We start from the raw sequence: 114,098 nt of genomic DNA on the forward strand, positions 1-114,098 counted from the left end.
CACCGATATGCGAAACAGTAATTACTACGCCATTTCCTTTCTTAAAAAAATTTTTCATACCAAAATTGTGACGCAACCGTTTGTTGTATATACTGCTGCAGGTGGTGCCGTACAATTTCACGCTGTATATTGCATAGGTCTCTTAGTGAGGTTGGAGGTTAGCTCGCGAAAGGTGTTCGAACCTAGTGACCAAATGTTTCACTCGGACCTTTGTGGAATCGGCGTTCGGAGGCGCGTCTTCGTTTCATTTCTCAGTGCGCGCAACCTGCCGCATTGAACAACGTGACCCATGCTGCCGTCTACGCCAGCCTTAACCATATTTCTTGCGGCTTCAAAGCCTGCTCCTACATCAGCAGCTTCCTCTCGTCCCGTACCGCTACTTTCATCTTCGGTTCTTAGAATTCCTCCTCCTACAAGTTTCGGCACTCCCAAAGGCTCTGTCCTTTCACCGTTCCTCATTAATCTCGCTATGCTGTCCATACCTAGCTACACCCTTCGTTCTATCCCCTCCCTCAATATCTCTCTCTACGCCGACGACAGCGCCCTCTGGGTATCCGGAGGCTCTGACGGTACACCCTCCATACAGCTACAAACATGGTAGCAGAGCATGCTGCCGCCGTGAACCTACACTGGCCGCTACCAAGTCTCAACTCCTTCCTTCACACCGCCGTTATCGGCACTCGCCCTCTATAATTGTTCACGTTAATGAGCACGCCATTCAAAATGTCTCTGAAATTTGGGTGCTTGGCCTTTTCAACACTCATACTCTTCAAACCGTTCGTATACGGCTGTCGATCCCACCCTTCGCCTCATAGGGCGCGTGTTCAGCAAGCACGAAGGTCTTTGTGAGTCGAAACTCCTTCGTCTTGTCCAGTCCTTTGTCCTTAGCAGACTTACGTATGCTAACTATCGTGCCTTCGCCTCACCCGTGCGGAAATCGACGCCGTAGACGTCCTTCTCTGTCGTTTCCATAAATACGACCTTGGTATTCCCTCTAATGCATCCACCGAACGTCGTCTTCAAACCGGCATCCTCAACACCACTGGTCGGCATATACTTACATCCCTATACACGATCTTAGTTTCGATACCTGGGCGCCGTTATGTTTGTTTACCAGAGCGCCACCTGCCGCCGACGCCATCATGGGCTGATAATCTGCAGCCCGTGGGCTGCATGCAGACGAAGCAACGTGTGATTTCTGGCCGCGTCATCCGCCCGTTTTGTTCCTTCCAAGCCTTATAAATGGCGCGTGGGGTTTCACCTCGTCCTCATCCTCGTGTGTGCTATGCCATTAGCGCCTGCAACAACCAGCGGGAGCAAGCGACCATGCTTCGACGGAGCGAACGATCAGCATCGGTGAGTGCCATGCTCGCAGTTCACGCGTGTAGTTCTTGTCGCCGGTTGCCTGTGGGGCAAACGTGGCACCGTGCAGCATGTTGGAAAAACGAAAGCGAAATGTGCTGAAACTCAAGATCGCATAGATCAATCGAATATCTCGTTTTTCGTGGAGCATGGTTTCTAATTAACGCTTTCGCTCCCTGCTTGGACATGGCGAGTGTGACAATTTAGATGCAGAGCTTACGACAGAGTACTCTGTTCACAAACTGAACGTTCGGGAGGCAACAGCGAGCTCTGTGACCGAAACGAATCCACGTCTGATCATTGCCGTGTTTGTTTGCGGCGATACGCGCGATAAAATTGAAATTCGCTCCCTCCTGCCACTACGCACTCCTCATGCTACGAGCGTTACAAGCCGGTTCACTAACACGCATTCTTGCCTACTCTGCTCCCGCCAGTACTCACTGGACCACAAATACCAGAAAATGTGTAATTACACGGACTGAAAGGTTGGTACGCTAATAGAACGCTATTAGCGCTTACTCAGAGGCCGATTAGCCGCACCTGTGTTGAGAATTCCAATCTCAGTCGGGTAGGGGCACTGCTCAAGTCGTTGCGTTTGTCGCACCTCTGGCACGGTCATGCATAGTGGATTTTCTTACAGTGCATTCGATGTGATTTCAGTCGAATGATTCATTACAATGCAAGGCAGAGTTTACCGTCCCGTGCATGCCGTATGTTCTTTCTTCTTACGTTGCCGTGGCTGCATTTTCGAATTCTCACTTTGCAGTTGGGTAAAAGTTCGTGTCGCCGCTTTCATTCATGCCGTTGTGCAAATAAAATTGGTATTTTTGTACTAACAGCTTTTTTTTCTTTCGGGTGGCGAAACGGAGTTGTGGCCACATTTGCGAAGTCCTTACATCGTGTACTGCTGAATTAAAACTTTGCCAAGGCCATCCAAAAGCTTCGTCTCTTAAAATTATGCACAAGCTGCAGGGTACAGTTTGGCAAGCCAGTCGCTGTGCTTCGTTCCGCGCCCGATATAAAGCACGGACAATGGGTTTGTTTCGGTCTGCATTTCATTCATAAAATGCGCTGATGCGTAAGCTTGTTGTTGGCCCAACTATTTTCTGTTCACCAACTACGTCCACTACCAATGCAACTCGGGGCCGGCGGGAAAGCGGTGAAGAAACAGACACCGCTGACGCGCATAACATGGTGTGCGTACATACTTGCGACTTTTTTTTTTTACTTCGGTTGGCTTTTGCCGCAACCGGCAATAAAACATTGATGTATACAGGACGTTGGCGTTCCGTACAGCAGTGCAGCTTTTGTTAGACGCAAACATGCGCTTGACCGGTGGCTAACCAGCGGCTAAGCGCGCCGGATTATCAGCCCAGAGGAGCATGGCAACAGTGGGGTGTCGCGCAGCGCACGTGTTTGAGAGTATTTCTCTCCCTCCTGCCCGCTCCTCGTAAAATGATATATACCCACCGACTTTAGCTCGAATACCCCATATAAGCACTGCGCTATAACCCCTACCATATTCATCCACACATCCCCCATTTACCTAAGAACATGCACCCTGTTGCACCATCCACAACAACGCCAAGAACGGCCGGAAGCCCTTCAAAAAGGCCTTTCCAATGGACGTGCTCGACGTCGATGCGGCTGTGTATCCCTGCGGCCCATTCTATGCCCTTTCAGCCGTCGATTCCAGCGGCCGCCCTAAAACGGCTGCCACCATACACACCTCCTCTTCGGAGGAGGCTGCCCTCGCTCTTGCTCTGACCGCTATACCATTGTATGCGTGATTCTAAATCAGCCATCCATAATTTCGGCGCGGGTCCCGCGCCACGTCCCTCCTCCTGAAACACCATCCAACCCAGTACTCTCTTCTTTGGGCCCCCGCACACGCAGCTGGCAACGAGGTGGCTCATGCCTGCGCCCGAGGTTGCACTGTCCGGGCGAAGTCCCCCTTCGGCCACGTGGCCCCGCTTACTGCGCTGGGCCGCCTCCTCTCCTTTCATGAGATAGGCCACCATTGCCGCCTTGTACACCTTCTTCACTCGGTAGCGCGAGATTCTGTGGCGTCAGCTTAAGACTCGCACTTTTCCCACTCCTACCCTTCCGCCACCTCATCCACCCACCGACCTATCACTCCTCAGCGTGTAATTTCTGCCGGGCCAGAGCGAACCTCGACCACATCATGCGCGTTGTGTTCGTCACCTCCCCCTCCAAAAAAAACAAACCCTGAACCTTAATTCAATGGAGCAGTGGGAGGCTGCCCTGCTCAGCCCAGCGCCTTATCTCCAGGACAAGATTCTGAATTGGGTTCAGGTGACAGCAGAAGCCTACCGAGAATAGTACCTCTCTCCCTACCACGCTGCCCCCTTTCCTTTCGGTATAAAGTTGTCCCTCACTCACTCAACCTGCGTAGAGGTCGAACGCTAACGATGACACACTAAAGCCTTCGCCTTCACAGCACGTAAGCGGTCTTGAGTGCCCTAGATTTTTTTTTTAGTTTGTAACAACTGCAATCTCTAACGATGACTGCTTAATTACAAGCAAGGCGTTCATCTTTATCACGGAAAGAAGCCCGGCCAGTTTGTGCATGATTCTAGCGAAATAGCGTGCGAAAAACGGGACAGACTAGAGAAGGCAGACGAAATTAAGCGCTTAATTTTGTTCGATATCGCTTTTTCTGAAAATTCTGTAACAGAGAATCGCTCTCGCGGGTGCTTATTCGGTCACACGAACACCTCTTTCAAGACCCTCCCTCTCTTTTTTTGAGCAGTACCCATAACGTGTTAATTTAACTTTCTAAGCAATCTGTATAGAATAACATGACACGCCATGTATATGTGTCCCCTGCCGATTGACCGGCTGACTGGAGCGCATAAGCGCTCCCGAGGTAGGAATGAAGCGGGCCCTTGCCACGACTCCAAGACTGTGATTAATATCTTGGTGCGGGCTAGTTGGGGATTCATGAAAAGCGGCAGCGCGAAGCAACAAGGACGAAAGGGAGGCACGACAACACAGGACAAGCGCTTGTCCTGTGTTCTCGTGTCCCCCTTTCGTCCTTGTTGCTTCGCGCTGCCGCCCTCCCTCGCTTCCTGCGCTCTCTCCGCACCACCGTTTCCTTCCTATCCGCAGCTATTCTGTTTTCTCTAACGCGTACGCTGCGCCTTCCTTCCCCGCGAGCAACCCGAGTGGTCCCATTGCACCCAAAAATATCCCGTCCAAACCCCATCCAAGAGGACCTCTTCTCCAGCAGCTGCCACTGTTCTGAACACACCAGGAGCTCACTCCTTGGCCTCCAGACACGAATGCTTTTCGGCGGATGACCACCGCCCGTGCGCCCACACTTCCGCACAGTTGACGGGGCTCGGGAAGGACGTCCAATGTTGCGCCACCGCGCATGCCCTGTCGGGCGCCGCCTCCCGTTTGGGGAGCCGCGCCCGCCGCCCCTCCCACGGGCGTGGCACAGGCCCTGCGCCGCGGCTGCGGCCCGCCGCCGGCACAGCCATGCACGAGCCGGGCCGGGACGAGGCGTGCGGCGGCCGCTCGCCGGTCAAGTGCGAGTGGGGCCACTGGCTTCGGCCCCACTCGACGCCTGCCACGCTGCTCTGGTACGCATATCCCGCCGCAAGGGGGCGCGATGTCCTGACGAGTGGTACTTGGTGCGCAGGCTGCAGGAGAACTACGAGGTGGCAGAGGGCGTGTGCATCCCCAGGAACACGCTGTACCTGCACTACGTGGACTTCTGCGCGCGCAACGCCATGCAGCCCGTCAACGCCGCCAGCTTCGGAAAGGCACGTGCCTTTTTTTTTCCCCCAAGGCCACGTGCTTGGCGCACACGGGAGACCGGTCAGCGCCAGTGTGTGCGCGGCCCGGTTTGCGTGGAGGTCGCGGGTGCAAAGATTCGCTCGCGACCCTCCGGCACCTTCTGACATGGACCGTGTCCTCGCCGCAGATCATTCGGCAGCAGTTCCCGCAGCTGACGACGCGCCGCCTGGGAACCCGGGGCCAGTCGCGCTACCACTACTACGGCATCGCGGTGCGCGTCGGTTCGCGGTACTTCGAGCCTCCCTACGCCAAGGGGTGAGTGCGACGACTCGCATGCGGGCGCCGCTCAGGCTGGCCTCCTCCCACCAGGGGCGACGCGGCGACCGGCTGCAGCAGGCAGTGGCGCCAGTGTTCGCCGCCCCCGGTGGCCGCCTCGACGCTGCCGGAGTTCCCGCGGGTGCGCGAGCTGCTGCTGCCGGCGGGCGCTGACGGCGAACAGCTGTCGGCCTTCGTGGCCATGTACCGGGGACACTGCCAGCGGCTGCTGGACGAGTGCTCCGGGCCTGCGCTGCAGCAGGAGCCGCCGCTGGCGGGCCTGCTGCACTACGTGGCGCACTTCTGGCGCCGGGTGCCCGCACATCTAGCGCCGCTGCTGGCGTCCAACGCACTGGCCAACCTGGTGGGCATCTGCGACAGCCTGCTGTACGGCGCCCTGGCCGACGCCCTGCTGCCGCTCCAGCCTCCGCCGGCGGACAGGTACGTGCGGCAGGACGAGCCCTGCGTCACCACGCAGACTAGAAGCGTGCCGACCAAATCCGACTCTACCTGGCTCGAGACATCAGAGTCCCAGTGTATACGTGGCCGTTCGGTTTAGGGGGCGCCGGCTTCCTTTATGGCCATGAACATGCACAAAGTCCGGACTGCAGTGGACCTCCTCCTTCCACACCTCGCCATGACACGACCCGGCCGGCGTCTACGCCCACAATATCCTTCTCATAGGCGCGTATGAGGATCAGTGACCGCGCGATCAGGAGAGGCATTGCTTTCCTTCACTGCGCTATATCCTTCTCATAGGCGCGTATGAGGATCAGTGACCGCGCGATCAGGAGAGGCATTGCTTTCCTTCACTGCGCTATATCCTTCTCATAGGCGCGTATGAGGATCAGTGACCGCGCGATCAGGAGAGGCATTGCTTTCCTTCACTGCGCTCTAATATCCTTCTCATAGGCGCGTATGAGGATCAGTGACCGCGCGATCAGGAGAGGCATTGCTTTCCTTCACTGCGCTATATCCTTCTCATAGGCGCGTATGAGGATCAGTGACCGCGCGATCAGGAGAGGCATTGCTTTCCTTCACTGCGCTCTAATATCCTTCTCATAGGCGCGTATGAGGATCAGTGACCGCGCGATCAGGAGAGGCATTGCTTTCCTTCACTGCGCTCTGCTCGCGCAGCCAGCTGGCACAAATGCGAACGAGGAAGAAACAAAAAGACAAGGCTGGCACTTGTTTTGTGTTAGCTCAAACCAAGGTCACGCTGAAAACGAGCCTGTCCTCGCCTGGCAGTGGGCGCTGCCAGGCGCCTACAAGGTCCGTGTTGACGGTGCATGCGAGAAACGTGAACACAAAACAGTGTCCGAGATCGACAAAGAAACTTTACAGGCACCTGCATGCGTCGAATCAGACTGCGTGCGACTTTTGTAGTCGATTGTGTGTTCCAGGGCATGCGGAGCGCCGCCAACAAGCGTCGGGGCGCAGTTAAGAGTCGAGCATTTTTTTTTTGTCCGGTCAGTTGTCGATTGGTCCCCGGTATCGTTGTAGCGCTGTCAGCTATTTCCGCCGTACCAGAACACGAGTCTTTATCCAGCGGGCGTAAGTCTGGAAAAAATAGCATCCACGAGCCCAAAAGAAGATGACGAATCTCTTTTTCCTCCATATATTGTGACTTCGTTCTAGTGAGACACGACAAAACAGACTGACCTCTGACGACGCGCACTAAGTCCCCCTTGCATATTCCCGTTTTGCACGCATCGCGGCGAATCTGGCATCAAGTGCACATGATACGCATTAACCGAACCATAAGCAGAATGGAAAGTTGGGTGGTTGTAAACTGTTCGCGATGAACATGGGGGCGGAAACAAAACGGACACACAGAAAGAAGACGAGCGGGTTTTCCCAACTGGTTTATTAGGAAGGCAACGAACCCTTAAATACAAAACTAAGACAGCGACAAAAACGTCGTTAACATACCAGAGTTAAAAAAGGAGACGAAAACTAAAACCTGCGCAGATAGCCTATTTCCTTCTTATATAGCACCCTGACCAATCTCCCGCCGTGGGAGTGTGCTATTAAGCCTGAGGACATCACCATCATCATCCTAGATAGCGAAGGCTTCACAAAGTCGTTATGGCCAGGTCCATCGCTGGGCTTGCTTCACAGGACTACAGGCCTAGGTGTGTTTTCGAATGCACGGATGTCTTGGAGAACGCACCTCAGGAGACACAAGGCGGCAGGACGAAGTGGAGCCCGGCTTTAGCAGAATGGTTAGTGCAAAACAACCTAATGGTTCTCGTGTCAGATAAGGCAGGTGTGTTCCCAAACGGCACGTTCAGCATCAAAGGCCTCACCACTGTTGAGAAGAACTTCAAGGAGGTGTGTGTACAGGCTCCCGAAGTTAAGGAACGAGCCCTAGAAACAATTGTAGACTTGAATCTGCTGAAGTTGCATGGAGCGGCAAAAGCGGCTAAGCTCGACCGACTTCAAGTATTCTCTTCCACCAAAACGCACAAACCTGGCATGCCGTTCCGAGCCATCGTGTCAGAGCGAGGATCTTGGCAGAATCACGTGTCGATGCCATTTACAGAAGCACCTTTCTAAAGGTGAAACTGGTCCACAGAGACCCTTTTGGTGTTCCTAACTCTGTTACCTTTCTGAGAGGCCATAATCCCTGCACAGCGTTCGCCTTCAGTGTAGATACAGAATCAACATCGTCAACCATTCAGGTGTTTCCTTAGAATGATTTTTGGAACTTTTGACTGTGTGCCTGCGTCCCACAATTGTAGTGTGGGGAGATAAGATATACCTACAGAAGTCGGGAATTTGCATCGGGTCGCCTGTGGCACACATTTTGAGTGGTACTTTTTGAGCGAAGTGGATCCTGTTCTCTGCCAAAGATTGGAAGGTCTACACAAAGGCATCTTGCGTTATGTGGATGATTTCGTTATCTTGGTCGATAATGTGGGGTTCAATAGCAGCATGGTGAACATTTTGAAAACCTTCAAAGAGTGTGGATCTGGTCTCAAATTTACCCTAGCGGTTCCAAAAGACATTGAGTTAAAGTTTCTGCATCTCAAGTTGCGCTTCAGTTCTAGACATGTTTGCTGGCAGTACTGCCCTATACGTAAAAAAAGAACACTTCTGAAGAACGGAATAGCTGTTTCTTGTCTCAAATCGAGCCTAACAAAATCTTGGCTTCATGTTCTATGCGACAGCTTCAGTGCCCAAGTATCCAGATTGATAATTGTGGGCTATCCTAGCAATGCCATTTCCCAGTCCTGTATGAAGTTAACCAAGTGGGTCAAATGCCATTCATCCCCCACTGAAGCGAACACGAATGAGTGGGCTGTCATACCTTACATCCACCGCTTATCTCATGGGTTAAGATATGCATGGTGCAAAAAGATATGTCGGACTAGCCCTATCTGCCCCCCTGAGATTATAGAAGACTTTGTTCTCTTGTGCAAAGAAAGGCGGAAAGTGTTGACAGTAGTTCCTGTTCCTGCCAAGTGAGGCATAGAGTGAAATTTGTGCGATGTGAAACTGGTGTGGTGTACAAAATTCCGTTCCTCAGTGGGTTAGTGTACATAGGCCAAACCGGGCGGTGTTTGAACATTCGCCTGAAAGAGCATAAAAATGATCGTTCGTCTGGGGTGAGTGAAATCTCTGAGAATGCAAGAATAGCCGTCCTCTCTTTGAGGCCACTCAGGTGTTGTATCGTCACCCGCAACAAAGAACCAGAGAGGTGATGGAAGCATTCCACATAGCCTCGCATGGAAACTGCGTCAGCAAGGCTTTGCTCTCGCTATCTACGAAGGAGGTCTCCTTTTTTAACCCTGATATGTTAACTACGTTTTTGTCGCTGCCTTTAATATCGTTTTGTATTTAAGGGTATGTAAACCAGTTGTGAAAAAGGCACTCGTCCTGTTGTTCTGTGTCTCCGTTTTGTTTGTGCCCCCATTTTCATCATGAACCATGCTCTATGTATGGGTCCAAAGGGAATGAGCGTAATTTACCGCGCTACGCCCACGCAGGGACAGTCGTCAGTATATCACAAGGTGCTCCAACATTCGATGCGTCCCTCAAGATAGATGCCATTCACACCAGGGCTGACAGGGCGGTGTCAGTAGCCCCCAAATCGGGCCAATAAAAGCCTAAGGACATGGGCTTGTCTGTCTATAGAGTGCACCGTGGCACCAGCATGGTGCAACGTGAGTATGCAAGAGACCACAGGATAAGCCTTGCCGATTATCGTTCATGATGCGGGTCCTGGCGATAGTTGCTTCAACGGACACTGAAAGAAAGCCTCGATAAAACCATAGCGAGGCGCTCCCGACCAGGAGGCAGTGCAGGATTTACGTTCCGTTAAAGGTCTTCTGGAGGCACCCCCGCGGTACTCGCGCATGTGCGAGGGACTCACCGAGTGCTATGTCAACAAGAGATATGTGGACGACCATCTGCTCTGGCGTGAGCCGGTGCTCCGAGCGGAATTCAGAAACAAAATCTCGTCCTATAGGTGTATCACGAAGTCCTTTCTCTAACCGACGATCAGGCCGCGGGAGCAGCAAACATGTGTGCTCTTCAATATAACCTTGAGTTTCGTCATGATGCCGTGTTGTTTTGGGACATTCCTTCAACGGACTCTCTGAAGGGACACTGCGATCACGCCTTATGCTAGAAGAGTTTTGTCCACAATGGAAAGTTCTAATATTCCACGCGATCTTTCTCTGCGCGCGGGCCTGTCGCCACGCAGAGCCGCCACATTCGTCGATCTCTCTGTTCAGAGGACTTGCGAGGACGCTTTTGCAGGCTAGCTGGTGGAATTCTTTAAGCGCAGAAAAACAGCCCAGAAAAAAAAACGAACTTGACAGGACAGAGCGCTAACAATTCACGTTTTGACTGACACGTGCAAAAATAACGACAGAAGGTGAAAACTATGAAAATAAAAAAGGGAAACGCTTTTATTCCGTAGTGGTGTTAGAGACATTTGCTGGAAGGAAAATATCTGCTGATATAAAATATATTACGCACACAAAGGTAAAGCTTGCTGTCTGAATTACTGACCATAACTTATAAAGCTCCAGTGTATCAGTGCAATACATATACGAATTTGGTGAAGAGTATAAGTTAACTGTGGAGTGCACTAGCTGCAGCTGGAACGGACGAAATTAGTGTAACATGGCTGATTGGTAACCCGATTTAGTAATACAGAGAAGCGGAAAAAGAGGAATTTATATTGAAAGCATGCAGAATGAACAGCCCGAGTGTTACGTTGGCCATCAATTGTAGACCCACAATACAGATTTGTACCGTAAGTCTATAGGTAAAGCTCTTGTGGAGGAGGGGGCATCATATAGGTGAGGCAGGAATGGAATGTATTGCGTGGTGGATACACGATGCCGGTCTGGACCAGAGATCCGAGCCCGCACTTGCTGGGCTTGTCCACAAAGTGTGCACATGGCATAGAGGTATCCGACGGGCACGTTGCTCATTTCCCATATTGACGGGAGCCAAAGCAGCCACGCAGATTCAGTTGCGCTTGCCGCATTTATCCTGAAAACTTGACGCTGCGATACAGTGCGGTTGAACCTCCGCGGACAGTACACCGTTTGTGTTTACGCTCCCCACGTGACTACGCCGGCCGCCCCTCGTTGGTCTCCCCGCTACGCGGCACGCGGCGAACCGCCGAAAATGGCTCCTCGACCCATTCGCTGCGCGGCAAAACCCGCCGCCGCGCGCATTATTCCGCCAGTGCGTGCGTACCTTAAGGCAAAGTGTTGTGCGCGCGTGTGTTTTTTATTTTTTCTTTATTGACTTCACATGCGCACATCCTGGACAATTTTATTGTGACCCTTTGTAAACGGTGTATATATGACCACTCCCTGTGTCCTTTCTTGCTGTCCCCTCACCTCTTTCATTTCACTTCTTCAAACTGCCTGCTATCCTTTATTTCCGCTGCCCCAGCTCAGGTGCCGCTGCCACAGTGATGGCAAATACCGGGGTTAGCAAAAATCGTTTAACTTCCATTTTTATTATTATTTTTTAATAAACACTTACTATTCAGCACACGGGCCTCTAGAATATTGCCTCCATCGAAATTCAACCGCCGTGGCCGGGATCGAACCTGCGTCTTTCGGGTCAGCAGCCGAGCGCCATAACTACTGAGCCACCGCGCCCAGCCGTTCGGTGGCATGACAGTGGCTTGGTCGCAGCGCCGTTCGGAATGGGTTGTAGTGCGAAAACGAATCACTAGCAAAGTTGAAAAACCTGAGGTACGTGCGAAGTCTCAATCTTTGACGGAGCCGGCTGACGATAAGACCTTGCATCCTGTTGCCTCTGGTGCTTTCGCGCGTTCTACTTACTCTACATTAAAACCGTGTCATTTTTTTTTCCGTGGCGCAAACGGCAAGACAGTGAGCAAAGCGGGCCATATATGCACTTTCCTCGCTGGCTCATTACCCACCCTAAAGTTGCATGCCGAATCCTAGCTAACCCCGCTTCCGCCGAGAGGTTTCATGGCGACGGTCCACGAAACCTCTACTCTACATGCTGCGTGTTGCTTGCTCTTATCCAATGCTCGCGAAAAGAGCGCGAGTGAACCTTAAAACAGCCCACAGCACGGACATATGTCGCCTTTGTCGCGAGGCCTATAGCCTCGCACTCACCTTCGGTGCCGTTGGCCTGGCTGCAGCAGTCGCCTTTCGAGCGCGGCTTCTATAGGCGTCTCCGGGGGGCGGCGAAGACAACGACAAGCCACTGGGAACAGGCGAAAATAAGCCCTCGTGGCTGGCACCGAAACAGGAACACTGACCGCCGCATCAGTCGGCCGCTTGAGCGCGCGCGCGCGGCCGCCGACAGATTTATCCAAGGCATCGGGGTTTAAGGACAGTGAAGGGAAAGTAGATTTTAAGCGGGTAGAAGTAACCAAGCGAAGGTTATCTGATTGGTGGCTAAAATCAAGACAAGAGTAAAATTTCATCAGTCATGGCTAGGCGGCTTGAGCCACCGCCCGATTTAGAGGGTTCAGCCGTATCCATCCATCCATCCAGAACAGTGACGGTGCACTCTGCCGCGCCGGTGCTTCCATGGGCAGACGGCGCGTTAACTGCGGCCACTTTTCTCCGTTTTTGTTGTCTGCCTCTAGCCCGGCTATAGATGAAGTGATACCAAGACCTTCTTTCGGACGGCCAAGTTTCGCCATGCATGTGCGTGCTCGAGCTTCCTCTTATCTCCTGCACTTTTTACGAGAATGAACCCTATAGGAACCATTTTCGCATCCCTTTGTGTTAATTCAATATTCAATGGGTTCTAACTTCTACACGGTGACCGAAGCGCCTTCGAAGACCATAGGAACAGTTGTGCATAATGAATTCAGACGGATAGAAACTATACGTTTGATCTTTTTTTTTTTTACAATTCCTTCTTCAGCGGCTCTAGACTGGCTATGTGGTAGCTCTTCGCGCGTGATGGTTTCGCCGTCCTAAACGACAGCGGGTGACTCTACGCCTATGCAGCGGGTCCCTGAACTTGAAGAAAACGGATGTCTCACCTTGACCTCAATACCTTCTCCTGCGTAGAATGTCCCGAGTACGATGGTGCATACATCGAGGTCTGAAGAAGGCTCCGCGGGATTTCGAGGGCGTAAAGTCGCCAAGCGTCCCAGCAATATACCTGTTGCAGTGGGCAAGCATTTTCGTACACCTACATGTGCCTCCGAAGACGAATTCCTTCAACAGATAGTTCCAGGCCAAACTAAGAAGGTCCGCACCGACGCCAAGGAGAACGACCTCTCTGCTGATGTGTCAGACCGGGCAACCTTGCACACCCTGAAGGCCGTATCGAGCTTCGGCAGTATATGCGGGGCCCATTTCTCGCCGACGCAAGTACAACGGCAGCTGTGATTTTCGACGCCGACGTGGACATTAAACGGCGACCTGCCGAAGTTGCTGTAATCTATAGTGCGCGCATAACTGACAATCTCCGCCGGTTGAGGTGTGTGAAGGTCTTGCTTGAAGAGGAGGAACTGCCGCCACATGTAAAGGTAGAAGCCCGGATGTCAACGTCATAGGTGCAGACGCAGGACAACGTGTCTTTGTTGCGTCGGGATGGACCGACAGTGGAAGCGCAAAAACTGCGATGGACCGCATGAGGCAACCTTGTGGGACTGTCCAAGCTCAAAGCAGAAATGCTCAGGGACCACGCACAAGGGGGCGACCCAATAGTGGTTCATCGCTTCATGTTGCTCGAGAGAAGCCAGTGTCACCGCGCCATTCCCTCCGTCTCTCAGCACTCGAATCATGCCGCGCCGTTTCCCGCCTATGCTTATACCTCATGCGTTCTATCATAACGCGCCCTCTATTAACCGCCCCACTACGAACGTCCTCCCGGCTCAGTCACGGTAACCCGATAGTGCACGCATCAGTGGCCACACGTCTGCTTACGACAACTCATTCTTTCCCAATGCAATAGCACTCTGCAATTCACTGCGATTAGCGACATCGCTTCATGCACCGACCACAAAATTCATCTCGTATAGAATTTGATACTGTTTAATGTGTCTTTGAAGAGCGGTGTGTATATCGACTGCTGTTGAACCCTGACATGATTACAGCCCCTGTTATGTTTCTCTGTACGTTTGATTTGCTTTTACGCATGTTCACATCACTTTCACCGCTGCAAACCATTATGTCCCCCCTTATGTGTAATGTCTTCGGGCCTTTAAGGAAACAATAGATGAAATGAAATTCTGTCGGCGCCGCAGAACACGCAAGCCGCACAAGTCGGCCACTGCAGACCGCGGTACAAGCTACACGTGCAGAGGAGCGGCTCAAAATCCGGAACATGGTCCGCCTATGGGCGAGAGCGTTAATTATTTTCTACTTTCTTCCTTAATTAGTACCTCTTTCTAATTACACACTCATAGGGAGGCATATTTTATAAACCACGTGATACACCACAGGTCTCTCCATGACCAAGGCGAACGAAGTACAGTCTTGGTCAAAAGTCCTAAGGCCACAATGTTCACCTAAAGCAGGAAGCCTCTCTACATCCCTGAGAAACCTTCGATCTGCTATCATTTCAAGGTCCTTCGGCCTTCAATAGTGCCGTAATGGTTCTATTATGGAGCTGAAGCGAAAAGCCTTTGGCTGCACCTGAATGGCGAGGGGAACGTGTCTGACTTGCAACACAAGGTTCATGGGTTCGATTCCCAACTGCCCAATTTTCTATTCAGTGTAATTAATTTACGTGACATCTTTACACGTCTTCATGGCTAGGTCCTCATAGTCACAATTTAACTCGAGTTTTAATCATTTTCATTCCGCAGCTCGACGTCAATCACTCTCGACCAGTCCTGAACTGGCGCACGGCTTTTCCTCCGAACCTCCGCTCTACCGCTGTGCAGAAGCCATTGCCTGCTCCTCTACGATCAGGCCGTATCTGCTGCTTGAAGCAAGCACAGGGGTTCGTCAGGTTGGATAACGAATAAAGCTGCCGGTCCAGGGTCTTCCCGATTTCAGCGCGCAATCGGAGTGTTTTCGCAGGCTGGTGTACGGCTTCCTGCTTTGTCCGTGCTGCTCGGGAGAGCATCAATTTTGGCACTCCTGAGCGAAAGCAAAGCCGCGTGTTTATTCATTCTTTCACGCGGTAACTTCGAGGCCGAACTATGTCGAGTTGCCGAGATAAGCGAACTGCAAGTGCTTTCGGTGTGCGCGTGAGACTGCAGCCACGGGAGAAAGAGGCTCGTCGAGAACGCCCTCGCTGCAGCTGCCACAAACATAGATGATTCGCATCAGTCCAAGCCACGCTGCCGAGCATGCGTGACGGGCGCTTCCAGACGAGCGACGCGCCAAATGGAGATGACGCAGCGATGCATTCCAGCCCGGGGCATTTTCGTTCCCGGTAGCACAAGTATACACTTCAGGAGATAAGGCGCCACAAAACACACGAGACAAGACAGGACGGCGATACGGGCGCCAGCTGTTCGGTTTCGCGTTACCGTGCGCTGCTGGAAATATCAAACCCGGTAGAAACCTAGGGAATTAGGATCTCAATCCATCATTCGAAGGTCGGCTGTAATTTAGAAGATGCGCCGTTAGATCCACTTTGTGCTCAGCGCATGGAATGCGATGCAATAACATTTGATGGTCGTTCAACGCGCTTTACTTTTTACACAAGGACAAGAAGACACAACACACCATGGACATACTAGGACCAATTCTCGCCATTTTAACATTTCATCGATAGTGAGGTCGTACACGTCAGGCTCTGCTGCATGTTTTCGATAAACTGCTTTGGTTGACGTAATCACCATCGAAATGATTTTGCACAACCATAGTCGCTAGAATGCGACCGGTGCGGAGAATGGGCTTTCGCCACGCTTCAAGGCGCGTTCCGTTTCTTGTAGCGCTGAAGATTACTAATACCTGCTCCTTACAGGTCGCGCAGCCGCTGTTGCAGCCAGGCACAACGAACCTCTTACCCCTAATAGGCATAATTATGCTTTTCTTACAACAGCGAAATGCACAAAAAATTCAAGACAGCGGATGAAAGCGCGCCTCTGCAGTCGCAGTGGAAGGGAATGCATGAGGCGGTCCTGCAAACATGTATATTCGTGCACCTGTATACGCTGAGCTGCCGGTCAGCCGTTCACGGATTGTTATCGGCGCTATACGATGTCATGAAACGACTCGAGACGAAGCAACAAATCACTGCATGCGCCTGCGATGGCCGCTCCGAGGAGGCAACGCGGCAAGTCGTGCTCAGAATCATATGGAGAACGCAGGCATATACAAATCTGAACGCTGACTGCGCAAATGTTCTGCGCGTGCGCCGCTGCTCCATCAGAAAACACGCAGAATCGGCTGAGACCCACTGAACACGTGCTGCCCCTAGTGGCGGCGCTCAGCACAGCGCGACCGCGGTCAGAGCGCCTCTCCCCCATCGTGGTGCCACCGGCTCGGCTTTCCTCCTCCGCTGTACTCCGCGCTCGGCCCTGATTGAAGTCCTTGATTGAGGTGTTTTTTTTTTTTTGTTTAGCTTTCCTCTATACTCTAGATCGCTCTAATGCATTTGCACTTTTGTCGTCGAGTGCGACGTTTCTTTTCATATTGCTCGATCATATATCTTAATGTAACGCTACATTTGATTTACAGCGCGGTCTTTTGAGGCAATTTCTGATCGTTACACGCATTTTGTTGAGACTGAAATAGATCAAACTCAATGCCACAGTCAATCAACACGCGGTTTGCCGGGACTGCTTCCCTGCTCGCATATGCTTCTGATCCTGCCCCTTTGCACACCTGGCGGACCGAATATCCCGAAGTGAGCAAATTTTTCGTACTCAGGGTCAGTGAATGAGCCACATGCACAGTAGTTTTACCGTGTTACTATGCTCGCCCGCTAGAAATTGAGTGCCGCCATTGGATGGATGGATGGTGGTAGTGGCCGTAGTAGCTTTATTCATAGAAATATATGGGCGGGTCGCGGTGTCGAGCCACTCTTCACATCTTTTGACGTGGTCTGTGGCAGGGTTGGAGCCCCTTGTCCAGGGCCCCGCTGAGTCTTGCCGCCAGGTAGGCTTTCCGGACCAGTTCTGCCTGGACCGCCGGATCCTCGCTGGAAAGCATCCTCTCCCACTGCCCCGCACTCGAGATTTTGTTTATTGCAGCCGCATTTATTCTTTTTTCACATCACGTTGTATGTATTAACGTGGCTTCGTCCTCGCACCACGGGCATTTGCTGCTGTATAGTCCTGGATGGATTTTACTTAGCATGTTCAGGTTCGGGAAAGTTCCAGTTTGTAGCTGTCTCCAATAGACCCCTTCCTGCTGGTGGAGGTTTTTGTGATGTGGGAGATATCTAATCTTGACCCCATTATAGTAATTCAGAATTTTTGAGTATCCTAAGGGCACTGGTTCCGCGTCAGGCTGCTCGAGGCTGGTTTGGTTGGAGGCTCGATTTGTAAGCTCTCCTATCCGCCTCGGAATTCCCCGCGATGCCTGTGTGTCCCGGTACCCACATTATTATGTGTTACAATTGTTTTTCCTTCGGCGATAATTTGGCTGTTAGTGGCACAGGCAGGGGCATATTGGTTTACATTCTTTTTCTGGCTGCCCCACCATACTTTTTTGTCTTTAGGATGTGGAGCGCTGTCCCCCCCACCCCTTATTTTGCCATTCGTGTAGCTTCTGCACGCTGTTTGGATGGTTGGGTGGATAAGGCTGAACCCTTTAAATCGGGTGGTGGTTCAAGCCACCTAGCCATGGCTTGTGAAATTTTACTCTTGATTTTAGCCACCAGATAAGCTTCGTTTGGTTACTTCTACCCGCTTAAAATCTACTTTTCCTTCACTGTCCTTAAACCCCAATGCTTTAGATAAATCAGCCCCGCTGCGGCTGTGGCGCCATCTGTTGAACGCGAACCTGTGGGCTGCCACGCGAGGCGACACGACACAGCGCATACGGGGGCGGAGGCTAAACGGCAACGCTATAATTGGACATAATTTGCAGTGATCGAGTTTAGTATCCTGCGACTTTCAGCGATGCCGCTGTCTGCACTGGCGATGGGTATTGCAGGCTCCATGTCCACTACCGGGGCAAATGTCTCCAGCGAGGGCAAAAACTTCGCATGCGATTTTCTCAAACCATGTGTTGTAAAAAGTCCGCGAAACAATGAGGCGGGTTCAGTAATGCAGCGAGCCCGCTTTGCTAGAAACTGTTCGCCTGAATTCCCTTTGCGGGGTAATGCGAGAATACGTACGTACGTGTTTAGACAGCAGGTTTGATATGGTTTTGTCAAGCAACTAACTCAAACCCTCCGAGGCTGGCACTTATTGTTGCGAGCAACAAACCACGAAGAGCCGAGATGTTACGATAATTCGGGGAACCCTGGCGAAGCTTTATATATCGACTCTAGCTACAAATGCGGAGCCGGTTTCAAATACCAGAATGGGCTCATGGCGGATCCCCCCGCTCGACCAAATTCATTGGTTTCAATCGGCCATATACTGCAAGCCACCACGCTACTTCAGCGCGATCACATTCATCGATGCCGATAACGTGTAAACACAGAAAATCAACGCTGCGGCAGCACTTGTCCTTCCAGCGTGGCCGAGCAGCAGCATTGGCACAGGGTTTCACTCGATCGGCGCTGTTCGTGGTGTACGGTAGGTGCAGGCCATCAGCCACCTTACCACCCTAATACAATTGGCTCGGCCCGTGTGCACTTTGGAAACGCGGTTGAGCAGGCTGGGGACCTCGCAGCGTGTGCCGGGGCGCGCGGCTGCTGGCGGAGCAGCTGGAGCCGTGGCTGGACGCGGCGCTGGCGGGATTCCCGGCGCCCCTGCGGGCCATCAAGCTGCACAGTGAGTGGTGATGGGGCCGGGTGGGACGAGCAGCCCGGTTGGCCAGTGTGCCGTTGCCTGTCGCAGGCGCTGCGTCGCCGGCTGTCGCTGGCCAAGATGACGCAGGCGTGGAGGGCAGCGGTGGCCACCGGCGCGCCCCACGACTGGGCCCTGCTGGACCTGGCCACACTGAGCAGGCAGGCGGCCGCCCAGAGCCCGCGGCCCGGAACGCCGTCGGCGCGCTTCCTCTACGCACGTGAGTGCTGGCGCCGAGGCCCTTGACATACAGCATCCACCTCACAAGTTGCTCGCAGGGACCCAGGAGCTGTCGCTGCTGCTGCTGGAAGGCGGCGAACCGGCGTCGCTGCTCGGCTGGCTCGAGGCCCTGGTCGAGCGTAGCGTGGCGGCGCCCAGCGCGGCCGATGGTCCGCGGCTGGCGGCGTCCCTGGCGCGCCACTTCCTGGCCGTGTGGGGGGCGGCCGGCACCGAGGCCGAGCGCCAGCTGGCCTCCTCGTCATCGACGTCGCTGCGGCCGCTGCGCGCGCTGCTGGACGAGTGGGCGCGTGCGCTCGTCGAGCGCCTCCTCTGCGACGCCCTGGTGCGCCAGCTGCTCGCCAACGTGGCTAGCGACGCGCCGCCCGACCTGACCGAGTGCTGGCACGGGTACGAGTCGAATGTGCTCGCTCCCATGCTAAACGCTTAAAGCCCCCCCGAAGCTGCACATTCTTTATTTGCCATCTTGCAGAAGAAAACGGTGAGAGGACTCAAGTGGTAGGACTTTAACGTAGTTAAACCGAGTAGACGTGCGTCTTCGCCTCTTCTTTCTGGCATCTGCATGTGCACACGAAGTGCGTTTCTCTGTCACCTCTCGGCGCAACGCCCTCCTCTCATTGGCTGGCACGACGCTCCTCCGAACTAACCCGAGCTACTCCGAGGCTTCACACAAAATCCATGCTTGGGTTTGACCCTGCTAATTAGTGCTTGTGCACTAAAAATAAAAAAAGCTGCCCTTTGGGCAGCTTGACGGGCTATGAGAGATGCCGCAGAGGAGCACTCGGATTTTAGACAGCCTGCATTAAAACAGCACTAAAGAAGCGCATTGTGCGTCCTCCAGGATACCATAGAATAAGAACCGAAGTTACAGCTGCTGTGGCTTAGTTGCAACTCTATCCTTTCCGATGAACCTCCTCCCCTCGCATGAGGTGACCACTCTGAAAATTAGCCCACCTTCCTACCACCTTCTCTTCTATAGTTTGTGTGTTTTTTTCTGAGTAAAAGTTGCAGTGAATACTGAGAAACGTCCATTTCAACCATTTTCTTCAATATTACTTTAGTACTGGCATGTGAGAGGGCATAAATTAGGCAATAGTGCGCAGTATTCAACCAAATATTGACTCCCAATGCCCTAATCTATTGAAACACCAGTTTTGAAGCTAGACATCTTCCGGCGCATCTGGAATGTGCACGAAAACGACAGCAAAAAGGTGGTTCCGGTGCAAAACACACGCACACTGTGTATAATAATGTATAAAAATGGATGCGAGACAAGCCTGATGCAATTAAAAAGATATGGTTTAGAAAATGACAATGCACTCCACAAAGATTTGAATAGTGCAAGGTTTGAGGCAGTCGTTTTAGCCAGGTCTGGTATATCTTTTTAAAGTGGCCAAATTCACTTGGTTAAAAAACAAACAAATCAGTGACATTATTATTTACTTACGATGACGCCACTCTTGCAGCTGTTATGGCGAAAGCACGGCGGTCGCAAAAATGGCTGCGAGACAAGCCTGATGCAATTAAAAAGCAACATAATTCAAACTCGTCTGGCGGAAGACGTCTAGCAACGACACGAGCTCGAGATCACTGTATGCCAAGCAACGGAGAATGCCATCCCGTAATTTTGAGTGGCTCAATTTAGTTACAACTCCCATTTATACCAAACAACTTCCTACACTAAAAGTTCGAATTCACGTGGTTCTATTGTACAAATTGGAAGCCAAAATGTTGACGGTACTGTTACAACGAGCCCAAATAAGGTCCACGGAAACAAGCAATCAGTTGGAGTGCGTCCGAGACCATTCTGGCGGTATCGTTTTACACTGAACTTATGGGAGACACAACGGTGCTGCGAAAAAGCCCGATAAGCCTAGCAGAACCCAAATTTGGGACTACTTGAACCTCAAAACAGCAAATCTTTCTTTCATGTGCAATCGCTGCATTAGTATGGTGGCATAGTGTTGGCAACGCCGTCGAAGAAGTGCAAAACACACGCACACTGTGTATTAACAGTAGACGGCTAGAAAGCGAAACGGAACGGGGCTGGATTGCGTCAGCGATCCTTTGTCACACATTCTCAGCCTCTCCGCATTCGCCTTAGCTCTAGATTGATGAAATAGTAATTTAAATAGTAAGTAAATAGTAAAACCAACAATTTGCAGCACATAGCAGGTGGACGCAAGGGTAACATTCCCACCACTGTGAATTTTTTGGACTGTTCGATTGTTCGGACCATTTTTCAAGCCCTGCTGAATTCGAAAAAACAGTCGGTGACTGTACCAGCAACCCAAACAACTGTGAAAGGCGCTTCTCAGCGTCAGGAGCCACTTGAGCTGCAAGGGGGAATTACTCACTAAGCATGTAGTACAGCTAGTCGTGTTCGTACATGAAAACATTTAGATCTCAGCGTGCTGAAAATGGTAATCATCTCCTGGATGTACAGCATGATTTTTTTTTTTTTTAACCGCTCTCATTGTCCTTGCAATATCATGCAGTTCTTTCTTCTGGGGTTTCAATCGCTCACCCTATCTAATGGTATCATTTTGTTATGGTGCTAACTTTTCATTTTACTTATTTTTGTATAACCAAGAACGCAAACATTGTTTTACGTGCATTTGAGGTGCACTGCTTTTAAAATTCTGAAGTTGAGTTTTAAAGATTCAGTGCATACTTTTTTCTTTATGCAATGGCCTTGTGTGTTAAAAAAGATACACATAGTTTTGAAATTGCCTTTTGTGCCAATTCAGTATGCCAGACGTATTTTAAACATTCACTTTGAAACAAAAAACCAATGAGAACGACCTGTCAGTGCCTATATGTGCAATTGGTCAGTGCAGGTGCCATAGTAGTATGTGTGTTCCTGTATGCATATGCAGCTGTGCAGATGCCCTGATGATTGAGCCTGCAGCGTACACGTGACCCCAGCCAGGCAGCCCTCCAGAGAACCAGGCAGTGCCTGCCATGCTGGCCATCTTGCCAAGTGGACAAAGGTCCCTAACAAGCAGCCAGTGGTGCTTGCCCAACAGTGCAAGTTACTGTGCGGGCAATGACAGAGGTCACATTGGGCCCTCCTTTGACCCGAGCAGCAGAAAAGGCCTGTGCGCACTGCAAGATGTACGACACCTTGACAGGAACGCCCATCAAGTTGCCGTGGACACTGCTGCTACTGCAACCCTCGACCACTGTCAAGTGCCAAGTTCACTCACTACAGCACGACTGCTAGGCACAGAGGGCACCATCCCAAACCAGTGTTATGTGCTAGAAATCTTGCCTACTGGAGGACCTAACTTGTGTGCAGAGGTGGACTGCTTAATGGGTGTATACCAAGAGACAGCACAGTAAATACAAACCAGTTTTATGCAACTGCAGCAAAATTGTGTCACAGATTACAGTTCTGTCGATTCACCAAAAAGTGTGCAAAGCTCAGATAGCATTAGCAAATCCTCCAGAAGTGAGGATTGCAGGTGTTTTATGCGTATAAGGCAGTTATAACAGTCTTAGTCAAGGATTGATTTCTTCCTCCTGGCCTGGTGTACCATTTATTCCAGTATCATCCACTGAAAATGTGCTTAAAAGTATTCCAAGGTGGCTTGGCACTGCACTGTGCTAGCCTCAATGCATCTCAACGTCACACACCAGGCTGGCAGACTGAAAGCAGTCAGCCAATAAAGGGCCAGGCCCCATTCCACATGCGCACAGGACCGTTCCATCCGCTGCACTTAGCGAACAAATCTGCACAAGGGGTTGCGGTACACCATGTCCAAGTCAACACGGGGTCCAACCAGGTCTCGGATGTTGTTCAACCCGCACTTTATCATGGTGGGCCTGCACATAAGTCAAGAGCAGCATTGCCACCACATTGATCACACTGCAGGACGACGTGCAGTCGAGATAGACGCCAAAACCCTGAAATGTGAAAAACAGTGCAGAGACGAGATAAAAGAAGCGAGAGGCAGAACCCATACTTGTCACTTCATACCATCTAGTCTGCATTGTTTAACAGTGGCAGCAGTGCACAGAACTTCTTCCACAGTAGTCAGTATCACAGTATGCCAGTACTAAACAACCCTGCACTCGCCAGCTGGGCATGACCATGGGGTGGTGGAGGGGACATGAATACGCATACCATCATGGCTTCTCTGCTGCAAAACCAGTTCACTTCCCACCATCCTGTCTCTGCACTCTTTTTCAAAGCTCAACACACTGGCTGCATTCCTAGTGAGAATCCTCGACCAGTGCTGTCAGAATGCCCACAGCACAATGCCTGCCACAACTACTTTGGCAGCCCACACACGCAAACACGATAACCAACAATCTGCTAAATGCATGCCACTCTCCCGAGAAGCTGGGCAGCTTATTATAGGATGCCAGCTGGAAGCACACATGAGTGCAACTCCAGTAAGAAAAACAAAAAGCAGCCATTTCTACAACAAGAGGAAATCATCTTCAAATTTACTTCTGGAATTCCTGCTGATCACAACATAAGGAATTCACCAGTGTTCAAACTGATGGTGCCAAATGATTAAAGCAAAAACTCCTGGAACTATAGTGTTTAACTGAATGTTGAACAAGATCACTGAAAACATGAACTAGTCTGTTCTTAGCAACTTATGATAAAAACCAAAAATGAGGCCACACAAACTGAGGATGTTTGAATGCAGAAGGTGATAAGTATCAGATTACTGGCCATTTCCAGTTACAGCTGCTATTAGGGACATCACCATCCAAAGCATTCTAGTGGGGTCACTGTACTGAGGCTAAAGGTATTAATCAATTCTTAAAGCACCCTGCATAATCCAGCTCTTAAGCAAGTGAAAAACCTTATTTACTCACTTAATCTGCATATTTTTCTCCCCTACAACTAAGGCTTCAAAAAGGGGGTGCGCAAATTACGCAGAGATTTTGCAGACAAGTCCTAAAAAAAACTACAAAGGTCGTAACGCGCACTGAATAAGGTATATTGCCGTGTATAAGTCGAACCCGCAACTCACACTCCTCGCTGGCGAAAAAAAGTTGACCTCAAATATAAATCAATGCCTCCCTCCGCCACGCCTACCCCAGACCCATGTTGTGCAGTTCCTTGCGGGATGGCATATACGGCGCCGCATGTGCAGCTCAAAGCAATAAACACGGAACAATACAATCGCAAAGCCAGCAGTCAAAGGAAAATGGAGATGTAAGGCGATCAAACAACACCCTCGCATGTGGCCCGGCATAGTAGCGGCAAATAGAATAGCCAACGGTTAGGTAGTTTCGGATTCTGGCGCGACGCATGTTCCGAAGGTTTCCGAAAGTTCGCAGCCGTTAGTATGGAAAAGCGACCGCTGGTGTGAGCGAGCTGGGTAATCAGCGCACAAATGACTTTTTCTTCCTGGAACCAATTTACAAACGAATTACCGATTTTTTTTCCATCACTCACGTTTTGCAACTGCACTCAACCGCGCCGATCTCTTAAGCCTGCCCTGCGCACTCCCGTATGCATGCTGGTGTGCTGCGCAGCAGGCAGCACAAAATATGTGCTTTTTCTTTCTTTTTTTTCTTTCAAAAATTTGGGTAAAAACTTAGAGGCGCACGAATTACACGAGTCAATACGGTGACTTAGTTGGTACAGACAGGCACGGTGAGTGCTTGGACCAGGAGCGGTGAGAGCATGCCAGAAAGCAAATCAAACAGTACGCCAATATAAGAGGAAAGAATAAGTTTCACTGTAAACCAGTCATTTGGGCACCACCTGCTCCTCTGCAGAATGCCAGTTATCATTCGACTGAAAGCCCTATGGCACTTTTTTCCCATAGGTAAACAGCTTCAAACACCAGTCATAAATTTGCATCAGAGCACCGGTTTACAAGTATGCAACCTGCAGAACAGATTCTAGTTTTCTGTGAAAGCAGCTTTGTCACACACAATGGGATCAAGACATGCTAGAAAGCAGCTTCCACAAACTCCACATGGCACCATTAAAAAAGTGCTGCCTTCAACAGCTTACGACCACAGCAATAATCTAAGATGAACTAAAACAAAAGCACCTGATGTGAGCAAGGAGATCAAGTTGAGTGCAGTAGGAAACTGCCACTCTGTCCTCAGATTAGCAATTCCATATGGTAAAACAAATATATTCTGCAAAAAACCATCACAATGACTGGAGTCCACTTTGGCTTTCACAGCATGCTTAATTCCATTATGTGCTGACAGCAGTTGATGCCTTTACCAGAGGTGACGTCATTCCTCCCCTCCAGCCAATGGCCGGATTTTATCACCAACAATGCATTCATCACATTAAAATGTAACACAAACGTCAGCCTCAAAGCCAGCCCACTATAACGTACCACATGCAGTGGAGTGTGCGCTAGGGCAATGGCGTGATTTCATTTCCGCACCTTTGTGGTTCGCGACAGTGTCTGGGCAGTTCAGGCCCATTACAAAGCTGGCAGTCCAGTGAAACCTACACATGAGGGATATGTGTCATCGTGAAGGCTGCATTAAGGGCAGCATTCCACAAACTCAGGTTGCAGCTCAGATCGCTGCTCTCCTGTCCGTTTCAGGCGCCGTCTTGCTGCGTTTAGCCAGCAGTGCCTTGCCTCGCCATCACCGCTGCCGTCACTCCTCCAGTAAGGAGGTGTCTGGCCATCTTACAATGCTTCATGACGGCCTTCAGTAAGCTCTCTTGCCATGCGAGCATTAAGAGGGGATGCTAGGCTAAAAGTCAACTTTTCAACAGCTGCACCAATTTTTATAATATATTCAGGGGTGATTGTCATAGGATTATGTTCTAAATTTCACCACCCTACCATCAACAGAAAAAAGTCATAGCTGTCATACTGAGCAATAAGGTGTGTCACCTTAGGAAAACTATCATTTCAAAAATAATAAAGATATGCTAATTGTTTGTGATTAGATACATTCTAGGTGGTTTATAGTGCAGGATAAGGCCGGTCACGTGTTTTTTATGTAATTCCTGCAAAAAGTCTCATCATTTTAAAAATAAAGCTTTTTTGTTGTCATTACATGTCATACATATGCAATTGACATTTAGAGATTTAAAAACTAACTTATCTTGTTACTGACAAGATTTCAGTCTAGAAACCCCACTGAAAGCAGCTTTTGGTGGAGCAGTTTGGAAATTATAGTTTTCCTCACGGTGTTGTTCTCCCAAAAAGTGCAAACTGAGAAAAATGGGTTCAAACATTTCAGAACATGCTATTTAACTTATGACCAAAAATAATATACACGATAATAATATAACACGACACTTTTTTTTCTGGAAAATTCTTGATGTCATTTTTTTTTGTCAGCTTTAGAGCTGTCCAGCGCCCTTGTCTGCATTTGTGAAATGCTGTCAGTGGCTCCTAGCTGGAGGTGCTTCTTCGTTCGGACTCCATACTCTAGCTGCAGCTTGTCCAGCACTGCCTTGATGCCACATGCACCCTCACTGAATTCTAGCACAGCCAAGGCTTCTGCTGTCTCCACTGTTCTCAAGGAGGCAAATTCAGTCCTTCGTAACCTCTTCCATACCAGCACACTAAATAACTCGTTTGCATTCTGCGTCTGCGTTCTTGAACATCGTGCTAGAAGCTATGGCATGTACAGAGGCACAAGCTCCTTGGCATTTTCGCTTCCCAAAGCTTCTCCGCATCCAAGACTTTGTTGCGAGCATCTTGCGATCACACTATCGATCACCCGATCATCACAATCAAAACTCGCCGAAGGAACAAGAAAGATAAACAAATAAACAACGCCAAACACGGTGAAAACGATGTCTGGTTTAGCGAGACTCCAAATGGCATGAAAACAATGCTGGAAGCTCATGTGCTATGTTTCTACTAATCCAAGCTTCTGTTTTGGTTTTCCAGCCCATCTGCAGTTGTTACAACCAAAACGTTAAAGTTTTTTTTAGTTGCCTGATATATTATTGACAGAAGGCATCACATGACTAGAAAGTGCAAAAAACAAATTTTACTAATGCGGGAATTCACTCCGCGTTCGGCTTCTTGTTTGCTATGCTGCTGCATCTTGAAAATGCGTTCATAGGTGCTTCAAACAAAGAACAAGCACCACTATCTAATGAAAAAACTTCATTTTCTTCTTTTCTACAGTGCAGATAACAATCAAACTTGGTGAGGAGTTGCTTTAATAAATCAGCACCCCGAAAGAACACGAATTTAAAAATACATTTCTTTGGTGAAAATTTCTATTTTAGCACCACACCCCACTTTAAAGGGACCCAGAAAGGGGGGTCTCAATAAAGTTGCGATATGTCTGGGATGTTAAAAGACGCCGCTTCATAATTATCCTGCAGCAAGAATTATTTTAATGCGTTTTGTGGAAACTGAGTTATATGCAGACGAAATTTGAACTTCTTCGTCTTTGCGCCTTTTCCTCTCCTCTCACACGCCAAAACGGCGGCGCTCCTCCGCCGGCCCCACTCAACTCGGCCCATCCCCTACATCCGCCGGCTGCGGCACGCGTGCAATGGCCGCGGCTGCGGTAGTGCGTGACACCTGAAAGAATTAGCGCTGTGAACCAATGATAACCCCCTGCTGCTGATGTCACTTGCACAACGTGACATCGTATGCCAGGCTTTCGCACGAAAGGCCAGCACCGCGTGCCACCGCGAGGTGCGAAAGCGTGAATATTCAAACATGGATTGTAAATTTCCCACTTGCTTTTGAGGTCTCGTACAAGGCATGGACGCTCGGTGCCTTGTACTCTACATAGTGCAAGTATTTTAAAGGCAAGCTCAAACACCCTTTTCTGTGGCCCTTTAAGAGGGCCAAGACTATTTGTTTTTTCAAAAAAAAGAAAATCAATTTTTAGATTTTGCAACCTTCTGATAGAGCACATCTTTAGCTTTCAGAAAACATATACCACTTAGGTATTTGTGACTGCAAAATTGCTTTTTTGATCCCTTTTCGTCACATCGAGTATCAGGGGCGTTACCGTATATACTCATGTAAGGGCCGCACTCTTTTCACATGGTTGTGACGGGGTGCCGCATTTATACAGCTTACTGCAGCAGAGCCCCAATTATGCGCACACCTTCTTTATGCTGCAACAACCATTTCTGAGACGAATTAGCACAGTCCCGGCAAATCCTTCAAATACATGATGCACTGAAGGTATGAATGACAGATAGGATGCGCACCCGATGACCAGAACAGATTAAGTGTATAAAATAAAAAAGATTGTTAGATCAGTTCACTGGCAGATGTAACGTGATTCCAAGTTAGGATGAGAATCCTCCGAGGATCTGGCGCTCGAATGTCCAATGGCTCGGAGCGAGACGCCACACAAGCAACCCACGGCCGTCAGTGTGAGGCGGCATTCGCCTAGCATGCTTTTCAGCGCACTTCACTGTGGAAGGCCTAGCAGAAATCAATTACACATTCATATTAATATGAGGTTATTGTGGGATGATGGTCAACTCGTAACAAGGTTATACCTTACATAGTAAACTGCGACTAGATTCAAAGCACACAAAGGCAAAGGCCCGCTACTAAGGCGCCCGAGCATGGCGGGCAGTGCGTCACCAGAAATGAGCCGCTAGCGTATATGCACCCATTCTAGTTTTTTTTGCGCAGCATAACGTTTTGTCCTTTCTGGTGCAAACACTTAGCTCCCAAGATGAGTTAGCAGCACTGCGGCACCACATGTGCACGGTTCCAGGCGGACTCTGTCGTGCGGGACGACGGCACCCATTCTAGTTTTTTTTGCGCAGCATAACGTTTTGTCCTTCCTGGTGCAAACACTTAGCTCCCAAGATGAGTTAGCAGCACTGCGGCACCACATGTGCACGGTTCCAGGCGGACTCCGTTGTGCGGGACGACGTGTGGATAGTCGTAACAAGTGTCACAGGCAGTTATCGTCTACCAGCTCCCAGCGCGACGTACCACAAGGGCAAAATTATGCACACATGAAGCAATTCTGTTGGCTAACTTTTTTTTCTCGAAATACCGGCTGCCATTAGGGATGCAGCCCTTACACGAATATATACGGTATATTTGCATTTTATTCAGAACAGCAATTTCGGATGTTTATATACCTTTTTCTCAGGAACTACCGTATTTACGTGCATAATTTGCACACTTTTTATTAAGAATTTAGGGCTCCAAGAAGGGGGTGCACAAATTACGCAGGGAATTCGCGAGCGCGCCTTAAAAAACTCCACAAAGGTCATAACGCGCAATATAGGTATAGTATATGTTGATGCGTATATGTCAGCACCCGGACCTGCACCCCACGCTGGCCGCCCCCTGAAATAAGGTTCACTCTAAATGAAAGTACCTAAATGAAAGTACCTCCGCTAAGTCTGCTTACAGCAGAGACTGGACTTGAGGTCGCAGTGAGCCCACGCCTTCACCTGCTAGTTAGACACTGATAGTCACTCCACCATCACCGTCTGCCGAGAGTGAATGCGTGTTGTTGAGTTCAAATATAGTCCAAGTTGTCAGGCAACGCTTTCGTAGATCTGTAATTGGCGGACAACCAAAGTCACTCTTCGGATAACGGCAAAGTTACGAGCGTAAATCTGAATAACCTCTTCAATTCAAAAGTTTGTTGCCTCTTCAAAGTAGTACCCGTTGACTCGGTGACGGTCAACCGGCCTGCGCCACTTTGCACAATGCAACGGAAAGGACGGTGTCAAATTCTCCATCACCTTTGAAATTAGGAAATTTCATAACTGCTCCACGAGATGCGCCACTTCGAACACAAATGCACAGCATTCAATAAAACTAGCACAATCCTGCGCATATGTCAAACCACGCAACAAACACCAACACACGGCCACAGCACAGCAGATGAACGTTTCTGCACTTTTGCACTCGATTTGGCCGCTGCACCGAGAGCACTAGTGTCAGGCTACATTTGCGTTGCAAGAACTGGCGCTGCACAAGCACAGTACTTCTATGAACTAGTGCAGAAAGTGCGGCCAAATTGAGGAGACCTTTAACCTCAGTAAATACCACTTCATGGTCCCTTTATGTCAAACTGCTACAATATTAGACTCTTTTCACTGACTGCAGTTGTTATTCAAGGAACTGTAAAGATAATTAGTCTACAAAATAAAGTTTATTGCTATTACTACTATACGATTCCCACTTCCATACTCTCACTTTCGAGTGCAGCTGCAAAGTAAAATAAACTGCCCCTCCCAAATGTCCAGTTTGGCCTTCAGCCTTAAAGGGGCTCTGATAGGGGCTGTATGCAGTAAAGTATGCAGTATGCCTGTGATGTTAAAGGACGCTGCTTCACGAATATCCTCCAGCAAAAAGTTTTTTGATGTCCTTTGCAGAAACTGAGTTATCTGTAGTTGAAATTTGAATTTCAGTGTCTCCATGCCTTTCCCTCTCTTCTCGTCACTTTTTACACACTGAAAGGCTGGTGCTCCTCCGCCGGGCCCACCGCCGGGGCCAGAGCTTCCTGACCCGCCCGAGCTACGCCGCTTATTGGCCGTCGTCATGGTATCTGCCTGACGTCTGAAAGAACATAACCAACAGCCATCTCTGAGCTGGTATACAAAGGAGTAGTGCAACAGAGGAGGGTGCGGGCATGAAAATGTCACCGAAAAGGGCTCGCCAACATACGCGCGTGATTGTGCTCTACTGCATTTAGAAGTGTATTATCTGCCTCGGGTGTTCGTGACAACACAATGCAAGTTGATGTGCTCTCGTCGGAAAGTGTTTCAGAGCCCCTTCAAAAGGAGACACGGGTCTTGAAATGGTAAAATAAACGTGAAAATTTCAAATTAAAAAATGGCACATTAGGATTCAATACACTCTTAAGTACTTACCTACCAAGTTTCAAGATCTCATTTCACATCCAAGAACTAAAAAAAGCAATACATTTGAAGCCTCCAAAACGGCGATATGGCAAGTTAGGAGCAAAATGTGGCAGCACTTTGCTTCCCACAACCCCAACCCTGATCTTGGTCTTATTCAAAAGCTGGTGCCCTTCCCTGCATACTGGTATTACTGACTATTGTGAAATCCTCTTGGCATTCTGCCATTTGCTGGGGCTTCTACATTAACCTGTGAATAGCTGGTGCGTGCACTTCAAATGCCATTTCCTCAGCTTCACGTTTTTTGCAAACATGACTAGCCTAACGGAAGTTATCGTTACATTTACATGGCACAATTTAAATTAATCTTATACCGTTGAATTCAGAAAGAACTGAACTAAAGACCTATGCTGCTTTTCTTATGGCTGAGTTGAACATACCAAATTTTCTGGAAAATGATGTCACCTAAACATATTTGGTAACTATGGAGCATCGACAGAACATTTTTATATGATGATGTATCTGCATAACAATATAAATAGTATACCTCTGCATGGCAGGGCTTTGGCTACAGCTCCATTTCAATAGGAACCAAAAAATATTGACGGAAAGTGTCTTAAAGACTTGCAAGAAATTACCTAATTAGGCTTCAGTTATTTTCCAACAATATGACAAATGAGATATACCAAAACTAATTATATTTTTGAAAACAGGAGGAAGAAATACATACACATGCCTAATTTCATTACAATATCTCTAATAATAAAAATTTTCGTTTTAGGACCCCTGTCTCCCTTCACAGGAGAGCACATCAACTCGCTCTATCATTGCATTGTATTGTCAGGAACACTTGAGCCAAATAATACGCTCCTACATGCAGCAGAGAACCAAAATCACACGAGAAAGTTGGCGAGCCCTTTCCAGCGACATTTTCATGCTCACACCCTCCACCAGTCGCACGCTCCAGTGGATACCAGCGCTCCAACGCAGCATAGCAGCTCACAGATGGCTATTGGTTAGATTTTTGCAGACGTCAGGCAGCTACCATGGCCACAGCCAGTAAGCCGCATAGCTCCAGCGTATCAGGAAGTTCCGCACCTCAGCGGTGGGGCTGGCGGAGGAGCGCCGACTTTCCAGCAGCATGCAAAAGTGGTGAGAGGAGAGGGAAAGGTGTGAAGACGGTGAAATTCAAGTTTGGCTACAGATAGCTCAGCTTCTGCAAAGCGCATCAAAAAATTCTTACTGGAAGATATTCACGAAAGGCATCCTTTAACATGCCGAGCATACTGCAACATTATTAAAGTCCCTTTAAGGCAAGAGTGCTATGCCAGCCACAGAAGCAGCTCAAGCAAGCAGGCATCAAGCCTGCGAAATGCTATCTGTGAAGGCCCACTGCGTCAGGCACACCTGTCCCAAGCCCTGTCTCCTCACCTTTCAAGGGAGAGCCCCCAGGCAATGCAGCGCACATCGGGAGGCAGCCCCATGGGGAGCAACATCTCAGGCCGGAAGAGCCCCGAGTTGCCCACTTCAACCCAGCGGCTGAGGCCCGGGTGGAAGGCGAACACCTCCATGGAGGGCTCCGTGTAGGGGTTGTAGGCCGGCTTGAAGCGCACCCGCTCCATGCCCAGTCGTGCAAAGAAGCCCCCGATGAGGGCCTGCAGGTGGCCCAGTGTCAGCCCCCGGTCAGCCACCAGGCCCTCCACCTGGCAGAACTCGGCCAGGTGGGTGGCATCTAGAGTCTCGTTGCGGAACACCCGGTCGATGCTGAACAGCTTGGAGGGCTTGAAGGGCTGCTGGGCAGCCAGTGCGTGCAGCATGCGGGCACTCACAGCCGTCGTGTGCGTGCGCAGCAGGTTCTTGCGCGCCTCACTCTCCAGCCACGGGCCCTGGTAGCCGAGGGAGCCGTGGCCACCCTCGGCATGCACCCGCCGTACGGCCTCCACATACTCTGGCTCAGGCAGCTGCTGGCATTCACTGGGGTCTGCAAGGCATGTGCACAGCTGCTGTGACGATGTCATAAACAGTATGGAAAATGCATGCCAACAATCGGTTAAAGGAGTGCTCAGACTGTAAATGATTTGAGTGTCACAAATGGCAAGCTGCAGTCAACCACTTCATAACCACAGGAGCCACGTACAGTTTCCAGAAGGCATGCGCCTGGGAGCAGATTTCTTGCTGCCTCGTCACCCAGTATTATTTACCAACAAGAGGAGCATTCAGGTCTCGCCACACCTGCGGGCAATTAAGGTGACTTATTTGCATGACGACACCAAAATTCATTTCTTCTTCACACACACACACACAGACTGTAAAATTTTACCGCTGATAGTATAGTGGTGACCAACCTATGCTGCTCCTTTCTCCTAGCTTGTATGTGCTTATGCCACAAATCGCAATTCATTTAAACAGATGCTAGCTGTCCCTCTGCTGTAGGTCCCCAGCAAGTAGATGGCGCTGCCGGTGCCCCTCATAATAGGCCCCTACACCTTGAATGAATCCAGTCCAGCATCCAACCCGAAAGAATAGCTACATGTCAACATGGTACTTATCCTTCAAATGACGGACATGTGACTATTTTGCAGTACAGCCGCTGAGCCATTTTTTGGATTTGGTGGGACCCAGAAAATGGTCCAAATTACCAAACAGTCCGAAAAATCAGTGATCTTAAAAATAATAACTTTTCTGAGAAAAACTGGCTTTGAAAATCGTTAACCTCGGCATTCCCCACATTGCGCTTGAAAGCGATAGTATTTGACTGCACCTGAGCCAGAGTCATGCTTTCATCATGTCTGCACTAAACAGCGCGGTCCGGCTGCAGGTCATGCAACGAGCAAATGCACGAGTCATGCAAAGTAAGAACAGTCTCTTTCCATGAGTAGCAATGCCAAGACCAACAAAGGGGACCCATGGAAAGAAGTGAGTAGAGTTACTGCCTCTAATAACTCCAGAAGCGAGCGCCTGCGAATGCCGAAGCAGTTGGCTATTGTGCCCTGTTTTATGTCGTTCTAAGTGTCGGTAATCATCTGGATGGCGCCGAGCAGGTCAACCTCGAGATCAGTTCCCACGCAGAGGTTTATAAGGAGCCGCTGGACAAATCGCCTTCTGTAGCCTACCTCGAAAACTTTTATGATACCCTGGTCCATGGGCTGCAGTCTTGCTGTGGTGTTCGGAGGGAGAAACTTGAGTTCAATGTTCTGCAGCTTGCATGTTGTTTGATGGGCCGAGCAGTTGTCTAACAGACGGCATACAGATGAAAGCTCGTTAATTCGAACCTCGATAATTCGAATTTTCGGATAATTTGAACTACACTACTTGGTCCAGCCAAGCTCCATAGAGATCTGTGTATAAAAAATCCCGTTAATTCGAAAGCGAGTCGGTTCTGCTACGGATAATCCGAACTACGCGCTGCCGCGTCTGCACGGCTTGGCACACACCACGTGGCAAAAAAAAAAAAAAGCACCTTTGCATAGTTAGAGGCTGCGCACGTCCTAAACGGGGACAGAAGATGGAACCAGATAAAACCGTGGAAGAGTGGATAAAGCCTAAATGACAGCATCACCGGCGCAGCGGCCGGCGCCACCGCCGGAGAGTACGGGTTGGCGGCCGCGCGGCTGCATACCCTCATTTCCGTGCAGCCTCCAAAACTCGCAACTAATGTTAATTCGAGCCCTGTTAATTCGGAAATATGGATAAATACTGTCGGCGCAGTCCCAGCCAACGCCCATGAAAGGCTATGACTTCGGATGGGCGCTACAAATTACGTGGAAAAAACTTTTTTTTTTTTTCTTTGAGAGTGTCGTCCATCCTTCCACCCAACAGTCGCCAACGGAAGAACGCAGTCAGCCGCGATCATGAGGCCGGCTTTTAGCACCACCCGGATACAGTGTTCTAGAACCTTCTAGAACACTGTAGCCTGGTGGTCAGCCGCTGGCCGGAAGCGGCCAACGTGGGCTGTCAGCGCGGACCAATCAGGGCGCGACCGCGTCTGACTTCCGCCCGCTTCTACAACATGGGCGCGCCTGCTGCAGCAGCCTCTCTCTTCACCACGAACTCATTGTTGCCGCTACACTGTGCCTCATGTTCACAGCAAACAAAAGTCGCACAAAGCTTTCGCTTTGTCTGAAGATGCCCGTAGCACAAAATTTTAGCGATGAAACACGCCAGATTTTCGGAATGCTTCTGGATTTTGGAAGCTGCTAGGCTTAGCCACTACGCGTCGGTTGACATCAGGAAGCGCAAGAGGTTCAAACGGGTAAACTATATCGGTTCAGAAAGGGGTCACAAAGAATAATTCATCCTCTTTGTTGTCATTGAATAAATAATAGCTTGATTGTAAATGCACACCTGTTCTTTTCAGCATTTTACTAAGCATATAGAATCACAGCGATTCTAAATCCTGGTGGCAGCGGTCTGGCGGCAGCGGCCCATTTTCCGCTGCGCCGCTCAAAATCCGCAGCGCAAGTTCACTCCATGTGGGTCGCCCTAAATACGGCACATATACTGTAATGCAAATGATTCTCCTCAGTTTTTTCGAGGCCATTCAATAATTTGAACATCAGATAATTCGAACTTTTTCCCCGGTCCCTTGAAGTTTGAATTAACAAGCTTTTACTGCACTCGGTGGACCGACCTGCCTAACTCGGCGTCCCAAGCCTGCAGCCATTCAACAAAAAGTTAGCGTGTCATCCAGGCCTTTCTAGTACAGCCGTAGTAGACGGGAAGCTGCTTGCAATTCTTGAAGCAGCGCGATGACGTACTCTTTCCGATAACAAACGGACGCAGCTTGCACAAGCCATCCATGTTGGCTGCAAGCAGAACTGTCACACGCACTTTGCTCATTTTCGTGCCGTGACATGAGCTCCCATAGAGATCGAGCGTCTTGTCCGGTAGCATTTGCCAAAAGAGACCCGTCTCGTCTGTATTGAAGACTTCGGCAGGTGAAAACTTTTCAGCGATCTTCGGCCACTCCTCTGAAAGCCACTGCTGCATCTCCTGGCTGCTGACAGCCCCACTTTCGCCTGAAATGGCTTTTCCCACAATGCTGTGGCAGTTTTTAAACCATTGCAGCCACCCAGTCCCACCGCAAAAGTTCTCTTCACCAAGAGCCATGGCAAACCTCTTGGCCTTCTCCATTAACCAACCACCAGGGATGATTTTTGCTCGGACTTCGAGAAACCATGCATACAGCACCTTCTCAACTGTGTCGAAAGCAGCAGGGTGCACAAGACATGCTCCCAAACAACTTTGCTCACCTGCTCTGAGCGTGATGTCCTGTTTGTTTTTTAACAGCAGACTTGGAGTGCTCCGCGGAATGCCAAATGCGTGTGCTATGAAATACTTTTTTTTAGGGGTGTGCGAATATTGAAATTTTCGAATACAAATCGAATACGAATATGAAGAAAAAATGGCTTCAAATATCGAATCGAATATCGAATATCTGTTCAGTACAAAAAGAATTTCAGAAAACGATGAGCAAGCAAACATTGGTGCCCTTATTTTTTTTTTCAAAATAGTGTATGGTCTTTGCAACTAAAATAAACAAAACTAGACTGCCTCAGTACTGTATAAAAAACATGATGTGCACAGAAATGTATACTACATGATTAGACAGCATAACAGTATCTAAACTATAATGAGGTCATGGAAAACAATATCCCTAAAATGACAAGACTGGCAACAAAAAAATAACATGATGACTATTAAACATCACTCATTCAGAGTTGAAGGGGCCGGAAGAAATGCCCGGTTCATCCGAAAGCCTCTGTTAATAAAATTGCCCGCTGCCGAAAATGCTGAAGATACAGTAAGGCCTTATGAGGCGGCTCCATCACGTTAACACCTGTAAGCCCGTGACGAGCCACCCGTTTTGGAGTGCTGGAAGAACACAAATGCAAGCAAGGGGCCGGCGAACACACACTGGCGTCGGAGCGGCGAGGCGGTTTCTAAAAAGGAAAAAGAAATAAGCCGCGCGGAGCTGGGATTGGACTATCGGCGAATGCGCGGGCCGACATTTGAAGTTGCCGCGGGGCAGCCGTGAAGCTCAGAAACCGAAACTACGCAGCCAGGCAATTTTATTGCCCTAGCGACAGAGGCCTTCCGAATGTTGCCACGCCTGCCGTTACGCCCGCTAAAGAGGTGTGCACGTTACAATGCACCATGCAATAGGCGAGATTTTGACAGGATCGCTTGCCCTATTGTGACTACTCGACACGCCCCTTCAGGAGGCTCCCGCGGCATTCCGCAAGTAGGCTTTCCCGCATAGCTAGTTTACAAAACGGGACGGCGGAAGTCATGCTCGGAGAGCTTTGAAGGCGACAGGACGCATTCTTCGGATGTGGGCATTAAATATGTAACGTACTACTGAACGATTAAAAAAAAAGCGCGATTTCGCGCTGCGATTGCTCGAAGCGGGCCATCGGCTATCTTGTTCGCAGCACGGGTGATATGTGGGAACGCCCACTTGAGGAAATTCTCACGAGGTGAAGCCTTGCGGCGTCGGAATGCGGTCGGTCCGCGTGATAAACGGCGGAAAAAGGAAGGGGATAGGACCTCTGTATTGTTTTCCTGGAATTTTTAACTCCATTATCAGCTAATTTGCCCAGATATTGTGGTTTTGCCACAGTCGAATTTATGTAAGTATGCGCAGTATACGATCGCTGGCGAGTATTCGGGAATTTTCGAACATTCGGAAATTCACGAATATCAATTTTCGAATACGAATCGAATATCGAACATATTCGATTCGTATTCGAAATTTCGAATATTCGCACACCCCTACTTTTTTTTGCTATTCTCGATGCGACGGGTCTCTTCAAGCTTTGTTGCGAAGTCCAGATTCTTTCTCTTTTTTACGTCCGTAGGTGCCATAGCTCATTAGATGGCAGCAGTCACGCATGCTACAACTGGCGCATTGAAACAGACATGCACAAGAAAAATGCGACAGCCCTGCACTGGTCGATGAAGTCGACTGGCATCGGTCGAGTCGAGGAGTCAGCAGAATCAGCGAAGGAATGACAAAGGCACAAAGGAAAATGAAGGAGAGAGAGAGAAAACTCAGCAGAACTGTGCCATTGGTGCTAGTTGTGCCAGTCGTGGGGTGCCGCGGGCGCAACCGCCGCCTGGCTCTTTCGAGTTCCTTTCCAGTTATCGACTTATCGCGCTTCGAAAGCATGATAAAAAAAAAGACATCTATACAGTAGCGCCAAAAACCAAAACTACACATAGACGGGCAAGTGTTCCAGGAACACTATTCGCGCGAGATGAATACTTTGAGATTTCGAATACCAAACTTTCGGATCGAAGTGAATATTGAATACTGTACTACTCGATCGAATATTCGAAATGATCAAATATTCGCACATGCCTAACATGTGTGTGTGTGTGTGTGTGTGTGTGTGTGTGTGTGTGTGTGTGTGTGTGTGTGTGTGTGTGTGTGTGTGTGTGTGTGTGCGCGTGCGTGCATGTGTGTTTACCCCTGTTACTCGGTGTTTTCCTCGAGACCTGTAAAGTATTTGCAAATACTAAAAAATCCGAATTATTGCAGCCTGCAAAACCGGTCTACTCCATTGTAAGGATTGACAGGACCTGGGGTGCTATCAGGAGTACATGCAGGCACGGAGAAAGCACTGCCTATCACTTCATCTGGTACCTTTCTTGTTCCGCTTTAGCTAACCTCAGCTCTGTAGCCCATTCTGATGTTGACCCAGATGCTTTTTGCAAATCACTGGTTCTGTTCTACTCAGCTGTGCAGGTGGTGCCATGGCATGGACACCGCAAAGACTATGGGAAAAAGCAGACTGTGGTGCGGTTTACTACACTGACTACAGCACCAGCATGACCAAGTGCACGCCAACTACAGTGTAATCCACTTATAATGATACCAGATATAACAATATACCGCTTTTAACGATCAAATTCCTTAGATTTATCAATTCTCTCTCATTGCCTCTATGTAAAAATTTAACTCGTATAACAATACAATTATTGGCGACATAACGGATACAACGCTAGGATTCTGGCCGCCCGGAAGGTGTTTACAACCAGAATTTGTCTCAACGTTTGATAAAAAGTAAAATATTTTGAAGCAAATATGTAAAAACTCTGCAAATGGACCAGTGTGGCTAAATCCGTGGGGAGTGTTGCCTACAGCCTTGGGAACCAAGCGCTTTCCTCATCACAATTGCTGGGAGGAGCTTGTTTGGCCGCACTGCGCAACGCTGTCTCACATAAACGTAGTTTCTGCCTGTTTGTGTGTTCATGAACCGGGTAAAAAGTGACGCCGGCTAAGCGTACAACAATATCTCTGACCCCCACTCCCCCTACTTTTGTCCTTGTGATGGTCGAGAATTCGCTTTTTTTTTAAGCATTAGCTCATCTTGGCGCATTCCCCATTTCGAACTGTCCTCAGCGCAGACCTTGGCAGCGCTCCAAGATGCTGTGCACCAATAACATCCCGGTGTGTTTATTTCTGAAAGGCGCTCTGGAGGGGGGCGGGGGTGGTTCGCTCCGCGAACTTGGCAGTGCCAAGACGCTTTGCACCCTTGACAGGAGTGCCGGTAGTAGTGTCTACATGGAAGGGTAATGCCTGTAATACCTACATGCATGGGGAAATGTGGCTGGGTTCTTTTTGCTTTTTTTCTTGGCGGTCCAGATACGACGATAATCGGTTATATCGATTAAGATTTTCCGTTTTTCTCAATATCGTTATAAGCGGACTGCCCTGTACACCATTATCAACAGAGCTGAAGGCAAGGCACCGCTACTGCTTCCACTATAATGTGCCATGAGCAGAAACTGAAAAGAAAAAAAGACTACATTTGACATTTCGGACAACGGTACTGTTTACGTCTGTTTGCATTTTTTATTTAATCCCTTGAAATACCATTTTGTTGCACATAAGAACCACAACTCTTTTCAACTCAGCTTTTTGCCAGTCGAGCTAATCGGAAGCTGCTGGTAGGGAACGATGGATGACATGGCAGTCCATTTCAAGTTCAACAAAACCTGCAGCACAAGTGAAGCAACAGCATGGAGCAACGATGTGCATAATTGCTTGCATGTCAGACTGTCAAGGATGCAAAACTGAGCATGTATCACAGATCAAGTATAGACACCAGGGACAAAGAATGAGGCACAGAATGACCTGTATTTTTAACATTTGAGCAGCAAAGCAAACCTCTGTTGCAATAGGCACCAACAGGGAGTATTAAGAAGCAGCAGGCATTACCTTATTGCTTGCAACATGTGCATCAAAGAGTTTCCCTACTGCTATAGCTTCCCGCTGTAAGGAAGGAGTTAAAAGGACCATCGGCATCTAATTTTAGTTGCAATTTTTCTTATTTCAAGAGATGCGTTAGGCACCAGAATGCATGGTTCACCGAGTGGTATTCGCCTAAAACCACTAAATAATGTATAATTTCATTTCTCCTCTAATGCTGTTTCAGCTTTGTAGAACGATGGCTTTCACATGTAGCCGGTATTCAGATCATGTGAGGCACTAAAGAAACTTAAATATAATCACTAATACAGTCGAGCCCACATATAACAGCCCCACTTATGACGAACTTTCGCTTATAACAAACGAGACCTGCGCGGCCGTCAAAATATACATTGTTTCAATGGCACAAAATCACATGTATAACACACGTCATTAAGCCCTGCTGATCGGTTACAGCGAACAAAGAGTGTAAACCCGACGCCACAATGCGAGATAACCTGCCTCCGACCCCTTTGTGCACCCGGCGCGCGGCATATTTTCCCAAGACTCATCGCAGGCCAACTGCCCGCCCCGTCAGGCCCCGTATCGCGCCGCTCTCGAGCGAGCTACCCTTTCCCACCGACGCGCCTTCCAACATCACCCTCCCGCTCCTCCTCACAACTCCGCTCCCCTCTCCTCACTCTCTTGCAAATCCACGCATGGCCTCCGCGATCAACCGCGCCGCCGCCGGTGCCGATCGTGGAAGCCACGCTCCGTGAAGCAGGCCTTCCGTGGGAGCCAAGAGGTGGCTGCACTGACGCTCACGGATGCCCCTCATTGGTCTCTCTGCTGGCGCTGTGCGTCTGCGGCACGTCTACCCCATTGCGCGCTTTTGACACACTTGTTGCTTCAGAAGATGACCAGCCCGGCGGCAATTTGTCGTTGACTCCGACATGGGGGGTTATAACATTGGTTGGAATGATTTTATTTCTGTCGATGATGACGCCAACACCGCAGAACCGCGCATAGACGAGGGCATCTGAAGTGCCCTCTGAAGTGAGGGTTTCTAAAGTGCGGGACGAGAGTGACGCGGAGGAATCAGATGAGGTTGAAACTTCAAAGCCAGCACCCATAAGCGCGCCTGTAGTAATGGGCTACATAGAGAGTCTCAGACAACTTGTCTATGCCAAGGGCCTCGGCGATAGCACGCTTCTGTTTTAAATAAACTGGAAACCTCCCTCATCGGATCTACACTGCAGAAACGGACATCCATGACAGTTTTTCGCAAAGAAAAAATTGTGTGTTTTGACAAGCAACTGTCTTTAAAGCCACAGTCCACTGACTATGAACTTCGGGATATAACGAATGGACAACGCGTGACGCTCATGTTCGTTATAAGCGGGCTCGACTGTATGTAGTTTTAATTCATAACGACACTTAAGCTCGCCTGCTTCAAGATATCAAAAAAAAATTATGTATCAACAATTATATAGCCATTTTTCTCATTGCTCACGTCACCTACACACCAACTACATATCAAAGCCATCGCTCGGCTGACAAAACCTGAACAGAAACAGTATTAAGAAGAAATTCAATAATAGGTTATTTAGCAGCTGTAGGTGAATACCACAGGGTGATCTATGTATACCAATGTCTAATGCATCATTTGAAAGAAGAAAACACGTAAGCAAAAATTTGATGTTTAACACCCCGAAGCGACACATGGACTATGAGAGGCACCGTAGTGCAGGGCTCCGATTAATTTAGAGCACCTGGGGATCTTTAAAGTGTGCCAACATAGTACACCACGTGGGCGCCTTTGCATTCCATCTCCATCAAAACACGGCCACCGAAGCCGGCAATGAGCCTAACTTCTCCTGCTCAGCAGATGATCATTATAACCCCTGAGCCACCGAGGCAGGTGCTCTACGTTCCAGGACAGAACGTACCTCCAGTGACACACAGTTCACATGCACTTGCAAAAACTTTCGGTATTTGGGGTTTTATGTCCAAATGCGATTCAGCTATAAGGAACGCCGTATTGAAAAGCTCCGGACCAATTTCAACCACCCAGGGCTCTTTTAATGTGCACTGACATTTCACAGCACACAGGTGCCTTGAGTCTTGCCTCCATTGAAACGCAGCAGCCAGGACTGGGATCAAACCTGCGAACTCAGGCTGGGCAACTCACACAAAAACTTCCCTCATGCCCGACAGGGAAAACTATGAGAAGTGTACCTTTCAGAAAAAAGGTGTCATGGGCATCCCTGGCTGGATGCTGTTGCGGCTGGAAGAGGGCGTCAAAGTTCCAGAAAGCACTCTCCACATAGCGCGATGTCGACATCTCCGTGAAGCCCATCTCCAGAAAGATCTGCCGCACCTCAGAGCGCACCTGCACATAAGTGTTTGTCCTAACAGCTGTACTCTGCCTTGTACAGCAGAGAAGAGGTCAGCCACATATCTAACCAGAATTCAGCTAGCTAGTGAAGGCACTGCACAAAATAAGCACCCATAACACCTTCAGGCATAAATGGTTCTCATATCTGGTTCTGCTGCACCAGACTTGTAGCACACTAAAAAGAAGTGCTTGCATTTTATTGCAATTGCAATAACCGATTCACGAAATGCTGACAGCAAACATCTTGAATGCATTTCTCCACCAGTCATTTCTCTGTGATTCTGTAACTACGAGCACCTGTTCACTCGAAAGGCTCGTTTTCAGTGCTGACAAACACCTAACAGCTGCTGCAAATTTTGTGGTGATAACACTGTGAGGACAGTTTGTGTCCACTTTTAATGCAATAGCATTAGAATTGTCATCACTCAAAAACCCCGCCAATGTCCGATGTCATGAAATTCACTGAATGGTTCAGAAGGTCATGTGACCTTGTGACATCATAAATATCTACCCTGATAGCACCCCGCTGGTTGGTTGAGAGAGGTTACACGAGGCTGTGATGTCTTCATAACGTGCCTATCTTGGTAGATGGCAACCTGCCCATCGGATTGCGAGCAACCTGCCCACCATGGAATCTGCCCATTGGGGTGGCAATGACATTAAAGATTGGTTGAGAGAGGTCACATGACCTTGTGACGTCATCACAACGTGCCCGCTGGGTTGCAAGCAACCTAGACAGAGAATCGAAATCAAAAATCAGAAAAAATATATGCAAATGTAAGCACTGTCACAGCATAGCAGATACCTGCTACTGTAGCTAGCACTCCAAACATGGCTGTTGACGGACTGACAATTGCAAAGAAACTGATGCAAACACACACAGAAGCTGTAACGATAACTGTGAGAAATGTGAAGTTAAATGCTATCGCATTCTACTCTTAAGGTTACCTAAGCATCTCCATAGCTTTTTAATCTAATAGTTATTTCATACAGTTAACAACAGAAAACTGCAATGTAGGGGCAAAGATGAAATCAGATGTAACCTCATTATGTTTCTAACAGCTTGAAACACTTGAGAGATTAAACATCAGCTATGGATACATGGAGGCATTGTGTTCCACATAAGCATACTACAAAAATATATAGAAACTCAAAATTTAAAATTAAAATGTGTTCAAAAACTGTACACACAACACTTACCCAAAGGAAGAACATACCGCAAACAAAAAACACCACAAAGAAAATCCTACTTGCAAGAAAAAAGAAGGGGAACTGCTTCCTCAGCAGTTCCTTGAAACAGCTGCAACCTTCAAGTCACAAGAGCATTTCCACTTTTATGTACAACACATTTCATTTTCCCATTTAGTGGGAAAAGAAAATGAGGCATAAACTAAGCTATACTTATGGTCTATAAAAAATTCTCTCCTGATCAACTCAGGCAAAACTAAAGCTATAATTTTTAAAGCCAAAAACACGACTTATAATCTCAATGCTCTGAGATTGGAGGTTAATGAAATACAAATCACTAATTCAGTTAAATCCCTGGGTGTCTAGTTCAATGATTTCATGCTTTGGGATGCGCATGTTGCACATCTGCGGACTAAACTCTCTAGAATAGTAGAAATTCTTTAAAATTTACAACGGATGCTCTTAAAACCAAGCTTTTGTATCTCACACAATTTGAATCTAATATAAGAAACGGTAACTTAATCTGGGGTAGCACCACACAGCTACCAATAATAACAAAGTTTTAGTCCCACAAAAAAGAGTGTTAAAAGCAATAGCAAATGTGCCTACCTTATTGTCTTCTGGTCCTTTACACACTAAATATTCAATAATCAAACTTAGCTCGTTTTATGATTTCCGCCTCCTCCAACTGCACAAATCATTTTCTGAATGGCGAGTGCAATTCCTAGAAGAAACTTCTTTGCATAAAAAGAAACATTGCCATCTGACTCTTCATCATCATCATGAACTATGGTACAGTCAAACCCACTTATAACAATACCAGTTATAACAAAACATCAGATATAACAGTCGCGGCACTGTCGGCTTTACCATGTGTTCTATGGTAAAATAAAAAGCTTATAGCAATGCTGTCATAGCACATTATCGGTCATAACAATTAAATCTTGACATTTAGTGTCAACCATAACAGAAACAAAAACATGGAAATGCTACAACCGCACCAGCAAAACCACGCTTACAACACAAAAGTGAGCGGGAGCCGACCGACAGAGAGCGAAAGAACCCGTGACCACGCACTCGGAGCCATCGCCACCGGGCACGCTGAGCATGCTTGCCTGTCGTGGCAACGCAGATGGATGCGTTCCCCTGTGCAAAAGGCCCACGTAGAGAAGAAAGTAGGGAGCATGGTAGGAAGCCTCGGTGGAGCAGTCCATTCTTAACGTCTGAGGGGCGTTCTGCTCGCAGAAAGAGGTTTACGGCTGACACGGCAAAGAGCTACGGCTGACACCGCAGCAGAGCGTGCATTGTCCCATCTTTCCCTGTTCTTCGCTAACTTGGCCTCTGTCCCCGCTTCGCAGACTTCCCGTGTCCCAAGGGCAGGCGTCACCACATCAGGCTAGCTGCTGCATTGGCCACGTGCTCTATGCCTAGTCCAATCAATCGGTGCGGTGCACACGCGTTGCCAGCGTGGTTTTTCTCTTGTCAGCTGTCACCGCACCCTTGGTTCTGCATGCTCCTTGGATCTCACGTAAGAATTGCTTCCGGAAAGCGGTGATGAAGGTGCTTTGGTCATCGGTGAACAGTGATGATTGCGGCGCGTTGGGTCGAAGGATTCTTGCACACTGACGATGCAGTCATGACAAATGAAGACCTCACTCACAAGGTGATCATGGCAGTGGTCACCGGCACGGACAGCAACGAACAGGAACCTTTCCAAGTTGTAATATAATAGTAGAAGCTCACAATTCGACCTACAATGATTCATAAATCTGGATAATTTGTCCGCACAGTTCTGGCAAACGCCAATGGAAGTCTATCTCATATGCTCGCTAATTCGGACATTATGGGTCTCGCACCGGTTAATTTGAACGGGCTCCCAAAGAGAGGTTGTGTCGAGGTATGACTGGCGCCAGCAAGCAATCAACCAAATAGCCCTGTTCAAACCTGAATTCTATGCTGCAGAGTCATCCGTGCAACTGAGAGGTGTGCACAACATCAGGCATGATGACAAACTCACGGCCCCGTCTCGGAATCAGACAGACCGTGTAGTTTCGGTTTCCCTTTTCTGAGCTTCGTGCAAGCCTGTAGCAACCAGCTAACTGAGCCCTGCTGTGAGCAGTTTCAGGCGCTGGTTGGCGCAATCGCATTCATCCACAAGGTTCCTTCTCCAGTTCTTCCAGTGTGCCGAAACTGCGCGCTTGTCATGTCCCATTCGCTGTTTGTGAACTGACGCTGATGCTTGTGAGGGGTGTGAGGCAGTAGTGGTGGAGCTCCAGCGATTGTGCGTCACAACGTGAACATTGTCTGGGAGGCCCTTACCACTTTCGAGCAGTCCTGCCTCGACGCTCCCGACAGTATGTATGCAATAAAGCATTTATGAAAATGTGAAAAAAAGACAATAGTAATCGTCGCGCTGTTCTCATCTCAAAAGCAAGCAATCATTGTCCAGTTTTTCACCAAACAAATATACCGTGATGCAAACAGTTCTTACTAGTTTTTCAGGATCATTCGATAATTGGAACATTTCTCCAGACCCCTGAAGTTCGAATTACCGAGCTTTTACAGGTATTAGAACAATCAAACGCCTCCAGGTCTTTCCTGTCAATAAATGCTCTAAAGTTTGTCATCTTTTCTTTTTTTCAGCACAACCCGGTTATAACAATTATAAGCTACAATAGTATTTCCATGGCACTTTAATGTTGTTAAAAGTGGGTTTGACTGTATGTATTACGTCCTCACACCAACTATGGATCTCAAATATTAAATTATGCTCTGCCTGCCCACTTAACTGATTCGGCTTACCCAATTCTTCTGATCGTTTGTCCTCATACAAACAAAAGCTTTATTTTTGTGAGTGACTATGAGAGTGTACGTAATGTTTGGATGGCAATGTATGACAGTGTTTCTCGATATTTCTATGATGGTGTATGCAGTCTTTTCGTGTATAACAGTCTTCTTGCTACCTTTGCCTTTGATTGCTTGTTTGTTTCTTTTGGCCATATAATGATGTACAGAACACTTTTTTTTTTTGTAGTAACACATAACTGTGTATAGATGTTATTCATTTTTGTTCTAATGATGAATTATGGAAATGCTTTTTTGAAGTTAAACAGCTCCTTGTTATCTCTGCCACCACTGTAGCTCAGGAGAAGGGAGCTGTGTCAAGCTGCTAATGCGGCTTTTTCCCTTTCTCCTCAGCCACGCGATATACATGCCTGAAATAAAAAACCTTGAAACCTGGAACTGATTCTGTTCTCACTACTTGGAAAACCTGTCACATCATTTCCTCTTGACAGCCTTGTGATAAGTCAAATCTACTAACCTGTAATCAAGCCTGCTCTCTCACCCTGTGCAGACAAACCAATTAGTCCTAGGCCAAGATAGAAACAGGATGCTCTTGGACTCATGATTATGGCCAGAGACTAGGCCTTGTGAAACACTTTGGAGCACTTGTGCACTTAGGCCCACATCATCCCCTCCTCCACTACCTGCAGCAAGGGGTGCAGGTGGCCTCCGTCAGTGGGCTGGCCCAAGGCAGCAAAGTTGTACGCCTTGAAAGGCCGCTGCCTCCATGCCCCGCTGGCCAGCAGCTCAGCTGTCAGGTCTGTCTCAGGCTTGCTCAGCTGCGTGGCAAAGTGTTCGCCCTGCTCTAGCCGGTAGCTCTTCACCACCCTGCATCCATTCAGACCATCAGGAATGCATGGGCCCCACACACACACTGGGCATATTGTTCAGCAGACCATGCCACGGTGTTGGGGAAAAGCATCACTGCACATCCTGCTCTGGTGGGCCCTGCTACAGCACTACACTGCACTAAGACAAAGTGAGTGCTCCAGTGCATTTGTAGGGAAAAACATAGCAGAATGTGCCACTACACATCCAGAACATGACTTCAAACTATACCAGGGTTTCAGGTTGTTGTATCGTCAGACAGATTTGAGGAGTTCATTCTCAACTGAGAGGGCCACTGTGCAAACATTACTGCTTTAGTTCAGAACTAGGTGCTGCACAGCTAGAGCATGCCTACACAGCGAGCACTGCTGATGTTTCCCTCCTTGGCTAAAAATACAGTGAAATTTGAGCACGAGTTGATGAACTGGAACAAGAGAGTGAAAAACAGCAGGCAATTACTGGTCAGGACAAAGAAAGATTAAATGTTTCACGCTTTGCAGTTTCTTCCACTGGAGATTATTTCTGCTAAGGCCAACACTTAAAAAGAACAGGAATATTGTTAAAACTGCTGCTCATTCTCTGTGAACGGTGTGCTGGATATTATTGGGTTTTCGCTGGCACCCTGCAACATAACATGTATTGCCTTTTCCAGATGATGCTGAAATAAAGTGGCTTGGCAAGCCCTTGCGATGAAATGTAATCCTGAACATAAAAAAAAATGGCCATAAGCACTAACAACAAAGCAGCGTCACTTCAGGGCTAATATTTTGCTAAGCACACACCTTCACGTGCAACTCTGCAATCACAGATAGTTTGCACCCACGCTTCCATTTCATCTGTAAATGCCTTTTCTGATATTGCAGCCAAATCATTACAGCACACTGAACAATGAATTCCTTGGCCTGTGTGGAATAGCTTGTTTCAAAATGCTAGTTGCATGTTATTTTAACCAAATGGTAGGTCCACTTGTGAGAACGAAGCTCGGTCCTATTCGGGAACCCCCAAGATGGACTAGCTTTGAAATAAGGGAGTGAAAGAACATAAACTTGGGATAGCTGTGAATAAGTTGCCACTTCAGATGAATTCACTACAGACAGAGAGAAACAGACAGGAAAGGAGTAATTACTCATTACCATACACCCAAGTTTAGATGGCTGGGAAGCACTCTCAGGCCAATGCGTTAGGTTGAGCAGACGTGAGAAAACGGAACGTACACCTGGCGTAGCAGCTTGCGGCGCTTCAAATCCTGCCGCTGACCTTCATCCAGCAGATGAGCCTGGCCATCCCGCACCTGGCACAGGCTGGCCTGCACTGTGTCCGGTGGGGGCTCTGGGTGGGTGGGCAGCACAGTGCCACGCTCCTTGTCCAGCTTCACCCAGTTCAGGGCCAGGGCCTTGCTCAGCCCAAGCTGGTCTCCCTTGCCCAGAGAGGCACGAGGTACACCCTCGGGACCAAGGCGCCGCACTAGGCGGCCTTCGGGGCTCCCCTGCGAGCATATCTCGGCGCCCTCGGTGGACAGCTCCCAGTGCTCGCCACTTTGCTGCTCCACTCGTAGAACCTGCATGGGTTTCGCCACCACAGCTCTTTCATACTTCCAGTAGTGAATATCCTTATTCAAAACCTAGCATTCTTACTTGGGAGACTGCAGACATCACCTGTGACAGTATACTGAACCGTTCAGCTATGCTTGAAACCTGTGGAGTGACATCATTAAATACCCAAAGCCAGACATCAGAGGCGACAGCTCCATCTACTAACTTATTGAGAGTGGCCACAACGGATGCCCAGATTTCAAACCACAGTATCATAACTGACACTACTAAAGCACTTTTCTTGCTCACTACCTCCGAGACATTTTGTTTATATTTTCATCAATAAGACAACCTGCACAGGCATGTGTACCATCAACTGATTAGTGAAAAATAAGGGGCTTGTTTTCTAGGTCACATAGCCAAACCGGGACAGTGCCCCTGAAGCCAGTAACACCCTACTGGCATTTGCAATTCGCACTCTAGTGCCATAGTACACAGCACTGCAGCTTCATGAAACTTTTTTCTGCCCTTACATGCAAGATTTGTAGCACCAAGAGACAAACACAGCAAAGCTGACCAACTCCTATATGTCTTCTTTTCTTACCAAAATGTGTACCTCTCTGCGCTTTTCACTACATTACACACAGTGCTTAAAGTCGCAAGGCAATCTCTATAGGGATTCGAGCATAGGGAGAGCTGGCAGCCTGTTTTACGCAACGTTTTAGACAAAGGGATGTAGTTATAGTGTACAAAGAACTGCATACATACAGAGTGAAAATAAACAAAAAATTCAACTAGAAACATTACTACAAAAAATGCAAACTAGAAACATCACTAATGTCCTCTGGCAGGTGGAAAAGAGAAAGATACAAAAAGGATATTAAATGGGCTGTTTTGGATTTTGGGAGGCTGGAAGCTTTCTTTACCCAAGAAAGTCACTGGTGGAGGGAGACTCCACTGTGTTTCCCATTGTTATTGGATAGCCTTGGAGCTGAGTGGCCATCTTTGGACTGACTCATGGTGTGAAGGCATGAGTATCCCTTTTTCTCCCAGCCTTTGTGCACTGTTGCTGACATTTTATTTTTCTCCATCTCAGGGTTTAGAAAACATGTCAATGGTTCTTACTAACGATCACAATGAAATTTTCAAAACAATATAAACAAAAAGTTTCAACTGCTGACAAGAAAAACAAAAAATGGTTGCTTTGGATTCATGCAGTCCCTACATTTTGAAGCAGGGAGTTTGGATCCTTTGTCAATATGGTGGGGGATCCGAGACCCCCCTAAATTTAAGCACTGATTACATGTAGCACGCATTAAAGCTACAGCTAACTCAGCAGATACAGAGCCCACTCACTAACATGCACACATACATGATACAGTCCGTGCAGTTGAGTTTCAGAGTCTGTATACAGTTTTATTGACCGTACAGTACACAACTGCATCTACCTCTCTGAAATGCACATCTCAGGCCCCTTCATTGCACACACACTCAGCAAATGGACAACAAAAAAACATACAGAAACTAACACTAGGTTTTCTTGCTCTGTCAGTGAAGTTCATAGCATACATATTTTCGTACCTGGCCAACCAATCAGATGTAATGCTTAAACGTTTCATTGTGTCGTCATGAAAGGAAACTGAATTGTTGCTTTGCAAGTTCCCTCTCAGTTCTTGCAGCAGCTACGGGCAGCATGTACCGCCTTCACAAGCTATCTGAGGTTGTATACGTGCAATCTTGCTGGATACAAGGTGGTACCCACGGAGTGGGGGCCATATGGCGCTCAGAGCTTATTCAGCCCAGGCTGAATGTAGACCAGGTTTGGTATATGGGGTTTAACGTCCCAAAGTGACTCAGGCTATGTGGGAAGCCGTAGCGGTGGGCTTCGGATATTTCGACCCCCTGGAGTTTTTTAACGTGCACTGACATCGCGCAGTACGTGGGCCTCCAGAATTTCGCCTCCATCAAAATTCGACCAATAAAAATAGGACGTTTGCACTCCGCATGCTGGCACGCTGGAAGATGAGCCACAAGAAACGAAAGCAAAGCTGCGTCAGCTTCAGTCATTATACTGAAAGCATCGGTAAGTAATTCAAAATAACCCACGCACGAACTGTTTAATTTCTTTGCAGAGATAACCTCCTTTTAGCTCACAATTGGTTCTCGCTGCGTGCGCTCGCCACACGAGACCCCGCGCAACCTGAGCAGAGCAACATTTTTCGCAGCTTCAGCATTTTCAGGATCCGGACCGGGAAAAGTGCCAAGCGGCAACGACAAGGCCTGATCAGACTACGGGCGTCTCACCCATAGCGCGCCGACTGCGCGGAAAGCGGCATTAACTTCACCTCCGAGTGACACAACGCTGTGGTATGTATGATGGATATCAGCCTGTCGACAGCGGCACTTACGTCTCCGAAGGCCTGGATACTCTTGATGGCTCCAACGACTTTCTGATGGTCAACTTTCAAGACGCGAGCCAATTGCAGAGAGTCGCAGGGCCCGTGTTCGGCGACATGCTGCAGGATACGCTCGGCTAGGTCTGCCATATTTCTAAAAGAAACAAGGCCTTATGGTAGCTGATGCAATCCAGTGACCGAACTCACGACGGCGCTTTCTCAACAGAAGAACCGCTGCACAAAGTAAAACGATAGCTTTCTAAAACGCGTTACATCTGGCCGGCTGTAAAGTGATGCGGCCGCTGACACAACACGGTTGCCGGCGCACACAGACCGTGCAGACCGCTCGATCAAAGCGTGTCACATTCCCTACTACCTTCAGTGGCTGCGAGATACACGTGCACAGTCCCATTCAGTTTCATAGTAGAGTTACTGAATAGTGGCTGTATTTATTAGCAAGCACGCAAGCATCATGGGACCACGGCATCTGCAAAAACTAATGGCGCTGCCATCGAATGTTTTTTAAATATAGTGGATCAACTAGCGCACTTTCGCTGAAATGCTGTATGTAGAAAAATGAATTGAGGCGCTACGAGCGACACGTTGAGCATTCTGACGTGCGCTGCGCGAGCAACTTTCACGGTTCGCGTTCGGTGGTGGTGGTGGAAAACATTTATTACCAAGAAATACAGAGGGAAGCAAACCCCCTAACATGGCACGAGGCAACCCTTAGGGTGCTGCCCTTATAGGGCAAAGGACAGCCCTTGGAGGGCTATCCGCTTCAGGGCGTCGGTAATTATCCGGCGCTGGACAGCATCAGCGGAGCTGGCCAGGAGTGTCTCCCAGTATGTCTCCGCCGTGGTTGGGGATGGAGGGTGTGGGAAGGTAGGACATGTGAGGAGAACTTGAAGGAAGTCTCCCGGTTTCCCGCAGAGCTTACAGGAAGAGGGGTAGCGGGCATGAATCAGAGAATAGGGTAGGTAGCAACTCGGGTCTGGAGTCGGCGCCAGTGGGAGGCCTGGGTTAAGGTTAAGGAGGGAGCCGGCGGTGCGTAAACGCGCCGGGTATCTCGGTAGTAGGTAAGAATATGCGCTCGACTCAGTGAGCTAAGCAGCGTCTGGTGCCTGCTAGGCCTAAATTCCGTTTGCTCCTTCACTGCTGGGAGCCATTTGCGCAACAATCTGGGTTTTGCCCAGCGGGAACCTGGGCTACCTGTGCAGTGAAATGTGAAAGAAGGGGACAAGTTTTTTTTTATGTGAAATGACAACGCAACAGTCCGCTGGTGTGACCACTCTGCACATTTCTCGTAGGAGTCTCGGAGACAATTTAAAAGCGCAAAATTAAGCACTTCGACAAGCGCAACTTGATAACCGTACGTATACTCGCCGAGGATTGCATTTGATATTCATTTCGAAGACTGGCGATGGGCGCGCAGTGCATGCAGGAAGGACTTCCACTTCACCAAATAATTCACGCAAATATATACCCGCATGTTGCACTTAATTGTCAGCATGCACATGGCCGTTACTTAATAATTACTTGGGGTAGGAGAATTCTCGCTTCCCTTACGGCGTGGTTCAGGTGTCCGCCGATATATGATACAGATAAGTGCCTAGAATACAGATACTGCGCCATTTCGTTTCCCCCAAAACCAATTATTATTCTCATAGAGTTTCTGACTATTATAACTGGAGGCGCTGCACCTGTGCCACCATGGGCGCTCAAAGCATCATGGGGCTAAAGTCACTGGAACGGGAAAAGTACCGCATTCGTTTTCTCTCGCCGCCGCGCCGGCCGGCCAGCGCGCGTGCGTTCCCGATTCGTTCTCCGCGGTGACGCGGTCATTCCCCGCCATAAATGGTCCGCTCGCTTCTTTCTCGCGGCCGCCGGCACACAGATAATCCGGAGCATTACGTAGCACTTGCTCTTATGGGCCAAGATAAGCGTGCACAGCAAGCGGCGCTGGACCAAATATGGCGGCTGGTTGCGGTACTTTTCCCGTTCCAGTGACTTTACATGGGGCTACTGTTCCTAAATATGATCCCGCAGGGGGCAGCAAAGTTGCGCGACTGTTTTCCCCGCGCCGCTCGTAACACGTACTATTCGCCGAGCGGCGATCACATGATCCCGCTGACGTATTTTGTCCCAAATCGTGTCGGCTCATGCCCAGCATATGAACCTGAGGGGAACAGCCCCTCCTATCTTGAGCACGTACAGTCCACTTTGTTATCCCACTGAGGGGGTATTGTGAAGCCCCCACCAGGACGAGGATGGGGCCAGGAGATCCCCGTCTTGAGTGCAGTCTGCTTTGTTGTACATCTGAGGTGGTATTGTGAAGCCCCCACAGGGGTGAGAATGGATGCCTCTAAACAGCCTTTTCGGGAGGCTCCTTCCACACGAGAAGCAGCTTTCTCGCAGAGCTTGGCGCCACTGCAACTTTTTCTAGCGGCGCCGTCGCTGCTGCTTCAGGAGCTTGTGTATGTTTCTCCTCATCGTCGTAACGATGGGGTGCATAATACGCTCCTAGTTAAGAAACCTGCATGCCATTGGCTTCAACTAACTTCAACGTAACCTCCTAGGCACCTTTTTTCCTCACCGTGCCCCTTTACGCATTTTGGCGATGATGTAAAATCGCATCGGTCGTCTGCTACCGACAAAGGGCAATGCGAAATGCTCATAGTTTTGCTAGTGGATGCAATTTGATTAAGTGCATCTCTTACTGAGCTGATTTTGTTTACATGCGACTATTGAGCCACCCTAGTGATTCACCTGTGAGGGCAGTGTACGAGTGATCTCGTAAATAACTTTTCCTGAAGCGTTTCAGCGGCTTCAGAAACACATTTTATTCACAAAAATTTATCCACGGTTAAAAACATTTTCACCCCAATTTTAGGCAAGGCTTAGTGCAAATATTTGTAAAATAAAAATTATAGCAAATCTTGGCTTCCTGGCAGGCACATTCTTCGAGCAATCAGCCGAAATTATGTGCAATGGAATTTCACCCTAACAGGTCCTTTCCAGGTCTAAGCGCACCGACTAATTTTCTGATACTCAGAATCTTTTCACTTCCGGTCGTTCAAAAATGGAAGGCGGTTTTGTTATGTAAAAAGTAGTGATAGCTAGGCACTACAGCAGTAAGCTCGGCTGCCAAATTTTCACAGTGGCCAGAGAGCCAGAGGCTCTGTTTTTTGCCTTAGACACCTGTAAAATATCAAGGGTACTGTCTGCATGCAGCTTTATAGGAGGCTAAAGCATGCCATGCAAGTATTTTCCAGGTCAGCTACAATTTGTAGAGGCGGCCTTGCAGAGGGACGAAACTAATTGTCACCTTGTCGTTCATGCGAGTGAACTCGGCTGGCTTGAGTTCGCTGTCGCTTCTTTAGTCATCAGAAGCAAATTCAGACAGCCTTCACAGCCGGTCTTCAAGACGCCATCTTTTTTTTTTTTTTGCTACATATACGAGCGCACAAGACGTACACATGAGCGCTCGTGTGTACTAATTCGATCGCGATGGAAAGAAACGCGAGAGAGAGAGAGAGAGAAAAAAAAACTTTATTGAGGTCTCTTAAGAGATTGGCGGTTCGGTCTTCGTCTTCATCGCTGTCGACGCTTGACCTCTTTCAGCAAGGTTGGGCCCCTATTCCAGAGCTCCACTGAGCCTAGCTGCTTCGCTTGCGTGCTGCACTACAGTGCCCTTTTGGCACTAACAACCCGGCGCCTACGCGCTCCCTGTCGGAATTTCTTTTGATCGCGCTTTTACCTCGGTGGTAAGAAAAAGACGTTAGAGTCATCCTAGAAAACATTACGGACGACTCTGGCGTCCTTTAGCTACCACCGAAGTAAAAGCGCAATCAAAAGAAATGCGATCTCCAAGTTAACAGGACCGCTGTCCTTCCCTCTTCCAATCTATCAGACTACATACTATTACCACTCCTTCTCCCGTCAAAACTTTCCTGTATCCAGTAATTAACCGCCTGTGTCTTGGCCACTCCCCCGTAGTTGGTATGTGCCAGCAACGTCTGAGGCCTTCCTTCCTTCCTTCGAATAGCGGAGCGCCTATATAGGCTCCGCTCTGTTCGCGTTTCTTTCGATCGCCCCTTAGCTATTGTCTCCGCTCCCTCGAATTGTTAGCGCTGTGTTTTAAGAATGATCCACCACCAACACGCCCAAGCTTCTCCATTAGAATATTGGCCGCCTGCCACTTGATGCTACAGTGCAAGTGGAATGGTACGGCGGTATTTTCAGAATTAAGTGCTGCGCCTGACCCCCCGCGGTGGCTCAGCGGAGGGCGCTCGGCTATACTGATCCAGAGTTCCCGGGTTCGAACCCGACCGCGGCGGCTGCGTTTTCATGGAGGCAAAACGCTAAAGACGCCCGTGTGCTGTGCGATGTCAGTGCACGTTAAAGATTCCCAGGTGGTCGAAATTGTTCCGGAGCCCTCCACTACGACACCTCCTTCTTCCTTTCTTCTTTAACTCCCTCCTTTATCCAACCCTTATGGCGCGGTTCACGTTTCCAACGATATATGAGACAGATACTGCGCCATTTCCTTTCCCCAAAAACCAATTATTATTATTAAGTGCTGCGCCTGCTGCATCTGCATGCCTGCATCTAGAATTTATTATCAAGCTCCTGCGTGTGCCACTGGGACAGCTTTGCTGGCCAGCATCTGCGTACAAAATGACAATGAGGATGCCAGGCTCGAGGTTTCCCGTAGAAACTGAGTGGGAAGGGTTGTTAAATGCAAGGCAGATTCCAGTATAACTACGAACGTCTGGTCAGGCGCTGGATATGGGTATTGCAGCATGCAAGAATGAAGACTGGCGCACAATTCTGATAAGATGCATGCCTAACCAGATCCTGGCTCACTCTGCTTGTCATCAGCTAACTGAAACTTACACGTTCTATTATATTAGGTGCTCCAACAGTGACAACATGTACGCTATAAAACGTACGCTATAGACGTGTCACACACACTCCTGTAGCTGTCTACTAGCTTATAAAACCCTTTCATTCCATTAGTAAGTTTTCCCACGCACTCAGCTGGGTGCGACAGAAATAAATGAAGCTTAACAGATGCAGAATTTGGACCTAAAACACCAGCAGTGAGGCGCGAAAAAGCAAGTGTTGAGCCGTTCCTACTGCCGGGCCAGCACGGCGGCAGAGGCGCGGAGCTAGTAAAAGGCGCGGTGGTGCCCTTTGCGGCGAGGAGAGGCGCCTTGCTTCAGCCGTTCCGCTGCCGCGCGCCTCCGTTCGCGTCACTAAACCAATATTCTAGTCCACGACGCAAACATAGTGCACAAAAGCTATAGTAGCGAAAACGCAACACCACAAAACGCAAATAAATAATTTTTGTTTTTTAAATGTCATTAAAAATCCATTAAAGTGTTGAAGCGACAAAACTTTTTTCAAAAATATATTTATTTTTAAAAAAGTGCCTGTTAAATACGAAATGTTGGCTTTTATTGTCTGCAATACTTGGCCAATAGGAAAGCAAGCCACCGCTTATTTTGGGCAAACTTTATATTTACATGCTTTTCTGCTCGTTTGTTGCAATTTATAGACAGGATATTGAATGCTAAGACATTTTTGATTATCGAACAGCGTTTGTTTTTTCATTATTTTTTGTCCAAAAGTTGTGGTTCTGCAGTAGCTCTATGCTTCGCCCCATGATGCTTAAGAGCGCCCATGGTAATTCAGGTACAGGTGGTCTCGAGGAAGCTCCATGCAAACTCCCAAAGGCGGGCGCCAGCTTTCCCTCTAGTTAATAGTGAGAAACACGGTTTTTGGGGAAAGGAAATGGCATATCGGCGCCATAATGGAAGGGGTAGAGGAGGGAGTGGAAGAAAGGAAAAATTAGAGGTGCCGTAGTGGAGGGCTCCGGAATAATTTCGACCACCTGGGGATCCTTAACGTGCACTGACATCGCACAGCGGACGGGCGCCTTAGCGTTTCGCCTCCAACGAAACGCAGCCGCCGCGATCAGGTTCGAACTCGAGAACTCCGGATCAGTAGCCGAGTGCCTAACCACTGAGCCACAACGGCGGGTATCTAGCCATGACCAAAACCGGTTATCGTGATTTTCTGCTCATTTATTGCAAATATGTACAGTAAGCATATTTTATTACAGGACATACAGGTTGCAAAACACCGTTTCCTTTCAACATATAATTTTTAAAATTTTGCATTTCTGCAGTCGTAGTTATGTTTTAGGGCCAAGCGAAGTGCGCCTTGCTGTCTTCCTGGCATTCCCATAGTGGGTGAAGTGCTCTTTCGTGGCTCCTTTAGAAACTCGCATAGACAGTGGTGCCAGCTTTCCCTCTAGGTAATATTTTGAAACTCTAAGCCTGACGCAGTTCCGGTTTCATCAACCGAACGATAGCTGTGACATGTAGTTCCTGTACATGTCACGCGAGTCACAGAAAAAACGGCAACTACCCATACGTAGTTTGCTGGGATTCTAGCAGGCTGGTTTAAGTGCTGTAGTGAGTTAAAACTATGTATCAGCATTTATATTGTCATTTTCATGCGTCACGTGACCTAAATATGACTACGCGTCACAGCTATCATTCAGTTGATGAAGCCAAAGCATAAGAGAAGAAATTAAATTATATGTTATTGCGCGGTTGTAGGCGAAAACCACGTGATGATCTATGTGATGTCTAACGCATGATTTGAAAAGAAACGCAATAAAATTGGGTTTCTATAGTCCTTTAAATTGAAAGCCAATGCTGGCAAAGCACTTGACACGGGCTTGTTGGCTGTACAGCGCCCTCTTACCTTATCGGCCATCTCCGCACGAAGGTATGTTTCCAGACACGTGAGCAATCCCTGTAGAGTCCAAGAAATCACTTAGTGATATACAGTCAACATTCGTTACAATGGATCTGGATAAAACGGACAGCCGGATATTACGGACATTACGACTAATTTTGTTTGCTCACAACACATTTTAAATCCAACATGTTTCAGTTTTAACGGACCTGGTTACAAAATACCAGCACTTGGAATGGACTAAATTTGCGGTAAAATTTGGTCCAGAACAGCTGTTACAACTAGTCATCAAGCAATACCACTTTGAGTTATGTGCTTCATTCCCTGTCAAACATGGAGCCGCAATGGTCAACACCATCAGCCACAGGTGGTCTCGTGGGGGGAGCGCGCTCCTCTCGAGACCAGCCGTGCATCAGCTTTGTGAAATTCGCCATCAAATCAGGTGAGGCCGCCACCTCCTACAGCAGGGAGGCGAAGCGTTTTCTGTCCTTCCCACCATCGGCTCTGGCACCTGCGCATTAACCAAGTGTGGCTGGCAGGTGGAGGTTAGTCAAAATGAATGCTTCCATCTCCCATGATGCAACGGTGATTCCCCATTGTCATTCGTACAAGGCTGTTGGCAACAATTATGGCCTACACAACCAACTTCCCATAAAAGTGACGAAAACTAGGCCACTCTGATGCTAGCGCTGGCATCCGGGCAGCCTGGAGAAAACACGGAATGAAAAGAGAAAATTAAAGAGAAGGCTGCATTGCAGTGTCATTAGCCAATTGCATGTCGCAAACCATCATCACTGACCTTTCTTGGGAGTGATAAATATAGTTGCATGAAAATGCTGCAAAAGAAATTTTTTTTAAAGAGATCTCGTACAAACTCATTCAATACATTGAAACAATCAAGGCATTCTAGAGCAGTAGGACAACTGCTCTGCCTATTGTCTGTAATTATGCATTACAAATTCAAAGCAAGGCTCCTCTCAGTTCATTTAAAGACTAAGACAGCCCTTTCCAAATAAAAAATAAAGCTTCATGAATTTGCCTCAACGGTTTTTTACAATTGTGCCTGTCCTTCTTTTTTGCATTAACTGTACCCTAGATACGTTTTGAATAACGAGAATGTGTTGCAATGAGCTTCGACTGTACATGAAACCTCGTGCAGTAAAACCTAGCTTATTGAGGCAAACAGTGATGAAATCGCAATGCACTTGCTAACAGAAGGCCAAAAAGAATGCCTGCTGCACTCGTAACCACAACCACCAGTGTCCTCTGAAAAAGCATGCACTGGATGAAACTCATAACAATAAAAACTTTATTCTTTTTCCAAACTCTTTTCACGCATATTCAGCGCAAAGCCTACAGCAACATGAGACCGGGTCTTTGCACTTGCAATGACTAGTGCAGTGCTATTTTTGTACATAAGACACTGATCATATCAGGCATCACAAAAACAAGTTTTGAAGATCACGTGCCGCAGAGTTCCGAGGAGTGACCTCACTAAAACACTAAAATTTTAAAGAAGAGTTCTTCGCAGGTTGGAAGGGGCAGGTCGGTGAGAGATTGCGACAGCTCACAAGGCTACCACTGGAACATGGTTGTGTGCTGATGATGATGAAAGCCCATTCAGATCACTGAGTAGGGGTGGCACTTTCACAAAATGCCAGTGAGGGGAGGGCCACCCAATCCAGCAACACATGCCATTTCCAGACAAGGCACCACCGCAGAGGCACCACTCAATCGCCAGCCGACGCCAAGGCAGGCAGATGGCCAGCAGCCGGAGTCACTCAAGCATGCATCCAAGTCCTTGGGAGAAGAGCATCTGCAGTGGTGGTTGCTGCAAGCACTGCATAAATGTAGTGTGCTTCTTTATGATGCATTGAACCAGTGGTAAAGGTTTCTAAACCAGTTTTTAACTGCAAACATGCATTATCAGGTGTAAGCCTAAATGACTACTCTCAACACTGCAGTGAAATATTAAGGAACCAGAAAACAGAACACTGCACATTCTGCCAGCAAAGAAAGTTGGTGCTGATCCAATTGTGAAGCAGCACACTTCTTTCCAGCACAGCAACAAATGGTCTTGTGGCTGTCTTGGCAGGCACATACAGTAAAACATCACCGATTCTTTGAAAAAGGAATGTAGGGAATATCATATTGTCTGGGAAATGTATCATCCAAACTGCCCAATTTTGACAAATGTAACCGTTGAATGAGGTACAAAGGCATTCAGCGACATTTTAACGCTATCGCATTGAAGTCCTCATTGTCCAGAAAATCTGGTGTCGACACTGTGAGCGAAAAGGTTGTCCCCAGACAGCAACCTAGAAGGCAGGTGGGCCACCTAGATCACGTGACCTGCCCATTAAATAGTGAGCAAACTGCCCATTGTGGCAGGTGGCAGCTAAACTAATAATGGTCACTCCGCAAGAGCAACCTGGGCTACACAAGGCCCACCACTGAGAGCACCTACCATGGCAGGGCACTGGCGCATTGCTGAACAGGAGACACGAGCTCCTTCACAAATCCCAATATTACTCGCTGCTGTGCAATATGTTTGGAACGTCCGAATACGTTTTTCCAGGCATCTACAACAACCTCCGAATGGCCATGGCACGCGCACATCAAATATGATTTTCTCAGCTTCGTGTTTTTTGCAAATATGACTAACCTTGCGGAAGTTTTTATTATTCTTTTATGGCACAGTTTCAGTTAACCTTATCCCGTTGAATTTTGAAAGAACAAAACTGTGGAGCTATGCTGTTTTTGTTTGGCTGACTCAAACGTTTAAGATTTTTTGAGCCATAATTATGGTGCTTTGAGAAAATTTGACATTTTTATATGGTGATGTACTTCAACAACAGTATAATTAGCATAGCTCCAGATGGCAGGTCCTTGGCTGCGGCTCCATTTCAATCGAAACCGAAAAATGTCGACAGTCTTAATGACCCACAAGAATTTAGCTAATTAGGCTTGTTATTTTTGCATATTATTGGAACTAATTGAGCTATACTAAAATTAATTATATTTTTGAATACAGGAAGAAGAGACACATAAGCATACCCAATTTCATTACGATATCTTTAATAATACTAATTTTCATGTCAAGACCCACGTGTCCCCCCACTGCACCAGGAGGTGTATGAGCAATAAGATTTGTCGGGCTAGTTGGTTCAGTCTGAATGGAAAGGGTAAACTGCGGGAAAGGGTTAAGACAAGAGAAAGGAACATACACAACAATTACTAACGTAAGAAACACAAGCCGTATTTAAACGCTCTCCGCCACGCTGATAAGTTGCGGCACCCAAGATAATCTCCGGAATGAAACAACATAGAGCATGAAAATTCAGAAGTAAAACTAACTCTGGGCCGGCCTTTACCATCTTATGATAATGCTCTGCAAGCACGCATTGTACTACAAAGTGGAATCAACATACAGGAAGTATCTCATGATGAAAACATGAATCAAACTTACAGTCAACAATGCAAAACCGTCCAACAGCAGTTGTAGCTTACATCAAGAAAAACAGCTGTGAATAAGGCACCGAGTCAAAAGAAAACCACGCACAAACCGTGGAAAAGCCCAAAAAATCGGCGTCTAAACAGACAGTGGGAAAAAGCACAAAGTCAAGAATAAGACTACTAAAGAAACAGCATTAAAACACAGAGTGAACAAAAAAAATAGACACCAAGTCAGGAACAAAACGACTAACAACAAATCAGTTCATGAGGCATCGTCAAAAAAAGGCTCCACGTAAGGGAAACTGCACTCGAGGCTACATAGAAAAACCTCTGAAAACCACCAAGTCAGAATTAAAACCTTTTCTCCCTGACTACTGAAGCTGAATCAGGCACAAGTACACAAGAGACTTTCTATAAGGTGCCCTACACAAAACCTTCTAAAAACGAGAATTCTTTCAAGGTGAGGGATATGGACGTCTTGCTGACGTAGTTGTCAGATGTGCCTGTGTGAAAAGCTTCAATAACCAGTCTTTCCCATCTGTCCTTTGCCCTTGCCAAAAACTTGGTTTTTTTCAAAGCAAGGAGCGCAGCTTTTATCGTAGCGGTTCTTGCAGTGGTGCCATGAAAACAAGAAAACAAATGAACCGCTGCACTATCAATCATGGAAACAAGTATACTGACTCTGTATCAGGTGTGGTTTACAGCATTCAACTGAGTTGCGGTAGGGCATACATAGGCCAGACAGGCAGATGTTTCAATGAAAGGGCGCAAGAGTACTGTAACAATGTAAAAAACAAAACAGATGGATTCCTGGCTGACCACTGCAAGAACTGCGAGGAAAAAGGCTGTGCTCCTTGCTTTAAAAGAACCAGGTTTTGTAGCGATAGCTACATTATGGTAGCATTTCGAGCCTTCAGCGTGGCGGCGCGCCACCCTGTGGCTGCACTGCCACGATGTCACGTGGCTGATCACGCGGTTCGTCACGTGGTTGGTCACGTGACCAAGTTCCACTCGGCCAGCTGTGGCTATCGCGTCACTCCAGGTTTAGCCGGAGCTAAACCACCGCCAATTTTTTGGCAAAGGCAAAGGACAGACGGGGAAGATTGGTTATTGAAGCTTTTCACGCAGGCACATCTGACAACTCCGTCAGCAAGACGTCCATATCCCTCACATTGAAAGAATTCTCGTTTTTAGAAGGTTTTGTGTAGGGCACCTTATAGAAAGTCACTTGTGTACTTGTGCCTGATTCAGCTTCAGTAGTCAGGGAGAAAAGGTTTTAATTCTGACTTGGTGGTTTTCAGAGGTTTTTCCATGTAGCTTCGAGTGCAGTTTCCTTTACGTGGAGCCTTTTTTTTGACGATGCCTCATGAACCGATTCGTTGTCAGCCTTCCTGACTTGGTGTGCTTTTCTTGTTCACTGCATGTTTTGATGCTGTTTTTTTAGTAGTCTTATTCTTGACTTGGTGCTTTTTCTCACTGTCTGTTTAGACGCCGATTTTTTGGGCCTTTGCACAGTTTGTGCATGTCCGTAGTTTTCTTTTGACTCGGTGCCTTACTCACAGCTGTTTTTCTTTACGTAAGCTTCAACTGCTGTTGGACAGTTTTGCACTGTTGACTGTTTGCAAGTTTATTCATCTTTTCATGATGAGATACTTCCTGTATGCTGGTTTCGCTTTGTAGTTCAATGTGTGCTTGCAGAGCATTATCTTAAGATTGTAAGGGCCGGCACAGAGTTAGCTTTACTTCTGAATTTTCTGCTCCATTTTGTTTCATTCCGGAGATTATCTTGTGTGCCGCAACTTATCAGCGCGCCAAAGGGCACACAAATGCGGCTTGCGTTTCTTACGAAAATAAAGCTGACGGTCTGCGTTAGTGACTGTTGTGTCTGTTCCTTTCTCTTCCCTTAACCTTTTCACACAGTTTAAGCTTTTCATTCAGGGGTATGAAGACTCCCAGGGATCTACCTATGAATGTAAAGTAGAAGTGACCTTCTGCATATATGGGAATTAACCCATTGCGCTTTCGCGTCATACCCTTAAGGCGGAGCTTAGGTGTCTCCTATAATTTTCTATTTACTTTATAAAAATCGCGGTTAGCATCCCTTGGCACAAGGTCTGAGCAGCTGCTTTTCTAGTGCTAGCAGAATTCAGTCCGCACTGATGCTGTGAAAGTTCACAACACATCAGGTCCACTAACGGGAAGTGTGAAAATATACCTCTTCCTCGCTTACAAATGCTTTGCCCCCTTGCATTAATGCACCAGACCCGGCCTCATCATCATCGTCAGCTTGACTACACCCACTGCGTGGCAAAGGCCTCTCCCATGCCTCTCCAATTAACCCTGTCCTTTGCCAGCTGCTCGTATGTAACAGCATCGTTGTAACAGTACTCAGATGATTTGCCCTTTATGCCTAAGGCATTCCAAAGAAGGGAAGAAACCACCACGTTCCTCTTCACATCACGTCCTCATGGAAATGGCCCGCTTGTTTGTAAACGCACTGCTTTGTTTTTGGTGCCTCACCCCTTTGCACCATGGTACTGCGGAGAAGCTATCATGGTAGGCGACTGCCACTGCATTCCAGCTCTGTCGCATTACCCCAGGTTGGGCCCACTCGTATTCGCACATGAGCAGTTGGTCACTAAATGTAATGTACAACCAGGATTTGTCGAGATTTTGAATGTAGTAGAAGGAAAATCGTGTTATCGTAGAAAGTATTACCCGGAATAAAAATAGTGTAACTCTAAGGGTCATTTTTGTTGCCGGTAACTTTGAGCAAATTAACCGAGAACGCATCGAATTTTACTGTGTACTTTCAAATATTTGCTAACAGCTCACGTCAGTTTCAAAAGCAAATGAAGCAGAAGCACCCTTGTTGGCAAGCTTAGCATTCACAGCGGAACCATGCAACTTGAAACTTACAAGGAATGTAAAAACGAACAAAAAGGGTTGAGTAACAGCACTCTTTGATGGCATCAATTGAAATCATTAAGTAGCTATTATGAGGGTGTCTATTTTGGTCAATAATAAACAACAGCAAAAGATCTAAGCCCAAAAATTTACCTCAGGCACTATATGGCTTTTGATTGAAGTTCAGACATAATGCAGTGACACATGCACAGCTGTGGACATCACAAAATTTCTCTCTTCATTTGCACAAGTAGGCTTCCAATAGTGAACAGCATAAAGCAGTAGATTGCATTCAGCCTGGGCGTGGGGATAGATTGCCAACATAGTCAAGAAGCCTTCCAGAATGACTGGGCCACGAAAATAGTGGCACCGATCTCAGAAATGACCAAATAATCAAGAACGCTTATTCGTGGCAGAACCCCCTCCTCTGAAGCATTTTTGTTAGGCTGGCATCAAAAAAAAAAAGCCAGAGAAAGAGAGCAGAAAACAGAAAATCCAAAATAAGCTACAGCTCTTGCAGCCTTCACTGAGCATCTTTCCTAGTACAATCTTCACTTGCATTCCAAAATTGCAAAAATAATCTGCTCTCATGCTGCCACTTGGAAACACTGTGCTAGATGGCAAGGAAAGACCACTGAGCATGTCGTCTTGTTGTGCCCCATATCTTGGGAACTGCTGCCTCGCACGATCAGGCCAACTCACAAGAGGACCACGGCTACTGCATAGCAACTTGCACCAGACAGCCCAGACACCACTGCGCACAGGTTAGTGAAAACACTTGGTTTCCACGGCACAAATGAGCAGCCATATTGAGAAACGGTGGAATAGATGAAAAGGCGGTTGGAGCACCAGTGGAGAAGCACAAGCAATACTTGGTCTCCTCCATTTGGCAGCACTTTCTGCACTAGTTCATAAAAATGCCGTGCCAGTGCAGTGCCAGTTCTTGCAGCGCGAGTGCACCCTGACACTAGTGCTCTCGATGCAGTGGCCAAATCGAGTGCAAAAGTGCAGAACATTTGTCTGCTGTAGCCATGTGTTGGTTCTTGTCGCATAGTCTTGAGATATGCGTGGGATTGTGCTAGTTGTATTGAACGCTATGCATTTGTTCGAAGTAGCGCATCTCGTGGAGTGGCAATTTCAAGTGATGCAGAATTTGACATTGTCATTTTTGTTGCATTGTGCAAAGTGGCGCAAGCCAGTCGACCGTCACCAAGTCACCGGTACTTTGAAGAGGCAACAAACATTTGAATTGCAGTGGTTATTCAGACTTGCACTCGAGACTTAGCCATTATGCGAAGAGTGACTTCGGTTGTCAGCCAATTACAGATCGACGAAAGAGTTGCCTGACAACTTGGGCTATATTTGAACCCAACAACTCGCATTCACTCTCGGCGGACGGTGATGGCGGAGTGACTATCAGTGTCTAACCAGCAGGCGAAGGCATGGGCTGATGGTGACCTCAAGGCCAGTCGCTGCTGTAAACGGACTTAGCGGAGGTACTGATGTCGCAGTGAGTCATCACAAACAATGTTGCGATCACCCATGTATTAAAATACTTATCTCACCATATGCCTCACGCTCCACCGTGCTGCGTGCAATAATCATATTTGCACACAAAAGAGAAATGGTGTAAAGGAACGTGCGAGGCTGGACAGAAAGACGAGAACCCATACGCAGTGCGCCATGCCAGCCAGTAGCTTACGCACGTACACAGACATGCACACACATGCACATACATAACACGCACTGTGTCATATATAATAAGGAGTCTAAAATAAAATTATGAAGGAAAGATGTGTGAAGAAGACGACGTGGATTAACCGAAGACTAAAGAAGATGAAGAAGAAGCATTCGGTGAGGTGGAAAGAGATGATTAGTGCAGAAGAGAAGAAGAAGACAACGACAAGGCTTACGTGGACTAACGCCAAGGCTATTAAAGGGCGAGGGAGAGCGAGGCACGGGGGGGGGGGGCAGAAGAACAGAGATGCGGAGGCTCCGGCAGGTCAGGGACGCTGCGGCTGGAATAGAGCGACGTCGGCTACCGCTCCGGTGAGCTCGCGTTCTACGGCTTCGCATCGTGGACTTCCTGCCGTGCCTGAGCCCGTTATGGGGAGTCAACGGAGGACGCTACCACCTGCTACGGCCAGGGGTGTCTCCAGCGCTGTTGCCACCCATCCGGGTGGTGCCCCCAACGCCAACAACACCGGCATCACATCCACGGGCGCTTGTACTGGGAGCTTATACGACGCAGCCAGCGACGCCGTCAGCGATGCCAGCCCAAGCACGTCGAACGCTGCATCGACGCCGGCTACTGCATCCATACAACACTGCAGCAGCACCGAACCAACCGTGAGCACGAACGCTAATCTCTAACAATAGAATGCTAGTAATAGACGCTGGTAGCAGTGTTTCTGGGTCGTCTGTATTTTTATTCTTTGTGTTTTGTGTTAGTTTTGTTAGTTTTGTGTTCTAGTGTGTGTGTCACGTAGGGTATATTAAATGTGCATCTGTGTGGGTACACCTGTCGCCTAGTCCATTCTTTCGGTCCGAGTGTTCTCCAGGGAGATTCGTGACACGCTGTCATTTCAGCTGTTTGGTGAGGGCACGGTGCTGGTGCCGCGTCTATCACGGGTACGTGGCCGTCTCAACCATGCTCTCAACGCTGCTCACTAAAACAAGCATGGCCGCGGAGCCTTCTGCTGCGGAGCGCACCAAGCACCTTGCACTACTTGCAACGAAAAAGCACTACTTGCTACGAGAAAAGAACTTGCCGGGAGGCTAGTGCAGCAGTGCAGAAGAACTCGTGCAGCACCAAGTCAAATCGAGTGCCAAAGTGCAGGTGGCGCTAGCTGCACTGTCAAATCGAGTGCAAGAATGCTGCACCTCCTGAACTGGTGCAGAAAGTGCAGCCAAATTGAGGAGACCTACTCTTGCATGAGCCCAGTGGTCAAAGTGCTTAATCAGGCCAGTGCTGCTCCAGAAGTTTTTTTTTTCTTCTTTCCCCTGATCCTTAAAGGAACCCAGAAAGGGGGTCTCAATAAAGGTGCAATATGTCTGGGATGTGAAAAGACGATGGTTCATAATTATCCCCCAGCAAGAATTATTTTAATGCGTTTTGTGGAAGCTGAGTTATATGCAGTCAAAATTTGAACTTCCGCGTCTTTGCGACTTTCCCTCTCCTCTCGCATGCCAAAACGGTGGCACTCCTCCGCCGGCTGCGGAGCGCGCGGAGTGGCCGCGGCCGCGGTAGCACGTGAGGCCTGAAAGAATTTGGCGCTCTGAACCAATGATAACCCCCGGCTGCTGACATCATTTGCAAGACGTGACGTCGTCTGCAAGGTTTTAGCGCGAAAACCCAGCACCGCGCGTCGCCGCAAGGTGCGAAAGCGGGAATTTTTAAAAATGTATTGTAAATTTCCCGCTCGCTTTTGAGGTCTCGTACACGGCATGAACGCTTGGTGGCCTGTACTCTACATAGTGCAAACATTTTAAAGCCAAGCTCAAACATCCCTTTCTGTGGCCCTTTAACTTCCTTGGTCAAATTCAGGTGCACCTGTCAATCTCATGCTGCAATCATCACCACTAATGTTCACAAATGGCTACAGACAAAGAAGAGGATGCTGAAAAAGAAGTTTGGACAGAGGCACAAAGAGGGTCAAAGAAGTAGGGTCTCAAAAGGCCCCGTCTGCCGACCTGCAGGGGTCATCTCAGTGTGGAGGAGGCAGTGCAGGTGCATGGAGTGGGTAAACCTGGAGCACCCTGCCAATGCCCCGGGCATGCCCCTGGTGGAAGAGCAGGCGGCTGCCTGGCCGCAAGCACTCGGGCTGGCGCACAAACTTGAAGAGCAGCACCCCTCGGTCAGTGACCCCAAGGCTGGCGCTAGTGCCACCGCGCACCCCCACCACCACTGCAGCCTGCTGCACATTGCCTGCATGACACAACGTGAAACTTTGTTGGTTGGCTAGCTAGCTTACTTCAGATGAAGACAATGCAATAAAGGCATGCGCTGAATGAAAAAAAAAGAAAGACACTGCGTTCTTTAGTATACACTGTGTTCTCTCCTAAGCTCCACCCTAACGGTGCACTCTCTCTACAGGACTCCACTCTACTGTTTTCTCAGGTCCATGAGGCTGCTTTTGGAAATGGTATAGTACCATGTCAGCCTGATTAGCAGTACCAGCCAGTGACAGCGTCCAGGTGAGGCAAGGGGTCACGAGCTCCGCACCAAAAATTTACCAGCTGCTCCCTTCAGTCACCAACAAGCAGGTGGCTTTGCTTGATAACAAGTTCCCTACTGTGGCTGGTAAGCAAACATGTGGAACTATTGCAGCCACACTTTTTTTTTCTTATTTTATATTTATGAGCAGCAACACAACACAGGCATCATGCCAACCAAAAATTTGACTTGTCCTCTTCAGCACAATGTAATTATCTTGGCACTGCCCATTTCAAGTTTCTCCTTTCAGAGGTTGGTCAGTGTGTTGAAAATTGCTGACATGGTATGTACTCTGTTTAAGATCGATGGTTTAATGAAACAAGGATGGTAGTATAGGTAAAAGGCAGGAAATGGAGTAAAAGGCTATAGATTAATGTATGATAAACTTGCGATTCCAAGTGACCTAGGCATCTTTTATTGCGAGACAACATAGCAGCATGTCCACCGTGATTAAAACAAAGGCTTGACATCCCACTCACCAGCCTGCACCAGTGCCTGGAATCCCACTGCCAGGCGGCCAGGGTGGTTGAGCACTCGCACACGGGCACGGAAGAGGCGCGTGGCAGTGGGCCTCACGTCTGCGGGGCTGCACAGAACTGTGCCCCGCCTCAGCAAGGCCCCTGCACTGGTCGCCAAGGCCAGGGTGGCACTCTCACCCGCACGCACGAGGCGGCATGGAACCCGATGCCGCTGCACTGACACCACCTGCAAACGCAGACACAGTGCCACAGCTGGATGGAGCACTTCCCAAAGCTGCACGGGTCGCTGTATGGGTTCACTGGAAATCAGTTTGAGAACAGCCGGTTTAGAGATTCACGGTGCAAGAAACACAGTCGTAGGCATACCCTACAGCACAGGCACCGTACACAACAGTAGATGCTGACAACTGACCCGCACTGGGTGGAAGCTGCCGTCATGGCTGGGTCCCGCCAGGAGTCGGTCGTTTTCTCGCAGCACACCCCGCGTTAGTAAGCCACCAACCACAGGCCCCACGTCAGGCACCTGGAAGGTCTCGTCAATCTGCACAGGGGCACAGCCAAGTCAAGCAGTAGCTACAAAGGCAATCTTTTACCAGAAGTTCCAGCTCAGAGATGAACATGGCCACAGACTCAACAAGATAGCACTTCCCTCCAAAGTTGGTGCCAGTGTCATATCACAAGTTTCCATACACCCGGCTGTCACCGGCACCACATCACAGGAAACTGTCCAGAATTTACACAAATTTCTCTTTAGTTGTGTTTCAACGGGACTCGTAGTCTGCCAATTTGTTGTCACTGTGTTCATTGCAAAAGCCCAAGGATGGAGATATCCTTTACTGACAGCTGTAATGCTCCACCTATGCGAAGCAAGAATGTGCTTTTGGTAGATTTTTTGCATGCAGCTTGTATTTTCTCTACACAACACAACAGGGGGATCACTGTCATACAGTATAACTCTGCTGCTGCATGTTTTATTGGGCCATGAAAAAAACAAAACATACCAGCCAGGAAATGCACTAGCCGAACAGAGCACGTGAAAAATTGTACATCACCATCTACTGCATTTTTTTTTTCCCTGAATGTGCAGCATGCTTCTCTGGAATCTGCAAGGCTCTGTGGCTGTCATGATTGCTCTGCATGCATAGAACACCCTTGCAATGGCTCTCCATTTTCCCGAGAGGCTGTCGGTGGCAGGAAGGCAGTAGTGAGGATGGCTTGCACATCTGCTGTGCAACTACTTCACAATCCTCATCCATTCAAGTCTACAAACTGCATGAGACAAGGAATACGGTGGATGGAAAAAAGCGCCTCGTACTGCTTCCCATGTGCCAACACTCGTGGCACAGCTTCATTTTTGAGCCTTCAGTCGCTCTCGTCACAGCAGCAAAGGAGATACACCAACAGCCCCCCGTGAGTGTGTGAGATGCCAGCGAGGGCCAGTGCACTGGGGGCCACTGAATACCATGATGATCAAGAATTGGTGGAGTGCAGACAATTCCATTTTGGCCAGCGTGTCGTTTCAGTGCTGCAGCTGCTAAATGTAATAACGCCACCACAAGCTAAAGCACCACATCGCACAGTGACGTTCTCAACATAGCATGCGGGACTGCTTCAACAATTACGATTTAGCAGCAGAGCTTGTTAATGCATGGGTTTCCAAGATCTACAGCAGGACTGGCTTACAACAGGAAAATGCAGTACCTGGGAAAATAATGGCGGGGTTCCATTGTACTAGAAAATGTCACATATGTCAAATTTTCACCTGGTTTCAACGTTGAAATGCTTCCACTTGATTGCATTTCAAAGTAAAAACAGATGCAGGTCTTGAAATGAACATCTTTATTATTAAAGATATCGTAATAAAATTTGGCACTTATATGTGTTTCTTCTTCCTGTTTTCAAAAATATAATTAGTTATAGTAAATCTCAATTATTTTCCATATTATAAGAAAATAACAAGCCTAATTACCGTATAAACGCGTGTAAGGGCCGCACCCCATATTCCCAAAGGAAATATTTGAAAAAAAAAAAAAAAGCCGTGTAAGGGCCGCACCCAAACTTTCCAGGAAACACGCAAGAATAGCCTTCGAAATACATGCGCACAGGAGCTTCGAGGTGCCGCCCATGGATGGCGCCCAAGGCCGCGGGTCATCACCATCATCTTTTCTTCTGCCGCGAGCTTCTGCTACTGTACTTCCGCTATCCGTATCGGCATCGGTATCGCCAGGTCTAACTTTGTTCTGTTCTGGCTGTCAAAGCATGCGTTTTTTGGTGGTTGTGTTAGCGTGGTCACTCGGCATGGTTGTTGCTCTCGTGCGCTGTCGTTCTTCACTTTTTCATGAACTGCCTCCGAGCATTGTCATTGTTGCACGATGGGCAAGCACCTCAACAGCTACACGGCGGGCTTTAAACTGAAAGTAGTGGACTTCGCTCTCGAACACGGCAAGCGTGCCGCGGGCAGAAAATTTGACGTGGACGAGAAGTGTGTCCGGCGGTGGTGCGGACAAAGGGATGCGTTGAAGAATACCAGCTCCAAAAAGCGCGCTTTCCGAGGCAAGCCATGCAAATTTCCTGAGCTAGAAGAAGAGCTGCTATGCTATTCAATGGAAGTGCGGAACAACGGCTACGCGTTGACAACGGACATGCTGCGCGTGAGGGCACAAGCCTTGGCGCGTGCTAAAAGCATACCGCATGAGGACTTCAAGGCTAGTGCCGGCTGGGTACGAAGATTTCTGAAGAGGAAGGGCCTATCATTTCGGCGAAGGACCACGCTGTGCCAGCGGCTGCCCCCCGACTACACCGACAAGGTGCTCAGCTTTCAGAAGTATGTCATCGGTCTGCGTCGTGAGCACAACCATATATTTTCGCAGATAGCGAACGCCGACCTGACCCCCGTGAGGTTCGACTGCCCCGAGAGCTGCACAGTTGAACTGAAAGGAAAGAAGAGTGTTTTCGTGCGGACAACCGGCGCGGAGCACCAACGGTGTACCGTTATGCTGTGCGTCACCGCTGACGGGCGGAAGCTACCCCCCTATGTCATCCTGAAAAGAAAAACGATTCCTAAAGGCGTTTTCCCCAAGGGAATTGTAGTTCGCGCCCAAGAAAAGGGCTGGATGAACGATGAGCTTGTGCTCGACAGGGTAAAAAGCGTTTGGGAGAAGCGCCCAGGCGCCATGCTGGCCCGATGATCGCTCCTCGTCTTGGACAGCTTCCGCGATCACTTGACGGGTAGGGTTAAGGAACGCCTGCGCGGTATCCGCACAGACATGGCCGTGATACCGGGCGGCCTCACCGGCATGCTGCAACCCCTAGATGTAAGCGTCAATCGGCCTTTTAAGGTTGAATTTCGAAGGCAGTATTCGGAATGGATGGCCAATGGCAATCACGACAAGACGCCGACAGGGCGGCTTAAGAGGGCACCGCTTGCGACTGTGCTTGGATGGATTTTGTCCGCGTGGAATTCCGTGTCGACCGACATTGTAACCCGGAGTTTCAAAGTGACCGGAATTTCAAACAGTTCAGACGGGACCGAAGACGACTTTCTGTGGGCTGAACATTTACCTGAACACAGCACCAGCTCGGAGTCTGAAGACTCCGTGAGTGATGCCTGAACGGTAAATAAATGCCGCGCATTCCAGATTGGTTTGCTTTCACTTGAAAAAAAAAATTTTTTTTTTCGTAAATCGCATGTATGGGCCGCACCCCGAAATTTTACACGCGCTTATACGGTAGTTAAATTCTTATGGGTCGTTAAGACACTTTCTAAATTTCTTTGTTCCGACTGAAATGCAGCCGCAGCCAAAGACCTGCCATCTGGAGCTATGCTAATTATACTGTTGTTGAAGTACATCACCAAATAAAAATGTAGAATATTGTCCAAGCACCAAAATTATGAAATGTAGTTAGGCGACATTATGGTTCACAAAATTTTAAACGTTTGAGTCAGCCAAACAAAAACAGCATAGCTCCATGGAGTAGTTCTTTCAAAATTCAACGGGATAAGATTAACTGAAATTGCACCATAAAAGAATAATAAAAACTTCCGCAAGGCTAGTCATATTTGCAAAAAACACGAAGCTGAGAAAATCATATTTGAAGTGCGCGTGCCAACCATTCGGAGCTCGTTGGAGAGGCCTCGAAAAATAAAACGGAATGCGGACGTTCCAAAAATATTTTGCAGTAGTGAGCAATACCAGGCACCGGGGAAGGGGCCCTGCTTTCAAATAAAACTAAGACAAAACAGAGTCGTCGGAAGCAACGGGCACGAAGTCCTGCCGCATTTCGCACCGAAATCGCCATTTCCGGGCTTCGTAGGCACGAAATACTACTGTTGAACCTCGATATAACGAGCCTCGATTTAACGAAGTTTGTGACGCAACAAACTTTTTTCGGTTCAGTTTCTTGCTCCCATTGAAATGCATGTGTTTTTTCCCTAGATTTAACAAAGTACTTTCGCACAGCAGTATTGATACAACGAAGTTGTCGCGAGCACAAAAAGCAAATTTGGGCAAATTTCACCACTCCATAAAGTTAAAAAATTGTATATTTGTAAAAAACGTGGAGGGTGGAAAAAAGTCCCCACCACGGCACTCCAGGGCATATGGACGTCAAAATAGGCATTTTTGATTTTTCGACGTCTACAGCAGTGTTGTCAATCCAATCCAAGTCCATTTCATTCGTTGACACACAAAGAAGCTCTGAGGCAGTCATTTCTTTCCCTTTTTGGTCGTGGTGCTCGTACTTCTGTGCAACAATGAGTGGAGAGTTTCGATGGAGGCAAAATGCAAGGCATATGTACTATCCCGCTCAATATGAACTGCACATGATAGTACTGCGCGACGTCAGTGCACATTTAAGAATCCTGGCTGGTCGAAATTTCCGGAGCCCTCGAGAATGGAACCCCTCATAGCTGATGTCGCTTCGAGACGTTAAACACTGTAAACCAAATAGTGGTTGGCGCATCCGGTGCAGGCGCACACTGTATGACATGGCGCACTAAGAAAGCCAAACTGGCTGCGCTATTTTGCGGGGACCTCCTGCTTGCACGTCCCGTTCCCGTCAGCCTGCGAGAGCATCCGATGGTTGGTAGGGTTGCTTGACGCCTTTAACGGACTTTCGCAGTACCGAATGGCTTTCGACTGGTGCGATTTTCGAGGCAACGAAGCTTTACAGGAATACTCTCGATGCTCGTTTTGCTTGGTGCTCTTTTGAAAATCGTTTGTAACATCTTCATGAACGCATGTGGGCAAAGCAAAGAGGAACAGGAAATGTGTGATTTCATTTGCACCACTGAAAAACAAAAACCTCGATGCAGCAAAGTTCACGATATAACGAAGTTTTTTCCGACAAGTACTACTTCGTTATATCGAGTTTCAACTTTATATGGATATTTTCAGTAGTTGGAGGTCGAATTTAGACGCTGAAACTTTTTAGACAGGAAGTTTAGAATGCATTGATCTTGAATATGTGATTTTTGGAAAAATCAAAATTCTCACTTTTCATCAGGCCAATGTCTTCCCTTAAGCACCATTTTTTTCTTTTCCTGTTCAGCAGCCATGTTGAACAACCTTGACAGCAAGTGGGTAGAAGTAGGTGATGTATATAAATTTCAGGCGTTAGCTTAGTATGTGATCTGTTGCTGGTGGTTTGGTTTTCTCGAATTCACTGACTCTTCACTAATCTCTTTCACTTTACCTTTGGCATCCTTTTCAATGCTGTCAGTGGGTGAGGGATCAAATGCAGGTTAATGACATCCTAGTCAAAGTCAAGAGGAAGAAATGGGCTGGGGCGGGGCATGCAACGCAAAGGCAAGATAACCAATGATGCTTAACATGTTCACTGCGTCATGGGTCACCGGCGACGTGCATTCATGCTGTGCGGCAACGAATACTGAGTTGAGGGATGAATCTGTGGGCCAGCTCTGATTTATCGAAGAGCCTGAGGAAAGTGCACCTGCCATGTAGCTGTTGGCACCTATTGGCAGTTCCAAGATGTTGGCTTCACCGCAGCTCCCCGTGCATTGTAGCTGTATATTGTCACGACACACCCAGGAAAATTAAAGGTGGCCCACCGGCGGGCCACACCGCACAGAGGTTAGGACTACGAAAATCACCGCTGCAGTGATTGAGGGTAACGGACTTGATCCCGAGGAAAGAGAAGAGTAGCAGGGGGCGGCAGAAAGTTAGGTGGGCGGATGAGATTAAGAAGTTTGCGGGGACAGGGTGGCTGCAGCTAGCACAGGACAGGATTAATTGGAGAGATATGGAATGGGAGAGGCCCTCGTCCTGCAGTGTGCGTAGGCAAGCTGCTGCTGCTGATGATGACTATTTGACATGTATCCTGGCCCTTGTCCTGCAGTATGTGTAGGCAAGCTGCTGCTGATGATGATGACGACGACTGTTTGACATATATCCTGGTGATTACTGTTGTAAATCCCACCTCGCTATGACCCCTACGTTGGGGCTAGCAGCGTCGTAAATAAATCATAAAAAAAGATTAAATGATGAAAGCTTTGCTGACATCACCCGTAACAGGATTCCCCATCGATCAGTTTATTTGCGGCTGTGTATTGGCAAAGAGCAGTCCTTGCCTGGAACTCTGGGGCGAGACGCATCAGGCCGTCGCGCTCCTTGGGTCCATGCCCCGGTGGCAGCACATTGAGGAACGTGTACAGCAGGCGTAGGCCATCCCCGTGCACACAGGACACCAGAAACACAGGCACCACGCTGCCCTCACGCACCCGGGCTGCCGCCGTCAGTGCGTCATCCTCACTCAGCACTTCCAGCGGCAGCTTCTTGCAGCCGGGGCCCTACACAAGGTTCAACTGAGTTACAAAACAGGACACTAGTTGGTACTGCACACTAAACTTCTGTTTCGGAAAGCGCTAAGTTTTGGTCCCATTTCAGTCTTGAAATTTGGGACCTCTTCCTGCATATAATCCTGAAGTGAGGAAAGATGTGTATTTAAATAGATTCTGATTCTGAAAAAAATTCCAACTCTGGAAAAAACAGAACATGGACACAGAGAAATGCAATTTTGTCCTGCAAGTTTTTTCTCTTTGTGTCTGTGCCACGTTTTTCATTGAAACTTAACCCTGCACTTTTACAGGGTGGTGGAGCGGGTTAGTTGGTGCATGTCTGACATGGTGGAACCAGTGAAGAAATACTTCCAGTGGAGGAAGGACAGAGCGCAGTGCTGGATAGCAACTAAAACTCCTCAATTTCTTTTCAGTTCCTTTTGTATGGCACTGTCCTTCAGCTGTTGCTCATTTTTTCCCCGTTTGTTTGCCTATGTTAGCCCTGCACTATGTCAATACACTAAACTAAGCCCTACAGTGCTCTAAAACTATGCCATCACAATCTTGGAATGAGATTCAACACACAATACAGAACCATCTCGTGTCCTCAACAGTGCCCTCAACACTAATGAGCTGATGCATGAGCTCGCTTGATTAAATTTATTAAGAGGTGACAGTCATTCAGTATTCTTGACAAAAAAACAAAACAAACAAAGAAGCACCGAAGTACCAAACTAGGAGTGTGCCAATACAGAAATTTTAAAATACGAATCGAATATGAATATGAAAAAAAAAAAAATTCCTTCAAACATTGAATCAAATATCGAATATCTGTTTAGTATGAAAAAATAACAGAAAAAGATGACTAGAAAAATTTTGTTGCCCTTATTTATTTTCCAAATAGTTTATGGCCTTTCAAAGGCGATACTTGGGCAGCAATGAAGCTTTTGTTCTTCCCATGAGTAGCTTGTCTCATCACGTGAACAGAACAATGAGTGTGAGGGGAACAAAAGTTGTTATCGAAATGGCGAGACTGCTGCAAAAAAGGAAAAGAAACGACCAACGATGAGCCAGTCGGTGTCTGAGAGCGGCACACAGGTGGGTTCGGACAGCCGCTTTCACTGCGGTTAAACTACGTGGCCACGCTATTTTTTTGCCTATCGACGAGAGCGCTCCTATTGTTGTCATACCTGCCATTACGGCATATCGGAGATGTGCAAGTTGCAATGCACCATGCAATGATTAGATGGGATTTTTACTCATTTGCTTGCCCTGCCAGTGGCACCTTGACACCAACCCCAATTCGGAGCCACCATGTGATATCCCACAAGTGAGCTTTCCCGTATATCATAGTTAACCAACACGATGCGGCGGAGCTCATGCTAGAAAAGTTGTAAAAGCGACAGGATGAGTGCTATGGGTGTGTGTGTTCAGTACTCACAACATTATGGAAGTATCGAACAAAAAAATGCGCGGTTTCGTCTTGCGACTACTTGAAGCAGGTATTCAGCCACCTTGTTCGCATCCATATGTGAGAAAGCCCATTTGCAGAATTTCGCATGAAACCCAAGCCTAGCAGCGTCTGAATGTGTCTGGTCCACACGATAGATGACAAGAGAAGAAAGCAAAGAGGTAATTTTTGCACTGTTTTCTTGAGACTTTAGTTTCAAATTTTCGATTATTTGCCCAGATACTGTGATTTTGCCATGGGCGGATTTATGAAAGTCGGGGTGGCATTTGATCAGTGTAGAATACATTAGAATATTTTCGAATATTCGGAAATTCTTGGTTATCAATTCCTTGAATACGCATATGAATTGAATAACAATCATAATCAAAATTTCAAACATTTGCACACCCCTAATCAAAACACAAAACAGTGCATGCACTTATGTGTTCTCTGTTCCGTTTCATTTCTGCGTTGTCGCTTCTCAGTACCAACGTCGCACACAGCATGTCAAGGAGAGCAACTGCAATTTAATTTCTTGGTCCACCCGGCAAGAGCTTCCACACAACACTATTTGCGATGAAAGCCATGTCATTCAAGGCAGTGTTTAGCCCCTTAATTTCCTTTTTCATCGCCAACCACGGCTTAAGGAGTTTTTTTCACAGAAAATCAACAGTACAGCTTACTGCAAAAATCGAAAAGAACTCACTTCCTATTTGCGAGGAAGTCATAGTATGATGTTCATAACCGTACGTTACTCACATTCTGTTTCTTAGTGCACTAGATCTTCAAACAGGGAATACTGTCTCAGCAAACACAGCCTTGTTTTCAGTGCCACTGCATCTCCACTACCTTCATCGCCTGAACAGGTCTCCCTATCTGACAGCATATATAAGTTGGTATCACAGCTTTCACCACTCTGGTCTCAAGCTCCCCTAGGGCTTGTGCTGCTTTCATGTGCCATGCTGAAACCTTTGCGTTTCCTGCCACCTGATACAAATAACCTGACAGAGGCAGCAGTTAGACATCAGTACACCCTGCATGCCCCAAGAAAGCGTTTCCAGGGTGGAGTCAACTTGGTGAGACAGGAAGCGGGGCCTTACCTTGAGCAAACTATGCAGCTGGGCCAGTGTCTTTGCCAGTGTTGCCGACCCCACCGTGTCCACCTTGTTCACCACAATGGCCAGGGGCACCTGGGCAACAAGGCCAGTTTTTCCTTTCTGCCATAAATTGGCTACCCTCCTCAGCAGCAGCAATAACCAGTGGTGTCTATTTTTTTTTTTTTGAGTCCCTAGGATGAATATCACTGCCATGGCCTCAATGATGTTTGGTGGTGGTAAAGGAACATGGAAAAATAAATGCACATCGAAAAAAAAAAGAAAGAAAAGTCTAGACTACTGGGGCAAATGTGGTCAACACCATAGTATAGCATTGTGGCTGCTGTGAAGGGCACAATGGCAGGTGGCACAGCACCGACCTGGAGGGCAAGGGCGAGTAGCAGATGGTCACGGCCTGTGCCGGTGAGGCCACCTGAGGCATTCACCACCAGCATGACAAAGTGTGGGCTGTGCCCTGCACACAGGAGGGAAGGAGGGAGTGGACGCAAAAGTTACTCAGGGGTGCCACCATTTGGAGGCTTTGTATGATGCCCGCCAAAGGAGATGACTGATCCCAACTCTTCAACAGTGCCATGTTTATTTTACAACATCACTTGTATACAGTATTACAACCTTGTCAATGAGTCATCCTTATGTCAATGATGGGTCATAAGAAGCAGAATTAGTATATTTATGAAAGCATTCTTAGCACAGTGACACTGTCATTCAGTATGCCTGTAATATGAACACACTCACATCACAGTGCAAAAGTTAGGGACATGAAACCGTTCCCAGTAGAATTCACGTAAGTTGCAAACAAGATTTGCCCGGCTAGTTGGTTCATACTGATACAGTCTGCATTTCTAAGTGTCGCGTGCGTTCTTTCAGGTTGTCCTAACCCTTTTGAGCAGTTACACCTTTCATTACAATTTACATGCCCCATGCATGCAGCTTTTCAAATCAGCCCCGCCTAGCAAATACTTCACAACCCATGCTTCTTCGTGCCCTGGCTGTTCCACAAGGAATGATGAAAGCCACTGCCACTATCCTAAGGTAGTCAATGAAAAGACCACAGAACAAGGCACAGAGACTACAAACTCGAGAAAATTTACAAGAAAGAAAGGATGCTATTGTGAAATTATCACCCTACGAGAGGCAGCCTTCGGCGTCCTGTGTCAGTCGTGATAGTCGGCCATGAGTTCTTGGCTTGCGTCGCCCACCTCACTGTTGCTCCCCCTCCCCCTCGCACGCCCGCCCATACCACCCGACATAACGAACTGTACCCGATGCAAGGGCCCCACCTATGTGAGGACACCATTCCCCTGCCCATACTGTTTGGCGTGTCCTATGGCCTCGGCCTTTGGCTCCCAGAAACCTGCGGCCCAGAAGCTTTGTGTACCGGGACTCATTTGCTCATCTCTGTCATCATGGTGGCTACCACTTCATCATCTTGCCATTTCTGCAGTGCTGCTGCTGGTGCCCATCACCATTTTGCATGTCCCTTCGTCGGTGTCTTCTTCTATTTGAGATCGGGATGATCGCTTGGTGGCCCTGGGTAGTGTAACGAAGAAGAAGAAGAAGCTGGCAATGGCGTGGGACGGAGCACTCGCACTAGGCCAGCAGTCATTAAATCATTTCACTGCCATCAGTCATCTCGTCTCATTCTTCAGTTGGCTGCCACGTTACAATATCATCAATCTGAGCTGAGCCAACTACACAGGGTTTTAAATTATATCACTCAATAAGGATGCTGCGAAGGCAGATCTACTGGGCATCACAAAAGGGACACACTAGGCAGCGGACGAAGGAGGAGCTTCCGGCGCGTGCCAACAGACAACGAAGTATATGTGGACATCGACACAAGAATTGCCTTGAGGGTGCCAGGCGGTGCCACATGCCAGTGAGGTGGGTGCAAACTTGCCACGTCGGGACCAATCAGTGTGTGCACACTAGTAGCATGAAAGCTATATATCACCCGGTGCTCAAATGGAATGACTAGTTTGACTCACCTCTGAAAACTTCACTTGCTAACTATGTTGCTATGACCTAACACAATGGCACCAACATCGGTGGAACCTTCCACAAGTACTGCAGCCAACAGCCAAGAACGCGAACGTCTTCGAAGCAGAAAGCGAGAGACCTTCAACCACGAAAGAGGACTGATAGCACAATCGCCTATGGCAACAAAACATGGGTCAGCATGCGTGCATTCCTGCAGTGAGGTAGCCTAGATGATTCAGATATTTTTTTCCGATCCTGAAAGGGCTGAACTGCCTGAGATTTTACTCCAAGTAAAACGGTGATGTTGGATTGTGAGCAAGTCCTGAGCTGCTGGAAAAAAGAAACAGCTTTTTCACTCTAGAGCGGTGCACAGGCTCGAGCTTGAACTAAACTGAAAGGCTTTTCTTTTTGTCCCCAGATGTGATCGTGATGTTTGCACTTATGCCTGATAAAAACAAATCAAAAAGGCGTTGGCACTGTTTATGTCTCCACTTTGCTGCCATTTCCTTCTTTGAAAAGACCAGGAAGTGAAAAAGAGAAGACACTAAGTGAGAAGAGTGGACAAGATGGACATCTCTTCCCTATATGTATGCAATTTATAATCTTTGCGCTCTTTATCCGACTGGCCCAGAATTCTAAACCTCTAACATATCCCTTCTCATTAGCTACTGCTATAATCTGCCTACCAAGCAAACAACTACACACCGGTGAGACCGAAGACAGTGGTGCGCAGGTACTTGTGGTGTCCGGCCAGGTCAATGAAGGTGATGAGCTTGGCCGACCGCTCACACAGCTCCTCGGGACTACGGCAGCGGCCGTATGTGACAGGTTGCCCCTGGCTGGTGAAGCCCAGGATCTCCCTGCTGATGGACGACGTGTGGCCAGTCTGGATCTCATGCAGATGCCTGCATACCCACCCCGAGTAAGGCATGAGCTTCTGCTTGAGGGAGAGGAAACACCAGCCACCTCAGCAACCATATTTACAGAATGCCAGGTTACTCACACAGCACCGTGGAGACCAAATTATTTTCACACAGCATACCTCACAGCTCATTTCCAGACATGCTTGTCGAAATTATTTTCACACAACATACCTCACAGCTCATTTCCAGACATGGACAAGCATCAGTGAGATGCTCAGTGCTGTCCATCTGCACACAGTCAGTTGAGGTCAACCAAAAATAACGCCTTATAGCTGCAAAAAGTGCACCATATGTCTCAGGGACAGTTTGCTTGCACAATGACAACAGTGGCACCACATTCCAAAATCAAGAAAATTGCTTTAGAGTAAGGTATTTACAGGGTATAGTAATTACAATCGCAAGGTCACCAGCTTGTGCTTAAGCCAAGCAGCAGCATAAAGGCCTTCGAGCCATGCCCAAGAGAAAAAAGAAAGACGACAATCAGACATCTGATGCAGCAATCCTGTAAAGTAGTTGGGTTTACCTTCAATAATTACTTTGACACTTTTACTCTAGGCCGAGGCTTCACACCTGTGACAGTACGGGCAGCCACCTAGCTAGGAGGGTGGGAAGGGGTGTGAACGCTGTTGCAGGGTGGTACTTCCAAGCCCCGGAGGGCTCTCCCAGTGCATCTCTGAATTGGACTGCGCCGTATCATTCCACTGCTGCGTGGATTGGGTGGAGGCGGGTGGGTGATGAATGGCACTTGTGTACACCAAAGGTGGGCAGGGGTGGCAGTGGATGAGTGGGCAGCCCATTAGGCATGCATTGGGGAGGTGGCTTTGCAGGGGCTGGAGGCTCCACTTGAACAGACATCAGATTCCCAGGGGATAACAGTAACACTGCTGTCACAGTAAAAAAAATTGACAGACGATTACGATAGCCGGTCTGAGAGCAGCTCTTCATGACTGGCATGTTACACTGCTAGCCACACACTGGGATCTTCCCGTGGCAGCCGACTACGCCAATGACTACACCGTGGCATCCAGGAATAAACACCTAAAAGCTTCTCTCTAAAAACTTGGGTGATAGCATTTAGCCCTTAGGTGGTGCCCCATGACTGGTGCTCAAATGGTGTTGAGTACTCACACCCCTACTGGCTCATGGGTGCACCACTGCCACTGCCCCGGCAGGTGGTTGTCTCAGACACAGTCACCAGCGGGGCTGCGAGACCAATGTTGCTTTTATCAAGCTCCATGCAGAGCGCTATAGCGAGCAGGTGGCAACTGCATTGAATTTGGCAATGGTGGGCAGTTTGCTCACTATCCAGTGGGCAGGTTGCCACCTTCCATGGTGGGCACGTTGTGATGATGTCACAAGGTTACGTGACCTCCCTCAATCAATCAGGGAGTACTCTCTGACAGGTCAACTGAGATCAGGTGACCCTGATGACATCACAAGGGAATTGACCAATCAGGAAATTTTGTTATGGAGAAGCCGGAATTTTTTTGTTACAAGAGAGCCTAAATGCTTCCTCATTAAAGAAAAAACTTACTGACCGGAAAAGGTTGAGACGTGCGCTGCCCCGCCCGTTGTCAAGCTCGCCCTGGGTGAGCACTCCCAGCACGGTGCTCTTGCCAACATCTACGCTGCCCAGCACAGCCACCCGGATCTCAATACTCTGCTGGTCCTCGGGAACCTTGCGGACCAGCACCTGTCACACACAGCAACACCAATGCTCCGCTCACAATGACGGCCAGCCTTCCAAGTGCCCGCCTCCTCCTAAAAACCTTCAGCAACTGCTCTATGCATCTGAAATTCTCCAGCGTCAGGACTACAACACTCAAGCACCTAAGGACGAAAGGTACTTCGTTTGGTCTAACAGCAAATGGGCAACACTGCACTCAGCTCTGCCACATTTAATTATGTCCCAGTACAGCTTGGCATTTCGCAATAATGGCTCATAGTAGCCTTGCACCGATCACAGCTCAGCCAACAGACCTTTCAAAGACTGTGTAACAATTCACCTCAATGGGTCTACTCAAAAGTGTGGCCTCAAGCCTAACATGATAAAAGAATGCAAATACTGTGGGGGGATGAAACACAGACAGCGGGAGCACATGCTGAGCCCTCTACACAAAGCCAATGCAGCGATGATGCGAAAAGGCAATTCAGCAAAGACACACATCTAAACACTGCCCAGCAAGGCTGTTGCCCTGTTACACACCGCACCTTGGCAACTATCCGCGTTGTCAGAACAACTGCAGCCAATAGCTTTTGGTAATTTTGCAATACAGTCAAACCCACTTAAAACAATATTGAAGTGCCATGAAAATACCACCGGTATAACCGATAATTCTTATAACCAGGTGCTGCCAAAAAAAAAGAAAGGATGGCAAACTTTTGAGCATTTATTGACAGGAAAGACCAGGAGGGGGTTTGATTGTTCTGATGCTTGTAAAAGCTCTTTAATTTGAACTTCAGGGGACCGAAAAAATGTTCAAATGATCGTGAAAAACTAACAAGAATTGACTGTATTTGTTTAGTGAAAGACTGGACAATGGTTGCTTGCTTTTGAGATGAGAACATCGCGCAATTATTATTATTTCTTTTTTTTTTTGCATTTTCACAAATGCTTTACTGCATGCATACTGTCGGAAGCGTTGAAGGTGAACTGCTCAAATGCGGTAAGGGCCTCCCCAACAACGTTCACGGTGCGATGCGCAAGCGCTGGAGCTCCACCGCTACTGTGTCACACACCTCACGAGCGGCAGCGTCGCGTGTGAGGAGGTTTCACTGCACCAACAGCAAACGGCACATGACAAGCGTGCAGTTTCGGCTCACTGGAAGAACCAGAGAGAGAACCACGCGGACGAATGCGATCGCGCCAATCAGCACCCGAAACGGTGCGCAGCAGGGCTTGGTTAGATGGCTGCTATAGGCTTGCTCGAAGCTCAAAAAGCGAAATCGAAATTATGAGGTCTGACTGATTCCAAGACGGGGCTGTTGTCATCACGCCTGGCATACACACGTCTGAAGTGCACGAATGACTCTGCAGCATAGAAATCAGGTTTTAACAGGGTTATTTGGCCAATCGCTTGCCGTGCTAGTCGTACCTGGAAGTAGCCTCCATTTTGGATCCCGTTCGAATTATTCGGTGCGAGATAGGTAATGTCTGAATTAGCGAGCGTGCGACGGCATAGACTAACATGGGTGTTGGCCTGAACTGTGCAGGCAGTTCGAATTATATGGATTTCCCAATTAATTTAGGTTGAATTACGAGCTTTTACCATTAATTACAACTTGCAAAGGTTCCTGTTCGTTGCTGTCCGCGCCGATGACAGTTACCATGATTGTCTCGTCGGTGAGGTTTTCATATGTCACGACTGCATCGTCAGCGTGCAAGAATTCTTCGATCGACAGGCTGCAATCATCATCTTTTACCGATGATAAAAGCACATTGGTAGAAGCTTCAACTCCACTTTCCGGAAGAAATGCTTACAGGAAATCCAAAAAGCGTACATAACACCAAAGGTGCTCTGACAGCTGACAAAAACCACGCTGGCAACGTGCGTGCACCGCAGCGACTGATTGAGGGTACGCATATGGTGTGTGTGGCCAATGCTGCAACAGAGCAACTTGCCTGACGCGGTGATGCCTGCTCTTGGGAGATGTGAAATCTGTGAAGTGAGGACCGTGGCCAAGTTACCGAAGAACTAGGGAAGATGGGACAACACACGCGCTGCCGGTGCCAGTCGTAGCTAGGAATGCAAAAACAAAGAAAAACGCGCCGGCACGTTTTCTTTCTGTGAGCGGCGCACCCCTCATAAAAGTTAATAATGGCTCCACCAGGGCTCCCCATCACGCTCCCTACTTTCTTCTCTGCATGGGCCTTTTGCACAGAGGAACGCATACGTCATTTCTCCTGCCTGCGTCGCTGCAACAAGAAAGCATCCTCAACTCACCCGGCGGCGGTGACTCCGAGTGCATGGTCACGGATTCTTTCGCAACGCCGCTGCGCCGGCTCGGCTCGTCGGTCGGCTCCACACACAAGTGCTTTTGTGTTGTAAATGTGGTTTTGCTGGTGTGGTTGTAGCGTTTCCATGTGTTTGTTCCTTTTATTGTTGACACTCAATGACCAGATTTAATTGTTATAACCGATAATATGCTATGACAGCATTGCTATAAGCGGGTAATTTTACCATAGAACACATGGTAAAGCTGATGGTGATGCGACTGGCCATTATTACATCCGATATATTGTTATAACCAGTATTGTTATAAGTGGGTGTAACTCTATAAGAATGTGGTTGGGCAGTTTGGCGGTCACTTAGTTAGGTAGTACTATTGTCACTCCCGCTGATGAAGGTTAATTATTTCTGCCTAATTTTGATATGTGCAAATTTTCAAAAAATGCACCACATGGAGCTTTTGAGCTTGACAAAGAGCTGGCTGCTGCAGGACCTGTCATCAATTACCGCTGTGACACTTAGTGCAATGTGACAAGGCCCCGCCACCCCACAGCTTTGCCCCTTGTGCCCCACCAAGCTCTGGTGTAGCTTCAAGACGTCAGACACCAGCCCCTTGAGCAGCACAAGCTGCCGCTTCCTTCCTACCTCAGCAGCCTTGCGGGCGTTGCCGGTGGTACGTTCACGCAGGACAGTGAGCGAAGCACCCAGCTTGGTGGCCATGCACTCCAGGGTGGCCAAGGAAGCGGCCATTTCAGTCTGGCTCAGACCCACCAGCAGGCCCCCGTCCTCCACACCAATCTCATAGATGGCTTCCCCTTGGCCTGCATGGTCAAAGGACACTGTTTGTGGCCATGACTGAAAAAATTATCACATCTCTGGGACATCATTACACAGTAGGCAGTTTGCCCCCCGACCAGTGGCATAGCCAGAAATTTTGCCCGTGGGGGGGGGGGGCTCATGTTGCAGCGCGGCCTCCTCATAGAATTTGTGGAGGGATCAAACGCACCAATAATAACTGCCGCCACTGCCATTGACAATTCCATTGTGTATTAGATAACGCTACGCACTGTCTAGACAAGTGAAATATGTATTTTTTTAAATAAAAGAATGTATTCGTATGTCTTAAAAATCGTGGCAGACATGATTACAAAACATAGAACTGAGCAGGGGACAAGACACAGCAAACAGGGCGAGCTCTTCCTGTTTGCTTCTCTCCTGTGTCTTGTCCCCTGCTCAGTTTTATGTCTTGTAATCATGTCATACCAACTACCCCCTTATTGTTCACTCCTGGCAGACATAACTGATACCAATGTTTCCATGTTTTCGCTTATTTAATAAGTAAACAAAATATCACACGAAGTCTAGAACTATATCGGTCCGGAACCAGCAAATTAGTGCATGCCACTGATATGAAAAACGTAATGGACATGAAATTAGCAAGTAGAGGACAAATATTTTAATTAATGTTTGTCTTTCAAGAACCTTTGCATTCTTGTACATATGCAACGGTCAGGGAAAAATCTCAATGACGCTGTCCTTCGTTCCAGTGTACTGCGCAGCAGCAGCTGCCACCGGTCATGTATTGCGAGCAACTGCACCGAAATTTTAGTCGCAACAGCGAGCCATCGATAGGCCCTTGAAAGTTTGTGCTAGGATGGAGCCCCTTGCATTACATGACTCCAGGTGCATGAGCGTTTCCACGAAATCCAACTTGAGTTAGCAATGTTCACGCCGAAATGTCTTTTCTAGTCTGAAAAAGACACTGTGGGTGACAAAATGCAGAATGACTCTAGACCTAACTCCGAAGGCCAACGCCGATGGAGCGCTTGCTTCGGCTGTTTGTCGGTTCTTATCGTTTTGCCATCTTCGCTTTCTCGTTCCGGGCTCATTGCACTGCGGGCGCAGCGCAGTTCCACCGCAGCAACTGGTTCGCTTTTGCATCTAGGCTTTGGCCCAACCCGTGCACTCGTCGGCGATATGACGAAGGCAGCACAGCCATCGTAGGCCGAACTAATCACCGCCCGTCTTCAGTGTACACGCCGTGCGGCAAGATTTAATCATGAGGAGCTTCAGAATGCACACGAAACTACTGACCCCTTCTTCCGGCATACTGGCTATAAGTTAAATGATTTTTTTTGGTTAAATTTAATCTTTTGGGCGTTTTTGCGGGAAGTCCGAAAAATCGGCCGTCGCCTGTTAAGTTTTCAATGTACAGAACCACAAATTTGTTGTTTAAAATATAGTCCTACAAAAGAAAGCTCAGCATGCACGAATGCTTGCACGAAGCATGCACAAAGCTCGCCAAAGCATACAAGAATGTCTCGAGTCTGGCACTGTCGTCCTGAAATCCTTTTCCTTGAGTGATGCTGATGGTCTTCTTCATAAGGCCACCCTATTTGTCAGCCCTGAAGTTTGTCTTTTATATTTTTTTTAAAGAAGACAGCATATAAATGTTAGTAAACTGCAAGAACAAATGAATACAGAGTCATATTTGCTTATGTCCTGCTCGTACTTTTTGCAGTATGTTTTGACTGTTAGTTACCAAATAATCCTGAACAGCAATTGTGCTGACACTTTCAGGACACACAAGGCTGTGTATGCACCGTGCCAGCAACAACCCGCCCTCTTCCAAATAAGAGAGCCACTGACCCTCCCGTAGCCTCCACTTCATTTGGGTGACCAGGTGCTCTAACCGGCTCTGCGAAGGACTGACCAGCTTGAGCTTGTACTCGACATTTCCCTCTGCTGCCTCAGGTGGCAACCATAGCTCCTCCGTGTCAGGTCCAAAAAAGGACTCCATGGCACTGGGCGCTGCTGCCAAGGGCAGAGTGCAACAGCGGCAAGAACCACACAGATAGAATAGCTGTCTGCTGGTAGTTCTGGAAAAGAAACGCAACTGCTTGCTCAAGACGACACAAAAACAAGTGCCAAACTGTGCCCCCTGTCCCACTTTCCTTCTGTTGCATGCACCATCCCTTCCAGACAGCCCCAATACTAGCATACTGCCGTGTCCACAAGCAAAATCATGGCCAAGGAACATGGCAGGCATGCAGGGCCTTCTTTTTTCTAAGCGCAGTACAGAACATTGGTCTGCAGCTATACTTCGTTTCATACATCAGGTGCAAAGCTGTCAAAGCTCTTGTTTGCGCTGCCTGCATCCGCAACCAAAAGTAATGCGTTCCTTGCGGTGAGCGAAACATAGTAAATGCTTTGCCTGCAGGCCTATTACAAGAAATATTTGTCATGAGCTTGATTACATGCATTCTTATTGCCAACTAAACGCTGCTGCTTTCTCGTGCCTTAGACCACTCAAAACAGAACAAGCGCGGAGTAACACGCCTCCCTTTATTTTCCCGTGCGGACTACTTTGATACCTTTCACAGCATTGCACTTGATGTATGAAATGGAGTATACATACATGGCCATACTGAGCTGAACATGCATCTCATATAAAGCAACCACTTCAGCATTCCCCTAGCTTGCCCCCATAATAAAGCCAATACAGAACTGAAGTCCGTGACAAGGGGCGTTCACTTCTTTCACAAGAGAGACCTTGTCACACGTAATATCAAGAGCAAGCTCACTCTTGACCATGCAAGTGCACTTGGCTGAACAAAGGGGCTACAAAATCTGGTTTTCTAGCAGATTTTTGTAGCCAAAAAGATGTGGTTTTCACGACCCCCCCAGCGCCTTTCCAGACTGTGACGGAGAGCCAATGCCACGACAAAAAAGAACACCAGTTGTACCACGTGGCACAGAGAACCCTTGGTCACATGTTTCGAGGGAGCAGTCTACTCGATCCCTCTATCGTGTAGGGAGGCGTACATCAGCCAAACAGGCCGATGTATCAACGAGAGATTAATGGAACATTGAAGGGATCTATCTGGACCATCACTCAGGAACTTGTCAGTGCACTCTAGGAATTGTAAGCGTAAAAATCAAGGCTCTAATGAACAATGCCCCCCTATGTTTGAAAGAAAAACCATTCTGAAGAAATGCCCCAACCAACTGACTCGCGAAATAATAGAACCAACCAAGATTTCGAAGCTCAAGAGTGAATGCGTTAGTATGCCTTCCGTTTTTCTTTCAAACAAAGAGATCGCATTCCTGTCTGGCTTTATGTGATTTTAACCTGGTTTTTCCAGTGGGTTTTCCCTTCATTTTTTTATAAGTTCTTGCATCCCTTGTTTTTCTCTTCTAGTTTTCAAATTTTACCTTTTTAATGTTTTACATGTCGTTATTTGCTATGACTTTTTATTGTACAGCCGTGTTAATTGTTGGCTCTTACATCAGATTTTCGGCTCGACCATCTTCATGCTTCGATGTCGCGCTTGGTTGTTGCTTTTACCGCTTTTAAAGAGATGTTCTCTGTACTAAATGTTGTGCCTACTGCTTTTTATGCAGAAAACAGGGCAAGTGAAATAGGTTTTACTGCTGCTTGTTGTGATCAGTTATTTCTCCGGGCTTGGTTCGCTGTCTACTGTACACTTAACAGTTAACAAAATTTTTAAACTTTTTTATCCAGCTTGTGACTTGACACGTGCTCTGATTCCGGTTTTGTCCTGGTGGGCAGTTGCTTGAGGGTATATATGTAGTGGTTGGCATCCTTCTCAAAGTTGCACTTCAGCGCTCGTGTGTCTTTTTTTCTTTTAAAGCGAGATTTATTGCATCAGGGCATCAATGACCGAAGGTGTGATGAAGGGTGCAGTAATGATTAAAGTAATGGAAAAAGATTAGCTGCTTTTATGAAGTCCAGTAGTGAGCGATGGTATGGTCCAGGCAATATATGAAGCAGGGTTGCTCTGTCAAAAAGAGCCGCTACCTTCAGGTGCCAGATCTTTGCAGGCTTGAGAGCAGGGCAGTCCCACAGTAAGTGGTGAATGTCGGCTTAAATGTCTTCGCGTTTACATACCGTGTCTAGCAGGTGCTGTTGAAATATCATGCAAAACCAACTAAGCCACCAGCTTATCCTGTTCAACTACAAAATCTGCTGCCTTTCCAAGCATGTCTGGGTGCAACCTAGAACTCCTGGCACTCACTGTAGCCTAATTTCCACAGCCCAAAGAAAGAATAGTGTTTGAGCTGTGATAACACTGATTTCTCCTCACAGTCATATTAAGACCAGCAATGAAAAACTCAGTTTGGCACAGCCGAAATCAGCTAGCTCTAAAACTTTCTGCTCTGCATGTATGCCAGGTGTTTCACCTAACATGTTCTGCAATTTTCAAAAATAGGCTTGAGTTAGAACAGCACTTTTTCGGCCTAGTATTGTCAGCGATGTAGCACACCAGAATACAATAAGTGCTGACCAGTAGGCTGGTTAACTAATACTGAGTAGTTAGCTTTGGAACTCTTACTGTTAGCCTGCTTATATCCCTCAACAGAAAAGTGTACAACAGGACAATGAGGAGAGGCATGGAAAGGTGTAACGTTAAGAGACCGGAAGCGGGCAAGGTGGGTCAGGGAACAGATGCAGGCTAATGATACCCTAGACGAAATCAAGAGGAAGAAATGGGATTGGGCAGGGATTGTAATGCGAAGGGAAGATAACCAATGGTCGTTAAGGGTAACGGACTAGATTCCAAGAGAAGGCAAGCTTAGCAGGGGGCGGCAGAAGGTTAGATGGGATTAACAAGTTTGGGGGCATACGGTGGACACAGCTGGCAAAGGACAGGGTTAATTGGAGAGACATGGGAGAGGCCTTTGCCCTGCGATAGGCGTAGTCAGGATGATAATAATGATGTCAGTCTCCTTATTTATTTATAGGCGTGTAGCCCACCATTAAGTAATATTCATATCACTTTTTAGAATTTTGAAAATGCAGTTACCCTTGGTGCTGTGGCCTAACAAATTATGACTAAATCGTGCCAAAACACAGGCACTTTTGCAACACTTGCAGGCAAAGCAACCCCTCCAGTGCATGTAACTCACTGAAATAGCCTAAGTTTGTTGGGCCTAAGTTTGTTGGGCCACAGAGCCAAGCATATCTGTGTTGTCAACATTCTTAAAACTGGTATGAATATTACGGTGGGCTACACACCCCTGAATAAACAAAAAGACTAACATGTAGTAAATGTGAAAAAGTTAAAAACTCAGTATTAGTTAACCAGCCTAAGTTAGCATGTCTTAGCTGTATTCCGATGCACTACACCACTGACAATGCTATGGCAAAAAAGCATTCTTCCAACTCAAAAAGCGTATTTTTAAATATTGCAGAACATTTCAGATGAAACACCTGGCATTATACATATTTATATAAGGCTTCCTAGCATATAGGATCATTACATTACTTTTGTGAACCGTCCATTATTACAATTGTGGTTTTTTGTCTTAACTGCTTTGCTTCTTGCAGCTTATACTGTCATTACTGTTTTATTGTTTTTCACATCCTCTCAGCAACTGCAGTTGCTCCTCATTAATGACTCAATTCTCCCAAAATAAATTTTTCAGTCCTAATGCTATCTATTGGGAGAGCTTATTACACAAATGCCTTCCTTTACTGCCCTTGCACCAAATGAGTTATCTGCAATCTTTAACCTTGATTGCTTATTATGCTATCTTTTACCTGCTATCTTTAAAATGTTTTCAAATTCATTTTCCACAAAGCTAGTTTTGAAACCTATCGTAATGCCTACCCTGAAGCTCATTGTACTTCAAAACTGGTTTGGTTTGATTTACAGGGTGTAATGTTCCAAAGTGACTCAGGCTATAAGGGACGCTGTAGTGGAGGGCTCTGGATAATCTCAACCATCTGGGGTTCTTTGACGTGCACTGACATCTCATAGTACACAGGCCTCTAGCATTTTGCCTCCATCAAAATGTGACTACTGTGGCCGGGATCGAACCTTTGTCTTTCGGGTCAGCAGCCGGGCACCGTTACCACTAAGCCACCAAAACTGTGTATGCTTTAAGTGCCTCATCTGAGAATGTGTCAGCCACAGTTTATGAAGAGAAATATATTAAAAATGAAATGCAATTATGGAAATACCTATTTTGCTTACACCCTTCAGTGGCTTATGCAATTGCTTCATAATATGCACAAGAACAGCGAAGATGAGTCAGAAATAACAATGAGTGTAGCACTTCATGTTGTGCCACATTTCTGTTATTGCAGTACTTTTCTAATGACGTGAAAAAGTGTGACCATGGCTAGCAACATGCTCAGTGTCCGTCCACAGTCGTTCATCAGATATCTATTACACCAGGGATTCTTATCTCCAAATAAAGCGAAACAGTGAAACAAGAGTGGGGCCTCAGTCTGCTTCTCAAAGACAGAACTCTAGCTGTGTACATATTGGTACTTTTGAAGTATTTCCTTCTGTGCTACTTGGTGTGTTCCCTCGCAACTTTCACATAACGCCCTTGGCGTCGGCATTTGTGCCAATCCTGCAGTAGAAATGGAAAACCGCCGTCTGACCGCAAGGCCGGCGTTCGGCAGGTGCCAGTTTCGACAGTTCGGACAGCGGGCCGCGAACTAGTTTCTGATGATCGTTCAACTTCTCCGCCAGATGGCAATTCCAAGAACCGGTGTCTTGCAAGCGACGGAGATTTTCGATTTCTACTTCAACCGCATCAAGTATGCAGGTGAAACACACCCTAAAAATGTGATCTCAGAGCGATATTTTAGCGCCCAAAAAGCAGCGTTGTAACAGGCTATTTCGAAAGGTGCCAAAATAAATATTCCACGGCACAGAAGCCGTTTTCTGCGATCTCCGCGTAAATGGGCGAGAACCGGGCAGCTCTTACGAAGGATGTCATCAGCACTTGACAGCGCAGACAGATGCGCGCATTTCGAAGGCCGCAGTGACAGCGGCGCGTGTGCGCGGGGTTACTAGATCAGCTTGCAACAGCAAGAAACCGGTTCGCACACAAGAAATCCGCGCGGGCAGAACACAGCCTGCAAGAGCAGCGATCAGATGTTTTCACACAGAAGCAAACAAGACGATTAGTGCGATTCGCTTCAGGTTACAAGATATTCTTGCGCTGCTTTTAGGGGCATTCTGTTCAGAGTATCGCCAAACGGGAATGCTTAAGACACTCGCGACCTTGGCTACTGACGCGACGCGTAAGCGGGCATCTGGATAGCTTGGTTCAGTCCAGTCATACGACAAATCGCGCCAACACAAGGCCTCGCGAGCCTGTTCTTTCACGTCGCAGATAAGAGATAGGGACAAAAAGCACGCGGAATTGTTTGCGTACTCATTTGTCATTGAATGAAACTGCCCTGCCCAGACTCGACACAACTGTTGCTCTCGCGCAGCCCATTGGCAGGCTCTGGAGGCGAAACTTACCGTCAAGTAGCGCGAGCAGGTGCAGCCGTAAGGTCACACGATGCGTACAGGATCAAATACAAGCAGCAAGCACTGCGCGGATAGCAGCGCGGGCGACCAGCCTATATGCAACAGCCAGCGCACCTTACGCCATGTTCACATCAGCTGCTTTCGAACATCCAACTCATTTGACAGCAGTGGGCTAACCAGCCATCCGCTCCGACTTCCGGTGGTAAAATATTGACCGAGGGCGCTCTGATCGAGGTGTCATGGGGGGGGAAACGCACGCAACGCGCTTTTACGTGCTTTTACGTGCATTTGCTTGGATCAAATGAAATTCCGCCAGCATATATTCATGCAAGCATATTTAATGAGTCTATAAATCTACATTGCAAGCACTCAATGAACAAGCAGTTGGAAATCAACCAGTTTTTATATATCTTTTTTACACGCGCCAAGCTCATTTATCGGCTTATGCGCGCCTGTCACTCGCGTGCTTTGTCCGCAGCCTTTGCCCACAAACAGACAAAGAAGGTAAGTTTATGATGTTTGGTAAACTGAAGAAAAAACAAGGTTACACTCATCCCAAAGGTAAAGAAGCACTGATTTATATATCTAACTTAATTTTATGTGCAATGAGAAAAGGATTTGTTGAAGTTGTGTTTACACATAATTGGTTGTGGCATGCCAAAGCAACGCTTCGAAAGAGGGCTCTGCATTCTTCAAGCACCGGGAATTTGTTATCCGCGGTGGTAAACGAGCAACTAACCAGTAAAAGTGACATCATGCCTTCGACCGCGTCCTCTGCCAAGCTTCCACGGAGAGTGCTAACGCTACTTCGATCGCAGCGCTCCCAACGTCTATTCGACATATGCTTCGCGCCTCCAATTATTTCACTCCTCACTCGTCCTACTCTAGTGTATCACTAGACTGACGGCTGCGCATGCGCTGCACAGCCGAGCGCACGAAATCGAAAGTTCGCTCGTTTTCCTGGCACACTTTTACTTTCCCGTTGTTGCGCGCGTTCTTACCTGAATGAACCGTGCTGTAACTTACACGCAGCACAAAGCGCACGCTTCGGGGTTTCCCAGAGTGAATACGGGAGCAAAGTCACGCATCGCGCAGAAAAACAAGAAAAAATATGCCTGATAGCAAAAAGCGCGACAGGAAATCGAAACTGAAACGTTTTGCCACAGTATTCTGGTATCCTACTGAGGTCGTCAGACAGCCTAGCTCAGATGGAGCGGTTCAACAGATTACATGAGAATTCCGAAGACCACCTGAACACTTACCATAGTAATATGCACTGGTGGGCTACGAGTCACTCCTGGAGGAGGTGGGTTTTCTTGTAGGAAAACGAGGTTCAGCATGTTTTTGTATGCAGGATTCCTTGCTTCGGGACGAGGAACTGCCTCAGTAAATCTTCCTCTGCCATTCAGTCAGCCAAACACTTTCATTTTAATACTACCTTGCCTAATTTTATCAAATCAGATCCTGAAAAATTCTGGAGGTTTGTTAGTGAATTCAAGAAATCTATTGATCAAATTTCACACGAAGGCACCTTAATAACAGATCCTGAGGCTATTGCATCACATTTCAATTGCCATTTCAGCAGCGTGTTTTCCATCTATAGCCCACTCATAAACGCTCCTTGTGATACGACACTTCATTTCATTTTAGGGCATTTCTCCGGCGCTATGCAGAGCAACTATGCATTAATCTTCCAACTTTGAATTAGATCTTCCTCTCTTCCTGCTGACTGGAAAATAGCGCGTGTAGTGCCTCTGTTTAAAGAAGGTAACTCACTCTTAGTATTTTATTACCGTCTTATTTTCTTGGTAATGTCAACCTGTAAAATGCTTAAACATATCATGAGCACTCACATCGCAGACTTCTTAAATCAGCACAACATTCTATCTCCATTACAGCATGGCTTCAGAAAGGGGTTATCAACCACTACCTACTTAACAACAGTGGTTCATTTTTTTGCTTCTGACCTCGATAGAGGTGGGCAAATAGATGTCATATTTTTAGACTTCAATTAAGTCTTTGATCGTATTCCACATGACAAGCTTATTTTCAAATTAAAGCAACTCGACTTCCCAGTTTTCTCATTGCCTGGATTTCTGCATGCTTACCCAATCGTTCTCAGTACATACATGTTAATGGCTCAACTTTCTTCCAGTCACTTCCAGAGTTCCATAGGGTAGTGTTCTCGAGCCGGTCCTTTTCCTGATATTTTGCAACGACATAGTTAAAGTGATCCATGATCCCGTGAAAATTCGTCTCTTCACAGACGAATGCATTATCTTCAATGAAATTATATTACCTGAAGACCAGCATGCACTTAATGTTGAACTAATTAACATATGACTGTGGTGCCAGGAGTGGAGTTTGCAGCTTAACTTAGAAAAATCTGTCCTACTTTGCATAACGAGGAAAAAAAACACCCACTTCAGTGCTCTTACTCTGTCCAGGACCGCCGAACTTCAAAAATATAAATATCTCGGCAATACATTAAATAATTGACTCAGCTGGAACACACATATTCATAACATTTCCTCTTCAGCCTTTCGCAAACTATGCTTGCTCAGGCACAAGCTTATTAAGGATGCTCCCACTCATGTCAAACTTCTAGCTTACACAGCACTTATAAGGCCCAAGCTGGAATATGCTTGCATTGTGTGGGAACCCCATACAATGTGCAATATAAATTTTTTGGAAAAAATTCAGAGACGGGCAGTACGGTTTTATCTATTCGAAATACAGTTGCACCGATTCGGTATCTGAAATAATGGCAGAAGATGGTATTAACACTCTGCAGGCAAGAAGAAAATTCCTCCGTCTCAAATTTTTATTTCTCTTACTTAACCACAAGCTCGCACTAGATCCTAGCCCTTTACGTTCACCTTCTTACTTCCAGGCAGACACGCCACTCTCATGCACTCTCCTTGGCGCCTCACTTTGCAAAGACTAACTTGTACAAATTCTTCTTTTCGCTAATTGTTTTTGCCCCCTTTAACTTTTTTTAGCTGGGATGCAATATCTGCCCAGCACTGCAGCTGTAGCACATAGAGAAACCATGCTGGGCATTTTAGTGGTTTGTTTTAATGGAACGTATCACAGCGTGGGAACTGTCGTGACAAAATGTCAATGAGTGTTGTTTACTGGCACAACCACTTTTGTCATGTTGCTGCTGATGGGATGGATGGTTGTTGCTGAGGTGACTAGTGGTGGCAGGGATGCTTGGACACTGTGCACAACTTCATGTTGAAAGAAGTACTTCTGAAAAGTTGAAAACAACCATCGGCTGATGAGTACACAAATAAAATGAAGGGGCCATAAAGAATGAGGCACAACAAGAGCAAGAGCTATTGAGCTTCCAAAGAATTCAGCTTACCTGACCAATGTCCAAGATAAAATGACGACTAAGAATGCTTAGAGGGACAAAGAGGCAATCCATACCAGAAGTACATTTTAGTCAAGATCAATGCGTGATCACTGAGCATTTTGGGGAAGCAAAACCTCAGCCTTAACATTTCATAAAAAAAAAGTATCAAAACCAACAACAAAGGCCGCTTACAAATTACAGACTACAAAACATCTCAGTGAGTACTACAATAACTGCTACTAAACAGCAACTACAAAATCGAAGTTGAAGAAGGGTTAACTGCTCTTGGGAACCTATAAATTATAGTCCACTGTTGTTTTTTTGGGACATAAACATTTCACTCCCAGTCCAATCACCAATTAGCAATACATTAGAAACGATGCATACACAATTAAAGGACCCAAAAGGAGATGCGGTTTGGAACAGAGTAGCAGCGGACTTCAACTAGTTGCATACGGCTTAGCTCTGATGATGTCGACAACAACATGAAAATTTGCTTAAGCACCCCAAGATGTGACGTGTGCAGAAAAATACTTACCACAAAGCCCAGTGCCAGTAATGCATGCAATGCAAAAACAACAGCAGAGGTGATGGCGGCCATCTGTGAAAATAAACAAAACCCAAAAAATCTAAATCAGACAAGACAATTAAACAAATAAAAACAATCAAGATCTGCTGAACTGTGGCCATGTTTGCAGAGAAAGCTCGATACTACAGCACATATCAACTCGACCACGTGCTTTCACTGCTCTTTATGCCGAGTAATGTAGTCCTCCCACAGCACAAGGAATGTTCTTTTTGGTCACAAATACATTCATGAACACTTCAACACCGTTAGACCTGCACAAAGGAGGAGGGAAAAAAAGACACAGCTGGGTTGGTGTGCACTGGTAAAAAAACTGCAGTGGCACATACCTTGCGGGAGTCCTCCCTAAAGGAGGGCCACAGTGTGGCGACCAAGACCCAGCCGGACAGTGTGGCACCCACTACCACGAGCAGCCATCGCAGCCAGGTCAGGTGCACGGCCCACAGGACCTGTGCAACGACAAGGAACATTTGGGCCACACGCCGATAATCACCGGCCTTCAATGGGTTAACCGGCAGTTAATCGGTCACACTGACACAAACGTATAATCATAGACATGCAAAGGCCTCTCTATAAAAGGGGGACAACGTTTATCGTAAAACCTGTTCATGTCCTTTGGACAACAGGGAACATTATATGACTCAGTTTGCGCCCCTCTCCTCCATGCTTATAAGGGGTGCACTGCAGATCCCATTGTACACGCCTTCGCATATAACCATTGAAAAAAAAAAAAACAAGTTGGCTGCAGAGCTGGCTTTGCATTCTGCTTAGCCAGATAGACTGGCCCTGTTACTACGCACTGTACAAACCCACTGCACATACAAATGGTGATATGCATAAAGACTGCAATAAGCAAAAAAAAGAAAAAAGCAAACGTGACTTTGAATAAACTTTCTTCAGCGTAAGACATTTTTCATATGCTGTTCGCAAAAATAAAATATATCTAGGGGCTGGACTTTTTGATTTACACCGATAAAAGTATACTGATTTCACTTTTAAACGGTCTCCTCGATTTCGCTGCACTTTCTGCACTAGTTCACAAAAGTGCCGTGCCAGTGGAGAGCCAGTTCTTGCGTTACAAGTGTAGCCTGACAATAGTGCTCTCGGTGGAACGGCTAAATCGAGTGAAAAATTGCAGAAACGTTCCGTCAGCTGCAGCCATGTGCTGGTGTCTGCCGCATGGTTTGACATATGAATGAGTCTTTTTGAATGAGTGTTTTGGTATGTTCTGTGACTGGTGCAATACGTGGCAGAACAACAACAATTTCAGCAGAACAATTGTCATGTCTTTCACCAACCGCCTATCACCTTCTAATTACGACTAGTCATCCCTGCAATGGGTACATGAATATAGTAAATATCTTGGAGTCGTTGTTTTCTCACAATATGACATGGTCAAAACACATCGATCACATCACAGCTAAAGCTCTTAAAAAGGTAGGTTACTTGAGGCGCACAGTACGGGATGCTACTAAAGAGGCAAAATTGCTCATGTACAAAACTCTAATTCGCCCTATTCTTGAATACGCCTCAAATATTTGGAATCCATATAAGCAATGTGAAAATGATCAAATAGAATCTGTACAGCGAAAAGCTGTAAGATTTATTTTCCGCTGCTACGGCTTTCATTTTTCACTCTCATATCTGCGATGTTTTCCCTAAAATTAAGTCCGCTCGCATCCCGCCGAAAAACTGAGTCCTTAAACTTCTTCACTCAATAGTGCATTCTGCTAATTGCCTTTCAGAGGGTAAGCATATCTCGTTTTCAAAACCATCTGCAACCAGGAGCCATCACGATCTTAATATCCAACCTTTTTTTGCCCGTACTAACGTTTTCAAATACAGCTTTTTTCCGCGTACCGTGGAGAGTGGGAACTCTGCATGGCAACATTCGTGCATTATCATTTTCTGATTTTGCATTGGCAATTGAGTCGTAGCGTCATATGGTGTTGTGTGCAGCGTTTATATTTGTAATCCCTGTCATGTACCCTTTTATGCGTGGAATTGTACCACATTTTATGTACCCACTCCTGCTATAGCACCTAGAATGGGGCTGCAGTATTTTCAAATAAATAAATAAATAAATACGCGAGATTGTGCTAATTGTATTGAACACTGTGCATTTGTTTGAAGTAGCACATCTTGTGGAGCAGCTATGAAATTTGTAATTCAAAAAGTGATAAATATGATGCCGCCCTTTCCTTTGCATTTAGCAAAGTGGAGCAGGTCGACCGTTAACGAGTCAACGGGTACTTTGAAGAGGCAACAAACTTTGAATTCAAGAGGTTATTCAGACTTCCATTCGAGATGACCTTTGAGATTAAATGAGTGGTTCAGGCTGTTGCCGCTCTATCCGAAAAGTGACTGCAGTTGTCCAAAAATTACAGAATGAATGAGTTGCCTGATAACTTGGACTTATTTTAACTCAACAAGTCGCGTTCACTGTCGGCAGATAGTGGCGGCAAAGTGACAATCAGAGACTGACTAATAAGAACAGAAAGTTGGGCTAGTTGGTGTGGATTCATGCTTGTGTTGTGTCTCCTCGTTCGCTTTTGTCCTCGTTTTTTTGCGCTGTCAAGTATAAAAGAGACTGACTGGCAGGAGAAGGCATGGGCTGACGGTGGCCTCCCAGCAATCATCAGAAACATTGCGATCACCTGCATATTAAAAACATCTCACCAGCTGTCTCTAATTAAAATGCTCCATTGTACTGCAGTAAGGGAGTAACTACTCATTGACATCCACCCGAGCGCAGCCATACGGCTACAAAGGAAAGCTGTACAGCTTTCTCAGAAACTTCGCAGTTACAGAAAAATTTGTCCTGGTTCGGGGTTAGAACCCAGGACCACCGCTTCACCGGAGCAGTCGCTCTACCAACTGAGCTAACTGGGACGGCAAGCTTATGGTAGGGCGAGAGCGAATTGATCAATAACTCGAAGTGGGAGCAGAGCTGGTCAGATGTTTCGGGGAACCCCCAAGGTGGAGTAATTACTCATTGACGTCCACCCGAGCACAGCCATACGGCTACAAAGGAAAGCTGTACAGCTTTGAGCTGAGTAATTACTCCCTTATTACAAATCTACTCCACCTTGGGGGTGCCCCTAAACATTTGACCAGCTCCATTGTACTGTGTGTAATAATAACATTTGCACACAAAAGTGAAATGGTGCAAAGCAAGTGAGAGGTTTGACAGAAAAGTGAGAACTCATACGCAGTGCACCTCTCAGCGAGTCGCTTACGTGCGTACACAGACACGCGCACACACACGTATGCGTACTGTCATTTCAGCTGTTTGTCGAGGACATGGCGCAGATGCCCCATCTATGATGGGCACGTGGCCGTCTCAACCATAGTCTCAACGCCGCTCACTAAAACAAGCATGGCCGTCGAGCCATCTGCTACTTGTCTGCTATGGAGTGCACCAAGCACCTTGCACTACTTGCACGAGAAGAGAACTCGCAGGGAGGCTAGTGCAGATGTGCAGAAGAACTCGTGCAGCACCAAGTCAAATCGAGTGCCAAAGTGCAGGTGGCGCTAGCTAGACTGTCCGAACGAGCGCGAGAGTGCTGCACCTCCTGAACTGGTGCAGAAGGTGAAGCCAAACTTAAACCTAAAACTTTGGTTTTAACCGAGAAAGGTCAGTATTTTTGGCTATGCAGGGCATAGCTAGCTGGCTGCTGAATGCGGGTTACACACACTTAAAGTTGAAAATTAACTAAATACGGACGCTAGGGGCATGATGCGACGATAGTACTGTAAGATAAGCACTGTTTCTTCACTATCATCACCTGCTTCGAGCAGACAGTCGATTAATCAGGTTAATCAAATGCCCCTAGGGCATTGACACGAAACCATGAATGGGTGTGTTTTGGCTACCGTGAAAACTAGTGGCCACCAACACACAGACCACGTGATGCCCCATCCTCGCCCTCAACACAGTGTGACAACCCTACAATAACATGTCAACCTAGTTCTTAGATTCCATTTCTGTTTGTCGGCTATCTCATTTAACTTGAGTTACCCTTTTTAATGAGGACCGCAGCAGTGGCCAAGTGGTTGAGCATCCGCCTCGCATGCGGGAGGTGCGGGGTTCGATTCCCAGTGCCGCCGGGTACCCACCGGTGATACAATGGGTACAAGCTTTCCCCTGGTCTGGTGCTCGGCTTTTTTAGGGTGAAATGCTTGGGAAATGGGTCTTTTACCCGAACTTGAGAAATAGAAAATACCTCGTGCCATGGCGCTCTTTGGCCGTAGATGCCCTTGCGCCATAAAAATCCATAATCATCATATTTTAATAAGGGCAGCAATTACCTCTACAAGCACAGCTCCAAGTACTACCATTTGCTCGTTAATTACTGGTAAATAAATTGATCAGGATGACAAAAATACCGAGACAGACTTTAAATTACTTTTGACCACACAGAATTGCTAGATTGTCACCGAAAAAAAGTGTTTCATTCATCAAAAATAGTATTCACTGAAAAAAAAAAAAACATTCCTGAAATAAAAAACAAAAAATTCCACTGAATTGTCAAAAAATAAAAAACCAAAACGTCCAACCCCTAAATATATCTTATTTTCCATTAAAGTAATTTTCATTCATAAAATAACCTGGAGAAAATGTAAAGTCTAGAGTGGTTTTCAGGAAGACTTGGCTCCTCACAAATTATTTACCAGAGGGAAAAAGGAAACAATAAATATATGCTTACCTGGCAGTACTTCATTCTGTGCGCAATATCATTTAAATCAAGCAGTTATTTAAAAAAATAAGCAAGCCTAACAAAGAAATGTGGTGCTCCGCCTTTTTAATCATTAACATGAATAGGTGAAAAAATTACAAGACCAGCAGTGAGACACAGTTTGCTCTGCTCCTACCTGCCAAACAAAATTTCAATCCTGCTGCCACAGAGCCATGCAGGTCTTGCGACAGCTTCAACACGCGCTCTTCAAGCATACGCATGCAACCCCTTTTTTTTGCAGGCCCGTTCCCTAGCATTACAAATGTGCACACATTGCTTCGCCAAGATAAAGCAAAATAAGCATGACATTTCACCAATTAAAAGCTACAGCAGCCTCCTGACGAAGACAACAAATCCCAGTTGTATTATTACAGCTACCGCAAATATGAAACATCGATAACATGATAAAATCCACGCAACAAACCAGCCCTACACAAGAGTTGCCGCTATACTGGTAAAGTCAAGCTGGAGGGGCCAAGACCACTCACGGAGATAGGCACGTAAACAGCCAGGGAGTAGCCGTACAGGCAGAGGGTCTCCAGAAGAGAGTAGCGGGACTCCACCTGTCGGTACTTGAGCACTGCCCACAGAACCAGCGGCACCAGGAACATGTACACCATGATCGCTGTTGAGGCGAATGACACTGCACCATGGGTTGAGAGAGCAGGGAGAGAGTAGGCACGCCTAGCCACACCTGGTCAGCACAGACAACTGACTGCGTTGCATGCAGACAACTGCACTTAAAGTATCATAGACATCAATTTTAGCTGCACGTTTCCTGCTTTCAAATGATGTATTAGCCATTAAAATACATGGTTCACGATGTGGTATTCAACTGAGACCAGTAAATAATTTATAATTCAATTTCTAAACAATAGTTGTGACGTGCAGTTGGTGTTCAGGTCACGCGAACCATGAAAAAAAAACTGAAATATAGTCCCTGATTCGTAGTTTTAATTAATACAACACTTAAATCAGCCTGCTTCGAGAGCTGGAATGACATTAAATGACACATCGGAAATTATATTGCCATTTTTTTCATGCCTCATGTGGCCTAAACATCAAATACACTTCACATCCATCGTTCAGTTGATGAAAACGAAACTGAAACAGCATGAGAGAAGAAATTCAATTACAAATTGTTTAGCAGTCTGCAAATACCATGCGGTGATCCATGTATACTAACGTCTAACGCATCATTTGAAAGAAAAAAACACAAAAGCTAAAATTTGTTGTATATAGTCCTTTAAAACAACAAAGCATTCTGGAACCTCACATTCTGAATGGGCACGTCAGACACTGCTTCATGTACACAAGCACAGCTATGCAGAAGTATGTTGGCTGGATGCAAGGCCTTGCAATCGCACTGAATGCAGCCAAGACGTGATCAGACTTGTTTACATGGCTAGTCTGCGCACATGCAGCGCTCCTCCTCAAGCTCCACTGACTGAGAAGAAACACATGAATAAGCGATCTCAGGGGCAGGCCCAAGCGACAGATGGCAGCAGCAGCACACTTGCCACTTCGAAGGCATGGCAGGCGCATTCGGTGCCTCATGGAGCCGGATTGCACTTGCGTTACTGCGCGTTCCAGAAGAGGGCAAATACACCGTAGTTGGCACGTTTTTGGAGAACTGGATAAAACAGACAAAAGAAGGACAAACACCAGCGCTGGTGTTTGTCCTTCTCCTGTTTCGTCTTTCATAGCGCTGTTTTATCCAATTATTGCACGTTTGTTTTCAACGAGTTTTCTGGTTAGTAGGCATATTTTCACTTACTCCCCAAAGAGCACCACATCTTGTGACAAAGGCAGATTGTGTGTGTTTTTTTTTACATTTCTTTCATAACACCTGCACATAATATGTAAGTTTGTGAGGCTGTGCTTGCTGACAATGAGTGCACAGTGTAGGTCGGAATAATGACATCTGGTAGAGATGACCACACCACATATCACAACAGCCATAACTGCTTCTATTGCAAGAAATCAATGTCTGTTGCTTTGAGCTAGTCACAATCAATTTCCCTCACTGTGATCCACACTGATGTCAGTGCAATCGGCAAGTGGCGCAAAACCATGAGCAATTTAGACAAATAAGAATCTCGAGCACACTGGGGAAAATGTGTGGCTTCACCAGCACTGAATAACCACACCAAAAGTAGGCTTTTCTTCCAGCCATCACAGGCACTGGCCCACTTTCACGCACACAAATGGAATTCTGTGGTAAGAATGTTCCATGCATGACATAAGAAAACATCCGAACAGCTGGTTCCCATTCATGGTGTTCAGACAGCTCCATCCGTTACGCGAGCACTCAATGGTGCAAGCAGATATGTTCAAAGTTCCAACCAAGAAGTTTATCACTAATCCTTTAAGACGCTTCCTACACATTTGTGTGTGAAGCGAACTTACAGCTTTTTTTTAAAGTATGATAGACCTAGCAATGATTTCCTTCTTTCACTTGAATTTATCATCCTTCACATCCCAACTAGGATGGCTTCTTATGCAATACAGCGATTGCTTTAAAAAACATTTAACGAAACAGTGAGGCGTGTAGCACATTGTCCGCCATTTCTATGGAGCCACATTTTGCCACCAACAATAACATCACCTTATTTTAGCTTTCAACAGTAAACTGCATCTTCGAAACAGAAATTGATTTTACGGGCCCTTCAGTGTTTACCTGACAAGTTCTGAAATTCCAACGCTGAGGTTTTCATCAATTTAGACACTTTGTACAAAATTTTGGACATCTCTTTAAAACATTATCCAGTTGAGATTTCGGGCCAGAAAACTGACAAATTCTTCTCCTTGGGCCTGAATGCAGTATTTAGGCAAAAGATATGTTTGCAATGGAAGCAAAAAATGGCCTGTGAAAGGGTTAAATTACTTCCGAAAACCAACAAAAGTAATTCAGTAATAAGAGAGTAATTACTCATTGGCATCCACCCAAGCGCAGCCATAAGGCTACAAAGGAAAGTTATACAGCTTTCTCAGAAACTTCGCAGTTGAAGAAAAATTTGTCCTGGTCCGGGGTTCGAACCCGGGACCAATGCTTCACCAAAACAGTCGCTCTACCAACTAAGCTAACCGGGACAGCAAGCTTATGGTAGGGCGAGAGCGAATTGATCAGTAACTATAATGAGTAATTACTCCCTTATTACAAATTTACTCCATCGTGGGGGCTTCCCCTAAACATTTGATCAAAAGTATTGCTCAGTATTGCTTTTCGAACCTACATTGAAATGTGCTCTGTGCGCTACTAAGAAATAAGCTGACGGTTCTATTAATTGAACCCGGATACTGCTACTTGCGAAAACTTGTGAAAAGGAAAGGATAACCCATGTGAGTTGCCGAGACATCACAAGCAAGCACCTCGTGTATAGTCAGTGTGCCAGAAGTCCTTGTTCTGGCCGGCCGTCTCCAGGTAGCTGGCCACATTGCTGCTTATCGATGTTGTCACCACCAGGGTCAGGCCAATCCAGACGGGCCCTGGGAGAGCGCCAGCACCGAATAGCGTCAGGACACCACCAGAATGCATGCGCCATGTCCAAGAGAACCACTGGCAACCACCACCAGTTGTACTCCACACAGGTGGCTGGCACTAAAAAACCAGAGGCTTAACATTTACCTTGCCACATGTGCACTTGGGGGAGAAGACTACATAGTAGTGAACGCAGATGTGAATGCAGTATTTTCATTGCAATAGAAATGGCATAGGCTGTGATGCAAAAACAAAAGAGGGCTGCCAAGTTGCACAGCGGAAAGTACTAACAAGTGTTTTGTGTGAACTGCTTCTTTGAGTTACCAACGACATTAAAATAATGCAGAGATAAAAAAACAGACAATGATCATGGAGAAGGGCCGTCCAACTGGAAGCACAATGCTCAGTTTCACGGCCACTCTGTACAATTTATGGTTCCACTGTCTTGTCCTGCCTCCCCGACAGCCAAGCAGCTGGCCTGCAAGAGAAAGCATGGACTGCTTCCATAAAAAGCCGTATGACAGCAGTTCCCATCAGATTCCCCCGAACATGAGAAGGCAGTGCTCATTCAGTGCCTACAACACGTAAACTGGAAATTAAACGATAGCCGCTCAATCTCCCATAGAAGCAACCTACCAAGCCACGGAGCGGACACTGTGTGATGGCGTACTTAGCAGTTGCAGCCACCGGGGGCGCTAAGCACTGGCAAAGTTTCCAGAAGGCAGGCGTGGCAGATGGTTAGAAAGCTCTGGCCGTGCGTGTAATTCTACTTGCATTTGTTGAGCATTCTAACATGAGTGTGTTAAGAAGCTTGTGAGGCGGAAAAGCCAGCCTCATCGTTGCCACAGTCTACCACAGCTCTGACATGTTCTGCCGCATCGTTCGTGCCTGAAAAATCCCAGGAGCACCAGAGGCCGAGGCCTTGCGCAGCTGCTCAGTCAATGCGCGGAAATGGCACCCCCTCCCCGCGCATGGCTGCTGATAAGCAGCAAACCAGCACCTGCCCCCTCCTCTTCCCCAACTCTTGGCTGATGATAAGCGGCGGCAGCCCGATAACGCTATCCCGTTCTACTCTTAAACGCGAAGCATAGGCATCCTCAAAGTTTTTCGTTAGAATTCCACTGTGCACATGTAAGCATATTGAAAGCAAGAACACCTGAAAGGTTTTCACCTTTATGTACTGCAAACAACTTGTTTTACGCTAAACATTACATTTCGTCAAGTGAATGTGGCAGTCTGCAAGCTTTCAAGCACCGCCAGGCTGGTACGTGGTTCATTATACATGGTGTCACACCCAGGCAGTACCCACCTGGCTAGGAACTCAGAAGTACTCAAAAGGAAAACATACACATCGTTGGTGTCTTTTGAAGAGGGCAATTTTGGAATCCACAACCTCCCCAGAAATAAACGTACAATTGCTTTGTAAAGTCTCCTTGCTGATGTGGCCAGCACAGAACCTTACACTTACAAAAGCCAACACCAGCTCACGCGGGTTTTGAGCTCGCCACAGGGCTCTAAAACTTTCACGGAAAGGGGAGGAGTGCGATATAAAGTCGTGAGCAAACAGAAAAGAAAGGAACAAAATCTTGATTTTCAGCATCGAACCATGAGAAGCGAGGAGAGCAGGTCCAGAGAAGACTGTGCATTTTCTTCAGGAAGGTCATCACAAAAATTAAGCCCCTTAGGGATGACACTGATGTAAATGTTGCAGCTAGTTAACATTTGTACCATGTTCACGCTTATTTCTATGAGCATGTATAAGGGCAAAAGATGTGTTCTGAAAGAAATTTATAGCATGTGTAGCAGTATTGCACATTGCTGCTGCGAAAAAAAATTAGAGAAATGTGTATTTTCTGTACATAACAAAATAAAAGAGATGCCTTTAGCAAGCATATTCTAAACAGCGTCAATAAATATTACAAAGCACGAAATTATATCTCATGCAGAACTTCATGTGCTGTAGAAAATAACTGCCCATGCGAATGTCATTCATGTGTGTATTCATGACAATTGTTTTTTTATTTTCGTACCCACTGCACTGACTGAGTGGTTAGAATGCTTGGCTACTAAGCCAGAGTTCCCACGTTCGAACCCGGCTACGGCGGCCGCATTTCGATGGGGGCAAAATGCTAAAGGCACCCATGTGCTGTGCAACGTTAGTGCACATTAAAGATACCAAGGTGGTCGAAATTATTTTGGAGCCCTCCACTGCAGCATTTCTTTTTTTCCTTTCTGCTTTCATTCCCCCTTTATCCCTTCCCTTACGGTGCAGTTTGGGTGCCATTTCTTTTCCTAAAAAAAAATTAATTTTTTTCTAATTTGCAAAAGTATAAAATTATGCGAACTTGGCTTGTTCTCTTTTCTAAGTTATTAACAATAAGGGAGTAATTACTCATTTGCATCCACCTAAGCACAGCCATACAGCTACAAGGGAAAGCTATACAGCTTTCACAGGAACTTCACAGTGCAAGGGTATCATTACAGGTACCACTATTGCAAAGGAAACCATTTCAATGACAAATGCTTTTTACTTCCAAAATTACAGGGCACTCAGGCAAAACCTGCAATCAAGTCAGTTCTGCAGAGAAATAACATATTTTAACTGTATCGCATTAATTACATGAATCACAAGAGCCGACCCGACAGGGCTTCAAAAGACATTTCATGCACTAGAACATACCACATTAGAAATTGCAGTGCATACGGCAAAACTGCAAGCGATGATTCGTTTACATATGCGGCTGCTGTCCTGACAGTACATCTACTCTTTCACTGATCGCCAGTGCCACGGCCACTGTAGCAGCGCAAACAGGAAATTTTGCCATCACCAGCAGAGCGGTGCGCTCAGCGCGCCGCTCCTATGGGAGATTGAATGACCATGGTGGAACCATCTAAACCCAAAGCAAGAACACTTGTGGTGAAGAAATAAACACCATTAAAATTTGACACCATGGTAAACAAATTATTGGTGTCAGAGGTCCTGCATGCAAAGTACAGCACTTGAACCCAAAGACTATCACTCCTCGGCTTTATACTCTGAAAACAATGAGATCCCTAGAACTGCTGTTAACAAAAAGAGGATAAATGTGCAGGATGTTCAGATACGTGCAAAAAGTATGTGTATTCTTTGCACAAGCATAACACCTTTCTGCCTATCTAATAACCCTGGTACGCCATGACAAAGGGACGCAACCGTCCCGGATGAGAAGCACGACATGTAGTCACACAATGGGTCTTGTCCCTGTCATGCACCGTCGTTGCTGTTCCGTCTGTCCTCATACGTCTTTCACATCAATGAACAGCTGAAACGGAGATAGTGAAGCGGATGAAAAATGCCATTTTTAGCCCACAAACATGCTACACTTATGCTTTTACTCCTTCATTCATACAACCTTTGTCCGTAAAGTTTCGAGACTAATTTATTTCCTTCTCTAAAATTGATTCCCGAAAACAAATGTTGGTGCACATGTGTAGCGCCATCTTTTTTCGGGCTAACCTGAGCTATTTATGTTAATTGTTGTGGCAGCCGCTAGATGGCACTACATTTAGAATAATATGTTGTCACTAGTCGTCTGCGCATTCGACTGTGAGTGAATGTGGAGAGATGGACGCCCACCTCGAACAGCGTGTAAACAAAAAATTCTGTGTGAAGCTCGGCAAGATAGCCACACAGACGTATGAGCTCCTTCGTGATGCTTACGGCAACGAAACATTATTGCGGGTGAGAGTTTGCGAGTGACACAAGAGATTAACGTGGAGAACGTCGGTGGAAGACGACACAAGGCAGGGGCGCCATTCAACCTCGCGAAATAAAAACAATGTGGCTCGGATCAGAAAAATTGTACAGCAAGACCGCACCATTACAGTCTGCATGCCATCAGATGCTCTCGACATTAGTAAGACAACATGCAAATTTTGTGTGAAAACTTGAGGAAACGAAAGCTGAATGCCAGACTTCTGCCGCACTTCCTCACACAGGATCAGAACGACACATTGGCATCAGTGAGAGCTGATTTGCTCTCCGAGGCAGAGAAGGATGCTGCATTCGTCGACAGCATCATTGCTGAAGAGGAACCATGGTGTTTTCAATACGATCCTCAAACAAAGAGGCAGAGCGCCGAATGGTGGTCCACAAGCTCTCCGGTGTCGAGAAAGGTGCGGCGACAGAAGACCAAAACAAAGATGATGCTGATAGCTTTTTCGATGCCAGAAGTGTCATACGCCACTAGTTCGTCCCACAAGGGCAGACGGTGAATCAGAAGTTTTATATCCGCGTGCTCCAACACATGCGTGATGCACTGCGACGCCGTCGCCCTGACTTATGGGCATCTGGACAATGAAGCCTTCTCCGCGATAATGCAAGGCCGCGCACTGCTCTCAGCGTGACAAAATTTCTCGCCAAGCACACCATTACTGTACTTTCCTATCCGCCATACTCGCCTGACCTCTCCCCATTCGATTTTTTCCTGTTTCCTCATGTGAAGATAGCCCTAAAAGGTCGCTGGATGGGGAGCGTGGAGGCCATTCAAGACGCCACGACAAAGGAGCTGACAGCCCTGTCAAAAGAAGCATTTTCCAACAGTTTCCAAGACCTCAAGAAGCGTTGGAAGCTGTGTATAGACTGCAAGGGAGACTCGAAGGGGTGCTGCACAAATGATTTCAATGTGAAATGCATTTTTTTTAATGGACTCGGTCTCGGAACTTTACCGACAAAGGTTGTATATAATATAGACAGTTTTGTCCATGTTTGATGAAACAGGTGCCAGTGGTGTTACATCTTGCAATGTCCCAGACTAAGCCAGTACTGCGGAAACTGTGTAGTATACATGCACACAGCTGCAGTGACAAAACCACTGCGGAGGATGCCACAGGAACAATGAAGACGCACCGTAGAGGTCGGGATTTGGCCGTATGTGCTTCTCGAGGTAGGAGGAGCCCGAGAACTGCGGCACAGCCGACCACAGCAGGCGCCTAAGCACATCATTGGTAGTCACATCGAAAAGGCTCTGGTAGTAGCTGAACTTCCAGAAGGACGGGGCGCTACTCCCTGCGCCTCGCTCCCGGTTCAGCAGCTGCAAGGAAGGGTATCATAAATTATAAATTAAAAGACTAGCGTATATAACAAGGGCACATACGTAGAAGACGGGACAGAATGCTCTGCTCTGGCGCCTTCAACCCAGAAGCACGCAGTCACGCACACTATGAATGCATGACGAGAGTCGGGTCAAGCAGCCCTTCTTATTGTCTTGTTGAAGCTGGGGAATGAGCATTAGCTAACAGAGAGCCTAAAGAGCTTGAAATGCGGTGATGGGAAGTTAGTTACATGCGAAACAGCGACTAGAAAAAAAAGATGGCCAACCGCTGTACACTTTGATGCTGCTTTTCTTTCAATTCTTTTACAAATAACTCGCGAGTGCTGGCAAACTCATGCGTACTACACGCATATGGAGCGTTTGACGGCTCCACCAAACGAGGGGAGACACCGCTCGTGTCCGATGGACCACAACCCGACGAAACGCACCTCATCGCTCTCGTCATCGTCATCGTTCATGTCGTTGAAGCTGGTGTACGCCTGGCTCGCTGGTCCGCTCTGGCTGCTGCCTTGCAGTGTGTCGGAGAAGTCTGAACGGAGGCGACACAGGAACCGAAAATCACGTCACTGTCACCGCGAATGCGCAGGGCCGGCGAATGTCCTCGAGGCTCACCTTGAAACTGCAAACTAGCTTGCGCGTCGCTCTGGTCGACCTGAAAGTTGCAAATGTCGCACAATCAACCTGCACATTCGTGGTCGTAAGCAATTCAATGAATCTAAATGCGGCAGTGAAACTGTGATGGCCGATCTCGCTTCCCCGAGCTCGCTGCGTTGGCACCGTTTGCGCGCGCTCACAAATATTAAAAAGGGTAAAAAAAATAACACGTTCACGTGCGCTGATGTGCCTAGCGTTCGCTGAAGACCTTCGTGTCATTAAAACACTGTTCCTAAGTAATAAAAATGTGCCTTACATCAATGTCAATAATCTTCGCCGTACTAGACGCAGCCATTTTTAAAAGGCAACTGGCTCAAGCTGGCTCGTAGCGACCACGGTGGCTTCACCACGGTGTCTTGGGTAGAAATTAATAGAATATTCGGTAGCGACTCAAAAGGTCTCTTCATGATGAACGTCGTCGCGCTCTAAGCCCAAGTTATACCATCAATGAGGGATAAATTTAAGAAAGAATAGATGGAAACCTTCATTAGGCAGCTGACTTTGCAGTGACCATTTTAATTGGTTTTTTTGGGGGAAAGGAAATGGCGCAGTATCTGTCTCATATATCGTTGGACACCTGAACCGCGCCGTAAGGAAAGGGATAAAGGAGGGAGTGAAAGAAGAAAGGAAGTAATAGGCGCCGTAGTGGAGGGCTCCGGAATAATTTCGACCACCTGGGGATCTTTAACGTGCACTGACATCGCACAGCACTCGGGCGCCTTAGCGTTTTTCCTCCATAAAAACGCAGCCGCCGCGGTCGGGTTCGAACCCGGGAACTCCGGATCATTTTACCGAGTTATGTTTAGACCGAACCGGAGCGAGGGCGAGGCCACAATCTGGTGAGGTGCCGTCGGTGTTCTGGTGGTTCACATTAGCGCGCCCAAAAGGTATATCGGTACTGTTTTTTCGACGGAGTGTATCAAGTACTGTTTCGTAGTGTAACAAATTATGCCTGAATGGGCTTTTATTCGGGATGCTTGGTGCAGTTGACTTCTAACAGCGCTTGTCACATATGCGCTGCTGCATTCGCCTTTCTCGTCAGTAGTTTCTCTCGTGCTGTGTAGATGAAACGTGACTGTGCTATAAAGTTAGATTGAAAGCACGTCTGGAAGGTAAATGACACACTAAAGCGATAAACGTCACCTGCCATTGATGAGAAGCGACATCGTCCGCCACAAAACCGAAACTGAAACAGCGGTAGCTGCATAACGAGTCGCGTATCAGGATTTCCGCGCCATTGCCTTTTCAAGATGACCTAGACTCATTATAATTCCACTACTTGTCCTAATTACGCTCGGAAGACAAGAACCAGATCAGAAAATAGTGTTCAATGCACGTACCCCTTTGCCGCGGCATGGTGAGACATGCATGCCTGTTTACTTCGGTTTCTTTGAAATTACAGAGTTCCCGAAACGATGCTCACATTTCTCGCATTCAGCTTGCTTGCTTCCTTCATATAACAGCAGATATTACAAGAGAACAACGCAAATAACTGAGAACTAAGGCGCGAAAGACGCGACTTTTTGCATTGAAATGTACAGCAGACCGAGCACTTCCGGGACATGCCGCCCAACTTCTGGTGGCTTCACTTAATAATAATAATAATTGGCGTTGGGGGGAAAGGAATGGCGCAGTATCTGCCTCATATATCGTTGGACACCTGAACCGCACCGTAAGGGAGGGGTAAAGGAGGGAGTGAAAGAAGAAAGAGAGAGGTGCCGTAGTGGAGGGCTCCGGAATAATTTCGACCACCTGGGGATCTTTAACGTGCACTGACATCGCACAGCACACGGGCGCCTTAGCAAACGAATGCAACGTAGATATATAAATGTTAGTAAATCAGATTAAAGAGTAGTGTTTATTTGGTTTAAACAGAATGTATTAGTTGCACAATACATGTATTATATAAACCAATACCTACTGAACTAGAGACCTGCAAATTTGGCACTCCTCCAGCGCGCACCTTCAAGTTCATGCCTTCTGCCGCTAGGGAACAGCAGCTACGGGCGGTTTGGCGCTACAATTAACCTGTTAAATAGGGTGCCTCGATGGATGGATGGATGGATGGATGGATGGATGGATGGATGGATGGATGGATGGATGGATGGATGGATGGATGGATGGATGGATGGATGGATGGATGGATGGATGGATGGATGGATGGATGGATGGATGGATGGATGGATGGATGGATGGATGGATGGATGGATGGATGGATGGATGGATGGATGGATGGATGGATGGATGGATGGATGGATGGATGGATGGATGGATGGATGGATACGGCTGAACCATTTACATCGGGCGGTGGCTCAAGCCACCTAGCCATGTCTTGTGAAATTTTACTCCTGCCTTGCTTTTAGCCACCAATCAGATAACCTTCGCTTGGTTACTTCTAACCTCTTAAAATCCACTTTCCTTTCACTATCCCTAAACCCCAATGCCTTGGGTAAGTCAGCCCCGCTGCTTTCCACTGTAGGGTGAAGCCCTTTACAGAAAAGTATCAAGTGTTCAGCCGTTTCCTCCTCCTCTCCGCACGCAACGCACAACGTGCCCATCTCGTGGTACCTGGCTCTATATGTCTTAGTCCGCAAAACTCCCGTCCTGGCCTCAAACAACAAATAGCTTCCCCTACAATTATCATAGATATTTTCTTTAACAA

At 47.3% G+C, this 114,098-nt stretch overlaps 4 protein-coding genes and 1 non-coding gene across 8 annotated transcripts; 1 reads left to right on the top strand and 4 right to left on the bottom strand.

Moving 5' to 3' along the window:
• Positions 1–1,141: 1,141 nt before the first annotated feature.
• Positions 1,142–22,210, top strand: LOC144110318 (transcription factor RFX4-like). 2 transcript variants are annotated; one of them, XM_077643174.1, is made up of 8 exons: positions 1,142–1,356; positions 5,030–5,153; positions 5,315–5,442; positions 5,497–5,883; positions 18,663–18,763; positions 18,810–18,998; positions 19,057–19,405; positions 21,895–22,210. In XM_077643174.1, exons 1-8 carry the CDS (start codon positions 1,286–1,288, stop codon positions 21,935–21,937), a joined length of 1,392 nt encoding a protein of 463 aa, XP_077499300.1. In that variant the 5' UTR covers positions 1,142–1,285; the 3' UTR covers positions 21,938–22,210. The 2 variants fall into 2 exon arrangements, with proteins under 2 accessions (XP_077499300.1, XP_077499299.1); XM_077643173.1 differs by lacking the exon at positions 1,142–1,356 and adding an exon at positions 4,653–4,970.
• A 146-nt stretch (positions 22,211–22,356) lies between these two features.
• On the bottom strand, positions 22,357–51,598 carry alpha-PheRS (phenylalanine--tRNA ligase alpha subunit). The gene is made up of 6 exons (XM_077643172.1): positions 51,189–51,598; positions 48,463–48,806; positions 47,065–47,248; positions 42,229–42,382; positions 32,226–32,775; positions 22,357–22,843 (listed from the first exon to the last, which is right to left on the bottom strand). The coding sequence occupies exons 1-6, from the start codon at positions 51,324–51,326 to the stop codon at positions 22,738–22,740; spliced, it is 1,476 nt and encodes a 491-aa protein (XP_077499298.1). The 5' UTR covers positions 51,327–51,598; the 3' UTR covers positions 22,357–22,737.
• A 7,638-nt stretch (positions 51,599–59,236) lies between these two features.
• LOC144111157 (GTP-binding protein 2) lies at positions 59,237–93,682 on the bottom strand. 3 transcript variants are annotated; one of them, XM_077644313.1, is made up of 12 exons: positions 93,514–93,682; positions 87,872–88,101; positions 85,868–86,043; positions 82,811–82,965; positions 81,055–81,254; positions 78,729–78,823; positions 78,355–78,444; positions 75,598–75,816; positions 69,421–69,549; positions 69,009–69,234; positions 68,007–68,241; positions 59,237–59,790 (listed from the first exon to the last, which is right to left on the bottom strand). In XM_077644313.1, exons 2-11 carry the CDS (start codon positions 88,020–88,022, stop codon positions 68,021–68,023), a joined length of 1,662 nt encoding a protein of 553 aa, XP_077500439.1. In that variant the 5' UTR covers positions 88,023–88,101; positions 93,514–93,682; the 3' UTR covers positions 59,237–59,790; positions 68,007–68,020. The 3 variants fall into 3 exon arrangements, with proteins under 3 accessions (XP_077500439.1, XP_077500441.1, XP_077500440.1); XM_077644314.1 differs by having other exon boundaries at positions 59,646–59,781; XM_077644315.1 differs by lacking the exon at positions 87,872–88,101 and having other exon boundaries at positions 93,514–93,658.
• A 2,896-nt stretch (positions 93,683–96,578) lies between these two features.
• Positions 96,579–111,812, bottom strand: LOC144111228 (protein YIPF1). The gene is made up of 9 exons (XM_077644444.1): positions 111,693–111,812; positions 111,395–111,434; positions 111,211–111,311; positions 110,578–110,761; positions 105,581–105,697; positions 102,697–102,851; positions 97,799–97,918; positions 97,422–97,484; positions 96,579–96,777 (listed from the first exon to the last, which is right to left on the bottom strand). The coding sequence occupies exons 1-9, from the start codon at positions 111,729–111,731 to the stop codon at positions 96,643–96,645; spliced, it is 954 nt and encodes a 317-aa protein (XP_077500570.1). The 5' UTR covers positions 111,732–111,812; the 3' UTR covers positions 96,579–96,642.
• TRNAT-GGU (transfer RNA threonine (anticodon GGU)) lies at positions 105,228–105,301 on the bottom strand. The gene has a single exon. It is a non-coding gene; the product is annotated as a tRNA-Thr (tRNA).
• Positions 111,813–114,098: the final 2,286 nt, after the last annotated feature.

The sequence above is a fragment of the Amblyomma americanum genome, chromosome 11 (genome assembly GCF_052857255.1).
Source record: "Amblyomma americanum isolate KBUSLIRL-KWMA chromosome 11, ASM5285725v1, whole genome shotgun sequence".
Taxonomy (NCBI): domain Eukaryota; kingdom Metazoa; phylum Arthropoda; class Arachnida; order Ixodida; family Ixodidae; genus Amblyomma; species Amblyomma americanum.

Coding starts and splice junctions, on each gene's coding strand:
- alpha-PheRS (XM_077643172.1), bottom strand. CDS start 51,326: ATGGCAGACCTAGCCGAGCGTATCCTGCAGCATGTCGCCGAACACGGG. Junction 48,807..51,188: donor GTATCCAGGCCTTCGGAGAC/GTAAGTGCCGCT, acceptor AAACCCATGCAG/GTTCTACGAGTGGAGCAGCA. Junction 42,383..47,064: donor ACCTGCACCCCTTGCTGCAG/GTAGTGGAGGAG, acceptor ACTTATGTGCAG/GTGCGCTCTGAGGTGCGGCA.
- LOC144111228 (XM_077644444.1), bottom strand. CDS start 111,731: ATGGCTGCGTCTAGTACGGCGAAGATTATTGACATTGAT. Junction 111,435..111,692: donor CGAAGATTATTGACATTGAT/GTAAGGCACATT, acceptor TGCAACTTTCAG/GTCGACCAGAGCGACGCGCA. Junction 105,698..110,577: donor GCCAAATCCCGACCTCTACG/GTGCGTCTTCAT, acceptor GCGCTCTCCCAG/GGCCCGTCTGGATTGGCCTG.
- LOC144110318 (XM_077643173.1), top strand. CDS start 4,867: ATGCACGAGCCGGGCCGGGACGAGGCGTGCGGCGGCCGCTCGCCGGTC. Junction 5,154..5,314: donor ACGCCGCCAGCTTCGGAAAG/GCACGTGCCTTT, acceptor TCCTCGCCGCAG/ATCATTCGGCAGCAGTTCCC. Junction 18,999..19,056: donor GGCGCGCTTCCTCTACGCAC/GTGAGTGCTGGC, acceptor AGTTGCTCGCAG/GGACCCAGGAGCTGTCGCTG.
- LOC144111157 (XM_077644313.1), bottom strand. CDS start 88,022: ATGGAGTCCTTTTTTGGACCTGACACGGAGGAGCTATGGTTGCCACCT. Junction 86,044..87,871: donor GAAGTGGAGGCTACGGGAGG/GTCAGTGGCTCT, acceptor TTGACCATGCAG/GCCAAGGGGAAGCCATCTAT. Junction 81,255..82,810: donor GCACGTCTCAACCTTTTCCG/GTCAGTAAGTTT, acceptor GTGGGTATGCAG/GCATCTGCATGAGATCCAGA.